The following is a 144179-nucleotide window of genomic DNA, read 5'->3' as shown; positions in this document are numbered from 1 at the left end:
GTGCGGCATGGCTTTCTGGTCGTGCGGGGTTTCAACGCCCGGTAGGAGCCGGAGCATATGAAATAGCCCATATTCTGTTGCGCTTTACAATTGGACCAGTGATAAAACAAAATGAAAATACATAGCCCTAAAGGTGCTCATACAAATACAGACTTTTTCAGCCAATCGACCGATTTTCGACCGATTTTTGCAGAAAATCAATCGCAATTGTGAACAATCGCGATCCAATGCACACTCCCGCAGACATTTTAGCAGGATCTTTTGATCTTAGTGGCTGCAGGGAAGATCAGAAGATGCAGCTAAAGATGTGTGGGACTTGGGTATTTTGTGCGTTTGGGTATTTGGGAGTTGAAGCACTCGCTGCTCCGATATTTGGGCACTTGGGCGCGTTTGGGTGATGGGGTATTTGGGAGTTGGCTTGGGTGTGTTCGCATGCTCAGGTGTTCAGGAGCGTTCAAACGCTTGGGCAAGTTTGGGTGTTCAGGGATTCAGGTGTTTGGGGCGCGTTCACGCACTCGGGCGAGTTCGGGTGCTCATGGACACAGGTGTTAGGCGCATTGGTTGCTTGGATATTTAGGCACTTGGGTGCATTCACAAGGTTGAATATTCAGGTGCATTTGGGCGCTCATGAATTCAGGTGTTCGGCACATTCGCACACTCAGGCAAGTTTGGGTGCTCATGGATTTGGGTGTTCAGGTGCATTCATGTGATCTTGTGTTCAGGCGCGTGTGGGTACTCATGGATTCGGGTGATCGAGGCGCTTAGGGATTCGGGTGTGTTTAGGCTTGTTCACGCGCTCTGAGTTTGTGCAAGTTCGGACACACTCAGGTGAGTTTTATGCGCTCATGGATTCGTGTCTTCAACGCGTTCACGCACTGGAGTGTTTGGTCACGTTCGCATGTTCAGTCAAGTATTTGGGAGTTCGGCGATCAGACATGTTTGCCCGCGTTCGCGAGCTCGGTGAGTTCAGGCACGCTTGTGTGTTCGGGAGCTTGGTTATTTGGGTGTTAAGTTTCGTTCAGGCACAGTCCAATGTTCGGGTATTCGGGCGATTAGGTGCATTCGGGTGCTTGATGGCTGTTTTGGTATAAGGGCGTTCAGGTATTCGGGCAAGCTTGAGTGCTCGGGTATTGGGGCGCTCAGCCATGTTTGGGCGCTCAAGTGTTTGAGTGTCCAGGTGTTTGACGGGGTGAACGACATGTGTGTGGGGGAACGACTACGGCACACACCTACATGTCAGTGACATGCGCCGGCAGCACAGCTCGGCCTGGATAGTTTCCGGGCATCCCACCGAAGGGGTTCAAATTTTTCTGAAATCTTAAGATACTGATGGGGAGTGCAAGGATAAATCTTGAAATCACTGATCTTTGTAGTGTGTGGCTAGGGCCAGATTAAGGGCCTCATGGGCCTGGAGCTGAAAATGTTCAAGGGTCTATCAAGTGGAGGAGGTGAGGCCAATGCCATGTAGGCATGTAGAACCCATACACTATAAGCCCCAATATCTCCCTATGGGGGAAATTTACTAAAGTTGGGAGTTCTATTTCAGGTGGGATGTTGCTAGAAGGTGCTAAATAAAAAGGAAGTAGAATGTGATTGGTTGGCCATAGCAACATCCCATGTGAAAGGCCCTAAACAGAATATCTCATCCAGAGGGCATAGTCACGCTCCATCATCAAGAGACAGCACACCATTTTGCCAGGGAACAGCACATCCCATCAGAACGCATGATACTTTTATGTCAGGAGACAGTTATGACAAACACATATAAGCACATTTTATGAAATGACAACAGAATCCTGATCACAGAGAACACAGGTTAACATGTCAGTGGCATAAACATGTCACCCACACAGGACATGTCTTGACAAAACATCTCCCACAAAACATGATAAAATAACAACAACAAAGTACCAGAGAGCCAAGGGAGCATGTGACAGGAGTGATGCTGAGCATGTAGGCAATGTCTACAGAGCATTTCACCCAGATGCAGAACAGCATTTAGTTAAGACAGAGCATCTCACCCAGGCGCAGCTGAGTATCTATGGGAAGAAGAGGGATTTCAGCACCAGCCGGAGTGACCCGTACTACACAGAGCTGTGTGAGTGCTCCCTCCCTCCTTCCTCCCCTAGTCTGTCCTCTGTGCGCTTCTGCTGCTGCTGGAGGAGGGAGGAAGCGCCGGAGCCCTGTGCTGCTGCTGCTGCTGCTGCTGCTACTGCTGTCTGTCTGTCTGACCCGGACGCCCGATGTTCACTGACCTTCGAGCTCGGATCGGTGAGAGGGAGCCTAGCGGGAGTGAGGACTACAGCACGGAGAGGGTCAGCATGGAGGGTGAGTGTGCGGATAATCAATCTTACAGACTGGGGATGCATATGTGTATTGTGTATTCAGAAGGGATAGTACCTGTGTGCAGTCAGTGAGGGAGAGGGTGTGTGTGAGTGTGTAGCAATAAGAGGCAGTGCATGTGTGCAGTGAGGGATAGTAGGTGTGTTGTGACCTGTAAGGATACATATGTGTATACTCTTCATATGTTACAGCATGTTACAGTAATAAGGATACTTCATGTGTGTATGTGAGGATATAACTATAGAGACCACATTGAGTGTTCAGCAACAGCTGGATCATTTTCTAACATGTTTATTTGTCTCACTGTACATTTATTTACATATATTTTGTGGCCTTATGAAATGACATCACACTTGCCAGCTATCAGTGTAATGATGTCATGCAATGCCATCACACACGCCTACTATCAATGTAATGACCTCAGAACACCTAAGTGGGAAGAAGATGTCTCAGTATGTCACTTTATTCTGTATGAGCGAGTTTGTAAATAGTTTGAAAGGCCTGAGGAATAATTTAAGACGGATACAGAAATATTTATCTTTATTATACTAAACGCATTGCGCTGGAGCAGGGCTATTTCTACAGGCTGCACCGCTAATCGTCCTTCAGAACAAACATTAGAAAGCTCAAGTACAGGAGTGATTGCTGGTATTGCAGTAGACATGCATTATGCTCAGCATGTATAAATACCAAGGAAAACATGACCAGATTCATATAAGACATATTAACTTCAACACCAAGATCAGCTGCCAAATTAGGACAGGAAGCCCAACCTGAAGGTGTCCATACAGGCTGTGAATTTGATTGCCAAATGAGCATTTATTAATTGTGCTAATTGGTCATGAAACAGGTGCACATCTATCGTCTATGTCTGGAAGAAGAAGTAATGGTACGACGTGTGAACAAATTTGAAGTGCATTAAATATTAACAAATTCCACATGTTAAACCTATATACTAGCCCTATCCTAACTAAAAGTTGTTGTTTTTTCTAGCAATGGGACATTCCTAAAGGGATTGTAGGATAGTCACTGAAGTGACATTTTTAATGGTACCAGCTAAAACCGTGATCCTGTCATGCTGTATCTACCATACCAAAGAATAATCATTGTTCTCACAGCTGATTGATTGTGTAGAGTTTGAAAAAAAAACTCCCTAACTAATCTCTAGACCTGCCGCAGCATTCCATATTGACCAGCCAGTTAGATTTCAGCAGGAAGCACGACCTTTCAGAGTGCTAAATTTGGACTACCTCCTGTGTATGGCACTTGTGTTATTCTTGTAGACTAGGTTTAAGCTATGAGAAATCTCCAGGAGGATTTAAGAGAGGTATATGGTTGATATAGCACTATAGTTGGGGCACACATGGTAAAATATGCTGGCTCGAGAATACCACACAAATTAATAATTTGCCTTGCCTTCAGCAAGGGGTATGAAAAAAAGTGTACTTATCACAGCAGACTGGAGCCGAACATGGTTAAGCAGAAATAATGCCTGACGGGCATCTCAGTTTTGGCTTGTACCTTCCTACACGGGGAGGGTGCAAGCCAGCACCGAAACTGCCTTTGGGCTTTACGTCTGCTTACTGATGTGCTGCTCCATTCTGCTGTGATAAGTACAGGTTTTCATAGTCTTGTGGAAATGTTGCTTGCATCTTGCTAAAGTATAAATTACATATTGGACTTACTGCTGGTCTGATCCCACAGCGATCTAATATGCTGGATTTGGCGGGATACGGTCATATTGTCTACAGCATTTAGGTCTACAAGCATTAGGTCTACACCACTAGGTCAACCTGCATTTAGATCGACATGCATTTAGGTCGACAGGGTCATTAGGTCGACAGGGTCATTAGATCAACTTTTATAAGGTTGACAGGGTTATTAGGTCGACATGGGGAATGTCGACAGGCAAACGGTCGACATGGGGTCATTTGACTGTTCTATGAGTCGACATGTGCTGACAGGCGGTATTTCATGCCCTACCATCCACTAGGGCATGGTGGGAGAATAAAATAGTGTGCCGAGCGTAGCGAGGCACCGTGCTCGAAGCATGGCGAGCGAGCCATGCAAGGGGATGCGGTGCTATGTTTACTGTGTCGACGCTTGAAAAAAATGAAAAAATAAAATAAATAAAAACATGTCGACTTTTTCACTGTCGACCTAATGACCCTGTCGACCTTATACCTGTCGACCTAATGACCCTGTCGACCCAACACATGTTGACCTAATGACCCTGTCGACCCAACACATGTTGACCTAATGACCATGTCGACCTAATGACCCTGTCGACCTAACCCATGTCGACCTTCAGTCAGGTCGCCCTAAATGCAAGTCGACCTAATGCTTGTAGACCTAAATGGTCTGACGAATGATCCCATTCCTTGTGGGCCTAGTTCAGCATGGATCGCTAGTCATAGAATTCACAGCGGACTTTGAGCAGAGAGCCACCACCCAGACAGAAATAATAACCGCCCCTTGCAAAATTGCAAATGCATGGCAAAGATTTATTTGCAAACAACAAGCCATCGAAGAGTTATTTTTCCATCTGCACTAGTGTTGTGTTTCCACTAATCTGTTCAAGAATCAGGCTGGAAGTGGTCGTCGCTGACATAAGAGACCCATCCAAAAAACGCCTGGTCATGCCTTTTCAGACACATCAAAACAAAAAAAAGCCATGTTTCTACCCCTAAACACTGTCAATCAAACTGCAGCTACTCTGCGACTTCTATGCAGACGGTAAGGATAATTTTCCACTAATCCATGCACGCACAGTTGATCGATAATCATCTAATTCTGGGATTAGTGATCCAGTAGAGACTGACTTAGATTTGCGGGCTTCCGGCTGAAGACAGCATCAAACGCATAAACTATCATGTGCAAGCGCAGTACAAAAACCATCAGTCCCCCGTGCAAACGTGCTGGATTACAATGAGGGCCTATGTGCAGTACTCATTTATTTTTTTATTTATATTTGGCACTCATTAAATTTGCAAAAGAGAATTTTTTTGAAGAGTCATCACATACTACCAATAGAGCACCAATAGAGCACCAATAGAGCAAAAGGGTCAGGTCAGACATATTGGAGATTCAAAAGCATGCACTTTCAGGTTCTTTTCTATGTAAAGCCGGGCACACACTGGTGCGATGTTGGACCAATATTTCGTTTTATAATTACATATCGCCTATCAGTGTTTGCGCTCAATATGCGCGCTCCTGCAGTCACATGCAACATTTTCAGGTTTGATGTGCAACCCTGCATCCTGTGGACAGCTAATGAAGGATGGAACATAATCTTTCTGTCCTTTCATTAACATCACTCCAGTGTGTGCGCAATCTGGGCTGACAGGCATTTGTTCCGATGTCTGAGCGAAAGCCCTGTAGCTCATGTGTGTACCCAGTAATATCTGGATTTTGTTTTTCAATAAGTAGCGCCCCTAAAATTTGAAAGGTCCAAGTAGATATATACAGTACACGGTGGCCCGATTTAGAGTTGATTTCGGTTGGGTGAACTCGCAATCTTACCGATTATGAAATGACTGCGCATGTGTACGGATTGTAGCGCAAATGCGGGAGCCAAAATAGTAAGAAAAATAGTGTAAATATCTCATTTCAGTCACAATGTGATGGACAGGAAGTTGCCATTTGGTAATAACCGGCTGTTTTCAGGAAGTGTCAGAAAAAACACAGGTGTTCCCAAGCGTTTTAGGGAAGGGCGTGCGGCGTCAGCCCCAGTGTCGGCCAGCCTCTCTTTGTAGCAGAGTTGTGGAAGGATCAGGTTAAGAGATGCACTAAACTTCAAAAAGTGATAAAATGGAGAGTGATAAACAACCAATCAGCTCCTGTCTGACATTTTTCAAACACAGTCTGTAACATGACAGATCGGAGCTGATTGGCTTGCTGTTTATCACTCTCCATGATATCACTTTTGAAGCTTACTACATCTGGCCTTAAAACTCACATTTGCACTGAGTGGGAAAATCATTTCACAATGAGTAAAATGCGTATGCATGTGCGATAGGATAGTGCATACTGAAACTGTCACAATTCACACACAGATTTGCATTTTGTCTGGGCGGTGGCTATCTACTTGCAATCATCTGCAAATTAGCAGATGAGCTATCAACTCTAAATCAGGACCATGGAGTGGTAATTTATGCATTGGCATACATTTTTCGCATATTTCTCTAATGTAGCATTTTTCTCTTTTGGCATTTATTTTATTCACAGCATCCACCCGATGGAAATCATTTTCAAGTTGGCAGGTTTCCTTCACAGATCGCATGTGGATGTGTGCAGTCAGCTTTTTTCTTTGTTGCCCCCTGTTATCTCAGGACTCCAAGAAATAAAATGGCATATTTGCTAAAAAAAAATCTAAAAATGACATTTAGGTGCTAGACTTACACCACGCGCTAGTGGCAACGAGACACAAAATTGGTTGCTGAGATCCAATGTAAATTTTGCACCCAAAGGAAATGTTGATACAGCCCTAAACACAAGCTTGATATCTTATAAATAGAAAATGTGACACTTCGCATAATACACTGATATTCTCAAAACTTTTATAGCTGCTCTTTCGTTTGAATATCGCTCATTAACGGGCGCTCACATCAAAGCTTCAATGCTAACAATCTTAGAAATGTTAATTGGATTATCCAATTATTATTTTAACACCTTCACATCCCCCTCCAGCTCAGTATGCATTACTGGGAAAATAGCTCAGAGGAAATAAGAGAAAGGGAAAAACAAAAACTGGATTTCTATAGCTGCACAATCTCGTCTAATCCTTCTCTGTGTGTACTCTGCAACTGATTGTCTACCGAGGCTGATAACCCAGGAAATTGCTTTCATAGTCTGTGATTGTGTATGCGGGTTAGGGCTTGTCCATAAGAGCAGCTCCTTTATGCCATAACAGAAGGACAGAATACGCAGCACTAAGACGGCCTTTAGCCTCTCCAAGGTGTCCTGATCCTTACATTGAATCAATTGATCCCTGTACTAAAACTGACAGTGCGTGCATGTGGGCACTGTAAGCAAACGGATGGCGGACTGGTGGCAGGGAAATGAGTACGTGCCGCATTTATTGTCCATTATCTGTTTTCTGTAACATGCACTGAGCCGTGAACAAGACCCACCTGAAAATGCTCATGTGACTGAGGCCTTAGGCTGCTGACATTTACAAATAGCACAGTGACATCTTATATATGGTTCTGGCCCTAGCTTTTATTGACCAAGGGGCATATTGATAAACAGGCAGGGACGGCTTTACCTTAAGGCAGATTTGGGCAGCTGCTTAGGGTGCTGGGGTTTGGGAGACATCACTTGGTCTGCTTATCAAATATTAAGGATGTCTATGTATATTGTACTTAATGCAGGTGGTGGCTGTGGAACCTCTAGGATGCCACCTCCACACTTTCCCTTTCGGAAAAGTGGGTATTGATGTCAGTGTGGAATTGGGTTGAAGTTTTGCCTAGGATGCCGAGCTGACACTGGCCCTGAAAACTGGCCCTTTACTCCAGTGCTGAATGCACACCTTATTTTATTTATTGTCTATTCGAATGGTGTTGTCACTAATACTCCTTACTATTATACAAAATTGTTTTTGATAAGTTTGCCAATAGTGTCTCACACATGTAACACACGTCAAGTAACTTTTACACCCTACAGTGTAATGATGAATCATGGATTGAGACAGGAGTATTATATTAAGCTCCTCTGTCACTCAAACAAATCACATTCAATAAAAGATAATGTCACCAAGCAGTCCAGAAAATATGGCCACAATCTTTAATGTAAAATCTTCCATGCAACTGTTAACCATTTGGACAAGCGTTACATTTACATTGTCCAATCCATTGTTCACCTAACTCCCTATTTATTTCAAAATGCATAACCTTGAAACAAAACCAATCCTGTTTACATGTGTCTCTGATATCTGAAATGTCGCAAGAGGTCTGGAGAGGTGGAGAAGCAGTTGCGGTGAAGTCCAGACCACCAGTCATTGGCCACTGACCCTGGGTGACATCATTATGCCAGATCATGTGATAATGTCAATTCTGCCCCAAAATATTTAGGTTTTCGGAATACTGTATGTAATAGATGAAGGATTTTGGGAGTTTCGGTGAGTCTGCCCTTATTTTAAATCGGCAATCATTTACCAAGTTGTTTTTTTCCTTGTAAATGATTGCCTCTTTAAAAATTCAGACAGACTCGCCAGATTTCCCAAACAGCCAGAATCTTACAGGCTATTAGATATTGAGGGGAAGATGTATGAAGCAGTGATAAGGGAGGAGAAGTGATAAAGTGCCTGGTACTTTATCACCGGCCAATCAGCTCCGTTTTAAACCCAGCCTGTAACTTAACAGTCAGGAGCTGATTGGCCGGTAATAAAGTAACAGGCACTTTATCACTTCTCCCTTATCACTGCTTCATACATCTACCCCTGAGTGTACAACAGCAACCCCACCCTGGCCCTCATGCAGGTCATTGACCTGCATGTTCAGCAGATGGGAGGGGGGTCTTAATGATGCGCAAAAGCACACATTGTTAATGCAATTAAGCATGCAACTTTTTTTAGTGGATGTTTTTCACACATAACCTTAAAAAAATCTGTTAGTGTGTATGGTGCTTTATAATGTTTATGTACCCAACTGTTTTCTGGCTTGCCTACAGTTGAATATGTAAATCTTATGACACACCACAGGTAATCCTGTTGCTTTCACTATCTCCCTGAAATGCTTTTTCAAAAACAGGCAAGTATGCTTGCCTATTTATCTGTCAGTAAAAGCTGACGGCTGTCACCTCCGCTGCCTATGCATATAGCATCGTGACTGTATAATGTAACTGGATTATCTTATTCGATAGCTGCCACTCACTACAGACTTTGTCGAAACCTCCTGGAGCACACTGTGTCAGCTGAGAACTTAAATCATCGCTTTCGCCGTGAGATTGGCAACAGCCTGACCTGGCACGATGGGCGGGGTCACAGAGCAACTGGAGGCAGGGTCATCAAACTTCTTAAACAGCCTGGAACAGAAGTAACACAGGTAATAATGTGAAATGACTATATCCTGATAGTTTTATTCCGTTGTATAAATATATTTAGGAAAAATTGAATATGGCCTCCTGGGTCCATTTTGTGATATCACATGGTGTAGCTTTGATATGGCAACGTGAAGTGAGTAACCGCTGAATCAATTTCTGAAGGACAGAGTAAAGATTCAAGGTTAGGTGAGATAGTATAATTAATCACCTCATCAATACGTATTATTATTTGTATCAAACAGCTGTTTGGAATAACATTGGAACATGTTTTGCACAGTATCACAGATTATATTAAGTCTACATTACAAAGATCCACAAATGGTAATATACTTGATAATATCTCTTTGATCTCTCAGGTTGCAGTAATAGAGGATACAATCCAGAGCAGCACACACATACACACCGCAGTCAGGAGGAGACTATTACGCAGGACTTGGGGGGAAGGTTCTTGCTGGACAATTCATGTGTGACCTCCTTGGACAGTGAGAGCATCATTATAGGGATCTGCATACCTACGCAGAAATTACCAAGCGCAGACACAAATGGCCTGACATTGTGGTGCCTGATGTGAGATCTAGTGCTGTCACACAAATCAACGCCACAAAATTGAGCATATATAAATGTAATGTTGGATGTTAAGGTCCTGGTGAGAAAGGCAGTGCCGAGGTAAATATGAGAGATGTTCTATTAACCTGCAGTACAGCACATACATTATTAGTGTGCAGAACATGATCTATGACTGTGCAATGATGTGTAGAAGACAATTTATCAAGGCATTGTGCTGTATGGGAATTGACTTATCAATGTGAAATACTGGAGGCAGAAGATATAGTGATGTATAGTAGGTGCAGGATACGATTCATGAGTGTTTATTGTTGTGCAGGAGATGATTTTTCATGGTACAAGAGATGATTTGTGAGTGTGTAGTACAGCACAGGAAACAACTCACTGGTGTGCAGCACGGAGCAGGAGAGGATTCTTCAAGGTCTGGGAGATGATCTATGATTACTAAATACAGTGCAGCAGATGATCTATGAAATATGCTGTATGGGAGAGGATTTATGAGTGTGTGATGCTGTACAGGAGATGATTTGTAAGTGTGCAATGTTGTACAGATGATTTATCAGTGTGCAATGCTGCACAGGAGATTATTTATGAGTGTGGAATGCTGCACAGGAGATTATTTATGAGTGTGGAATGCTGTACAGGAGATTATTTATCAGTGTGTGTGCGATGTTGTACAGGAGATAATTTATGAGTGTGCGATGTTGTACAGGAGATGATTTGTGAGTGTGCATGGTGTACAGGAGATGATTTGTGAGTGTGCATGGTGTACAGGAGATTAGTGATGTACATTGCTCTGGAGGAGATGATCTATTAGTGATTTTGTAAACAGAAGATATATAGCATGCAATTAGTGATTCCATTAGGATCCAGACAGGGCGCTGGTACCACTACTGTGGGCAGGACAGCTAAACTGGTGTCACTAATCTTGGCGGGATGGCCCTGCTGATTTTATCTTTGCTTAATGTGAGTAGATGCCATGCGCATACAAGCGGCGGTCAAGGCATGGTCAGGCTGTTTTAGCAGGGCGCTGCTAAAGGGGCAGAGTCCAATAGGTCTACATCAATAGGTCAACAGAGTCAACAGGTCGACATGGTTAAAAGTTTGACATGAAAAAGGTAGACACATGAAAAGTTTGACATGAGTTTTGTTGCAATTTATTTTTTAATATTTTCTTATTTTTTTCATACTTTACCACCCATGTGGACTATGATAGAGAAATGTAAACTGTGCCAAGCCCAAGGCACCAGGCCCGAAACACGGCGAGCAAAGCATTACAATAATTGGGTGTCCATGTCAATGAGTTTGAAATTGACAACCCCCAATAAAACTGCGAAAAATCATGTGTCTACTTTTTTAACCTGTTGACCTTTTAACCCTGTCAACCTTTTGTTGTAAATTTATTGACTGATATATTAGTGTTTGGTGCTGTACACCAGATGATATATTAGTGTGTGGTGCTGTACAGCAGATGATATATTAGTGTGTGGTGCTGTACACTAGATGATATATTAGTGTGTGTGGTGCTGTACAGCAGATGATATATTAGTGTGTGGTGCTGTACAGCAGATGATATATTAGTGTGTGGTGCTGTACAGCAGATGATATATTAGTGTGTGGTGCTGTACAGCAGATGATATATTAGTGTGTGGTGCTGTACACCAGATGATATATTAGTGTGTGGTGCTGTACACCAGATGATATATCAGTGTGTGGTGCTGTACACCAGATGATATATTAGTGTGTGTGGTGCTGTACACCAGATGATATATTAGTGTGTGGTGCTGTACACCAGATGATAAGTGTGTGGTGCTGTACACCAGATGATATATCAGTGTGTGGTGCTGTACACCAGATGATATATTAGTGTGTGTGGTGCTGTACACCAGATGATATATTAGTGTGTGTGGTGCTGTACAGCAGATGATATATCAGTGTGTGGTGCTGTACACCAGATGATATATCAGTGTGTGGTGCTGTACACCAGATGATATATTAGTGTGTGTGGTGCTGTACACCAGATGATATATTAGTGTGTGGTGCTGTACAGCAGATGATATATTAGTGTGTGGTGCTGTACACTAGATGATATATTAGTGTGTGTGGTGCTGTACAGCAGATGATATATTAGTGTGTGGTGCTGTACAGCAGATGATATATTAGTGTGTGGAGCTGTGCAGCAGATGATATATTAGTGTGTGGTGCTGTACAGCAGATGATATATTAGTGTGTGGTGCTGTACACCAGATGATATATTAGTGTGTGGTGCTGTACACCAGATGATATATCAGTGTGTGGTGCTGTACACCAGATGATATATTAGTGTGTGTGGTGCTGTACACCAGATGATATATTAGCGTGTGGTGCTGTACACCAGATGATAAGTGTGTGGTGCTGTACACCAGATGATATATCAGTGTGTGGTGCTGTACACCAGATGATATATTAGTGTGTGTGGTGCTGTACACCAGATGATATATTAGTGTGTGTGGTGCTGTACACCAGATGATATATCAGTGTGTGGTGCTGTACACCAGATGATATATCAGTGTGTGGTGCTGTACACCAGATGATATATTAGTGTGTGTGGTGCTGTACACCAGATGATATATTAGTGTGTGGTGCTGTACAGCAGATGATATATTAGTGTGTGGTGCTGTACACTAGATGATATATTAGTGTGTGTGGTGCTGTACAGCAGATGATATTTTAGTGTGTGGTGCTGTACAGCAGATGATATATTAGTGTGTGGTGCTGTACAGCAGATGATATATTAGTGTGTGGTGCTGTACACCAGATGATATATTAGTGTGTGGTGCTGTACACCAGATGATATATCAGTGTGTGGTGCTGTACACCAGATGATATATTAGTGTGTGTGGTGCTGTACACCAGATGATATATTAGAGTGTGGTGCTGTACACCAGATGATAAGTGTGTGGTGCTGTACACCAGATGATATATCAGTGTGTGGTGCTGTACACCAGATGATATATTAGTGTGTGTGGTGCTGTACACCAGATGATATATTAGTGTGTGTGGTGCTGTACAGCAGATGATATATCAGTGTGTGGTGCTGTACACCAGATGATATATCAGTGTGTGGTGCTGTACACCAGATGATATATTAGTGTGTGTGGTGCTGTACAGCAGATGATATATCAGTGTGTGGTGCTGTACACCAGATGATATATCAGTGTGTGGTGCTGTACACCAGATGATATATTAGTGTGTGTGGTGCTGTACACCAGATGATATATTAGCGTGTGGTGCTGTACACCAGATGATAAGTGTGTGGTGCTGTACAGCAGATGATATATTAGTGTGTGTGGTGCTGTACAGCAGATGATATATCAGTGTGTGGTGCTGTACAGGAGATTATATAATTGGATGATGATGTGAAGTAAGTATTAGGAAGCAGATGTTATAGAGGAATGCAGTGCTGTGCAGGGGTTGGTGTGTGAATGTGCCGTTCTATGCAGTATTTTTTATTAGATGTACAAAATATTTATTAATGTGCAGTGTTGTGCAGAAGATGATTTATTAATGTGTAACTATGTAAGAGATGATTTATTCATTTTTAGTTCAGTGCATACATATTTTCTATTATGCGTGGTGCGGCTGCAGGCATTAAGCTTTTTCCGCAGATGAGAGAGAATTGGGTGCTTCACTGGATGTACTGTAATCAGACCTAGTGAAACACTAGGGTTACCCCAACTCCCTGATATAATGAATAAATAAAGAAAACTTGTGCTTTAGATGAGCGCTGTCCAGTGTGAACTATGGGCCTGATTCAGAGCTGAATTCGCAATCCATTTGATTATCGAATGACTGCGCATACATACGGAGCACGTGTGATGCAAAATAGCGACAGAAATAGTGAAAAGATGAAGGGCCAGATTCTCTAAGCTTCAAAAGTGATAAGATGGAGAGTGATAAAAAGCCAGCCAATCCGCTCCTACCTGACATTTTTCAAACACAGTCTGTGACATGGCAGGTAGGAGCTGATTGGCTGGCTATTTATCACTCTCCATTTTATCACTTTTGAAGCTTAGAGAATCTGGCCCTTAATCACAATTCACTCGGAATTTGACTGACAGGAAATCAGCGTTTGGGGGTGGTAACCGGACATATTCTGGGAGTGTAAAAAAAATGCAGGCGTGCCCAGACATTTTAAGAGAGGGTGTGCGATGACAGCGCTGACCTCGATCAGCCTGTTTCTGTCGCACAGTTGTGGAAATGTCAGACATTTGCAAAGACTGTAAAAATAATTTGATGGTTGGTGTTTTGAGTATGGTTGTGGGACAGGATAGCAAATAGCATTATTTTCGTATATCACACGTAGATTTATGCAGAGCGGGATTTCTTTCTGTCAGGGGGACAGTCATTTGTAAATTTGCAGATGAGAGATCAAGTCTTAATCAGGCCTCATGATAGTGATGTATATGCAATTATATGGAGGGTATCCTGTTAGCTGCAATAATTTATACCGTGATTTTTGCCCAATAGTCATTATGAGACTATGCAATTAGAATTAGTTTATTTCTGGAGCAATATTTCCTGTTTTTATGCAATAACATGGGCTCTGGGCATACTTGCCGACTTTTGAGCTGTCCTCTCCCAGCTCTGTTAGGCAGGGGGGCGGGGCCATATCCGGGAGTGGAAAAGAGCTGGTTCGGGGGCGTGGCCACACAGATGCTGCCCTGTTGGGGGCGTGCCTATAGCGTTGTGTCATTTTAGCCCCGCCCCCGCCGTGCAATGCCGGTATTTCAGGCATTGCACTGCGGGGGCGGGGCTAAAATGCCGCGATCGCAGCATTTTACCCACGGACCCCCCTGCTGAGGGACACATCGCGGGAGCTGGGGGGGATATGCGGGAGGATTGCCACCCTTTCTGGGGGGCTGGGAGGGGGACCTGATTTCCGGGACCCTCCCGGCCATTCCGAGAGGGTAGGCAACCCTGGATCTGGGATAAGTTCCTGTTACATGTTATCGCTCTGAGCAGGGCCGGCAACAGAAATCTTGTGGCCCGATACCAAGATATGTCCGAAGGGGGGGGGTTGGATCCTCTCTTAGCATGGCAACCTTCACAGCACAATACCCCTTCCCATCACAGAACACCCATTACAGCACCCCTTTCCTTTCACAACACAGCACCCACCTCCCATTCTAGCACAAGTCTCCTACCAAATCATCCCTTTCCCTTCACAGAACCCAGCACCTCTGATCACAGCACTGCACCCATCTACAACAGCGCTCCTCACACATTTCAGTACACCTCCATTAGCTCCCCTTCCATTACAATTCACCTATTTGCACTCCCCAACTACCCTCATAGACCACCACAGGGCACTTACCCTACCAGCACAGCACACCTCTGCGGCAGTGGGGCGGGCTGTGCCTGTGGTCTCATTTCTGCAGCCTGCAGCCAGCGCAGGCTGTACTTTAAAACAGGCGTCACTGCCCTCAATGAATCTACAGCGCTGGCGGCTGTGACGGCTGTCACAGGGGGCACCAGAGCCGCGGTTCGGATCCACAGCAGATATCCGATCCATCCCCCCCTCGCCGCCGCCGCATCCAGAAAAGTACGGCGGGATGCGGCGCAGAAGACTGACACAGACTGCCAGTGTGCCTGGCGCCTTGGCGGTGTAATACCGCTGCAGCAATGCCCTATTTTCTGTGCTACATCTGATCACTGGGGTCCCTCCGACCCTCGGGGCCCGTGTCAAATGTTCCCTTTGACCCCCCTGTCATCGGGCCTGTCTCTGAGGACTGCTTATCACGGAGTACGCTTCAGGTGCCTGAGTATGCTGCTGGGGTTGTAGATTAGAGATGGGGCGTTCACGAACGAACCAGATCTTTTGAACGGATCCCATTCAAGAACGAATGAGCCGTCGAGCCCAAAAAGGTGATCCGTTTCAGTTTACAATGCACTTTCCTGATCTCAGTGCTGCCACCTGTGGTAGCTGAGATGTACTACCTCTGTAGACTGAGTAAAGTGCTGTGACTACAAGTGATAGAAAGATTAGCTGCTGCTGCCAGGGATGGCCATCGGTGCAGACGCCATCGATGGTTGCCATCGATTGTGATTCTGCACCCAGCCAGCGATCAGTGTTTTTACTCGGTCATGTATATTCCCCTTTTTTTTTTTTTTTAAAGTGAGTCGAGGTTCCGTCTAAAAGGTCCGCATCTTTTCACTGAGAGATCCGCCTGATCCCGGCTCAGCTTAATGATCCGTTTTGCCCATCTCTATTGTAGGTGCAGCAGCGTGGCAGATGAGGGTGGGCCAGAGGACAGACGAGCAGAAGCAGGACAGAGGGCAGTGGGGAAAGTGAGCAGCTGGGACAGAGACAAACAATTGAGCAGGAGCAGCCGTGTGATGGAGGAAGGTGGGCAACTCAGGCAGCAGGTCCAGGGAGAGTCAAATGAGCAGGAGCAGCAGTGTGGGGATGGTGGACATAGAGCATTTGGTGAATCCATTAGCAGCCCCAAATGACTGCAGCCAATTGGATATCTCAATTCATAGTGATTAATGCAGTATACAAAACACACAATTTAACCCCTTCCTGACAGAGCCAGTTTTTGCGTTCCTGACAGAGCCCTTTTTTTCAAATCTGACATGTCTCACTTAAGTGGGGATAACTTTTTTTTGCTTTTACTTATCCCAGTGATTTTGAGATTGTTTTTTCGTGACACATTGTACTTTAAGTTAGTGGTAAATTTGGGTCGATGCAGTCTGTGTTTTTTTGTGAAAAATACCAAAATGTCGTAAAAAAATGGAAAATTTAGCAATTTGCAAAATGTTAAATTTTCTGCTTGTGAGACAAATAATCATACCACTCAAAATAGTTAATAACTAACAAAGACCATATGTCTACTTTATGTTGACATCATTATTTCAACTTCCTTTTAATTTTTTGGGACACTAGGAGGCTTACAATATGAATAGCAAATTCTCAAATTTTCAAGAAAATTTCAAACACTGATTTTTTTAGGGACCAGTTCAGTTCTGATGTGACTTTGAGGGACTTGTATGTGAGACACCCCCATAAATGATGCCATTTCAAAAACTGCACCCCTCACAGTATTCAAAACAGCATTTTGGAAGTTTGTTAACCCTTTAGGTGTTTCACAGGAATTAAAACAAAGTGTAGGTGAAATTTCAAAATTTCTTTTTTTTTGCAGATTTGCAATTTTAATACATTTTTCTAAGGAACACAGTACATTTTACTAGAGAAATGTGACTGAAAATTGATTCCCCCAATTCTTTTGTTTTCATAAATATCCTATATGTGGCCCTAGTGTGCACGGTGACCAAACCACAGGCTTCATAATAGAAGGAGCACCTACTTGATTTTGGAGCCTCCTTTTTATGAGATTATTTTTGTAGGCACCATGTAGGTTTCTAGGCACCATAAGATGCTAAAAGTTAGGAACCCCCCCACAAGTGACCCCATTTTGCAAACTACACCCCTCAGGGAATTCATCTAGGGGTATAGTGTACATTTCAAACCCCCAGGGGTTTCACCAATTGTGGTACAACTGGGCAGTGAAAATGAAAAATTATTTTTTTTACACAAAAATGCAGTTCTGGCTCCAAATTTGTCATTTTCAGAAGGTATGAAGGAGACAAAGCACCCCAAAATCTGTGCCCCAATTTCTCCCGAGTACGGCAATGCCTCACATGTGACCAAAAAATACCATTTGGGTGCATGGCAGGACTCAGAAGGGAAGGAGTGATTTTTGGATTTTGCAGCTCAGATTCTGGTGGAATGAATGGTGGGTGCTATGTTGCACCAATACAGTGGAACCCCCCCACAAGTCACCCCATTTTGCAAAGTACACCCCTCAGGGAATTCATCTAGGGGTATAGTGTACATTTCAAACCCCCAGGGGTTTCACCAATTTTGATACAAGTGGGCAGTGAAAATGAAAAATTACATTTTTTTTACACAAAAATGCAGTTCTGGCTCAAAATTTTTCATTTTCAGAAGGTATGAAGGAGAAAAAGCACCCCAAAATCTGTGCCCCAATTTCTCCCGAGTACGGCAATGCCTCACATGTGACCAAAAAATACCAGTTGGGTGCATGGCAGGACTCAGAACGGAAGGAGTGATTTTTGGATTTTGCGGCTCAGATTCTGGTGGAATTTTGGTGGGTGCTATGTCGCATTAGCAAGACCCCCCAAGCACCAATACAGTGGAACCCCCCCACAAGTGACCCCATTTTGCAAACTACACCCCTCAGGGAATTCATCTAGGGGTATAGTGTACATTTCAAACCCCCAGGGGTTTCACCAATTTTGATACAAGTGGGCAGTGAAAATGAAAAATTACATTTTTTTACACAAAAATGCAGTTCTGGCTCAAAATTTTTCATTTTCAGAAGGTATGAAGGATAAAAAGCACCCCAAAATCTGTGCCCCAATTTCTCCCGAGTACGGCAATGCCTCACATGTGACCAAAAAATACCAGTTGGGTGCATGGCAGGACTCAGAAGGGAAGGAGTGATTTTTGGATTTTGCAGCTCAGATTCTGGTGGAATTTTGGTGGGTGCTATGTCGCATTAGCAAGACCCCCAAAGCACCAATACAGTGGAAACCCCCACAAGTGACCCCATTTTGCAAACTACACCCCTCAGGGAATTCATCTAGGGGTATAGTGTACATTTCAAACCCCCAGGGGTTTCACCAATTTTGATACAAGTGGGCAGTGAAAATGAAAAATTACATTTTTTTACACAAAAATGCAGTTCTGGCTCAAAATTTTTCATTTTCAGAAGGTATGAAGGAGAAAAAGCACCCCAAAATCTGTGCCCCAATTTCTCCCGAGTACGGCAATGCCTCATGTGTGACCAAAAAGTTGCAGGACTCAGAAGGGAAGGAGTGATATTTGGATTTTGCAGCACAAATTCTGGTGGAATGATGGTGGGTGCTATGTCGCATTAGCAAGACCCCCAAAGCACCAATACAGTGGAACCCCCCCACAAGTGACCCCATTTTGCAAACTACACCCCTCAGGGAATTCATCTAGGGGTATAGTGTACATTTGAAACCCCCAGGGGTTTCACCAATTTTGATACAAGTGGGCAGTGAAAATGAAAAATTACATTTTTTTACACAAAAATGCAGTTCTGGCTCAAAATTTTTCATTTTCAGAAGGTATGAAGGAGAAAAAGCACCCCAAAATCTGTGCCCCAATTTCTCCCGAGTACGGCAATGCCTCATGTGTGACCAAAAAGTTGCAGGACTCAGAAGGGAAGGAGTGATATTTGGATTTTGCAGCACAAATTCTGGTGGAATGATGGTGGGTGCTATGTCGCATTAGCAAGACCCCCAAAGCACCAATACAGTGGAACCCCCCCACAAGTGACCCCATTTTGCAAACTACACCCCTCAGGGAATTCATCTAGGGGTATAGTGTACATTTCAAACCCCCAGGGGTTTCACCAATTTTGATACAAGTGGGCAGTGAAAATGAAAAATTACATTTTTTTACACAAAAATGCAGTTCTGGCTCAAAATTTTTCATTTTCAGAAGGTATGAAGGAGAAAAAGCACCCCAAAATCTGTGCCCCAATTTCTCCCGAGTACGGCAATGCCTCACATGTGACCAAAAAATACCAGTTGGGTGCATGGCAGGACTCAGAAGGGAAGGAGTGATTTTTGGATTTTGCGGCTCAGATTATGGTGGAATGAATGGTGGGTGGTATGTGGCATTAGCAAGACCCCCGAAGCACGGTGAAATTATGAACCTAATAATCCATAGATGTGTGGTATATTTTAAAACACTCCTTTATACATAGGCCGGGTTTGTCGGGGCAAGTGTCACACTGGAAAATAGTTTGCTTTCTTATTCCCTTTTTATAGCAAACTTTGCACCTTTTTTGTGTCCTGCCCTTTTTTCCAGTGGAGGGGATTTCATCAGGAAAATGCTGCCCTGGTACAATACGGGGGCCAGTACTAGAAGTACTGGGGCCCTCAGCCTGCTGGTTCCCAAATATTAGGCCCTTTATGACTTCCTCTTGAAAGTGCATAAATGTCCCCCTCTGGCCGGTAGAACGGAATAGCACGTAAGCGTTATACAGTGCCATCTGAATGATATACACGGCCAGCTTCTTGTACCAGATTTTTGTTTTCCGCAGGGCACTGTACGGCTTCAGTACCTGATCTGAAAGATCCACTCCGCCCATGTACCTATTGTAATCCAGGATACAATTAGGTTTTGAGGTGTGGGTACTGGTACCTCGTACAGGGACGGAGGTGGTACTGTCTCCGTGAATTGTTGTCAGTATAAGGACATCCCTCTTGTCCTTATATTTGACCAACAACATATTTTCGGTGCATATTCCCCTGCTTTCACCCCTTCTCATTACTTGGGCAATGTGCGTTTTTGGGAGGCCTCTTTGGTTCTTGCGCACAGTACCGCAAGCTGCTGTACCTCTTGAACCAAGGACCTTAAACAGGGGGATGCTGGTGTAAAAGTTATCCACATAGAGGTGATAACCTTTATCCAGGAAGGGGTGCACTAAATCCCAGACAATTTTTCCACTAACACCTACGAGGGAGGGGGGGCATTCTGGCGGTTCAATTCTTGAATCCTTCCCTTCATATACCCTAAACCTGTGGGTGTACCCTGAGGTGCTTTCACACAGCTTATACATTTTTATGCCATACCTTGCCCTCTTACTGGGAAGGTACTGGCGGAATTTAACCCTTCCTTTAAAATGTATAAGGGACTCGTCTATGCAAATGAATTTATCTGGGATGTACATGTCTTCAAATTTGGCACTGAAATGATCAATGACCGGCCTGACTTTGAATAGCCGGTCAAAGGTGGGATCATCTCTGGGTGGGCACTGTGCATTATCGTTGTAATGCAAAAATTTAAGGATCGTCTCAAATCGAGCCCGGGGCATGGCCATACGGTAAAATGGGGTGCTGTACAGAACATCTGTACTCCAATATTGCCTAATTTCTGGCTTTTTTACTATGCCCATATGAAACACCAGACCCCAAAACGTCATCATCTCTACTGCATCTACAGGGGTCCACCTAGCAAATGATGACGTGGGGTTTTGAGCAATAAACTGCTGGGCATATAAATTAGTTTGGTCCACCATTAAATTTATAAAATCATCAGAGAAAAATAATTTGAAAAAGTCAATTTCTCTGAGACCTGTGGAATCAAATTGGATTCCTGGCATGGCCAAAAACTCAGGAACCTGGGGCTCAAAATTGTCTGGTGGTGGGGTCCATACGAGATCAATTATTGGGGGGGGGGGTCTCAGCTGCTCTACGGGGCGTCTTTGAGGGGGTCCCTCATCACCAGAGGAGGAAGAGGAGCTTAAGGCGAATCCTTCAAATTCCCCGCTTGCATCACTGGCTGTGTCAGAGTCAGAAGCAAGCAGGGCATATGCCTCCTCCGCTGAATACATTCTTCTGGATGACTGGGATGACATTTGGGATGACATTTGGGATGCCATTTTTATTTTTGTGTTACTGGTAGTGAAATGTTTCAACACGTGTATAGTGTAGGGGGGGGGTACAAACTTTATTTCAACCCGGGGGGTATGTAGTGTGTAGTGTGTATGTAGTGCAGAAAAAAAAAATACTTTATACAAAAAAAAAAAAATTGAAGGGGTTAAAAAAAAAAAAAAAATTGAAGGGGTTAAAAAAAAAAATTGAAGGGGTTAAAAAAAAAAAAAAAAAGGTCCTGCGCCAAAAATTGAGCACAGATGTTGGTCAGTAACGTCCGTCACTGAACAGCGCTGAAAGGCAACAGGAATTTGATCAAAAAAAATAAAATAAATAGATCAACCCTGTGCCGAAAAAGATGATCAGTGATGTACGTCACTGATCCGCGCACAGCGGCCACAGGACACCCACAAAATCACAGTGTGTGTAAAAAAAAAAAATTAAAAAAAGACCCCACAGCACACACAAAAAAAAAAAGGTGATCAGTGATGCGACACTGATTACCAGTGAGGGGCAGCAGGTGCAACTGACAGTGCAACTGGCAGGTATATATATAAAAAAAAAAAAAAAAAACCTCTGCACCCCTAAAAAGTTGCTGATCACCTCAGATATAGTGATCAGCACAAAAGGCGGGGGCAGCAGACACAAAATTTAGCACTCTCTATCACTCTCTGTCGCTATCTCTCTCTATCTCTCTATCTCTCACTATCTAACACTCTATGACACTGCAGCAGCAGCAGTGACAGGTATATATATATATATATATATATAAAAATACCCTGCGCCCCCAAAAAGTTGCTGATCAGTTAATTTATACTGATCAGCACAAAAGGGGGGGCAGCAGTCAGTTATATAAAAAATATATAGCACAATCTGTCACTATCTCTATCTCTCTCTCTCTATCTCTCTCTATCTCTCTCTATCTCTCTATCTATAACTATCACACTGCAGCAGCACAAAATATAGCACTCTCTGTCACTAGGCCTCTCTATCTCTCTATCTCTCTCTATCTCTCTCTATCTCTCTCTCTATAACTATATCACACTGCAGCAGCACAAAATACAGCACTCTCTGACACTATCTCTCTCTATCTCTCTCTATCTAACTAACGCTATTACACTGCAGCAGCACAAGTTCACAGGAAGTCACAAGTAACAGGATCCAGGAAGCATCCAGCACACTACAAGCACAGATGAAGCAGCCAAGATATTTGCAAGGATCAGGTAAGTATTTTGCAAGGTTCTGGTCAGTATATCGCGGCAGATTGGCACGGTGACCGCACTGCACGCAATTCCAGACCGGAATGGCGTCTGCAGTGCAGTCACCGTTAGTTTAAACCCCCCTCCATGGCTGTGATTGGTCCGTCGGTCCGACGGACCAATCACGGCCTTTGGGGGCGGGCGGGGTGAGGTGGGGTGACACCAGTGTCACCCTTACACCCCGCGGTGATTGGTGCTGTACTTTACAGCACCAATCACCTCCGATCGCGTGTCACCGGCGAACGTTATTCGCCGGTGACACAGAAAACGCTGTAATTGGCTGTTCACACTGAACAGCCAATCACAGCGATCGCCGACGGGGGGGCGGCATCGCAGCCCCCCCTGGGCATGCACGGACATGTCTGCTGTCAGGGACAGCAGACATGTTGAAACTGTCACCGCGTCTATAGACGCGGTGACAGTTAAATGCCATGACGTACATTTACGCCATGTGTCGGGAAGTACTTCCCGACCATGACGTAAATGTACGTCAATTGTCGGGAAGGGGTTAAATCTACAATTCAGAAAAAAAAAGGTATTTGCAACACTTTAATATACTGTATCATATACAGTATATTAAATACAGAGCCACAGGGATACGCTCTGAAAAATGCTATAAACAATAAAAGGCAGATAAAAGCCAAATGTGAAATATTGTGACCATCCACACTGCTTATGTCAGTTGTTCCCCGGGATCCGGATGATAGATTGACATTGTATAGGACGACAGTCAATGCGTTGACATGCACAAGGTCGACATTGACAAAAGTTCAACATGCACTAGGTTTATATTGACAAAAGGTCAACATGGCAATGGTTGACACATGAAAAAGTCGAAGTGCGTTTTTCATGATTCTCCCCTATTTTTGGGACTTTCCATACTTCAACAACCACGTAGATGGAGAGAGTAAAGTGTGCCGGCAGTAGCAAAGCTAGGCAGGTCCAATAGGACCTGCAGGAAGGTAAGCCAGGGGGAGAGGGGTCGGCGAGGTGGCGGGCTGCGAAAAGAAGCCCTTTAGGTGGCGATACCCTGCCCGCGGTATCTGTGCGGCCGGGTTTTAGTACATAGGAAAATGCGCTAAAATGGGGGGTTTACCGCATTTTCCGCTTAATACATCCGGGATGCCCATGGAATGTGAAAAAGACATGGTGACCTTTTCATGTGTCGACATGTTGTTTGTGTGGAATTTATATTTTGTGGATCATAGCCAAATGGAGGTGTAGGGACCACTTGTGGTTCTAGTAGAGTACCTCTGGATATACCCTGCTTAGCTCTAAGCCACGAGGAAGAGACCTTGGGCCCGATTCAGACTTGATCAGCCAGGTACGAATTCATGCGCTGGATGATGGGCTACTGAGCATGCTCATTGGCTGTGATCAGCTTTGGCAAATATTTCTATTTGCAAGCCAATCGTAGCGTGAGTGACAGGGAGTGGGCGTGTGGGAGTGGATCCTGGCTGTTTCATGGATGTGCCCTCAAAAACGCTGGGAGTGTCCGGGTAAATGCAGGCATATTTATGATTGCTGAAGAATGATGGATGACATCAGTGGCCGGCCGAAAGTGACTGCTTTGTTCTCACCCAACGAGTAAGTCCTGGGCTACGTGGCAGCTGCCAACACCAGGGACAAGAGGAAAAATCATTCTAGCCGGCCGGATGCGAATGGATGAATTCCGCGGGTCCGGGGTGGAGACAGACCGGTTCGTACAGCGGCCGAATTCGGCCCTGTGAGAACAGGTCTGAAAACGTGTTGGAAAACCAGGATGATGTTGCTGCATAAGTGATTGCCGCTTTAAAAATCTGGATAACTCTCAGAAAATCTCTGACTTTCTGATTCTCACTCCCTAGTGCACCTGCAACTCCCACACCTACATTTGACTATAATCCACATTATACAGTCCTTATTTTTACTAATATGTGTTCACACTATACATTGCCATTCATATGGTCTGGTCACAACATTACTTATTTAATGATTTCACATTTCACTTTTATCTGCCTTTTATTGTTTGTAGCATTTTTAACAGCATATCCCTGTGGCTCAGGCTCTGTATTTAATGTATATGATTTACTTTCAATGTGAATTGTTTTTACTTTTAGATTAGTATGGTATGGTTTAGAGGAAGTCATACCCCATTTACGTCTTTAATTCATATAATTCCATATACATCACTATCATGTTCCACATTGGATTGCGCCCACCTAAAGCACAACTTTTCTTTATTCATCAAGTTATTTATAGGGGGGTATGCAATCCGGGATCACGGCTGTCGATCCCTCCCGACAGCCGTGATCCTGGCCCGTTTGCGGTTTGCCCGACAGCAAATCGGCAGGTGGGATTCAATATCTGCAAAAAAGGGGGCATGTCTGCAAGAATGGTTGTGGATTGTCGATCTACGGCCGGGATCACGACAATCCACGGCTGTTATCGGCAGAACCGGCCCGACAGCTTCTAAAGTCGGGCTTGTTCTGCCGTTATCCCTCTTCAATGCTGTTGCTAACAAACAGCATTAAATAAGGCCCCGCCACTATTTTCCCCATCATATTTTCCCCATCATGCATTTCCCCATGCATACCCCCCTTAGTCTGTAGCTGTTTGATGCCGGGGAGGGATGGCGATGGCAGCCAGATGACAGAGGGATTGCCAAGGTCAGAGTCCCCATCTTCCCACAGATATCCTGGCCTCTTGGACAGAGCTGATGTACCGGGTTGCATGACCTCATGGGTCACTCAGCCGGCTCATGGTGTACAAGTCATCTGTTGCTGAGTCCTCCGATGCAGCACTGGATCACACACATATACATCTTATAACAGATGCCTCCTTCTACATTCCATGTAAGAAGCAGCAATGTTCAATCCACCCACATCTGAATCAGACCCCTTGTGCGGTGATGTGCACTTTATAGACCCCCCAGGTGGAACCAGAAACCTAGGATCCCTGGTACTTGCAGCTGGAGACCCACACATTGCCTAAACATGCCTTGTGATGTTCCTTTGCAATAAGTAATTCCAGCTTTGTCCCCAATGCAGGTCAGACCCAGTGATCAATACGGTATTTATCACACAAGTCCGTCCTTCAGCTGCCTCACTAAACCTGTAGTCCTGTGGACCCAGCAAGATGTATGCAAATGGCTGAAGAAACATTGTCCACACAACTATCTCACTTATGTTGAGGCCTTCTCCCACCATGCCATAACAGGTAGCCTTGCCTTGCCGTATGTTTATTGCACTAATATATTGTTACAGGGTCCTTGTGTATTTTACCTTGTTTGTTAATCTGCTAAATACCACCGTCCTCCAGTCACTACATATATAGGAAGATGGAGCAAGGTAAAATCAGTCACAGGGGATGCAGTGTTCTGTGTCCTGGGGACAGAGCAATATACAGCAGGGAGTAGTGAGAATCATCTGACTGTTCTAAATCCCAGCAGACATGCACCAGCTCACACTGTGAGAACTGTATCCCGAGGCTGCACAGAATAAAAGTCTTAATGTGCAGAGCGGATAAAGCACAGAGAGAGAAATCCACTCTAGGACACAGAGACAGAGATGAGGATGAGAGGGAGAGTAACAAAGCCAAAATAAGCCCAGGAGGAAGAAGGGAGAATTAGAATCTATAGAAATGAGAGAAGATTCATCATCACAGGAGCTTTAGAGAGCAAGGAATTTGAAGGTACTGTACAGGGGTCTACCATGCAGCTGTCCCGGCATGATACATTTGATAAACTTCCCCAAAATGACATCCAGGATTAGCACTCATAAGCAATGATAGTTTCAGGGCATTGGGCAGCATTGTATCACCCATAGGAACCTATCGGAGATGCGGCTAGTGGCGGGTCATGAGGGATCTTTGATCCCTGCTGCAGAACCTCCCTCTTACATTTGGGGGATACTTAATATTTGCAACTAGTCCTCGAATACGGCGCAAATATTCAATAGTAAATGGGCCCCTTAATCATTAACTACAACACTTTTTACAATTTATCTTATTACCGACAAATTTGGGACCTTGGTCTGAATAGACCTCTTGCCGCACAAACTGGAACTTAAAACTACCGTAACAGCTGGCAGCTTTAGAAGTTAAAGTACCTAGACATCTACCTAGGTTCATTCCCAGATGCATGGTTCTCTTCTTGCTCCTCTCAGTTTCGCGTAGATTCAGGCGTGTTGAGAAAAATAAAGAAGAAAAAAAATACCAAATGTGTAGGATTGTCAAAACAGTAAGATGAGATGTTAAAACTTTTGGGCCACAAGCAACAAACCACACTCACTGAAAAGTGTGTGGTGATATACACATAAAGGTATCTTTATAGTGTACTTAAGCCTTCACCGAAGTCACCGAGGGGAAGGTAGAACGTACTTATCATGCACATATGCAGGGATAGTATAGACATATAAAGGTTTCTTTTTGGAGCGTACCAAAACTCATTATTCAAAATGAAGCTTTAAACACATCAGGGTATCATTCACAAAGGACCAGCAATCATTTTGAAGTATGATAAACTTTAAATAAATCTCTATAAAAATTATATAAAAAAAACGGGACCACTACAAAAGTTCCAGAGAACACAAAAAACAGGATAAAAGCAGATGTAGAAAGGACCCAATTGTAAGAGTGAACTTACCGGATAAGTTCACCTTAAAAATTTGTCAGCAGGGGGTCCACAGCAAAAACCTCAGTTATTGTCCATAAAACATCCAAGTAGTCCATTTTAGTGCAAATCTTTTTCAAGAGGAGCCTTGAAAAAGATTTTTAATTGAAACCTGTTGGGTATCTGGATTTGCACTAAAGTGGACTACTCGGATGTTTTATTGACAATAACTGAGATATTTGCCGTGGACCCCATGCTGACAAATTTTGAAGGCGAACTTATCCGGTAGGTCCACTCTTACAGTTGGGTCCTTTCTACGGAAATGCCCATGCTCCTTTGCTGTTAATTTTAAAAAGTGCCTGGTGCCTTCCTGGTAAAGCCAACTGACAATACCTCTTCATATTAAGGTGTTTTATTTGTATTGATGTTTATCCTGACGCAGTGGCGTAACTATAGAGGGTGCAGGGGATGCAACTGCTATGGGGCCCGGGGGCTTGGGGGGCCCATGGACCCAGCAGTCTATCTCCTGCACCCTTTTGAATGTTGTTGCCTTTTTTTTTTAAAGTATGTAGTGCGTACTGCAGATCGGCGCGGTGCTACGCTGAATAGGAGTTCGGCAGTTTGAGTTCCACTTCCTCCCTTCCTGGAGGAGGTGGGAGGTGGGGTCCTGTTAGGGCAGGCTGCATACACTGTCAGACTAGAGGGCGCTGCAGGCAGGTGCCTTTGTCCATTTGCCGGGCGCTCGCTGAGATACCAGTGGGCGCCCGGCAGCTCCTTCCTTTACATGCCGCAGGGACATCAGCAGAAGGAAAGAAAACATCTCCCAGTACCGTACACTGGCAGTGCAGCAGGGGGGGATGGCCGCTGACAGTTACACCCGAAAAAGAGCCCACAGAATTCAGGTAACTGGTTAGGGGGCAGTCTGGACAGGGAATGCTACTTCTATAACTTACACACACACCCACACCCTTCCTGCACACCACTTGTTTTGCCCTCACCCCCCCCCCCCCCGGCACTCGTGTGTACCTGTGATCCCCCAGCCCCCATGAATGCTTCCACTCCCCCTTACTCCTCCAGCTTTCTTGTATGTGCCTGTAAGCCCCCCTGCAGGTGACTTCCCCCCCGGCTGTCTTGCTGTGTGTGCCTGCAACCTCCCCTCCCCCAAGCAAATGACAGCTCCCCCCCCCCCCCCTTCATCAAGCTTTCTTGTGTGTGCCTGCGACCCCCCCCCCCCTTGCAGGTAGCAGCCCCCCGGCTTTCTTGTGTGTGTACCTAAGATCCCCCCCTGCAAGTGACAGCTCTCCTGGCTCTTGTGTGCCTCTGACACCCCCCCCCCACCTCCCCCAATCTCTAACAGCACAGGGGCCCCTATCAAAATTTTGCTATGGGGCCCACAAACTTGTAGTTACGCCCCTGTCCTGACGACAGAACTCATTAAAGCGGTTTTGAAATCTTGACCATGCTACAGGGTCTGTTGTCATCTTTGCAAGTTGTCTGAGTGCTGCCTCATGTGGAATGGTTTTATATATAAATAAACAGATATTTATGTGTTCTAATAGCAGAATAAGGAGCTTGTCGATAGCTGGTATGGTTCAACATTCCCTATGTGTTTGTGTGTCCCGGTGTTTTATATAAAGTGCAAGCAAATATGACAGTTTTGTGTTTCTTTTTTTGTCAGGCCGAGCTCTACTGAGACTCAATGCAGAGAAGTTGCAGCGGATGGGTATCACCCACGAGTCTCAGCGGCAGGAAGTTCTACAACAGGTACTACAGCTGCAGGTGCGAGAAGAGGTCCGCAATCTGCAGTTGCTTAGTCAAGGTACAAAGTGCGCAGTACAGCGGTGGGAGGCAATGCTTGCTTTCCTTTTTTTAAGATGTTTTGATGAATGTTTCTATTGAGTATATTGTAATGTATCATTTGAGGCAAACAAAAGTAATACAGTGGCTTGAAATAGTTTTCCCTTGTCTAAAACATTTTTTTTTAAGTTTAAAAAAGAGATTTACATATATTACAAATGACACTAACACAGATTGTTTCAGACAGTACCTTTCAGCAGGTTCTTAAAGTTAATTTTAAAAATCATAATTCATTGTTTGTCTGCAGATATAAATTGGAAAAAAAAAAATGTTGCTTGCATAAATACAGAACCCCTGCATACTAGAACTTGGTAGAACTACCTTTTCTGCAAATAAAACAGCATTGAAGCTGACCATATACTTGTCCAGTTTGGCCACTTTTAACCCGATTTTGAGGGATCGGGCTGAGAAATCAGGTGAAAATTGGCCAAATCGCAGGTCTTTGGCATCTGATCCGATGCGTAATCCCATGCACATCAGTTTGGAGATTGGATCTGCTTGCACCTTGGACATCCAACTTGGGCAGCCTTCCGGCAGTGGTGAATTCGATTGCATGCAATAATTACATGCAAAAGGACCACATGCGATCCTGCTGCCCAGGAAGCTCCCAGGGCGCTCAAGGATCGGCTGCGACTTCTCCAGGAGTGAAGTCTCAGTAGTCTTTGGGGTTCTTAAGTTAGTTGAGGTAAATTTCTACAAGGTGTATGCACTGTTTGAGTAATATTTGCTCATTCTTTATTGTAGATATGTACCAGGCTGTTCAGATTAGTTAGATCGGCCTCCCCCTCCCTAAATTCAACCAGCCCTGGGACTCTTGGGTACAGAGTAAAATTAATCATTATTATTAAAAATAATACTGTTCTTTCCAGGTGAATTACTGGTCCCAGCAAAGCTCTGATGACAAGGTAGTACTTGGAAAACCACAAGTGGCAATATGCACCTGTAGTCCACATGTAAAATAAGTATTAAAATAAAGACAGTATGCACAAACCATTGTATAAAGTCCCTTATTAAAAAAAAAAAACTACCCCATCACCCCTTGGAGAATGTCCGTGAATGAAGTAACACTGCTGGCGGGGTCCCTTTTGAACCACAGCCAGATTGCATCAGTTTTGCTTGTTTTCTGTTTAGAAGGTCATACTGGCATTTAACAAATTCTGTATTTTAGCCAGCTATCAATCTGCAGCTGGTGCTGTTTGTTTCAAAATCCCTGGCAAACCACCATTTATAAAATATTTCTGGTAGAATACAATTGAAAACCAATGGTGAGGGCAATATTTTTAATCTGTGTAAACTTGGAGCTTTAATGAATTACGAGTTTCAAAATTTGAAGAGTTTATTGGTTTATTATAAAAAAATATTGTCTGGAACAAACTGTGTAAATGTAATTTGTAAAACAGACTGATTTGTTGACTTTTTATAAGTTGAAATCTTTTGCAAGCCACTGTGTATATGTAAGAGAACACAGATCCTCCCTAGATAGGCCACTTATAAAACAGGAGGTCAGTGGTAGAATTCTGAAAGTAACATTGTTACATAACAAGATGGTATTTGTGGACTGTAAAAATAATCTGCGAATCTGCCAATTGATTTACTATGCAGCATTTCCTCCATCCTGCTGATTGCCAGTTGAATGCAGTAAGATGACTGAACCTCTCAGTCTAGTTACCCTTTGGTTTCATAACATCCTCTACATTTCTGGATAAGTTTTGACTTCATTTTGGAATGTGGAAGTGGGGACACAACAGCATTAGTGAGATCAGGAATTGATGTTGGGTGATGAGCATTCCAATTCATAAATAAAAGGCAATATAATTGAGATCAGGGCTCTGTACTTCTTCAACAACAACATTTTTTTCATCACTGATCCTGCCTCCTTTGTGTACTGGGACTTTGTCTTGCAATTATCTAGGCTGCCATTGGAACTAAGGGACCCAGACTAAACCCCAGAGTATTATTCTGACCTCCACAAAATGTAACAGTTGGCAGTATACCCAGATTCTAGTGATGCCCATTCTAGTTTAAAGTAGCATTGTCCCCTCCAGGTAATCCTGGCGGTTTGTACAAGGGTGATACAAAACTGATGTTTGGTGCAGTACATGGTGATCTGAGGTTTGTGTGCAGCTGCACATTCTACTATTTATTTATTTATTTATTAACAGTTTCTTATATAGCGCAGCATATTCCGTTGCGCTTTACAAAGGGGACAGTGATACAACAAAACAGGGTATTTACAGACAGTCAAAATGTAGGAGGGCTACTATGGCGATCGAATGGCTGTCTGCTTGATTATTTGAATCCGTTAGCAACAGGTGTCACTGAAATAGCCAAACACAATAATTTGAAGGCTTGTCCAAATACTTCTATACATATAGGCCCTTATTCAGATCTGATTGCAATACAAACTTGTTCTCAAAATGGGCAAAACCATGTGCACTGCAGGTGGGGCAGATGTAACATGTGCAGAGAGAGTTAAATTTGGGTGGGGTGCGTTGAATCTAAATTGCAGTGTAAAAATAATGCAGCCAGTATTTACTCTGCACAGAAACAAAATAACTCACCCAAATCTAACTCTCTGCACATGTCACATCTGCCCCCTCTGCAGTGCACATGGTATTGCCCATTTTGAGAACACATTTGTACTGTGATCAGATCTGAATAAGGGCCATAGTTCCTCCAATCTCTGTACTGACCGTGGTAGTAATACACTGAGAGACAAATGTATTAAGCCTTAACATGTGATAAAGTGGAGAGTGATAAAGGACCAGCCAATCAGCTCCTATGTGTCACAGCCTGTAACATTGCAGTTAGGAGCTGATTATCACTCACCACTTTATCACTACATTTGTCATTGAATGGGCCATTGAGTGCCAATAATGATCACACATGTGCATGGTGAAACCGGATAAGATTTAGCTAGATGGCTGTCAGACCATCTAAGTGAGTTTGATCCAATCATCATCTTGCTTTTTATCTCCAAAAGGTCCACTGCAATATTTGTGATTAATGGTTTATTTTATTACTGAATATTTTTCTTAACTAAAAATATTATGTAAGCATATTTTGGAAAAGGCCCAGTCCATTGTTACATAAAAAACAAAAACACAACCGTGTTGTTAATGATTGTTTAGTTCTAAATTTACTAATTGAATCCTTTTTGTTGCAGCTTCATTTGGAAACTTCTCATAGAGATGAATTCTCCGGACACTGTGACTATCATACCTTTGGGGCAGGAAGGTTCCTTCCTGGTGCAAGAGTGATAAAAGTAACACTGGAATAGACTGATAAAAACCTCAACTTCCATTTACTTCCTCCTTTGGAATCCTGGGTTATAAGGTCCTGTTTCCATATATAAGTTGGATCACGTGCCAGGTGAACGAACAAAGGAGGAGTGAACATTTTCTCTGGAGACACACTTGGCTCTAAAACCTGGTAACTGTACACTAGCCCTAGAGACAAATCCCCATATAGTCCCATTTTCACACAGTAGGCCTGGTTTTAACTGTGGGAATGGAGTGTGGCATTGTGGGTAAGGGTGAATGTGAAGTGAAAAGTGAATGTGAATTGGCCTTGGCCGATTGTTAGATGCGGTATAATATTACCATGAATATAGGGAAGAATATAAAAAGTAACAGAAGAACTCTTCCAAGAAAAGGAACATCCCATTTCATCTTAGCTACCAATGCCTTGTGGCTTTTGGTGCGCCATAATTTTACAGTTCAAATACATCAACACATGAGCAGTTTCTTTATCACTGTGTAGCTAATTAGATGCTGATTGCAGTGAGCATTTTTAACACAAGATGTGTTAGCGCAATTGAATTCCATACTTTCCAATGTCTATATGGATTCCATAGCTCCACATTTATTCTAGATGTGAGGGGGATGTTACAATTTTATACCTGGTTAGGTTTCTCCTATATAGCAATAACTATTAGTATGAAAATGGAAGTATAATGAGAAGGGAAGAATCATGTATATAATTTTATACAGGGATGTTATTACATTTCGCAGTACATAGGCATGAGAGCCAAACACTAGGGGTCTCTTTAAAAAAAAAAAAAAAATTCTTACAACTTGATTTCAGATTTGCCATCATGCTTGGGCTTAACTAATTTAGGGTATTTAGAGAACCCCCAAATTAACACATACACTTATGTATACACAAGCATAATTAATTGTCCACTTTTTCACGATGCATGCCTAGTGGCGGAACTACAACCACTGCAAGGGGTGGAGTTGCTACAAGAGTGCCTGGTTGTTCCCGTCCAAGATCCCTGGACCTCGCTCTGCTCTCCAATTTTATAGTGGGGCAGGTGACCCACATCTTAATTTTGCAGGCTGCATTTAAAAAACATCCATGGTGGAAGCAGTATGAACCCACTACCAGTTTAGGACCATCTTTTTGATTCATTTATTTATTTACATTAATAATTTATAATGGATCTTTCATGGTAAATTATCAAGCAACATTTTTTGAAATTCCAGGCGATCTTAGGCGAATTACAAGTCAACAGATTTATTAAAGCAAAGTTGACAAAAAATAAATTAACGGAGGAGCCTATGATACTAAGCACATTGGCTTAGGAATCCATAGGAGCATGCCCCCTACCCAAAAACACAAACTACATGCAACCTAGAAGGGCAACAGTTTCCCATAAACTATGTCATTTAGGGGTTCAATGACAGTTGATAAATCTATCCCTTATTAGGTAACTAGCAGTGCTAGGTCACCTAATAATGTAATGTATTTAATATTATCCAGGCAATGCTGCATAGTATCTGATTATACTCAGTGGTGTTGAGAGGGGGGGTGAGCAGGTACTTGTTAGTCAGGCCGGGTCTGCTGGAGGGTCCACTCCCCCATTGCAGGGAGCCAGGCAGTAGGGAGAGAGATAACAGGCTGCTGCGGCGGCACAGCCTCACTCCCCAGCACAGCCTCACTCCCCACTACGCAGCTCAGCCTGTCCTCTCTCTCCCTCTCATTTATTTGTTTTCCCGCCCCCACCTGGGGGCCCTGCCCCTCCATTTTACTGGGGCCCAGCCGACCTGTTGGCTCTCCTAATTATACCTAAGGTCTCAACAATGCACATAAAATACAAATGTGAAGATCAGTAGGGTTAATGCAGGGGTTTGGACATCTGCAAGCCAAAAGCTGTGCTACCCATTAATTTTACTCCTTCCGCCACAGCCGTTAATAGCATGAGGGTGGCTCAACAAATAAGGTAATAGAACCTCCCATTGCTAAATATATCCAACTCGTACATTTACCTATAATCAATAGTATGGCCTCAGTATCCACATAGCCCCCATACTTGTCTGAATATCTGTTCCAACAGTACACCAAGGAATCTATCCCTGCAAAGAAGACATCAGTGTCAAACGTTTGAAGCCAACACATGAAGGCTTGCTGAACATCAGCATCGGTTATGAATCACATTCCACTCAGTTCTTCTTCAATGGTCCAAAGAGATGGAAATCACTTGGTGCAAGGTCAGGGCTGTAGGGAGGATGGTTCTGTACCACCCAATGGTAGCATATTAAACATCTGTCATGCTTTTATCAATGTCAATGCACCAAACCCCAACCCGTTTCTGTGACATGGGGTTATCATCGTATACCGCAACATATTGCCAACGAATTTCAGCTGCTGATATGCCCTTTAGACCCAGAAATCTAAACACACCAAGCAACTCAATATGTGGCCATGTTTCCAACAGCCCCGCCATCCTACACCTGATACTGGGACAGTACGACTGATATGAGGTGCAGCCTAATGGCCGTGAGGTGAAGCAGTAGTCTACCTGCTCTGGCTTGGGGGAAATTTGAATAAAAGACTATGGGGTAGATGTATGAAGCAGTGATAAGGGAGAAGTTATAAAGTGCCTGGTACTTTATCACCGGCCAATCAGCTCCTGACTGTTAAGTTATAGGCTGGTTTTAAAAAGGGACAGTTTGGAGCTGATTGGCCGGTGATAAAGTACCAGACACTTTAACACTTCTCCTCCCTTATCACTGCTTCATACATCTACCCCAATATTACACATTTGAGAGGTCTTATTCCCTTAATTATTGAACCACCCTGATATCTGCGCATTAGGCTTCCCTTCCCCATATGCAAAATAGCAGTTTTTTAAACATGTCCACACATTCTCCCACAAGCCAGGATGGTAATGTGCACTTACTCTGTTGCCACCCTGTTACACCATTTTCATGGGGGGAAAAATGGTCTGAGCTCTGTTCTATTCAAAAGAGGATGGATAGAAGTAAAATTTGGTACTTATGTATTATCTGGACTCCCATGTTAAATGCACCCCATTTTTTCATACCCCTACTATCCAACTACGCATGGAGTTGATTTTATATAGTGTGGTGAGCGCAGCGAGCCACCGTGCCCGAAGCGTGGTGAGCGCAGCGAGGGGACGCGGTCTCATAAGAAAAACGGGAGTCCAGATATTACATAAGTACCGTAAAATTGCATCTTCACAAAAAAGGTGCCATTTGATCTGTCCAACTCTTCGAAGTTCATGTCATGTTCTACTTTTGTGCCAATGTGCACAGTTTGACAAGTAAGTTCATTTATTTAGGGGGAAATTTAAAGAAAATAGGATTTCTCTTTCAAATGGGATGTTACTATGGGCCACCAATCAGAATCTACTTACTTATTTTTCCCCTTTCATAAGATAATAGATAGTATCTGATTGGTTGCCCATAGCAACATCCTATCTGAAATAGAACTCTCATCTTTGTAAATTTCCCCCTTAGAGAACAAAATGGTGGTGTGTGGGGTGCAAGAGTATTCACTGTTGTCCTGATTTTTCACACATGCTTTTCTGGATAGGCAATATTAGATAATGGGAAGGGACTTCATACTCTTTTAACTGCAAAATGAATGATACCTCTGTGGTGCAGTGCCCATATGCACCTTTTTGCAGCTATAGAAAATGACATTTAGAGGTAGACTTTTACCATTTTATATAAATCAAACACAAGTCGCACATTTTATAAAGATAACTACAATGTCGCATCACTATGTTGATTCACTTTAAAAAAAAATAGCAGATATATATAGATGTAATTTGAAATCTGCTACACCTACTAATGGGTGCTCCTGTGTAAATATCCAGTGCGGGTCCATATGTATGACAGCCTTCAGAGGCGTAGCTACCATAAGGCAGCCACCGTGGCTGCTTGGGGGAGCAAGCGCCAGCGGGGCGCCCCCGGTGCCCGGGCACTCTGGTCAGACCCCTCCTTACCCCTCCGCATGCCGCCGCCACCGCATTCAGTCCGGCACCGCAGATAGCCTCCGGGCTATCTGCGGTGCATAAACATCCATCCATTAGCATAAACATCCATTCGTATGCTGTGGGGAACACCCACATCTTTCGATGGTCGCCAAATATCGAACAATGTGGAAGGTACACACATCTATAAGCGACTTTGAAGTCAATTCCATACGCGTGCATGCTAGGATGGATATGGGTGGGCAACCCGAAGCGTGGTGAGCGCAGCGGTACGCGTCCTACGACCTTTTCATACCCCCACTATCCACGTCGGTGTGGAGTCGAGAATAGAAAGTGTGGCGAGCGCAGCGAGCCACCGAGCCCGAAGCGTGGCGAGCGCTGCGGACCCCTTCACAGGTATACGCGTCCCCTCGCGGGCTTCACAGGTGTCCGCGGGGCTCGCTGCGCTCGCTACGCTTCGGGCTCGGTGGCTCGCTGCGCTCGCCACACTTTCTGTTCTCAACTCCACGCCGACGTGGATAGTGGGGGTATGAAAAGGTCGTAGGACGCGTACCGCCGTCCCTCGCGGGCTCGCTGCCCTCGCCCTGCTTCGAGTTGACGTTGATCGTGGGGTGGCGTTAACAATTGGGGGGGCCATTTCACACTTCAGGGTGCCTATTTGGCCTCTGTGGGCCATTTAACATTGTTCCCTATGGAAAATCGGGTCAATTGGGACATTGAACAGGAAAATCGGGTCAATTGGATCATTTAACATTGTTCCCTATGGGAAATCGTGGGCATCGCGTCGGTCGCATTCCCTAACGATGCCCACGATCAAAATCGTTGGGTGCCCTTCTAGGTAAAGAGTACCGCCAAATGTAACAGCCTCTGAGTTTGGTGACTGTGCAGGATGCTGGACAAACTCTTTTTTTTTTTTTAAAGAAGCAGTCATTTACAAGACATGATTTTACCTTGTAAATGAGTGCCCCTTTTAACTCAGAGTTTGTCTGGCATCCCACATAGTTACCGAACTCGGAGGCTATTACATTTGGCCGCAGATATTTATTTTAAACAGCAACAGTTATGGAGTTGCTACCACGTGATTTGCTGACATAAAAGTGTACCTAATAAAGTGGCCACTGTGTGTGTGGTGTGTGTGTATGTATGTGTATGTATATATATATATATATATATATATATATATATATATATATATATATATATATACTGTATATCGAGGGAGAGAGTATGTGTGAGTTTTACTGTAAATAAATGTGCCCTATACAATATTTATTCCTGGGGAAGTAGTCTATAAAGATTTGTCCCATGCTGATTCTTTTGGGGCTGTATTATATAATACTATATATAGATAATTATAATAGTCTCTTATAGCTATATCCTAATGTTTAGATTGTACATAGCAACTTACTGTACACATATATACAAGCCACCTGGAGAAGTCTTCCCATTGCCCGCATAATTGTAATTGATAATGACGCCTGAATGTCTATGTAGTGAATATCCCTCCCTGAGCTTATGGGAGTAGACATTACTGCTATTTTACTGTTAATGGGGGAAATCATACTTTTAATGTGGGCAGACTTCCTATCACTGTGATATTATTCCCTGCACTACAACAAGTTAAAGTGCCTCCACTGGCCATGTTGGCGTTTACAAAAAGTGAATGTTGGCTGGTTATATGAGGTCTTCTCTTCATCTTTGGAGCTCTTCCTTTTTTTATACAATTTTCAGAATAAACATTCATTAATAATCTTGAGGCTTGTCTTTGTGACTAAGGTCAAATATACAATGATTAATTACTATTGTTGTTGTTCATAACAGGATAGCCGTCCTCCACAGCACTGATTATCCTGTGTGTGGTCCTGTTTTCTTATCCATGAAACTGTTGTCCCTAAAATATCATACATGTATTTGTCAATGTGGTGAAATGTGAAAAACAACATATTTACTAAAGGCTGCTTTCTCAGTTAAGTCATTTTTATTAGTAATTTAAGAGAAAGTAACAAACGGCAACATAATAAATAGCAAATAAGACATATGGGCAACAAAGAACTAGCATATAAATCAGCATACTATGCTGGCTTTGTCAGCCGCTTTGGGCCAGATGCACTAAGCTACAAAATGATAAAATGGAGAGTGATAAACAGCCAATCAGCTCCTGCCTGACATTTTTCAAACACAGTCTGTGACATGGCAGGAAGGAGCTGATTGGCTGGTTGTTAATCACTCTCCGTTGTATCACTTTGAAGCTTAGTGCATCTGGCCCTTAAACCGGTAAAAGGAATCAACCCTAAACCAGGATTTGACAAAATGCCTGTTATTATATATAAATAATATATATAAATATATCAAGTCTTTGTAATTAGTATTCATTCTCCTGCCAAAGCAACCTGAACCGTCTACTGAAACTACTATAATAACACTGACATTAGACGTGGAATACAAATGGGTTGGTCCGGATGCCAGCAATCAAAAGGCTGACCCTGGCGTCCCAATACAGAGAATCTAGATAGGGTCTCCATACTGTATGTATCCTAACCCTCTTTTACTAACCCTCTCTTGCAGCAACCTAACCCTCCCCCCCTTCCCCCTAAACCTTACACCTTAATAAACCAGCCAAACTGTCAAACCCTAACCTTCTCTGCCCACAGCCTAACCCTAGTGCCTGAACCTAACCCCCCTTCCGTGGCCGCAGGTACTAGGGTTAGGCTGTGGACAGAGGAGGTTATGGCTAACCAGTGCAGCATCCCTGCTGCTCTTATATATTGTTTAAAGCAGAAATATTCGTAAATTCCATTGGCACTCAAAGTGTAAACACAAGTAGATTGACAGGTGTTATGCTGTATTTTTCAATTCATTTCAATGTCCCATTCAGTCCAATTGTAATTTTCTGAGGAGCTTTGGGTAGGCATAGTCCATTCTGTTTCATACTTTGTGATGTGTGAATTTCTCATGAATTACAGAATACGACTTCAATACAAATGCAGTGTATTACGTCTTACTTCGGTTTAACAATTAAGAACATATCCCATTGACTACAGAAGAATTCCCTTTGGAATGGAATCAGTATAAAATGGAATGCTGAATCAAATTAAATGGGGCATTAATATTAAGATCTGAAAAACTACATGTCCTCAGTGGGACTTTCTGGCTATAATACCCACCACATGTACATACACTAGGCTTATTTCTTATCAGGTCCAAATCAACCTGTCAATATGATTTTTGGCATTGGTTCCCAAATGGTGTGCCTAGGCACCCTGGGGTACCACAAGACTCTTACATGGGTGCCACGGGTTGGTGATCCAGGACAAGATCTAATTATGGTCAAAATGATAGACAAAATCAGAGCTAGTGGCTGCCAGTCATAAAACGTGGACAATCAGAAACAGAACTGCACACCACCACATAACTCAACCTGAGGATGATGGGGAAAAAATGCTGATACTCTAGGGCAGTGTTTTTCAACCACTGTGCCGTGACACACTAGTGTGCCTTGAGCTGTTCTCAAGTGTGCCCCCAGATCTAGAGCTGCCCAAACCAGTTTACAGCCACCACCAGTTCAACTGTTATTTACTGGTCTCTTCTTTACATGTAAAGGGCCAATGTATTTTATTTTTGTTGCCTGTGGGGACCAGTGTGATTGTTTTTTATATGGAGGCCAATAGGTTTGTGTTTTTTTTTTTCCTGTGGGGGCAAATGTGTTTTGCCCTTTGGGGATCTCATGGTGTGCCTTGGGAATTTAAAAATCTTATTTAGTGTGCCGCAAGGTAAAAAGGTTGAAAATCACTGCTCTAGGGTGCCTGTAGATGATTCCAATGCAAGGAGAACATACAAGCTTCATGCAGTTGGGGCTGTGGTGGGAATGAACCCCAAGACCACAGTGCTGCGAGGCAATAATTTTAAACACATCAACCATGCTGCCCGAATTATTTTATTAACCTATAGGTGAAGAAATGGGAAGTGTTTATTTCAATAAACCAAAGGTTTTTTGTTTTTTACATTTTACTGTATTTCTATTTAATATAATCAAATTAGGTATTTTGCAACCCTTACTATTACCATTATAATAGGACTACATCACAGGTTCTCAAACTCGGTTCTCAGGACCCCACACAGTGCATGTTTTGCAGGTCTCACAAAATCACAACTGAAATAATTAGCACCACCTGTGGATCTTTTAAAATGGGTCAGTGAGCAATGAGGGCACCTGTCAGGTGACCTGGAAAACGTGAACTGTTTGGGGTCCTGAGGACCGAGTTTGAGAACCACTGGACTACATAGATTCAAGTGGCTGAATATAACTCTTTTCCCAGTTAAACATAGAACAGGGGAGCAAGAAAGAACTCCACTTCTTTATAGTGTTGGGCATAGTCTTGGGGATGGGTGTGCACTCTATTTGTTTTCTTCGGTGTTATCTATATATATAGATTCTTCAACTGACCACGTCTGGTTCTGGTATGACTTTTGGACCCGACACTGTCCACCATCGGGCTGGTTTCCACTTCACATGTGCTGTCCTCCAGCTTTATAGGGATGTAGTTGGCATCCCAACATTCACAATATCGGCTGCGGGATCCGGACAGGTCCAAATTCGTTACTGTCGATCTAGATGCTGTTGACAATTTTTAGACAAGTGGTTGACCATGTGATTGTTGATCTAGGCGCCACAGATATGCTATACCAGAACTATAGGGGCAGTATGTAATGTAAGAAATATAAATAAGTGGTATGAGAGACATGCACTGGAACCAGGGCCGGCTCTACCACTAGGCAGCTTTAGGCAGCTGCCTAGGGCGCTGGGATCTGGGGGGCGCCACCAAGTCTGCAAATCAAAAAATCAAGGCTGTCTATGAGGATCCTTGCTGTACTTAATGCAGGTGGTGGCTGTGGAACTTCTAAGACCTCACCTCTATACTTTCCCTTAAGTCATACTTCCTACATTGCTGCCCCCTCCTCCTTGTACTCTGTTGTGGGTGGCAAAGGGGAGGGTGCAGAGGACCTCCAGGAAAAGCAGGGAACTTGACCACCTTCCCGGGGGGGGAGTAGGTTGAAGTTTTGGATGACCACATGCGGTAAAAAAAATGGGGGGGGGGGGGGGGGAGGAAGTAGGTTGAAGTTTTGCCTAGGGTGCTGAGAAGCCTTGCCCTGGCCCTGACTGGAACAGTACGAGGGAGAGGATACTAAAAGGAGTCCCAGCATGAGGCTGCTAAAGGAATGCCAAATGTGCATAATGTCTTGAGCTTTGATTCATTTCTGTATCTCCAAGTCACACAGATCAGTATGGAATGCTGGGAATTAGAAAATCAATATAGATTGTGGTAAGACATAGGATTCAGTGACAGGATTAAGGGCCTTATTTTGGTTAATTCTTTCTGACAAAATCCTTCTTAGATGGACAAAACCATGTGCACTGCAGGGGGGGCAGATGTTACTTGTGCAGAGAGAATTAGATTTGGGTGAGTAATTTTGTTTCTGTGCAGGGAAAATACTGACTGCTTTTTTTTTACACTGCAATATAGATCTCACTTTGAAGTAAAACCCCACCCAAATCTAATTCTCTCTGCACATGTTACATCTGCCCCACCTGCAGTGCACATGGTTTTGCCCATCTAAGAAGGATTTTGTCAGAAAGAATGAACCAAAATAAGGCCCTAAATGTACATTATATACTGTATTATACACTGAAACACTGCATGACTGGGGGAAAGCGTATGGGTATAGTATAGGATAGGTTATGGGAGCAGTGTACATTAAAACACATTATAAGATTAAATGTGGGAGCAGAATAAAGGAATAGTATAGAATGGGATGTTTGAGCAACGTATACAGTAGACAGTATAAGATGAGATGTGGGAGCAACATATAGGTACAGTATAGGATGGTATGTGGGAGTCACATATAGGTACAGTATAGGATGGGGGAGTCACATATAGGTACAGTATAGGATGGGATGTGGGAGCAACATATAGGTACAGTATAGGATGGGATGTGGAAGCAACATAGATACAGTATAGGATGGCATGTGGGAGCAACATAGATACAGTAGAGGATGGGATGTGGGAGTACCATATAGGTACAGTATAGGATGGGATGTGGGAGCAACATATAGGTACAGTATAGGATGTGGGAGTAACATATAGGTACAGTATAGGACGATATGTGGGAGCAACATATAGGTACAGTATAGGATTGTATGTGGGAGCAACATATAGATGCAGTATAGCATAGGATGTGGGAGTAACATACTGCATAGGTACAGTATAGGATTGTATGTGGGAGCAACATATATAGATGCAGTATAGGATGGGATGTGGGAGTAACATATAGGTAGAGTGTAGGATTGTATGTGGGAGCAACATATAGATTCAGTATAGGATGGGATGTAGGAGAAACATACTGTATAGGTACAATGTAGGATTGTATGTGGGAGCAATATATAAATGCAGTACAGGATGGGATGTGGGAGCAACATATAGGTACAGTATAGGATGGGATGTGGGTTTAACATAAAGGTACAGTATAGGATGGGATGGGATGTGGGAGTAACATATAGGTACAGTATAGGATGGTATGTGGGAGAAACATATAGGATGGGATGTGGGTGCAACATATAGGTACAGTATAGGATGGGATGTGGTAGAAACATAGGTATAGGATGGGATGTGGGTGCAACATAGGTACAGAATAGGATGGGATGGGATGTGGGAGCAACATATCGGTACAGTATAGGATGGGATGTGGGAGCAACATATAGGTACAGTATAGGATAGGATTGGCAGCCACCAGCACTGCCTTTGGGTATAAATAACTAATCATAAATATTTTTTATTGGTCCTGGACCACCAACCCATGGCACCCCTGCAAGTGTCCCGAGGCACCCCAGGGAGCCACGGCACACAGTTCGGGAACCACTGGCATAGATAAATAAATAAATAAGTATGTTACTAATACGTATAAATGACCAGTGGATAGGATGTCTACAGTATGCAGAGAATGGGATGAGCGAGGGATCATTGTACAGGTATAGCTTATGATGGGATGTGTGATTTGTACAAGACAGGTACTGGCACAATATAGGGTGTTATGTGAGATCGGGGTACAGGCACATTATATGATGGGATGTGTCTCGGATCATCAGGGTACCGGAGACAGGTACAGGATATGGGAGAGCAGCAGGGATAGGCGGATGACAGGCGGCTGGAGGAAGCTGCATCACGTGACGCGCCTGTCGGATGACGGCAGGATGGCACCGGTAACTATAGTCTACTAGTCTAGCTATAGCAGACGAATATTTCTCCACCCCCGGTTCTATCCCGGTCACCCCGCTCAGTACCGCGAGAGTTTGTGCTCCGGGGGCGGAGTGAGCTCAGCGCATGACCGACAGCGAGTGGCGGGGCCCGGCAGGTAAGAGACAGATGTACCGGAGACGCATACACTACGGAATCCCCGTTACTGTGCGCGGCCCCTAGCCAATAAGCGTCGGCTAACTAAAGACCAGGTCCCACATGACCAGCATAAGCACCCCAAATCTCAGCCCACCTGTCATTGCACCCACAGATGACCCCCACTACTAACGTTACTTATGTGAATATATATATATATATAATATATATACATATACACACACACATAATATACATATTCTAGACTATACCTGTATCCTCCATGCACTCACTGCTTGAGCAGCACCTGCTCTCATCCCCTGCCTGCCATACCCTGCTAGTGTCTGCACTTAGCAGCTGCCAGTACTCCCCTCTCCCCACACTGTCTCCTGTCACTTTACCACTAATTCATCATTTTACTACATAAATGATGATACTCCCCCCCCCCCCGCAGCCCTACACAGGCAGTACAGACCTTCAGACCACTCACTAACCTCTTCCAGATTCACTCCACTCACAACCTGTTGTATGTGTTACAGTTACTGTCCAACACTCACAGCACTTTCAGCCCTCTGTATGACAAGCACAGACCTTTTCTTTTCATTATACCAGTTACTACACGCACAGAATACGAACATCCACCCTTTACTCAGTAAGTGACCATCACTCACACTCTTTTTCTTTTGTGTAACTGCACTATAGCTTTTAAAAATTAAAAATAAACACCTCAGTCACTATTTGATCAGAGTTTGCCTACACCTCAGGTAATTTAACTTGAAATGCCAATCCCTGGATCGGGATTGGAGCCTCCAATCCTTGGATTTTGGGATCAAAATGCATACTTGACTTATACCTGCTGGGCAACGCTGAGCATGGACAGCATCAGCTCAGGCGCTGCCCGGCAACCAGATTGTGCAGCTGTGCAGTATAATGTCAAAGGTCACGCTGCACAGCAATGTACCTGCTGCACCCATCCATCCCTGCTCGCTTAAGGACGGTTTCACATCAGTTTCCAGCGCGTAATTTGGTGTATTTCAATCCTGAATCCTGGGATTAGCCTCTCTACAATTAGGACCTTATACTGGTTGATTCGCAAGGCTGCAAATTCGCAGGCTTGGGAGTCCACCAGACGCCATCCTGCAATTGCCAATACACACGCCCCCCTCGCACACCGCGTTAGTGCACACGGGCTGCGAATGGATGTTTAACATTAAAAACCATTTGCAGGCTGTGGGGGAACAACCACATCATTTGATGGTCACCGACCATTGAATGATTTGGAAGGCACACGCACATCTATTGTTAGAGGTAACCTTAGATGTGTGTGGGCATTCAGAAGGAAGTGACCAGGCAGCTGACATCCAATGATGTCAGCTGCCCGGCGCCCATGTCACCGGGCAATTTCCATGGAAACGCCCAGTGTTTTCATGAAAATGCCCATGAAAGGCTGGGCATTCCCATGGGTGCGACTATATGCCCACGCCCCCTGGCTGCAGCCTTAGGTGCATGCACCTAGCGGACAGTCTGCACGCCGTGACCGCACGCACCCGGCGTATGCACACATGCGCAGAAATGCAGCTGTGCATACGCAAAACATCGGTCCCCGTGCAAACATACGCTCCTTGCGAACGGACCAAAATAACCCCCTTAACCTTTAGTATGTAGCCCTAAGGGGCACGTTTACTATAAATTTGCATATATAAAGTGATCTGTTCGGAATCTACCATGCAGGATCGCATTGCAATAGACGATCCCAACGTCTGTATGTATGTCCCTGAAAAGAGCCCATCCCTGCAATCTACTGTGCTGGGGGGGGGTCGGGTCTGCGGGTGTCTGCTCATGCGCAGTCAGCACTGACCCCCGGCAGTGCGATAAGTAGCCCATAGGCTACGATACAGCAATGTAGGGTCATTTTTCGACCATTGAAAGATGTGGGTGTTCCCCGCAGCATTCAAATGGATGTTTATGTTACCCATCCATTCGCAGAATGTGCATTGGAACATGCGCTGTAAGGGGGTGGCGGGCGGCCCTGCATTCCCCGGGCGGTGTTTGGTGGACTCGCAAGGCTGAAAATTCGCAATCAACCAGAATAACCCCCATTGCATAGCTGACATCACCCCATCACATATCTCACCGTGTGTGCGCACCTATAAGCAATCTCTCATTCACATTGACAATTCCTTCTGTAGAAACTTTCCATCATTTAACAACTCCTTACTTCATAATCAGAATATCCCTGCCCCATCCCTCCAGTTTTGTCACACTCCTGAACTTCCTCTGCATGAGTAGTCTGCAGTCTTGAGATTAATGCATCATTCGGCTAAATGAGCTGCTGTCATCCAGAAACATCACTTTGTACACAGCCTTGTCTGTCTAACGTCAGTTTCTGTCTTGGCCATTCAGAAGTCATGGCTGACTCTCTTGCCACTGGAGCTAGGAGACAATTTCCCAGGGCCAGTAAATCTAGATCTTCCACACAGTTGCAGTTCCTTGCCTCTGACTCAGGTAAGGGTCCTTCTCTTTATTCTTCCTTGTTGATTGAAATACTTGTATTATTGAAGCTCTGATTCTTGACATGTCCTGAACAAATATAACAACATCTTAGACATAAGTGGTCTTACTGTGTGTACACACTGTCAGATGTGCCTTAATATACTATCCACGATCCGATCGGAATCAGATCGCAAGGCACATCCGATTTGCATACAAGTCTGACTATATAGTGCACTGCACTATATAGTCAAGGCAGACAAGACTTTCTGCCTTGAGATACGTGAACGCACATCGTGATCGGATCGGGATCGCAAGGGTTAAAACCCTTGCGATCTGCATCCGATTCCGATCCGATGTTGACTATATCATCAACATCGGAAGGCAAATAGTACCATGTGTACACACTATTAGGGAGCACCTTGGTTTTATTTAGAATAGTCTGCTTTTGTTGATGACAAGGAGATGAAGACAATTGATTGTCATACTGTAGTACACACAAACCAATCCAAAGATAACCAATCAAATATATCAGTTGTAAGAGCAGATGATGTTTACATTTGCTGACACCCTTAATAAGGTGAGCCTATAGAGAGCTTGTTCAGCCCATTTTTTACCACGATATTGCATCATCCGTGTTTTATCACACATGACTTTGTGGGGGATATTCAGTTTATGTGTGAACCTCCAATGTCTATTTGATTATACTATTAGAACTGACAGTGGTTCATCCTAAAAGATGACATCATGTTCACATCGGTGCATATTAGGCAGTGTGCATGCCAATATGTGGCCCTCCGCCATCTTTACCGGTGTCTTCTGGTAGGCCATGCTACAGGGTCAACAGGAGCCATCTCTAGTTATGCCATGCTGCATTGCACCCAGTGTCGTTCTGGCACCCCCTGTGCTGGAATTATGTGCTCCTTAAGATCACTATTGCATAGATTAGTTTTTATATTTTCAGACAAAAGACCATTCTTTTGGAAGCTGCCAGTACATAGCAAACTCTTCATCGTATTGTATTGTATTTTATGTTTAGAATCCTTTAACCGTTTCAGGTCCAACGTCTAGTCAGGCTCAGCAGTCCTAGCGCTAGTAGCAGATTCAATGGTGAGCTACTTTAAAATAAGAACATTAACATCGTTCAACATTCTATGTAGACCGTTTTTGATTAAAAAAAATGACTCTTAATTTAAACATTTAAAACCGCTTCATATTATGCCAGACAAATTGAAGCCCCATACACATTAGAGCACAGGTTCTCAAAGTCGGTCCTCAGTACCCCACACAGTGCATGTTTTGCAGGTCTCCTCACAGAATTAGTGTTCCCGCTAGGCTGTTTTAGCGATTTTTAAAGGGCATTATGCGCCCTGCCCGCTAAAACAGCCTGCTGTCTGTCCCACCGGAGTGCACTGGTGAAGCCCAGCGCCGCAGAAGATGGCAGTGCCCGGCCCTTTCCCGGCAGCTTAGGGACGTAGTCACAGCCGGGCAAGCCCCCTTCAGTGATGCGGCAGCCCGGGCACACCCCCTTTAGTGATGCGGTAGCCCGGGCACGCTGCCTTTAGTGACGCGCCGGCCCAGGCACGCCCCCTTTTGTGATGCGGCGGCCTGGGAACGTCCCCATTTGTGACGTCGGCGTGCCCGGTCCGCCCCTCTTATGCTGCCCCAAATACACAAGCACCCTGCCCCATTTGGTTCCTAGAAGGAACACTACAGAATGAAGTGTAAAAATTAGCTCCACCTGTGGGTATTTTTAAAATGTGTCAGTCAGTAATGAGTGCACCTGTTGGGTGACCTGGAAAATGTGAACTGTGTGGGGTCCTGAGGACCAAGTCTCTGGCTTACAGGCTTACATTTAAAATAATAGTATGCTTTAAAAATTTGGGAAGGGACCCCTGAGTTTTTACTAGTTAGGGTTTCCTTTCCAACTTCATAAAAAAAAAAAAGTTTATTTTTTAATATTTAAACTGTTTTCATTTTAAGATTTCGCAGTGGGCACAGTGGTTCTTGTGCCACAGGCAAATCTGGGATCCTTCTGGTACACTTTCAAAGTGCTGTGACGTGATTGCCAAGGGCACATCTTTTACCCAGGTTGTCTTGGATGCAATCATGTTTTGAAAATGCACCCAAGAGATCTCTGCCTAGCTAACGGCTTCCTGAAATTGGAGTTGAACTCAGGGCTTACTGTGGAAAAGACAGCAAGCTAAAGACACAGTAATTATAAATAGGTGACCTATAGATAAGGGATTTATTACAAAGAATAGTGATGTTTTCTATATTGTGGGAATCATTTAAGTTTTGCCTGCATACCTTCTAAATTGGTGGTTGCCAACTTCAGTCCTCGAGAGCTACCAACAGTTCACATTTTCCACACAACCTAGCTGCTGCACAGGTGCACTCATTACTCACTGACACATTTTAAAAGATCGACAGAATTACTTCACTTGTGATTCTGTGAGGATACCTGCAAAACATGCACTGTTGGTAGCTCTCGAGGACTGGAGTTGGCTACCCCAGTTCTAAATCAAAATGGAAAAAATAGACAATAGCACATCAAATAGAGGGGATAGGATGAAGCTTATAGAAACATAGAATTTGACGGCAGATAAGAACCATTTGGCCCATCTAGTCTGCCCCTTTTTTACCCTTCAGGTAAAATTATGGAATAGTGTCAGGCCCACATCTGGCTTGCTGTGTTTATATGCCAAAAACTAATTTATTACTTGAACCTACAGTATATATGATTACAGCGGACCATTAGCTTTTTAATAATACAACTCATGATTAGTAATGAATTAAGAAGGGTTTTGTGTTATTTCTAGCTGTGTGATGGTAGTAGGCTTGGTGCAACAGAGAGCGTGACTTCCTCTATTTTACAGAGTGTGATAACTCACGGTGGGAGGGAGGAGTAGGTTGCGGGCTGAGATGTATGATAATCAGCAAGAGAGTTCATGAATTTGGCTTCAAAGCCGTGTGAGCTGGTGCTGAGGAGAGATCATGATCATAGATGTGGATGGGAATTTGGGAGTTGTTTGTTGTGAATTGAATTGGCATGGGAATTGATGTTCAGTGAAATGTTTCTTTTTCTTCATTGGCTGATTCACTAAACCTGTGCCTGGAGTATTGGAATAAATTATTCCATGATTTATACACATTTTTACTTTTTTCTGTACCTCCCTTAATAACTGCTGTGGTGAATGCTTGATTACCTCTCTGGAGTGCTGGCTTGGGATAGGGAATGATTTGTTTGTGGGGTTAATCTGCTGTATAGTAGACAGACCACTTGTGCTGTTTCATTCAGTTGGTGACAAACCTTTATTTCTTTTTGAATATGTGAGAGCTGTGTTTTGTAGAATTCGGGTGGTTTTGGAATGTCAGATATAGATTATGATGACAATCCGGTAAATATGATACTGCAGGATTAGTGATTGGTTTTCCTAAACTGATATATCGTCTGATGGGTATATCAGAATAGGGTCTGTGGCTGCTGGCAATGGGTGTGGTATAGGGTTCCGACAGTCAGGATCCCGACAGTCATTAGCCCGTTGTCGGGATCCCGACTGGCCGGACCCAGACAGCATGGCGAGCGCAACAAAGCCCCTTGCGGGCTCGCTGCGCGCGCCACGCTGTGGGCACGGTGGCTCGCTATGCTATGCGAGCAACCAATTCTATTCTCCCTCAATGGGGGTTGTGGACCCCCACGAGGGAAAATAGCCGACGGCCATCGGGAACCCGGCTGTCTGTGTTTTGACAGTCGAGATCCCGACGTCGGGTAAATGCCTGTCGGGATCCCGACTGTTGGGACCCCGTCTGGCACCCCTGGCAATATTACTTTTGTACTCATACGTAGATATCTGCTTTCGTAATATTAATATTATATACAGGTCGGGTCTCCCTTATCTGTGTATATTAAAAACCGAAATATTCCATAAACCGTGGGTTTTTCAGAATATTATGGGTTTGTTTGTGGGGTTTTTTTTTTTCATACTTACCTCGTCCCCGATGTCCTCGGCGGCCTTCAAGATCCTTTTCAGCGGCATCTCTAGTCCCAGGTGTGCATTGCGTGGGTGCGCCGGTGACGTCACCCTCGCGCAATGCACCCCTGGGACCGAAGTTCCTGCTGAAGAGGATCCTGAAGGCTGCTGTGGATGCGGGGGGAAGTCGGGGGACCATCGGAGCACCACCAGAGGACGAAGTAAGTTTGGAGAAAAAATAATATTCCAAAATCCAGAAAAATCCGTTATCCAAGTGGTCCCGAGCATTTCGGATAAGGGATACTCAACTTGTACTATATGCTTATAGTCATGGCTTGAACTTTTGGTTTGCAATTGATTTTAGTGTGTGTTTGTAGGAAGCTATTACAACAAGAGAACAGTTCAAAGGAGATATCCCAGACAAGAAAACCGTGAGCTTCGGGGAGTACCGGTAAGCATGGTAGGGGCCAGTGACGGATAAAGTCTAAATATAGAAGCACAGTTTTTGGAGCAGAAAAACAAATCTGTTCTTCTATTACCCTCCCTGACATTTGTCATCCTCCCAGCATGTTCAGTGTACAAACCAAATAAATTTTCCCCTTAATATCTCAGGCCTCCCTGATAAGCGAATGGAAGGAGATGTTTAAGACTCTGGCACGGGTGAGATGTCCAAGCACTAGCTGCTGGCTGGAGTTTCCCAGTGTTTACGGGCTGAAACAGCATTATCAACGATGCCAAGGGGTAAGAAGTGTTCATTTGGGCACCCTGCACCTTTCAAAACTGGTGCAGTTCCTCGTTCCTGCTTGAGGTGTCGCTCTCTGGTGCCGTGTTTCTAGCACAGTTTGGTCTGTATTTCAGCATGGCTATACAGTTTGCACTGTGCTAGAACATCACAGCAGAGAGCGACACCCCATGCCTGATAGAGGAATTGCACCGTTTTTGGAAGGTGCAGAGTGCTAGAATGAACACCAGGTAAAAGTAATACCAATACTAATCGTTTCTTACTATTAGTTCTTCAGGATTCTTACTGAAATGTGACCATGTAATTTGATTCAATGATGATTATACCCCCTCTCATATGCGTTTCTATAAATAATATATACAACTCCATTATTGAAGACTGCTTTTTTGGTTTGTCTCCTAACTTTGTATTTCTGTCTAGGCAGCTTTATTGTCTCGGAAGGTGGTCTCCTGCCCTCGCTGTGAAGCTGTTTTTGTGTCCAAGACTCAACTGCAGAAACACATGATGTGGAACCATCCAGAGAAAGAGGACAGCAGAGAAAAAAGGTCAAGTCCATCCACAGTCTCCAGGGCAGGCTTGGTCATCCTGTGGCTCTCCAAGAGTTGTGAGACTACATATCCCAGCATGCCCTGCCAGAGTTTTTGCATTCCCTAATAGCAAAACTGTAGCAAGCCATTCTGGTACTTGTAGTTTCCTTTATTTACCTGGAGAGCCACAGGTTGACCAAGTCAGCTCTGGGAGAACACATTTATTGGCAAGCTGCTCAATCAGATTATGATGTCACTCATGTGCTAAAAGGGAGGGGTAATTCTAGTTAGGAAACAACATTTTGCTGTCCCAATTGCACACTGAGTGGGAAATAACTATGTAATAATCAGATAATACAGAGATCTTGGTTGCATATATCTGCAGATATAGGGCTAAGCACCCAGGCTGTACGTCAAGGCGTCTCTGTGTCACTGGGGGTCCCTAATACTGGGTATGGGTCTGGGGTGCAGGTCCCCATCATGCCGGCACAGGCTGACTACTTCAGGGCAGCACACAAATGAAAATTAGTAAGGGTTAATAAGAAGCACATAAGTGCTATGTGAGAAGTGTGATTAAAATAATACAATATATATATATGATGTGATAGGGAAAACAAAAATATTAATAAAGTGTTAGGGTGTGCCAACCTGAAGCAGCCCAGCCACACCAACACAGGGGACATTGCACCCCCAAAACCCATCCCATAGTGACAACTATGGCCAGCATTCAATGCTCCCAATTCTCCGGGGGTTTTTTCGGCGAATCGGGCTGTTTTCACTCCTTTCGGTGAATCTGTTTCACTGAAAATGTGATTAACCCTATTTAATGTTCACTGTTTGCCGAAAGCAAACAGTGAATGCCGGCCAGTTCTCCGTTTCATGTTCGCTGCAAGTCGCTGGAGTATTTCAATGGGGTTTTCACTGGGATTCACCGAGAGTGTATTCAATGCTAGGAGGGAGAACTGCTTTCTCCATGATTTTTGCCATGATTCGCCGTTTTGCATTCGACATCTTTTTTAGGTGAACAGGAAAGTGATCTTTTGAAATAAAGGGTTTTGGGGGGAAGTTTGGTGTCAAAAAATCTGATTTTTTTTCTAAGAAGGGGCATGCTATTTGTAATCATGTGCTTAAAGCACATTAATATATATTTAATTTTATTTACATTTTTTTTTTACTTTTTTTTTATACACTTTGGCCAGCAGGGAGCCAAGAGCAGATCATTAATATTCATTTGTTCACTGTACTCTGGTCCCAATCATTATATATGCACGATCGGGACAGGGAGTGCAGCGGCTGATGATCCCAGCCCCCTGCCAGCTCTGGGGGTCTCTGCCAGTGTCCTGGCAGCCCTCCTCAGTGTCAGGCGCAGGCAGGGAGACTTCCATCTTACTGCCTGCTGCCTTCCCCCAGCTCCCTGCGGCATTCGCAGCAGGGGTTAAAATTCGCTGAGTTGAATAGGGTGACACGGAGGGCTGGCAGCAAATGCTCCAGCCCTCCGGAACCCTGCGAATGTGCAGCGAATCCTAAACTGGATTCGCTGCACATTTCGTAAATGTGCATTGAATACTGCACTATGTCTGGGTCTAATAGCCCAGAGTAAGGCCACATGATTATGGCTCCTACTGCACCTGAGAGCCATCTTACCTGGAGATACCCCTGGCTTCTCCAATGGCACTCTGGAGTCAGCCATCCCTCCTAAAGCTGACCTATCTACACCTCTTTAAGATACACAATACATTTATTGACAAGCTGCTCAATCAGATTATGATGTCACTCAGGTGCTAAAAGGGAGGGGTAATTCTGGTTAGGAAACAACGTTTTGCTATCCCAATTGCACACTGAGCGGTAGATTTATTAAGTTTGGTGAAGTGATAGTGTCTGGTTTTTATGACCGGCCAATCAGCTCCTACATGTCATTTTTCAAACCAAGCCTGTAACTTCACAGTAAGGAGCTGATTGGCCAGTGATAAATACCAGACACGTTATGCCTTCACTGAGCTTAATAAATCTGCCAATCAGTGAGAAATAACTACATAATAATCAGATAATACAGAGATCTTGGTTGCATATATCTGCAGATATAGGGCTTAGCCCTGGGAGAACAAAGTAAAACTCAACACAATCAGTTGCTGCATTGTACAATAACATTGGAACATTGGAATATTCTGCAAAATAACAGAACTATGCTTATACAGAAGTCTGTGAATGCACTTTTGCTATTGGCCTGTCTGTATTGTATAGAAGTGTCTGTCTTGTGATGTATGCCTTTGTTTTACCTTTGACTCTTTATATTGTTCTTAGGGTAATTAAAAGAGGATCCGCAACACACAGACTTACTAAACAGACCAAAACATGGGTCACAGAGGAGAATGGAGATGTCAACCATCCTAGAGACAATAAAAAACAGGGGAACATCTGTCTATCTGATGAGGATCCGGAGAGGATGAGACACAGTAAGGGGAGGGGCAATATATAAATCCGCTATTTTCTTTCTCTTCTTCTCATCCATTCAATCACACTGTTCAATTTTCTTGAAATAACTTTTATACATGTTTTATTTTATTTCTGCTCTTACTTGAGTCAGGAAGGAAACAGAAAACCCCAAAGAAGTTCACAGGAGAACAGCCGTCCATCACTGCCTCCTTTGGCTTGAAAAGTGAGTCCACGAAATAATAACTCACAGGTCTGTACTTTATTCAGACTTTAATGTTCAGCAATGAATAGTGAACAATCTTTATTATCTTAAGTATAGAACCTACAAGAATGAAACTAAAACAGACAGGTAAGGTAGGTGAGGGTAACATGAACAATCAGACTTTGACACATAACCACGGTGACCAACAGGCCGAGGATCCAGGCAGGGCTAAGGGGCACATTTATTAAAGAGAGGTTGGGGAAGGTTTTGTCAGTCGCACAGAAAGGAAGTTTTTATTTTGTACGGGTGGACCCTCCTTATACAGTATAATCAATTTAATATTTATTGATGCGAGGGTGTGCTACCACAGACACGAAATAGACGTACTTTGGAGGACAGAGAAAGAATGTCTTTTTTTGGTGCACCAGAAGAATTATATTAGTAAAACATGACTTTTAATGAATTCATTTAAAATAGTTGCGAAGATATAAAAGACACAGACAAAACATGAGACAACATGTAGTGATTTAAAAAGGATATAAATCCTCACCTAGTGGGACCCCACTGCACACTGTCCCTTAATAGTTTTATAATTAGTCTTAATGTGGCACGGTGGAATTGACTTGGTTATGTTACTATGTCACAGTTGCATATTACATGGATAACACAGGATTGTTACTCATTTGAAACAGTGTGTCAGTATGATCCTGGGGCTCTCTATGCAGCCGCTGGCAAGCTCTTGAACGCGGATATGATACCGTTCCAGCGCCGCCGCTGACTTGCTGGAGCCAGTGGTTCCACAACCTGCGTTCTGCCCGCAGAGCTGAGTCAGAGGTGTGCCTGTATGCACTCCCTCGCTCGAGCGGGTTAGAAGAGACAGGAAAACGCATGGCTCTGGCGCCAGAGACCGTGTCAGTGTGCTTGCTGGGGACCGTGTCCAACGGAAAACCCAATCCGGCCAACAACAGATCAAAATACAGTTTGTAAGGGGGAAGGGAGAGTGGGGTTTAAACACACTAGGTGTGTAGTTAGTCAAGCGTACGCTTTTGCAAAAAGCTTCCTCAGGACCACCGGGCGGGCGGCCGGAAGCTCCTTAAATACCGGTTCCTTCATGCATATTCATGGTACGTAAATTCAAGTGGGAGTGAATTAGTCTACTCCTAAAGGAGTGCAAACTTAGTTCTGATAATGGAGATTTTAAGTCCTATGGAGAGATATTTCTCCTAATCTGCTTCCCGTGTGGGTGTTTACATATAAATAAATATATATGGTAATATAACCTCAAATAAGCTTCCCTCGGGATGCAGAGTAAATTGTAATTCAAGGGTCGGCACGGGCTAGAAATCCTGACTGAACCTACAATATGGTATGCTACAGGCTTTAATACGTCCGTGATGGAGGAATAGCGGTGCGGCTCCGGAAACGGCTGCTGACCCGCAATAAACCTGGACCTGGTGCAGATAATATTCTGGTCACCAGACCCGACAGTCATGCCCCGGTCCCGTTCTCGGTCCGCTCGACTGGCAGGATTCATTGTCCCGCCTGTTGAGTGCCGAAAGGGGTTGTGGCCACGAGAAATGGCCGTGGATCTTCAAGATCTGGGCATGAGCTCATCAATCCACGTCCGTTCTCGGCAAAACGAGCCCGACTGCTTTTAAAGTCGGGCTTGTTTTGCTGAGATGCCTGTTCAATGCTGTTAGGAAAGACAACATTGAATAGGCACCTTCCACTATCTTCCCCATTAGAAATAGCGGCAGGGGATAGAATACCCCCTAAAGGTGAAAATCAGGCCTGACTGCTGGTATCAGGTATTTTGCACATGAAGCAGAATCCTCTATAACCAGTCCTATCAGCCATGTTTTTCCATGATTACACTTGGGTCCTGAAACTATTCCCAGATCCCATGTGATATCGCCATAAACCGGGTCATTTACCGCACAATAAAAATGGGCTATAATTGGGCAAAAATCACAGTATTAAGCTGCCCATACACGGTCCGTTTAATGGATCCGTTTGGGACTTAAACAGCACACATCGGATCGGATCGCATCCCTTGTGCATGCATTGTGCATGCACTGCGATCCGACACGATGTGTACCTAGTACAAAAAGTATGTGCAGCACATACTTTTTGTACCGTACTATGTGATGCGCGGGAGCGCGCATCGCATAGTACAGAACGGATGCCGGCGAACGGCTCCGTGTATGGACAGCTTTAGCCTGTTTTTGCATGCGGTAACTACAGCAAAAGAATACCCCACTTTAGATAAGCATACATCAATACTGTCACAAAATGTGACTGCACATAGTCATGTAAGCTGCAGGGTATCACTCACACATCACAGGTCTTTTCTAGGTTTATGCAGAAATAGAGAAACACCAGTCACTTTATGTCTATGGTATTTAAATCTCCCAGGACTCTTCTTCATGTGTACAAAGAAATATAAACTGCACAGGTCTGTCCCTCCTGTGTAAAGAAACGTGTAACTCTCTCTGTGTGTACAGACTGGACATAGATGGACCTCACAGTTTTATTTAAGCCTGTGCAGTTAGTAAATATGATTGTTGATGTCAGACCATTATAGGAATGTTTAGATTCTTCCATATATAACTTTCTGACTTTAATGTCACAGGCCTGGGAAAAGCTGATGACAAATCCAGGGGAAGACCAGGGAAGTTTGTACAAGGGAAAATCAAAGCCCCAACGAAGAGAATAGAAAGTGCAAATATAAGACTGGAACATATAATATCGCCCCCTTCAGGTAACAAACATACACAAATAAACAGTAAAGGATCAGATAAATTGTGATAAGAAAAAAGACTTTCAAGGGTCATATGGAACCAGTAACTGAAGTAAAGGTCAAGGAATGATTAAAATGGAGTCATATGGAGTGACACAGCCAAGTTTCGGGTGGGGAGAGTAAAAAGGCGACAAGTGTCGGGTGGAGAGAGTAAAAAGGCGACAAGTGTCGCATGGAGAAAGTAAAAGGATGCAAGTTTTGGGTGAGGAGAGTAAAAAAGGCGGCAAATGTTGGGTGAGGAGAGTAAAAAAGGCAGCAAGTGTTGGGTGGGGAGGATAAAGGCGGCAAGTGTTGGGTGGGGAGGATAAAGGCGGCAAGTGTCGGGTGGGGAGAGTAAAAAGGCGACAAGTGTCCCATGGAGAAAGTAAAAGGCGGCAAGTGTTGGGTGAGGAGAGTAAAAAAGGCGGCAAGTGTTGGGTGAGGAGAGTAAAAAAAGGCGGCAAGTGTTGGGTGAGGAGAGTAAAAAAGGCAGCAAGTGTTGGGTGGGGAGGATAAAGGCGGCAAGTGTTGGGTGGGGATAGTAAAAGGTGGCAAGTGTCCGGCTTTAAGCTGCTAAAGCTTAAGCCTCCCACCTAGAAATAGTTATAATATACTAATCGGCTGTCATAGTATGGTTCATTCGAAACATTAAAGGTGGCAGGAGACCAGCGGTTGCAGGAATTTTGGTACTGTGTCAAAGGCTTATACCCTGTACTCAGGAGGTGCACAGAGTGATCAGCAGTTCCCATCAGCCCTGGACAAGTATTGTAAGTATCCTTTATTAATGTATTTGGCAGTGAAAAATGGTGTTGCATTAAGGTAAAAAATTATAGAGGAGTACTACTCAAAAATTAAATAGCTCAGTTTAATAAGGTTATGGTCTGCTTTAAGTAGTTTTAAAAGTGTCTGAGGGACATAAGGAATAAGGGAGAGCACTGCATTTGGCTGCTAACACACTAAATTAACATGCACGTTGTACATAACCGTAGCCCAAGTCTCCCAATAGGATGTCTTAAGCATTGCAGTCAATGCGAATTGCTGGAAAGGATAATATACATCCTAGTGATTTGTATTGAATGTTCTGATTTGGGTGGGTACAGATCACTCTCACATCTTTGCCCCCTGTACCAGGCAGTGTGGACGACAAGTGCCAACGCCAGACCAATAAGAAGGGTGAAGTGACCTGTCCTAATTGCTGCTCTGTCACACGTAAAACTATGGCAGGTTTGAGAAAACACATGGATGTGTGTGAGCAGGTAAGATTCACTGAACCATGCTTGCTTATATATTTTTATGTATGCATTCTGACTCCGTTTAATTATAAGGACCATGGCCCTTATTCTGGTTCATTCGCAAAGGCAAATTCCTTCTCAAATGGTAGAAACCATGTGCACTCCAGGTGGGAGAGAAGTAACGTGCAGATAGAATTAGATTTGGGTGGGGTTTTACTTCAAAGTGAGATCTATATTGCAGTGTAAAAATAAAGCAGAGTTTTCCCTGCAGAGAACCAAAATAACTCACCCAAATGTAACTCTCTCTGCAAGTTACATTTGAGAAGGAATTTGCGGCAGAATAAGGGCCCATGTTTATTGGATGTTGCTTCTGTACCTTTGGTTATAGAATGGTCTCTTGCTTTAAAGTGGTGCATGTTGCCGGTTTCTATCGCATGGCTTTTCCAAATAGAGGCCTTGAGCAGATGATTGAGATTTTCGGTTGAAACCTCTTCCGTTTGTGGAACTTGAATTCTTAGCTTTGAAAGTTTCCCTTTGTTGGCATTTCTCTTGTGACAAGGCTATTGGTGCTTGTGGCTTTATCATGCAGTTCTACATACCTAATTATTCATGAGATTGGTGCGGTACAGGACAGGTTGAGTATCCCTAATCCAAAATGCAGTGGACCCGAAGCATTTTGGATAATGGATTATTCCGTATTTTGGAATATTTTTTATAGTACAATGAGGACTGGACCCATGTGTTTACACAGAATGCATTTATGTTATATAAACACATCAAACACATGAAATACACACAAATATATATTTTATTTGTGCATTAAAAAAAGGTTTCAACATGAAACAAAAACAAAGTTTATGTACTACGTCAGACACACTGTACAATTTTTTTGACCAATTTGGTTGAAAGACATTTCCATTGAACCCAGTGTCCTGGACTAAAGATGTTGACGAAATATATTGACGACAGACGAAAGAAGAAAGATCTAGCTACAGTTTATAGGCTCTTTTTGAAAGATATTCAAATTGAGCTGCATACACAGTTGACGAACAATCTCGATGAACAACTGGCGGGTATGCGCATCATCATTCATCGTTTGTTTGTTGACAATATCTTTTGTCAACATCTTCCGTCCAGGACACTGGGTTCAATGGAAATGTCTTTCAGCCAAATTGGTCAAAAAAATTGTACAGTGTGTATGCACCTTTAATGTGAATGCCAAGCAATAATTTTCTTGCACATATTTAGTGCCAGTTACATATTATGTCCCTAGCAGTGCCAGTTACATTTTATATCCCCAGTAGTGCCAGTTACAGATGTGCCCAGTAGTGCTAGTTACAGATATCCCCAGTAGTGCCAGACACAGAAGTCCCCAGTAGTGCCATTAACTTGTAATGTCCCCAGTAGTGCCAGTTATAGATGTACCCAGTAGTGCCAGACCCAGAAGTCCCCAGTAGTGCCATTTACCTGTAATGTCCCCAGTAGTGCCAGATACAGATGCTCCAGTGGTGCGTTTAGCAACAACAAAAAGTACATTCCGAAAACTATGGTTTTCAAATTATTTGGATATCTGGATTAAGGTGCCCATACATGTACCGATTACCTGGTACTTTTTGTGCTAAAATCGCATCGCATTGCATTCAAGACAGTACAAAAAGTACTGCGTTCAAGACAGTACAAAAAGTATGTGCAGCACATACTTTTTGTACTTTACAATGAGATGCTGCGTGAGCACGCATCTCATAGCACACATCGCACTGGGAAAATCGGTGCGTGTATGGGCACCTTAAGGCATACTTAACCTGTACTATGTAACCCTCTCCTTTCAGCTAAATCAGATGATCGTCATAAGATTCTTTGTTCAGGACAATTCCTTACATCTCCTGAATGTGGTGAGAGCCCTTCAGAGTTATGTAGTAATGTCTTCCTCATTGTGGAAGTCTCCCTTCTAGTCTTATACAATGCCAGTCTGAGAGCTTAGCCTGCTATAAAACAGGTGGTTACTTGGTGGATTGTAACTACAATTTGCCAGACCTACAGTATAGTTCCAAATTTGTTTTTGTTTTTTCAAGACTGGGTGACGGCTCACTCTACTGGGCTGGTAGTGAGTCCTTCCTGGGAGGCACAACGTAGCATCTTAGTGGAATAGTTCTGCCTGGCTGTGATTTGTTCCATGGTACAGAACTTCAACAAATGTTTAAAAATTTAGCAGCTTATTACCTTAAGACACCAGCTTATGGTATACAAATGTACCTGTAGTTACAACTTGACCTTACCCTCCCCCTGCAGTAGCGGTGGAGCATCCCAGAGTCACAGCAGTGCCCCCCAATACAAATGACTGTGAAAAGAGGATTTTCAGACATTACGTAAAATCTGTTTCTCAAGATCCATGTAATGCCTCCTCTTTCCCCTTCACTTATTTTAGATGAATGTTTGTTCATAGGTCCTACTATTTCAATTTATTTGTTAAATCGAGTAAATGGGGATTACATGTTACATTTCTTTTAGTGAATTAGTGCCTTATTCTAGCATTTTTATACCCTAAAGGTGGCCATACACTGCTGTGATGTCTCGCAGCAGTGTACAGCCAACCGATTCCCCACGAGCCACCCGGGACCTTCCCAGGCAGCAGGAACGCATGCGATCCATCACAATTTGTTGTGTCCCTGCTCCCCACTTGCCCTGCCATCGGAAGGGAGGTCCCAAGTTGGTGGTCGGACGGACAGCAGGTCCGACCACCGAATCGGGTCTGATGCGCTTGGAATCGGCCGAAAACGGCCCATATCGGCTCAGTGCCCATACTTTAGGTACATTGTGTCTGCCAAATGGATCCTGAGACACAGGCTTTATGGCAAATCCAAAAATCCTCTTCTACACTTTCCATGTTTACTGTTGATATTAAATATGTATTGATGTAGGCAAGCTTTTGGGGAAACTTCAAGTCAAAGTATGCAGGGAATGTAAGATGAGTAGTTCCACAGCAGCTTCAGAACCACATACAACCTAAACCTGGTCTAAGTTACTATACCTTTCAGTGTGTTTGATTTGGTATGTAAGTACTGACACTGGCTGCTTCCTACCCCCAGCTGCAGGCAGCACTGAGGTGTCAACAATGCAAGAAGCAGTTCAAGTCCAAAGCTGGTCTGAACTATCACACTATGGCGGAACATGTCAACAAGGTGAGCAAAAAGTCTGAGCAATGCAGTCTAAATTACTGGGGTCAGCTTCTATAATGCTAGCAGTTCTGTAGCCTGTAGAGTAGACCTTTACAAAAAAAAAAATCGATTGCACATTTATTTCTATTTAAAATGTAAATCAAATGTTGTAAAGGTTTTTCTTTTTAATTCTTTGAGGTAATATTAGGGGTTATACTGTATATTTTATGGTCTCTGGCGTCTAGATATCGGCTCACCCTTTCGTTCCCTCACACTTTCTCAGTCTTCCAGTACTGATGATGTCCTGTTGGATGATCCCAAAGAGCGGGAACGCCTTCGCAAAGTTTTGAAACAAATGGGGAAACTACGATGTCCAAAACAGGTACATGTCCAATAACAATGTACTGTATACAAACCTATATTGCACTCAATAAACCCAGCTCAGGCTGAACCAGGATTCATGGGTAAGGCAATTAATAGACTTAAGGTTGGTTCATCCTACACAGTGACTATCTACGCTGTGATGTAATGTGACTGCTTGTGCATTTATTTTCTCTCTACGGGCCAGATGTACCAAGCTTCAAAAAGTGAAGTGTACCATGGCAGGTAGGAGCTGATTGGCTGGCTGTTTATCACTCTCCATTTTATCACTTTTTGAAGCTTCTGGCCCTAAATCATTTGTGGTTTTATGTTACATGTTATCAGCAGTGATCCAGGGTTAAGCGCACTCTGTACCTTTATGTCCACATTACAGAATTGCTCTGCCACATTCTCCAGCCTGATGGGGTATCAGTACCACTTGCAGCGTTGTGGCAGGGAGCAGTGTGACAGGGAGAAACTGCATTTCTCGTGCCCCCAGTGCAACAAATCGTATCAGTCCAAAGCTGGGAGAGATTACCATTTACGCTCCGAGCACTGTGCGGTAAGTGTTTCTAGCTAATGGCACAAGATTATCACTAATAGTCCACAAGAAATAAAGAGATCTAAGTGGTGACAATGTGCCTAATTCAGACTTGATCACAAAGCACAATTTTTACCCCTCTCCAGAATCCGGTGGAAACTGAGCCAGTGACTCAGGAGATAGAAGTGGAGGATTTCGAGCGGACCCCGAGTGGTAGGGTCAGGAGACGTTCAGCACAGATCGCGGTCTTCCATTTACAGGAAATTGCTGAGGACGAACTGACAAATGGAGGAAACCGGAGGAGGATGAAGGAAGATTTAGTACCAGACAGCAAGAGGGTGAGGGGCAGATAGTATCTAAGTGTATCTGACACTTACAGGTACAAATGTAGTGACGGATACCTTAAAATGTATATATACTGTATAGGGAAGGTAAGTACAGTCTACAGATTTTGCCCGCTGCGATGTCACACTATATAATCTGTGCCCTTCTGCTAGTTATGTCTGGATGAAATGACAATGTCTAACGTGTGTCATGTGACAGCTGAACTACCTCCGCCCTGGACTACCGACCTTTAACCCCCGGCTCCTGGACAGCTGGAAAACACGTGTAAAGGAGAATGGATTCATCTGTTGTCCCAATAATGTGAGTGCATATATAGTGTATATTGTGACACACACTGTAAACATTTCTACAAAGCACAAGGAGATGTGAATATGTTTTAAGCTTTTAGTTAGTGAAAATCTAATGATTGTGTGCAGTGGATACACATTAGTTTATATTGTAACCTTCATATATCGCACATGTTTTCTAGGGTTTGTTAAATGTTTTCAGGTGATGCATCACATCCAGTTTATAGTGTACCTCCTCACATACACACAGTGACTTACAGTTTGCCATTTTATGGCCGAATCAATATATTTAAAAATGGGTACTTGTTTCCTAGAACGGCCACAACGATTTAGATCGTTGTGGTCGTAAGATAAAAAATCGGATCGATCGCATCGCATGCGATTTGGTCGCATACGATGCGACCGATCCGATCGACCGATTTTTCACCCGATTTTTTTATTTTTTTCACCAGATTTGTTTCAATTGCCCCCCCAAATGTTAATAAGTGTGCTAGACCCCACGATAGACGTGAACCCGAAGCGTGGCGAGCGCAGCGAGCCCGCGAGGGGCGGCGGTGCGCGTCCTCCGACCTTTTCATTCCCCTACTATCCACTAGGGCGTGGAGTGAGAATATAATAGTGTGGCGAGCGCAGCGAGCCACCGAGCCCGAAGCGTGGCGAGCGCAGCGAGCCCCGCGAGGGGACGCGTCTAACTTCACAGGTATACGCGTCCCCTCGCGGGGCTCGCTGCGCTCGCCACGCTTCGGGCTCGGTGGCTCGCTGCGCTCGCCACACTATTCTATTCTCACTCCACGCCCTAGTGGATAGTAGGGGAATGAAAAGGTCGGAGGACGCGCACCGCCGCCCCTCGCGGGCTCGCTGCGCTCGCCACGCTTCGGGTTCACGTCTATCGTGGGGTCATGGCGGGCACATAAAAAATGTGAAATGGGTCATATTGGCCCATTTCACCTTTTTTATCATTTTTCCCTATGTGAGATGGACTTAATCAAGTCCATCTCATCTTGTGCCATTATAATGGCACAAGACCGACCGATTTCAATGTTAAAAGATTTTTTAACATTGAAGTCTATGGAAAAATCGGGTCAATCGGTCGGTCGCATCGCGGCCGATTTTAATTGGTCGCGACCGACCGATTGACCCGATTTCTGTCAATCAAAGTGAAAAAATTGTAAAAAATCGGCCACATCGTGAGGATCGTGTCCCTTAATTAAGAGCCACGATCACTCACGATTGTGGCCGTTCTAGGAAACAAGTACCTAAAAATGTAACTAGTCTATTCACTAGGAACCAATTTATCTTGAATATGGAGTGATAAAGTGCTTCAGTGATGTCACTGGCTCCTAGTGAATTCATAGGCTTCATTCCCAGTGATGTCAGCAGTTCCTAGTACGTTCATAGACTGCATTCTCATACATATTTGTTCACCCCCCAAAATGTGCTCATTACAGGGCTGATTCTGGTTCACTCTGTAAGCTACGAGGAGCTTACCGATTAAGCACTAAGGGGGTTATTCTAGTTCACTCTTTCTGACAAAATCTTTCTTAGATGGACAAAACCATGTGCACTGCAGGTGGGGCAGATGTAACTTGTGCAGAGAGAATTAGATTTGGGTGGGGTTTTACTTCAAAGTGAGATCTATATTGCAGTGTAAAAATAAAGCAGCCAGTACAGAAACAAAATAACTCACCCAAATCTAATTCTCTCTGCACATTTTACATCTGCCCCCCTGCAGTGCACATGGTTTTGTCCATCTAAGAAGGATTTTGGCAGAAAGAGTGAACTAGAATAAGGCCCTTAGTGCCAGAGAGCCTGCCCCAATGAAAACCCAGGCCCCCTACCCGCCGTTTCCTCTCGCAACCATGTGAGGGGATGTGTACCGAAGACACACCCCCTCACATGTGTCCACTGCAGGAGAAATCATTTGATGATCGGCGACTATTGAATGATTTCTCCTGGGCTCACAAATAAGTCAGTGGAGACCATATGGCGTCAGATGCCCACCTCCGGGACACATCAGCACGCCTGCATCGCCATGGGAACGTCCAGCGTTTTCATGGGGATGCCCATGAAATGCGGGGCATTCCCATTGGCAGCGCCCTACCCCATTGCCGCAAGCCCCCCGGCCATCAATATAGACACCCAGGGGGAAATTTACTAAGATGTGTATTCTACTTCACATGTGAGGTTGCTATGGGCAACCAATCAGAATCTACTTCTTATTTATTTAGCACCCTCTAGTAGATAGTAGACAGAAATCTGAGTGGTTGCCCACAGCAACACCACATGTGAAGTAAAATACACATCTTAGTACATTTCCCCCTCAATGACATTAGTGCGCATTAATACATGCAATGACACTCCCTCCATGTCTTACTTCCTTCTGCAGCATTGTGAAGCAATATACTCCAGCGTGTCTGGACTGAAGGCTCATCTAGCAAGCTGCAGCAAGGTACCCAGTGCCACATAGTGTATGTTTCAGTCATCAGAGCAACCATTGAGTGACTAAGTCTACTTGCTACTACTCGGTGTGGGGGCACTGTGTTTTTGAGAGTAGGTGGTCATTGGGCTGCCTTTTGTCCTTTTCAGGGTAATCACTCAGTGGGGAAATATCGATGTCTGCTGTGTCAGAAGGAGTTTAGCTCTGAAAGTGGAGTAAAGTACCACATCTTGAAGACACACTCACAGGTGAGAGTTCAGCAGTCACAAATTGAATCATGCAATAATGTAGACAGTTGGAACAGTGGGAACATTTACTTTTTTGAGCAGTTGAGTGCTGACATCGCTTTGCTGGGGTGGGGGGGGGGGGGGGCAAGGATCTGTTACTTAACCACACAATACAGACAGACAGTTCTTATATCACTGCCTTGCTGTTATGTAGGTGCACAACCACTTTATAGTCTGCCAAGTGCCTCTTAAATGCTTTGCATCATGATTTGTATGACTGTGGTGCCTCATTGGAATGCACACATCACAAACATTAGATGTCACTCTTGTCTGCTATCCTTTTTATTCATTTCTCTAAAATACTGATCTGATTTGTACCTTATGGCGTCAATAAGTCATGTGCTTAACAAAACTTCAGGAGTCTTGTAATTTCATGACTTGCATGAAATATGTCAAGGAAAAAAAAAAAAGATTTTTCTGTTCGTTTAGATTCATCAATATAGACACCCAATGACATTAGTCCATTGGAAGACCTGGCAACCATGTGATATAATTAAATAAAATAATGGGCCTAATTCGGACCTGATCTCTGGGCTTCTAATTTTTGAAGCCCATTGATCAGGTATTCGCGGCCCTGCCAAAGTGAAGTCCCGCCCTGTGCAAACCGGCAAATTGCTCAGCAAGGGGCTTGCATAAATTAGCTGTATTGGCGAATCACTGCAAACCCATTTTTAAGCCACTGTCCATCTAATGATTTTTCAAGTGTGTGCAGTTTGTGCATAGCCCAGGACTTACTTGACGGCTGCGATAGAAACAGGCTGATCTGGCCCAGAGCTGACATCCCACGACTTCACCTAAAACACCTGCTGAACACAAGTCTGCATTTTCCCTTACACTCCCAGAAAACATCCTGTTTCTACCCACAGACGCAGTGTTTCTGTCAATCACAGAAGATAAAAAAAGAAGCAGGATTTTGACGCAGGATGGCCTTGCGCATGCGTAGTATAGGCCGTATGCATGCGCTGTCTATTGATAATCACTTGGCCTTCGAATTTGCAGACGTGCTATCAGGTCTGAATTAGGCCCATTGTTAAGGGAGCACAATATACCCCAATGGACTCCGAGAAATGGCTTCAATATAAATACAAATGTCCAATTAGGACAGCGGTTCCCAACTTTTTTTCTTTCCCATACCCCTTGATTAGGCTTTTTATTCATGCGTACCCCCTCCTCTTAATTTGAAATATCCACAGTACTTAGGAGTGGAAGTGAGCGGTATGTGTATCCTTATATTAAGGAGTAGCGGTGAAGTAGTGTGCACTCAGGAATCTGGCCGCTGGCTTTGTACTGTCTCCTGGGTTCCTGCGGACGCCTGTAGAATTAATGCTGCTGTTTCCTTGGATTCAGTATTGAATCCCGGCGGTTGGGATCCCGGCGTTCAGAATCCCGACAGCCGAAATGCCGACAAGGGGGGGACGTGGATCGCCCCCCCTTGCGGGCTCGCTGCGCTCGCCACGCAGCGGGCCCGGTGCCACGCTGCGCTCGGCACACTAATTTATTCTCCCTCCAGGGGTGTCGTGGACACCCACGGAGGGAGAAAGTGTCGGCATTTCGGCGGTCGGGATTCCGGCATCGGGATTCTGAACGCCGGGATCCCGACCGCCGGGATTGTAACTGCATCCAGTTTCCTTTACCCCTGGATGTCTGAGGGCAGTGCGGGTAGCTTGGAGTGGATTTCTGGTCGGCAGTGGCGGTTTTTACCTATGGGCTGCAGCCCCCCTCCCCCAGGAAAAATCCACAACTCTGGTGAAGACTGCACTGGCTTCACTGTGACTGGCAGGGACTACCTCTTGGAAGTCTGACCTGCCAGTCACCAAGGCAGTCTCATTGGGAGGTGTTCCCTCCCTCCGGGACACCTTTGTGCGGGCTGTCTTGCAAAATCCCCGATTGCGCATGCGCAGTACCTATATCGGTACTGGGCATGCGCTGGCCCCGGTGCCTGTCATCTGTATTATACAGGCGCCGGGATCTTGATTCCCTTCAATGTGCTGTTGCTGAAGCAGCCCATAGAAGCTGGCCACATGCGCAGTACAGATGTTTGTACTGCGCATGCGCTAGTCCCGGCACCTGTTATCATTGCACAGGTGCGGGGAACTCTGCAGGGACCGGGAGCAGCGCCGGCGACAGGGGGGTGCCTGCATCGCGGAGGAGACGCCGATGCCGCTGCAGATGGAACCAGAGTTGATGCAATGTGGTTCGTCTCCATGGCAAAGGGAAACTTTTTCTGCCAACGGGAGTCTTCTTCTTGGGCCATTACCAATATTATTTTTACGCCCCCTCAACCGGTCAGCAGAGTACCCCCAGCGGTATGGGTACCCCAGGTTGGGAACCGCTGAATTAGGAGACACTGTGACTATTTCAAATTTACAAAGCTGTCCCTTTACAGGGTAGGCTCTAAATTGACTTAGTTTCTTGTTTTTAAAGGAAGGTTTTATGCTAAGGGGTCCGTTCTAGTTTATTCGCAATGAACCAAAATCATTTTTTTGGCAGGGCAGGCACTCTGAGACTCAGCAAGCTGCGATCTTCGCAGCTTACCAAGTTAACCAGAATCAGGCCCTAAATACAAAAGTAAATGTTGCAATTTAGTTAATGTATCAGTAGATGATCAGGTTTTGAAAACTCTGATTCTAGTTCATGGGCCCTGATTCTAGTTCGATCGGTCTCCCATGTGTTCACGTGGGGGACCGGTATTGAAGCTCTGTACATCCTCATATTCAGCAACCTGCACAGTCGGCGTGGCGCTTGCACGGGTGGGGGCGGTGGTGGAGCTGGGACATGGGAACACCCAGCGTTTCATGGGAGAACCCATGCAAATGCTGGGTGTTACCATGTAAATGCGTACGTAAGGATTGGGAGGGCATGTTGATTCATGGGAAATATTTGCTTCAGAATGATCCAGCTTTTGATACTAGCTGTGTATTCCAGAACTGGTTCCGGGTGTCTGTGGTTTCATCACCTTCTAAAAGGAAAATATCTCCAGAGTTCTCTGCTAATGAGTCTGAGATGAAAGCATCGGGCAAGACAAAATGGAGGAAGATTGAGGAGAATCCAGTAGTTCCTCCAACATCTACAACACACCCTAAAAAAGAGACTACATTTGCACAAAACACCCAGCCTAAGAAAGCATCAAGTAAATTTGGAGTGTACACGCACAGCTTTGGGTCCAAGGTCAAAGTGCGGAAGGGTGCCATATCCAGAAGATGGAAATAACCCCACATAGGAATGTGCATCAACCCCAGAATTGGCATAAGCAGCCTGCAAGCAGTCATACAGAAAATAATATATATGCTATAGCAAATCCCTTAATGTCTGTTGCAGAATAAAGCAGGACCAAGTACACATAATATAAATGTAAATCTACTACTTGAAACTTAGGATAGAACATAGTGACATTACTTTCTGAATTAAACACTATATGGAAAACATAAGGAGAGAATATTCGCTGTCTTAAATCTGCACCTTGCTGCTGCATTATGTGAAATGGAAAGCAGTGCACTCATTTTTAATTTCTTGGGTTTTTTTTAACATACAGATTAATGTGTCTCTCAATCCTCATACTAGGGGCCCATTATTACAATTATATTAAGGTGAAAACACCACTAAGCCAATCCAACACTTGCTTCTATCGTGGAACTTGCACTAGAAAGATAAAGATTATGGGGATTGGTTTCTGTGCCTCAGTGCAATTTTTCAAGTAATTTAATGATAGGAATAGTACCCTATTGTATATGCACAGTCATTACACACATACAGTAGATCGAGCAGCGAATGGACATTGCCAGTAATCCAACCAGAATTTTTAGCCTTGTTTGTATTGTTTGTTTGTTGTTGTTGTTTTTTTTTTTTTTTATAAGAAAATGTTGTATGCTGTAAAATGAAGAAAAAAATTGTTTTAAGAGAGATGTACAACCAGAAAATAGTATGGAACATCTAGTTACTTCAGTAAAACATATATCAGACATGTAATTTCTATATTTAATAAGCACTTACAGGATAGAGTCTGTTCTCAGGAGACACCACATACAGAAAATACATAGGCATTGTTTATAAACAGACTACCTTATGTTGTTTCAAAGCAGCTAGCTAAGCTATTTAAAGTGGAGGCAGCCATTTTGTGAATTCTTCATACTTCATGACCATCCAGATTATCGTTTTGCTAACCCCAGTGACATCGCATAAATAATTCATGACAATGCAGCCTGTAGAGGTTCATTATGTTCATAGTTAATTGATAGGCTGCACTCTCATGAATTTTGATTCAAATTCCAAAATGTCTGCCCCCACCGTACGTAGGTGGCAGACACACACCAGGCACATGGCAAATACACACTTGGTGCTTGCGTGCAATACTAACTCTATAAGCTTTCAGCCATTTTACTTGTGTCTGATTTAAAATGGATGATTTAGAAGCATCATGGAATATGCATAAGCACTTTGTCTGCACAAGTTTTTGCACACCCTTTGAGTCATTTATACTCATATATTGCCAGTTTTACAGACCTGTAGAAATGTATGAGTGGAGAACACTGATGTACCCACTGAAGCAAGCATTTAGTACTAGCAAAATGTCTTTCTCCAGGACTACTGTGTCTGTCATTTCTCCAGTGTCAGTTACCTAGATCTTGGCTTCACAGTGAAATAAAATTTGAAATAAATTATTGTAATATGTGTTTTTCTTGGAAGTCTCCTTATACATAATAAATTAATGGGGTCTCAAAGAAATAAAATAGTAGTTGATCTACCTGCCACTTACTTTGCAATTAAATACTTTGTGCTTCTCCAATCACGAATCATTCAATCCACTGCATCTGACATTAACATTAAGTGGTATACCTATAATGGGTGCAGTCCACAAGATCCCTTAGAATTTTGGAGGGGCCCACACCGCACATATTGCACCCATATACTCCCCTATCTGATGTCCCACATCCACAGTAGCAGCCCTGCATAATCTGCAAAATGGTGTGGTGTTTTTTTTGCATGTACATACGTAAAGGGATAGGCAAATAGCCACCACACCATTTTCCAGGTGAATCATGGAGTCTAGGGTTGTGCTGGAACAGGCATTCCCAACCACGGTCCTCAAGGCACACCAACAGTGCAGGTTTTAGTGATATCCAGGCTTGAGCACAGGTGACTTAATTAGTATCTGAGTGATTCTGATTAAACCATCTGTGCTGAAGCCTGGCTATCACTAAAACCTGCACTGTTGGTGTGCCTTGAGGACCGTGGTTGGGAATGCCTGTGCTAGAGGCTACTAGTGCTGCCACTTTTATGAGACTATACTGGCGGCTAGGGGGAGAGAGGAGGGGATCCAGATGAGTACTGCACGCAGGTTCCTTTCTTAGGCGTATATTCAATGCTGCCGGCGAGGGGGGTTTGTATGGCGGGGATGGTCTTTTTTGACATGGAAATTCCATCTTCGCCGTCCAGCCCCCTCACCATATTCAATGTTCCAGGGAAATCCTTTCCATCAGAGGACAGCGAGGATTCCCCTACAGCGAGGTTCGCCGCAAATGCAGTGAGCCCGCTGCATTTTGTGGTGAGCCTCGCCATTTTAATTGGCACACTCGCCATTACCACCTTGCCGAAAAGAAACCGTGAGGTGGAAACGGCAAGTGAAGGGGGCAGTTGATTACTGACGGTGAGCAGATACAGATGTCCCAAGTAGTACCAGTTACATAGGGATGCAGTTAGTATCCCAGCGGTCGAAATCCCGACGCCGGAATCCCAGCACTTTGTCCCTCTATGGGTGTCCATGACACCCATAGAGGGAGAATAAATTATTGTGCCTAGTACCAGTTACATATCATGTCCCCAGTAGCACCAGTTGCATATCGTGTACCTAGTAGTGGCAGATACAGATGTCCCCAGTAGTGCTATTAGCTAAAAAGGTACATTTCGGAAAGTATGGTTTTCAGAACAATTTAAAATCAATAATTTCTAAATGAAAGATAAAATCATCGGGCAAAAAAAGTTTTACCGATAAAATAAGAAATAAGTCAAGTTCGATGTTTTTCAGTGAAGTTTAATTATGTGTCATGTTGTAAATAAATAATATTTTTGCATTTCAATAATTTAAACATTACCTAAACAATTAGCATTTTGGTTAGAATGTAAAATCTAGCAGAATGGAGTTGAGGCTGTGTACTATTATTAAGGCATGGAAAAATATGGCTATCAAGACAGTCCTTTCAAAACGCAGATTAAATGCTGCAGCTTCAATAAAGAAAGTGTAGATGTTCTTCATTAACCCTTAATAGTAATATCACATGAAGACAAAGATCCAAATTGATTTGCAATGTATACTGTACTTCATGTAAATTATATGAAAAGTAGCAATCCAAATGAGTAATCTCCTCCCTGAGGTGGGCCATGCACAGATTAGTGCATCACTTGGTGGAGGGATAGAGCTGCTTTTACTTTATAACAGAGATGTAAGACCCCAGTTCTGTTACAGCAGCCTTCTTGCATAACCGCAGTAACAAACCAGGATACACGTGACTGGCATTTGAGTTGCCAACGGTGGCATTCCAATGCCGAGGATCCCGAGCATCACCCTGTAAGCCTCTCCCCCCTACTTCCCTGCCTGTAGCCTGACCCTAAATCCAGGAGTTATTGCTACTGGTGACAGAGTTTAAGCGACCACAATCAAACCCGGGCAACATGTTGCAGCCAAGTCACTCAAGCCTAGTCCTGCACTCAAGTCAGCTGATGGGGCACCCAGTGTGCAGAAACTTTGCTCAGCTGCCGCCTCCACCACCACCACCAGGACTGAGTTGCTCTGGTGCCGTCACTTGGTTCTGACTAGGGATGGGTAATCATATGATGTTTCATAGGTAACATCGGATTTATGGTTCCAATGTTCAATGTTTAACCCTGCAATTTTGAGGATCCAATGTTTCCTCAACATCGCATGATTTCTCCCCTGATGTTGACACAGTCGACATGGACACAGTTCTCCCATCACGCCCTAGTCGATAATAGGGCATGAAATACCGCCTGTCGGCACATGTCGGCTCAAAAAACAGTGAAAAACTTATGTCGACCTAATGACTGTCGACATAAAACCACGTCGACCTTAAGTCATGTCGGCCTTGAGCCATGTCGACCTTTAACCCTGTCGACCTTGGGGACAGTCAACCTTCCGGGGTCGACCTAATGACTGTCGACCTAAGTCTGGTCTGACAGATGACCGTTTCCGTCAGGCAAGAGCTGATTGGCTGGTTGTTTATCACTCTCCATTTCATTACTTTTGAAACTTAGTGCATCTGGCCCTTATTTGTTATTTTCTATGTTCAACTTAAGTTATTAGCCTGTTGCAACTGTTATAAATCAAGTTAAAAATGGTAGTTCCTTATCTTTGTGGCCACCACTTATGCTATGGAACTTATGTCGCGTACGGCGAGCCATAAGGGTCATTTTTGGGGTCCACACCACCATCTATTACCTTTAGTAATGTTGTGGCGAGCGAAGCAGAGCAAGCCACCGAGCCTGAATTGTGGTGAGCAATCGTGAGGGGACAATCATGATTCACAGTGGCTATCATAACTGGCATAAGCGGTGGCCGCAATGATAAGGAAGTACCTTTAAAATATTTTAAAATAGCAGATTGTGAGCTGCTGTTTAATGTTTTGCTAGTTAATGCTTCATTTTATTCCCCTCCTTAACAAATAATATTTACTACAAAACATGAATAATATATCCAATGTTTGTGTAAACTGTAAGCCTCCAACAAGATAAACTTAATAGGATTATTTATCATTTCAGAAGTTTATTAGTGTATTATATGCTTAAGTAGACAATTTATTTAAAAAAAGAAGAAACATTGGTAACATTGGTTAACATCGGATTCAGACAGAGTACCAATGTTTAGGTCTATATGATGTTTTGTAACCAATGTTGAAAAACATCATTTAACTGATGTTTTCTTTCGATGTCCCATCCCAACTTCTGACGCTGCTCTTCTCGGTATCTCCTTCTCCGCCGCCGGAATGATAATGATTAATTACGGGACAGGTATCTCCTCCGGACCGTCTTAACTACTACAGGATTGTTTTGTCCCACTCTCCTCCTCTGAGTAGAGATGTGTCGTTCGCGAACGATCCGGTTCTTTTGAACGGATCCATCAAAAGAACGAACGAGCCGCCGATCCCAAAATGGTGATCCGGATCGGTTTCGCTTAGCATTACATACAATACAATGCACATTGCATTGCTTGAGCTCAGCACTGCCCCCTTTGGCAGCTGAGATATTTTCTTCTAATTGGCTGCTTGTGCTGCTGCTGCTGCTGTTGCTGTGTCACGTGCAGATCTAGATTCTTCTGAATCTGGAAGCCCTGAGGGAGGTCTGGTGACTACACATCAACAGCAGACTAAGCAGAGCAGAGGCATTGGCACTGGCAGGCATTTCAAGATTGCTTCACCTGAGTTCACCAGTAGTATCACAGAAAGGTGTGTAGTAGAAGTATGAACACACAGACACACAGACATAAATTAGGCAGTGCACATGTGTTTTTTTTTTTTTTACTAGATCTGTGTTTGCTGGGCTGTGTAGTACATTTAACTTTAATTTGGAGGGGGAGGGGGCCTTCTTTTAACTTTCATTTGGGGGGGGGAGGGGGGGCTTGGCAATGAGCAAATTTAGTCTCCCTTGGCAACGAGCAAATTAATACCCCTTTTACACCGCTGCAAAACCCCGGGTCTTCAGCGGGTCAGACCCCTGTCAGCGGCAGTGTAAATGGGACACGCCGTGTCCCTTTATACGGGACTTCTACCCAGGTCCTGGGAACTGGATTGTTCGTCAGACAAGCGTTGGTCAGACAGTCACTAGGTCGACATGCAGAAAGGTCGACATGGGAAAAGGTTGACATGGGAAAAGGTAGACATGGACGTTAGGATGACATGAGGAAGGTCATAAGGTCGACATGGGGTTTTCGCTGTTTTTTGACCCGAATGTCAACACAGTTGACATGGACACAGTTGGAAGTGAGAATCGGACCCTCGCATCGCTCGCAATGCTTTGGGCACAGTGTCTCACTTCGCTCGCCACACTATTATAATCTCACTCCATGCCCTAGTGGAAGGTAGGGCATGAAATACCGCCTGTCGGCACATGTCGGCTCAAAAAACAGTGAAAATCCCCATGTCGACCTTATGACCTGTCGACCTTCCTCATGTTGACCTATAACCATGTCGATCTTGTTCCACGTCGACCTTTCAGCATGTCGACCTAGTGTTGTTGACCTAATGTCGACCTAGATCAGTCGACCAAACGACCGTTTCCCCAGGTCCTGACCTGGGTAGAACATGACTATGACCTGGGTAGAGGGCGGTGTAAATGGGTACACTGGGTCATCCGACCCGGCTCCCATTTACATCAATGGGGGACCACAGCATCCGCAGGTTGGACTGGGGGGCACAGACCGCCTGCGCTGCTGTCTGCTATATTCAGCAGACAGCAGCGGAGGAGGTGAATGGATGCCGGTGTGCGGCATCCATTCACCTCCCGGACGATGGCTGGAGGGGTGCTCGGGGCAGCCAGCAGCTTACCTTGGTGCTGGGCTGTCCCCAGCACGGCGATCGGTGGTCCCGGCGGGGATCACCGCGGGCCTGGCGCTTGGAGAAGATGTCATTACATTTCTCTAAAATGTGCAATGTACAGAACGCTTTAAGGAGCCGCATCCCGCTGTAAGCTCCTCTTCTCCTTCTGACACCCTCCGTGTACTCCCTGGCTAGCACCTGTACATGTACCAGAGACGTCGGGTGACATTCTATGGATTGAGATAATTAGACTTTTGCGAGTCTTTTTGCAAAAACGGCCGAAATCGCATTTTTTCCATTTTCGCATATTTAATGAGCTGCGAAAATGTGAAAAAAGTGTGATTTTGGCCAACAAGTTGGACACACTGGAAATGCGATGGCTGCTTTTCGCAGCACATCGCATCCAGATGTTTTCACATGAAAAAGTATACAAATCGCATATTTAATGGTATGCGATTTGTATAAAGTGTGTCTATAATTCGCCCAAAAATCTTAGCCAGAACCCTGCACAGATCGCAACGATCTGTGCAGGGTTCTGGTGTAAAAATAAGTTTAAACAGTTAAAATTTAAAAAAAAAAACAGCGCGGGGTCCCCCGCCAGAGCATAACCAGCCCCGGGCTCATTGAGCCGATGCTGGTGACATAAAATCAGGGTCCCCGACAAATAGGGGTCCCCTTGATTTAATGAAACCAGCACCAGGCTCAAGGTCCGGCGCTGGTTTCCGAAATACGGGGGACAAAATGACTAGGGGTCCCCCGTATTTTGGGAACCAGCACCAGACCCAACCAGCCAGCAGGGTAATGCCACAGCCAGGGGACACTTATTATATAAGGTCCCGCGGCCAAAGCATTATCCCCCTGGCTGGTCAGCATGGGCAGGGGTCCTGGGGAAGTGGGGATCCCCCCAATGAAGGGGTCCCCCCCTCCAGGACTTACCAGCCCATGCTGAAAGTCCGGGGCTGTCCCCGATGCCCCTGGGCGGTGGGCATCGGGCTGATGGATAGTGTAAAAAATAGAAGAAAAACTATTGTTTTCTACTGTAGAACTATGAGTCCCAGCAAGCCTACCCCACATGCTGGGACTTGGAGAACCACAAGTCCCAGCATGCGGGCATTAAAGGGCCCGCTGGCACTTGTAGTTCTACAGTACAAAAAATAGTTAAATAAAACACACTGACACCCTGAAAAATAAAAGTTTAATACATACACAGCCCACACACACTGATACTTACCTACCTTGAGCCCGTAGGTCGGTCCCTGGATCCGGGGTCCGGGGCTCCTGGACAGAAGAGTCCGGTTCAAGGGCCTTGGTCCTGGTCTATTCAATTATTAGTCAATTTCCCCTGTGTGTAAAACCATAGATTCTACGGGCTAATACTGTGGAGAACAATCTATGTTAAGTGCACCACCTAGGTCAGGGTTAGAGAACCTTTGGCCCCAGCTGTTGTTGGACTACACATCCCAGCATTCCCTGCAACAGTGTTATCATGGCCAAATAGCAAATTGTAGCAGGGCATGCTGGGATGTGTAGTCCAACAACAGCTGGAGGGCCAAAGGTTCCCCATCTCTGACCTACGACTTTGCTCTGTTTCTGGACTTCCCTCTTAACGAATGATTGCTATTACCTGTTCTAAACAGGTAAATGGGCAAGAAAGGTGTTTCCACACAGGTAATAACAATCAAACATGAAGAGGGAAGTCCAGAAACAGAGCATTGTGTCCCTCCTGGAAAGGGTCATGTTGGGAGGTATGGTACACTAACTCAAACCATAAATAACTGTCTTTTTTACACAAACTGATCCGCAGAGCCGCCCAAAGGATCTAGATCTTTTCAGCGACCGACCCGGGTCGAGTCGGGTCCGCAAAAAGAGCCGTTTTGCCCATCTCTACCTCTGAGTCCTCTCTCTCTCGCGATGGGTATTATGTTAGTCAGCCCAAGAGGCGGGGCGATCTCGTGAAGAGCCGCGATTGGCTAACCGTGGCCATCTTGAAATTTGAAAATGGCGCCGCCAGTGAACCAATTACTGCTCTCGGCGCCATTTTTGAAAAGGGCAACCGCACCAATCACGACCGTCCCTCTCCCGGAATACAGGAGAGCGACACTATGGCGCTTACAGACTCCCGCACCCCCACTATCGACGCCGACGATACTGCTATGAGGTACACAGACGCCCGCCCGCCCTCACCCCCACCCCCTTCCCTCACCCCCACCCCCTTCCCTCCTCACTGTCGGCGTCAATGGTGACGCCCTATTTAGTCAGTCCTTCCTTGTGTTATTGAGCTGACTGCTGTGGGTCATCATGGAACTTCCTACGTGAAAAGCACAGCAGGGCAGGCCATGCTATCCACGTGGCATGCTGACGCTTGTAGTTCCACTGCAAGTGGAAGACCCTAGCGTGGTCGTGTATTAATCTCATTGATTTGTGCAGGTTACCCAAGCCTGGTGTAATGTAAGGACCCGTGGCTTTAATCGATTTCGTTTCAGAACAGCAATAAGAATAAATGCTATCCCTTGGTATTTGCATTTTGAGCCAGCATCTGCAACACTGCAGCAAAATGCTCTTTGCCTTTGCCAACGTGACAAAAATCTTCAAATAAAAATAACATAAGTAATAATAAAGACCCAATGTCTGCTAAATCTCCATTTTGGACCGTATAACAGACCGGTATCCATTTACTTGTGAGCTTGCTTATAAAAAATGGCCTGATATTTTGCATACCAATCCTTTCAATGAATAGCTTGAGAGTTGCACTGATGATCTTCTGAACAACTGTCAAGCTATTCTTGTGAAAGGATTGATATGCGAAATATGTGAAAGTCTGGATACCTGGGTGAAAGCTTCTTAGTGCCATCACAGGCTGCAATATTGGATGTGTGTGCTGTTGTAGATTATTATTTTTTTATTCAATAATTAATACAGCTAAAAGGATACTGGCCTTATAGGATCTCACCTTATACATCACAGCAATTCCAATCAATGTCTTTCCCTTCAAATGAACGCTAAAATCTTTGTATTAAAGACATCACGGCTTTATGTAACTGAACAAATGAATATGGCGGTACTTGTGTAGTTTAACGGTGGCACTTCCCTGCAGATCGCATTGTATGCAAATATCGCATGCAATTTTAGAACACCTCAACTATCCATGTTAGCCCAAAGCGTGGCGAGCCCCTTGCAAGGACGTGGTACGTGTACTCTCGACCTGTTCATACCCCCACTATCCATGTTGGCATGGAGATGTAAAACGAGCCCGAAGCGTGGCGAGCGGACACGGATTACTTGACATGTATTCTGCATCCCCTTGCGGGGCTCACTGTGCTCGCCACACTTCGGGCTCGTTTTATGCGACCGCTCGGCTCACTACGCTCGACACACTTTATAAAATCAACTCCTCGCCCACGTGGATAGTGGGGGTATGAACAGGTTGGGAGGACGCGTACTGCATCCCCTTGCAGGGCTCGCCACACTTCGGGCTGTCGTGGATGGTGGGGGTGTGCTAAGTCGCATCGCAGATCGAATCGTATGCAACTATCGCATGTGATTTGCATACAATCCGCTGGGATGTGCCGACTGAAACTACACAAGTACCAAAACGACAACTTTAGCCATACCAAAAAACACTTGGGTTACCACCCACAACCAGCTCTTGGTCCTGAGGTTCACACCCGCTTCCCCCTGGCTCTGCACAAGGAATCACCCTTGTGCTTTATTTTACTCTTTACCCACAAGGATATTCCTTGAAACACCCCCACCCCAGCAAAGGCTGTGGACTGCAGTGCACAGCCTTCCACCATCACTGAGACACACTCACCACCAAATTTGAATGTCCGCTTATAAACTGTATACATGCATCATGTAACGTCAAGGGGATCCTTGCCATTTCCCTACCTATAGCTCAGTTTACACAAGTTGTAAGGCGTTGAATTCATGCAGTGTAACTAACATTAGAGATGGCCATACACTAGTGTGATTTGGCCACTATTCACCTGATTCCAACAGATCCGCCAGATAAATTGGATGAAAAGTGGCAAATCGTATGTGTTTTATCTTTGAATCCGTTCAGGTGCCTGTGCGGATCAGAGATCGGCAGTGCTGCATGTAATATCTATTGGATTGGACAGCCTCCAGCAACATTGAATGGAATCACATATGATATATCGTATGCAAATGGACTGCATATGATATGGTATATATTCAGTTGATGTCAGATCCATTCTGAAATTCTTTTGCTGAAATGGATCCGGCATCCATTAATCAATGCAGCGGCCAAATCCGGATGTCGGATTTGGCCGCTGATTGATGCTCACCTGGCCAACGTGGGGACCGGGTGAGGGAGGCATTTGGAACTTGGACAGGGCCGGGTGAGCTGTTCTGACGCGGCCCAGCGGCGGGACAGGAGAGTGCGGCGGGTGGGTACAGTTGTTGGTGGGAGTGTGCAGGCAGCGGCGGACAGGAGGACAGACCATGTAAGCTGCTGCTGCTGCTCACCCAGCGCCGTTCTCCCTGCCACAATCTGGCATCTTTTTATGTTGGATTGAAATTAAGGGAGACCCAGCCAAAACCTTTCAGGTTTGGCTGTGTTTCCATCAAAAGCAGGTGGATTAGCTGCTATTCCATCAATCCAACTCGTTTTCGGCAGGTCGGAACATTTGGACCTGCCAAAAAAAAAACAACTAGCATTGAATAGATCGGAACCCCTTCTGATATATTCATATAAAAAACTGACGTCTTTTCGGCAAGATGGCAGTTTTGACATCAATTGAATATACCCCCATATGTGATCCAACTGCTAGAGAGCTCCCGGGAGGTTCAAGGGTGATCGACTGTGACTTTTCCTCTTGGAGAGGTCCACAGTACTGTACTGGGGCCTTAATACTTAGCTAATCATATGCATTATAACATCTACAAACAGGATGTTAACGCAAATCTTCTTAAATGGGACATAGTCTTATTTTGTCTTATGATTAGCAGATGAGCCTTGTGTTGTGTTGCTGTGAGAACAATTGCAAAGATTATACTGGGTACAGAAATGTTTTATTAGAAGCTGCGGTACTTGTTTCCTAGCACGGCGCCAGCGATTTTAATTGTATCCATCCAGTCCGAAAAAATTGGGTCGATCGCATTGCATGCAACCAAATCGCATGCGATGCAATCGACCCCATTTTTACATTGAAACCTATGTTAAATGCCCCCCAGACCCCAATTTTCATTGCATAACCACCCTGATGGGTCAAATGCCCCCCCCCCCCCATTGTTAACGGCACCCCACATTGAACGCCAACCCGAAGTGTGGCGAGTGGCGGCGGTACGCGTCCTTCGACCTTTTCATACCCCCACTATCCACGCCGGCGTGGAGTAGATTTTATATAGTGTAGCGAGCCACCGATCCCCAAAGCGTGGCTAGCGGACGCGCATTACTTCACAGGTATTACGCGGCCCCTCGCTGCGTTCGCCACGCTTTGGGCTCGCTGCACTCGCCACAGTACATAAAATCAACTCCACGCCGACTTGGATAGTGGGGGTATGAAAAGGTCGGAGGATGCGTACTGCCGCCCATCGCGTGCTCGCTGCGCTCGCCACGCTTTGGGTTGGCGTTCATCGTGGGGTGGCGTTAACAATGGGGGGGGGGGCATTTCACATACAAATTACCCATCAGGGTGGGTATACAATCAAAAATCGGGTATGGTGGGCCATTTAACATTGTTTCCTATGTAAAATCGGGTCCATCGCATTGGTCGCATTGTATGCCATTATAATGGCATACAATGGACCCGATTTTACATAGGAATTTAACATTGAATACAATGTTAAATTGCGTCGGTCTCATCGCATGCCATTAGAATGGCATGCGATGGACCCGATTTTCTAATTGTCGGGAAAGGTTAAAAAAAAGCCCGAAATCGCGTTGGTCGGGTCCCATCGCATACCTTAACTTAAGGTATGCGATGGGACTCGATGCTAGGAAACAAGTACCGAAGCTGCTGTTTGAAACCAAAATGTCATTTATTTCTTTTTTTCAAAACTGTTTTATTGTCCACAAAGATAGCATTCAGTGTCATACATTGAAATAACATGTAAAAGATACAGCCATATGGTATTTCGGTACCTTCTGCATACGGATATCATAGAAATCGTTAAGTTTCACACTGTGACTTTTTGTAATTATTAACGGAGAATATCAGTGTACATTCATTAGATGTCCGTCTAGACTGCTAATAACTCATTCAGCTATATATAGCTGTATCTTACAGCATAAACACTCTATACAAACAAACAATTAACATAATATAAGACAAATAGTGAAGGGGTAGGTTGGGGGGGGGGGATCACACGTGCTTTATTGCTAGTCAGTCCTTTTCCTCATAAGTATATTCTTTCATAAATATTCTAATACAATCATGGCATATTATAGTTAAATATTACATCCCATTTCCTTCCATAACTCTGCGTGGCAACAGTATCTATGATCAAATTTCCATACATTATATGTCTATCCATCATATTAATGGTTTTCAGCTACTTGTCTCAACAAAGACCACGTTGTGTTTTCAAATTCAGATTCAAGGTATATTCCCCATTTTTTATGATTTTTTTTCTATTCCTTTCTCTATATCGGATAGAGTAGCCTGGCGTTCATAATATATAATTGGTACTTGTTTCCTAACACGGCAACAATCGCGGGCATCGTGTACCTTAAAGTTAAGGTGCACGATGCCCGCGATGGACCTGATTTCCTTTGAAATCAGGTCCATTTTGCCGTCAAAGGCAAAATCGTGGGCATCGCGTCGGTCGCGGCCATTAACATAGCCCCGGACGCGACCGACGCAATGCCCGCGATTTCCCCATAGGCTTCAATGTTAAAATAATTTTTAACATTGAAATCGGGAGCATCGCATCGCTCTTGTGCCATTATAATGGCACAAGATGAGATGGACTTGATTTAGTCCATCTCACATAGGAAACAATGTGAAATGGGCCAATATGACCCATTTCACATTGTATATGGCCCCGTCGTCACCCCACGATTGACGCGAACCCGAAGCGTGGCGAGCGGCGGCGGTGCGCGTCCTCCGACCTTTTCATTCCCCTACTATCCACGTCGGCGTGGAGTTGAGAATATAAAGTGTGGCGAGCGCAGCGAGCCCGAAGCGTGGCGAGCGCACGCGTATACCTGTAAAGTGATACGCGTCACCTCGCGGGGCAAACAAGTACCATATAATTTTTAACATCATATTTGAGATGTCTTTGAGTCGACCTCTTTATCCAATGCCCCAAGATACATTTCTGGGCAACAGTCATAACTATTGTCAGTGTAATTACGAAAATGTAATTTACCTTAACCACAAATGAGTTTATGCTATGGGTGATTCACACAGGTGACAAGGCAACTGGAATTTACAGCTCTTTGGGGGAAATGTACTAAGATCAGGGTTGCCGACCCTCCCGGAATTCCCGGGAGTCTCCCGAAAATCGGGACCCCCTCCCGGCCCCCCGGAAGGGTGGGCAACCCTCCCGGAATCTAGTGGACCCCCCTGAATCCCCCGAATCGCGGCATGTAAATGCCGCAATCCGCGGGTCTCAGAGGAGGGGGCGGAGCTAAAATGGCACAATCGTGTCATTTTAGCCCCGCCCCCTCCATGGACAGCAGTCATTTCTTCTATTTCCCGTAGTGGGGGCGGGGCTTAATGACGTCACCGCCAAGCCCCGCCCCCCGATCGGGTAAGGAAAGTCTCCTCTCCGGGCTTCTCCCGGAGAGGAGCATTAAAAAGTCGGCAACCCTGACTAAGATGTGTATTCTACTTCATATGTGATGTTGCTATGGGCACCCAATCAGAATCTACTTATTTATTTAGCACCCTCTAGAAGATAGTAGGCAGGATCTGATTGGTTGCCCATAGGAACATCACATTTGAAGTAGAACTCCTATCTTAGTAAATTTCCCCCTTTGCCTTTTACATGGGATATAAATTTTTTTACATTCAGAGAGGTTAATATCCTGTGTTCATAGATTGTAATAGAAGGACAATTATATGAATAAATCAAAGTTATATTCAGACAAAATGCAAAATGTAATGGCCTGTGAGATGTGACCATGTGGGAATTCCTGAGAGTCTGCCTGTACTTTTAAAGCTGCATTTATTTACACCGTATAAACTTGCAAATGGTCGCCATTTTAAAAATACATGCAGACTCAGAAGTTGCAGGCTATTACATTTTACCCAAAATATTTAATGTGTCTTTTTGTGACCCGCATGCAGTGCCAATGTTCCTGTTGCTAGACAAGTTTTCTGCCACTGTTTTATACAAAAATCCCTAGAAAATGATATGCCACGTGTATTGCTGTATATGCACAGAGCTGCAGTTTTTATTGAGGCGCACAGTATCAGAAATGTACTGGGCGCTGACTGGGAGGCTATTGGGACGCACAAAAATGGTACGTATTATGGGCGAATAATGGGTGTGAACTACAACTGGCTGCATACACAGATCCTTAATTTCTCACAGTGGAGGTCATACTGAGGCAGAACGTATGTACCTGCCATGGGCTGTGCAAGATTCAGTAGTGTAACCAATGATGGACGCACTAAGCTGTAATACAGCAGCTATAGACTCTCCCATACCCCTTTCACATCGCACCTCCAACCCGGGTTGGTGATGTATGACCCGGGTCGAGGTGAGGTGTGAAAGTCTATATCACCACAGTCTATATTCTGGGTCAATCAACCCGGCAATTCAACCTGTGTTATAATTAGGGTTAAACCCGGGTCTCCATCTGTGTAATGGGGGTACTTCTTTACTTTCACGGCGCCAGCATGCGTGGGCGAGCGAAGCGAGCCCCGCAAGGGGACTCAGACGCACGGCGCCATGCTGGTGCCATGAAAGTAAAGAAGTACCGTAATGGGTGACACGGGTGTAGTATGAAAATTGCAGACCTGGGAACGCGATCTCGGGTCCAACCTGGCTTTGTGATGTGACATGGATACTAGAGTTCCAGTCCTTTCAAAATCCAGTTAGCTATGGTAAATTCCCACAGCTAATGGATTGTTGCGTAATTCACCGATCCTCGTGTCTTCCGGCCATGCTGGATTTTTTTGGACAAACGAAATATTGGTTCTTTCATTGAATAGGTTGAATGTAAACTTGACCTAAAATCATTGAAAAAATTGTCACCTAATTCAACGCCCCTCTACAATTTTTTGGGTGGGTTTTTATCTTCTAGAAACAGCCAACTACATTTTTGTGTAATGTTAAAACTTTTTCCCTTCTCTAGGGGCATTTGATTTAAACATTCTTTGGTTGTTTCCTATTTAACCAATACTGTTAATTTAGTTTTCAGAAGAGAAAGCTCTGTATTTAGATTGTAATGTGGTGCGAGCTGGTCTCTCTCCTGTCTACCCTACTTATTTATGCACCCTGTAATGATGTGAAACTGTTATCTGAGTTATAGTCAGTTGTAGTCTTTACAAAATATTCTTTGTTGTATACCCACTATTAGGTGCTGCGGAACCTCATAACTTAAAGGAAAATATTAATATGGTCACAGTTTTAGCAAGTAACTGCTTATGCCAGATGGCATGTTTCATCATACACCTCAGTCAATTCTTGTTATTTATATCGTTTCCAGATTTTCTTGTCAGTTCTATACATTTTATCTACTTTTACACTCTATTTACATATGTCTCTGCTGTTAATACACTATAATCTACTATAGTGTTTGTTCTAGGCAAATATTTATAACCTCAGTCAGAGGGCGGTATTCCCAATGCCCTTTTACAGCTTGTGCAGGATTTGCTGCAAATTTGCCGTGTTCCGGAAGGCTGGAGCATTCGCTGCCAGCCCTCCTTTTCTCCCTATTCAATGTCGCAGGGGCTCACTGCTCCTGACCGCAAATTTTAACCCCTGCGGTGAATTCCGCATGGAGCCAGGGGACGGCGGCAGACAGGGAGATGGAAGTCTGCGCCGGAATGTATGTGTGTGTGGGGGGGAGGGGGGGGGGGAGTGCGCCACCGGAAATAAGAAGTGGATTCTGGTTGGCTGCCCATAGAAACATCACATGTCCAGTAGAATACACATCTTAGTAAATTTCCCCCTTTGTGTCATATCTTAAAATAAATAACTATTGTTGATGATGGAAAAACATAAGTGTAAAACACAGAACATAGTTGCAACAATACCATTTACTATTTGGTAAAAGAAACAGGAGGGCATGCACAAGCCATTAATTAAGGTCACATAAGAATTGAAAACCCAATATAATGGGAGTCTATTCCACCACAGGCATGATGCTGTGTAAGTGTTAACAGTGCCTTATGCCTAGATATGTGTTGGGGGCACTAGAAATGTTTGAGCAGCAAAATGAGAGCAGCAAAGGGTAGCAGTAACTAGCGTGTGGAACGATAGTACATGACCTGTGAACAGATGTGTTTGTGATTGGTTGCGTGTGTTTTGCACAGCCATGTTTCCATATTTATAACCTGCACGCTATTAATATCAGTCTGGAACATAATCTCACTGGACAGGGGCACACATGATTTTCTCAGGATGAATTTCCCTGTGTATCCAGGATCGGGGGTGACTGGGTGCTGGAATCTTGGGTCACACAACTGGTGAGTGACACTTACCTGTGGTCACATTCTCTAGTAATAGCAGTCTCCTTTTGACATTTTGCACTGCTATAACAGCGGTCCATATGTAGTAGTGCCCCTGATATGAAAGCCACATCTACACATCTCCCAGGCTGTAAAGGTGCAACGCTGTACCCTTCAGACCTTGTTTATCTGCTGCTCAATCTGAGCTGCCACTCATACTCTGGAGATCCAGAAAATGCTTATGGGACATATCCACCTCCTGACGTTTCTCAATCACGTGTTCCCTATAGTGCAGGGGATAGATCTTTATATACCGTGGGAATGGACTGAAGCCAAGTTAATCCTGTGGCAGATCTGTAAAATATATAGCAGCATGTAGTAAGAAATCAGATAGGGAACGTCTCTCTTCACTACAGTATGTGTATCTGTATGAATTATACTTCCTTTACGTTGGATGTGTCCCTGCAGATGCACACAAAGGCACGAACCTATAGTAACTTATTTTGTACTTTTTGTAGCTGTTATCAATACACCTTGCAAAAGCTCCTTATTTGTCTGGCTTATAGAGTAGCTTCTATTTAAATGTATCCATCCCCTGTTTAAGTATTTAGACACTTTTTCTACTTGCATTTTTTTCTCTGCTCTTTCTTTTTTTTTTTTTTTTTTTTTTTTTAACTCACGGGCAGATGCTCTAGACTTGGAGAGGGGGAAACATATGGATGATCATACTTACCCTGCACCCCCAACCCTAACCCTCCTTGCCTACAACCTAACCCTCCCACACAGCCTAACCCTAACTTTCTCTGATAGTACCTAACTACCGTACCCCACCACCTAAACCCACCCCCCAGCTGAACGCATTCCTTGGAGAAAGAGAAAATACCAACCAATCAGTTCCTGCCAGTTTTCAAACACAGCCTGAAACTTGGTATTTCGGATCTGATTGGCTGGTGTGTCTCCATTTATTTATTTCCGAGTCTTAGTACATCTCCTGTTCTTCTGAAGCTCTTTACTGGTGGGCAGATATTGAAACCATGTCCTACTCTCCATAAGCTTGACATCTCCCCTAGAAAATACCATCAAATCCCCCAAGCTTCACTTGGGAGCAAGTGGCAGGCTATAGGAAAAGATATAGGAAGCTGAGGACAATGACCCAGAGCACAGGGAAGGCAGATAAAAGATCTTGGGGACAAATAAACAGCTTGATTGATTTGGACAGCGGTGCAGTGACTTGGCACTTAAGGGTCCACCCACAGCTTTCCAGGTTTAAATAAATTAAAATAATGCTTTTACCTTTTATCAGCATGCATAAAATAAAACAAAAACAGCCTTGCCCCCATGCAGGGCAATAAAGCTGCATACACACAACAGAACATGTGTAACCATTAATATGGGTGGCTGCGGGGGTGTATGAACACTAACGACAGGAGGTGTGGGGAGGTTAAGGGTTGTGGGGACAATGATGCAGCATGACCTTCCCTGCATTGTTAACGATAATAAGCATACACACTAAGCGATATGATAAACTATATTGCTCAGAAGGTGCAAAATGAGCGATATAGTTTAAAATATTGCTTAGTATGTATGGAGCTTAACTCACTGCTTGATCCTAACTCTACATTGCAGCTAGTTTGTGTAGTCACAAAGGAATGTACACAGACTCTGATCTCAGTTGGCTGGCATAACTTCTCAAATACAGTGTCAGAGTTATAGGTACTTCTTGAGTAAATTCTCTCTCAATATCGAGTGACATTTCTAAAATAGTAAAAAAAAGAGGCATTTTTAAAATAGTTGACTATTATGGAGTACAAAACACTATTTGCACATATTCTGGACATGAAAAAAAATGTATGATGCACATTTGCAGTGTATTGATGGACAATAAACAATAATGTACAACACTTCAAAAATGTGGCCACCCCAACAGTGGGGTGTTCATTAAATGTTAAATTAAATGTTGTTACTATACTGTAACCACATATTTTGTACGAACAGTATTTTCTTCAATAATGCACTCATGTTTTTATTTACTTTTTTTTTATTATTGTTTGTATTTTCAAAATTCGAAATTTAATAAAAAAATACATGATTAAAAAATAAATAAATGTTTTTTTTTTGTTTTTGTTTTTTTACACGTCAATTATATAATAAGTATGGAATTGCCTATGTATAGAATCAATGGAAGGACACAAAACCTTAATTGCATGTATTCAGCACATAAACACATGGGGCGCACTTGTTTATGATGCAGTGTATTGATGGGCAAACTGATGATCAGTGTTGTGGTCAAAAAAGTAAAATAAAATCCACATAGATGCCTATTTACTATAGGCATCTATGTGGATTTTATTTTACTTTTTTGACCACAACACTGATCACCAGTTTGCCCATCAATACACTGCATCATAAACATTGGTCGGCAGTGGGCATTGGTGGAAGCATAATACATACTTTTGATTGCTTGTACCAGGATTGGGTATTCTGTAGCTGCTACAGGGACGTGTTCCTCTCCTCTCAAACCACAGTGCTGCACCACTGGAGGGGGGGTGGGAGTGTCCAGGAAAATGCCAGTCAGATGACGCGGGTTGTACATCCAACCAACGACCGATCGCATGTGCAAAAACTCGCTCATGATCTGCACCCGATCACGACTGATCATATGTGAAGCACATAAGATCACAGGACCCGCAGGACTGCGCATTGTACGATACCTTCCTCCAGCCCTTATACATATGCCCTCTAACTTACCACAACATAGTCTTTCATCCCATGCAGTTTTCTGTTCCATCCCTTCTATCTATATGGTTGACATTTTCTCTCTGTTATCCTTGCACGTTATGTTTTACTTGCAATGTTTTAAATAAAGTGACGCTAAATGCATCGTAGTATATCTGTCAAGTACACCATAGTATATCATTCCTGCTATGCAATATCCTCCCACTTGTTTTGTTTATCTGTCTTGTCCTACCTTCTGTTTAGTACTATATAATTCTATGTAGTGCCTTACCAACAAAAGCAATAATGAAAACTAATCTGATAATTACTGTCACCTGCAGCACAGAAAGCAGCCATAACTTGCTGCCTCCAGTCAGCCCTGGACGTTCCTCCCGCAGACGCACAACCAGTCAGTGTAAATCGGAGCCCCCACTGCTTCGAACCAGCAAAAGGACCATCTACACAGCTGGGCGTCCTCCTTGGTACAATGAGCATGGAACACAGTCTAAGGAGGCTTTTGTCATAGGTGAGACATGATACAACTACTACTGCAGTAGCTAACACAATAATATCAGCATGCGGGATTTTAGTGCGTCATGCATTCTATTTTGTCCAGCGTACCATTTGTGTTTCCACCGATTATTCCATATCCAATCTACTGGGTCATGGACTGATGTGAAGGATTAAACATTCTCTGGCAGAAATGGGATATATGTAGGTGCTATATAAATAAAGCTTTATACATCTGAATTAACAGTACATTGACATTCATCTGTTTGGGAACTGGGTGCCGACAGCTATAGTACTCTTCATGTTATCATCTGAGAAATCTCTGCTGCTTCATATCCCTAGGGACTCCCATAATGTGAGTAAAGCTGGGTACACACTAGACCAGGGGTTCTCAAACTATTTTGTTTCATGGACCCGTCAAACAATAAAAATGGTTACACAACCCCAGCAAGCTACCGCACAATGGCTGCTACAGGTGTGGTCAGCAGATGTACAGTAGCATTGCAGAGGCGCACAACAAGTGAAGTGACCTCTAATGCGACAGAGAGGCAGTGGGGATGGAATAGGGAGGAAGTGGGTGTTTTACCCTATTCCACTCCTCCATAGATGCCTATGATAAAGTCTGTGCTCCGTCTCCCCCTCCTTCCACCTACTGCTGCTTTCTGGAGCCACCCCTCCTGATGCCCACAGATGACACCCCCCACCATGCTACACTTACTTATAAGAGGTTCTTCACTGATTCAGGGTCCTGCTTATGGAGAGCTGGCTCCTGAGTCTGTCTTTGGTCTGGTTATTTCATCTGTATGTTTCCTACAGCCCAGAAGACCTGGGATTTAAGCGTGCCCTCATTGCAGCCCATGTCCCCCTGTGGATTTCTGCATGAAGATGAGGGATCAAGGAATGCAGCCTGCTTGTGGTGGTGGTGGCGGCGGCGGCAGCAGTAGTAGTAGCAGCAGCAGTAGTAGCAGCAGCAGCAGCAGCTGTTACTACTACTGTGCGAGGAAAAGCACTGGAGTGGGGGCAAAGCTGGCTGATGACTCCTCGGATCTCATAGGCAATAATCCATGGAGTCTGAAGTAAAAGACAATTGATTTTGCAGACTCCTTGTATTACTGGCTGAGAGTTCAGAGGAGTCATTAGCTTGTCTGTCAGGAACATGGAGTCACAATCCCATGCTGAAATGGTCAGGACCCACTTTGCTGCAATAGGCGTTTTTTTTTTTTTTGTTTTTTTTTTTTAAGCAACTGTTGATGTTCCAACAATTTTGTATAAATAACTAGTGTGTGCACACACTGCATCATTGATTATGACATCAGCCATTGTGTGTACCTGCAGCTCAAACGAGGGATGCCGTTAGTTGATGTTGCCAGATGCAGCATGCCCACCCCTGTCGCTCATCGTTGTCAGCATCGGCAAGTGTATGCAATTGCTGATGCTGGGTGCCTGATATGAAAAAGGATGCTGGGTAAACACATCATGTAGTGTGTACCCAGAATTAGAGGTGACCGGTGACAGCAGCGTGCAGCAGGGTCTACATGTAGAAAGCGCAGTCATTCTGGTACTTGTAGTGCCACATCAAAATTTAAGTCCGCAAAACGCTGTAAAGGTGTAGCTAGCCATCTACATGTAGACGGTGGGGTGACTAGGGACAGACTTGCAGCGTCTACATGTAGAAAGCGCAGTGCCAGGTCATTCTGGTACTTGGCATATTTGAGTTCCTTAATTGTTTTCAAAATGTATTTTGACATAATTGTATTTATTCAGAAGCTGGTTTTGGGATTAAATTCATTTGTAGAATATGGGCAGAATCTAGGAATATTTTTTTTTTTTTTTATGTTGAGACTAAGGTCTGTAATCTCTAGGGCAGTATTACACCTGTATCACTTCTCTACGTCTCAGGTTTGGGTGGCGGCAGTGCATCTGGTAAAACCACAGTTGCTAGGATGATCATTGAAGCTCTGGATGTTCCCTGGGTGGTTCTCCTGTCTATGGACTCTTTTTACAAGGTAAACAAAGTTATTTCCTGATCATTTCCCTCAAAAGCACTGTAATCTGGTAATGTGATTAACTAATACATGTTCTCTCTCATTGGTACTGTTGTGCGGTAATGTTAGTATGCAGTATCTCTCACAAGTCCTGGTCATTCAATACATGGGGGTATTCAATCCTGGGACTGTCTGTCCTTCCCGACAACCGTGACTTTGGCCCGTTTTTGTTTTGCTTGACCGAAAATCGCTAGGATAGATTCAATGTCCAGCCTGGTGATCGTCAAAAAGGGCCGTGTCCGTGTAAACGGCCATGGATTGTCGAGATCCGGCCGTGATCGCGACAATTCATGCACGTTCTCGGCAAAATGGTCCCGACAGCTTTTAAAGTCGGCTAGTTCTGTCAATCTGCCTCTTCAATGCTGTCTGGCAAGACAGCTTTTAATAGGCGCCCGCCGCTATTTCCAATGGGGTTTGGATACCCCCCATGGCCTCACTCACAGGTACTGATGTCTGGTAAAGAGATATATAATCTGTGACTTCTATCACTGGTATGTTATCCTATAGAATGCTGTTTGGTCGTGAAAATATTAATAAATGATTTCTCTCTGAGAAACGAATGTCTTGATAATGTGAGTAGATAATATGTGGCTTCTGCCACTGGTACTCATGTCTGATAATGTGCTCAGATAACATGTGGTTTCTTTTAGGTGCTGACAGAAGAACAACAGGCTCAGGCTGCCCGGAATGAATTTAACTTTGACCACCCAGACTCCTTTGACTTTGAGCTAATGATTAGTACATTGAAGAAGCTGAAACAGGGGAAAAGTGTGAAAATACCCACCTATGACTTTACCACTCACAGCCGAACCAAAGATTGGGTAAGGAATTGGGGTAAAACTGATGCAGTGTGAGATGTTGGGGATTAGGTGCCAACAGTCTCTACAGTGATACATAGGTTTGACTCTACATAGCTAACCAGTTTATGAGCAGGTGTGTTAGATTTGTCTGGTTCCTCCAGGTTTTGCTTTTGCAGTTATGCCATCTAGAGATTGACAGTGATGTCATCTGTCTCTGTCACCCTCACTATGCCAGCTACTGATACGGGTGAAATTCTAATGACAGTATTACCCCTGTTATGTCACTTTAATCATTTGTTTACCATCATGCTTAATGTTATAATGCTTTCACTTGTCAAATGCTCTAAGCAGCAATTTACCCCTGTCACGACAGTGAGGTCCAAATAGTCACTGTGACTTTGTGTACCCAACCCATTTTACCAGTTCCCTATAACTTTCATTTCTTGAAAGCTTTTAGATATGTATCCCTTTTTCTGCCTTGAAACACATAATTTGCTTAAAGGAACCCCTGGCTTATGAGAGTATGCAAGTCTGACGAGGAAGTCCTGCTGGGCCTAATGTTAGATTATTTTTGCTCATGGGTTTTATCCCAAATAGGTGCAAGTTTCTTGCGTCTGCAAGTTGTAGCTGCAACACACTGCAATAAAGTGATTTCTTTCAATGAGACTTATGCACCTGTCAGCAGGTGCTTTGGCTCATTCCTCCTTAGCAAACTGCTCCAGCTGTCTTGGATTTGATGGGTGCCTTCTCAGCATGTTCCAGATCTTCCCATAGAAGTTCATTCTGATTCACATCAAGAGTGAAATTTAATAGGATGAGCGGTTTGGAAAGAAATATCCAGGGTTTTTTTTATAGCGGCAATCATTTACACTTCAAAATCGAACTGGTATTACAGTATAAATGATTGCCGCTTTAAAAAAAACCTGGAGATTTCTTCCCAAATCTCTCACTTTCTGAATCTCCCTATTAAATTCCCCCCCAAGTGCCTGAGGTTTGCAGGACTCCCCATGCAGTGCATAGCAGAGGATATTGTGAGAGATACAAGGGAAATATATATGTAATATATAATCGGGCGCAAGTGGTTAATTAAATAATTAATATAAGAAACAATATATTAAATGGCAGCTCCCAATGGATTCCCAGCAGGGGATCCAATGAAACAAAATCTAGGGGATATAATTATTCTAATCAAATAATTCTAGAGAGCGCACTGAATTAAGCACAAATATTTATTAAAAAACAATAATAATAGATGAAAAGCTCATATAAACGATCACAATTATTTAATAAAATATAACAATAAAATCAATATGATATAAAATAGTTATAGACCACTGGGCAATCACTGATGCCCCACACAATGCTATATGAATAATGTCCAGTTGCTCTTACCCACTAAGGATGATGTTATGTCCAGTAGCGGGGAACTTGTAATTGAGTTTGATGAGATATGAGAAGACAAAGTCCATCCAGTAAGTTTATGGAAATATGTGATGTTTGAATGGGGGGAAAAAAAACGGAGGGGGATTTGTAGAGATGAAAAGGTGACTCGCAGAGCAGCCTCGCTGTTGGAAATAGGTGTATCTGTGCTACAACCGGCAAATGATGGTGATAAGCCGGGAGCACTCCATAGTAAACCAGCGGCGTGGCTAGGTGTATGTTGGAGAAGTCTGTCTCATCTACCACCGTGACGTTCTGGGGAAGAGAGCCAACGGTGGGAGTGACGGGGTACCTGCCGCACTTGGTCTCGGGGTCTGGAGCGAGTCACACCTCTCGGGGGAGCCAGTGGATGGTAAAGTCCGGGATCGCCGCAGGTCACCCTTCTGCTCACAGGTATCGGCCCCGAGGATAGGAAATAAATCTGGTGATTTGAAGCAAAGTGGTGGGTAAAGGTGAGTGCCAGGTGGTCCTCCTATTGTGAGAGATAACTATTGACATTTTGGGGGTTATTCTGATTCACTCGGAAAGGCGCAATCACTCTCTAATGGACAAAACCATATGCACTGCAGGTGGGGCTGATGTAACGTGCAGAGAGAGTTAGATTTGGGTAAGGGGTGTACTTCAAACTTATATCTATATTGCAGTGTAAAAATAAAGCATCCAGTATTTTCCCTGCACAGAAACAATATAACACCCAAATCTAACTCTCTCTGCACCTGTTACATCAGCCCCACCTGCAGTGCACATGGTTTTGTCCATTAGAGAGTGATTGTGCCTTTCCGAGTAAATCAGAATAACCCCTTTGTGCTGGATTTTTGTTATGCTCTATATTGCATATTTATGCAAGTTGTTGAAAAGATTTTTTTCTTGCTATAAGCGACAATGCTTCTAATTTTATTCTTTAGTTTGTACTTGTCTGATTGCCTTGAATTTTTATGTTTTTCCATGGAAAAAATATCTGAAATATTTCTAATATTCTAAATAAGTTACTTGTCAAGTTGATTACAATCAAATATGATTTATTGACAAAAATATGGTGGTACACTATGCGTCAATAGTACAGTATAGTTAAACACAATTATGAAACATTACATTTTTGTCAAAAAAATAGAGTTGGCTGTAAGTTCAGGGTATTTACAGCAGGACCATTGTCACCCTAGACTGGCAGGTGTTCAATTCCATCAATCCTATCTTCTGCCTGCGGAAGTTCTGATGTTGTGGTTTTTTTTTTTTTAATGTTGATTTTTTTTTTCCTGCAAAGACTCACCCTCGTTTGCTTCCCAATCCTTCCCCGGCTTTGTATAAGGAATCTGCAAAAGCTACCTTGAAATCTACTTGGGACATATACATTGCATTATTCGTTCTACAAAGCAGCCAACTATTGATGCATGCAAGATCTAGCAGTATACTATAATAAAAAAAAAAAAACAGTTTACTTCAACACGTAGCAGTGTATGTAAACAGCAAAATACATTGAGATATAATTTTTTTTCAACACATTTAGAATTTGGCAATTATAATTATCATAACATTCATATTTTTCTGAATATTCTATGAATACGCATCACAAGAGTGTGTAGAGTATGTTTTTAAAAAAATCGTAATTTATTGAATAGTTCAGTGATGGCTAACCCTGACACTCCAGCTGTTGTTGAACTACACATCCCAGCGGCTGACTAAATTTAGCTTTCACCCAGTTTGGATCAGCCATAGAACCTGTGTAAATCATAGGAGTCCCTTTATGACAACCCCATGAAGGGTACCAACAAATCTGCCCATACTGTATCTATATACAATTGAATGCTAGGGAGATGTGTGGAACAAGATAGACATAGATAGCATTCCTGAGGTTACAATGCCATTATTTTTTTATTATTAATTAGAAAATGGTAACTATTTTTTAATTTCCACTTTTGTTAGAAAACCCTTTATGGAGCAAACGTGATAATATTTGAAGGGATCATGGCATTTGCTCATTCAGAACTTCTAAAGGTAAGAGAATAGGTTAAAAGTCCTGCTTACATGAATACTTCTGAATGCTTGTGCCCTGTCTTGGTTTAATATTCAGCTAGTATGAGAGAACGCATACCATGTGTCGCTAGCTGTTCATAGGTCAGTGATACCTGCAGAGCCGCAGGTTAGACACGCCTGTCTTGAATGGCTCAGCTGAGTTGCCTATCTATAACTACTCTTCCTGCAGCTTAAAATATGGGGGAAATTTACCAATATGAAAAACCTAGTTTTTCGTATTGGTATTTCCCCTACGGTTGCATACGACTGTTTAAGTCGTATGCAAACTCGTGTTCCGAAGGGTCAGTTACAAAGCAGTCAGATACGACTGCTTTGTAACCCTCCGATGGTGTAACCCCATCCGTATTAGCGGCCGTATATACGGCCGCTAATACGAATTATTTCTAGCAGTCTGCACGGATCAGTCAGATCCGTGCAGGCTGCAGTGTGTAAAAAAAATAGAAAAATAAATAAATGAAAAAAAAAAAAGCCGGCGTGGGGTCCCCCCCACAGCCGTAACCAGCACCAGGCTGAAGGAGCCGGGGCCGGTAATTAAAAATCAGGGAACCCGACAAATAGGGGATCCCCGATTTTTAACAACCAGCTCCAGGTCCGGGGCTGGTTCCCAAAATACGGGGGACAAAATGACTAGGGGTCCCCCGTATTTTAAGAACCAGCCCCAGGCACAACCAGCCACCAGGGTAATGTCACAGCCGGGGGACACTTATAATATAAGGTCCCGCGGCCAAAACATTAACCCTACCGACCAGTCAGCCTGGCCAGGGGCCCTGGGGGAGTGGGGACCCCCCCAATGAAGGGGTCCCCCCCCTCCAGGACTTACCTGACCAGGCGGAAGCCTGGTGCTGTCCTCGATGCCCCTGGGCGGTGGGCATCGAGCTGATAAATGGTGTAAAAAAATAGATAAAACTATTGTTTTTTACTGTGGCACTACAAGTGCCAGCAAGCCTCCCCAGCAAGCTGGGACTTGGAGAACCACAAGTCCCAGCCTGCTGGGCATTAAAGGGCCCGCTGGCACTTGTAGTTCCACAGTTAAAAAAATAGTGCACAAAACACACTGACACACATTTAAAATAAAACTTTAATACACACATTACACACATACTGATACTTACCTATCTTCTTCCCGTAGGTAGCCCTGGTCCTGATGTCCTCCGGTCCTGTGTCGGCGTTCCTCTTCATGTCGACGTCCTTCTTGAAGTAGACGTCCCTGTCGGCGATGGTGTCCGGGTCCGACGAAATCCATGGAGGAAGCTGTGGAAGGAAACCATACTCACCTGTCCCAGCGCGACGTAGTCCAGGTAAGGGTCTTGGCAAAAAAACAAACCGAACACCCCGAATCCAGCCGGACAGAGAGCCGCACGGTGTTTGTTTACATCGTGCGGCTCCGCCTCCCGAATGCCACTATTGGCCGCCTTGCGGCCTAGCGGCTCCTGATTGGCCGCTAGGCCGCAAGGCGGCCAATAGCGGCATTCGGGAGGCGGAGCCGCATGATGTAAACACCGTGCGGCACTCTGTCCGGCTGGATTCGGGGTGTCGGTTTGTTTTTTTGCCAAGACCCTTACCTGGACTACGTCGCGCTGGGACAGGTGAGTATGGTTTCCTTCCACAGCTTCCACATGGATTTCGTCGGACCCGGACACCGGACGCCATCGCCGACAGGGACGTCGACTTCAAGAAGGACGTCGACATGAAGAGGAACGCTGACACAGGACCGGAGGACATCAGGACCAGGGCTACCTACGGGAAGAAGATAGGTAAGTATTAGTATGTGTGTAATGGATGTATTAAAGTTTTATTTTAAAAGTGTGTCAGTGTGTTTTGTGTACTATTTTTTTAACTGTGGAACTACAAGTGCCAGCGGGCCCTTTAATGCCCAGCAGGCTGGGACTTGTGGTTCTCCAAGTCCCAGCTTGCTGGGGAGGCTTGCTGGCACTTGTAGTGCCACAGTAAAAAACAATAGTTTTATCTATTTTTTTACACCATTTATCAGCTCGATGCCCACCGCCCAGGGGCATCGAGGACAGCACCAGGCTTCAGCCTGGTCAGGTAAGTCCTGGAGGGGGGGGACCCCTTCATTGGGGGGGTCCCCACTCCCACAGAGACCCTGGCCAGGCTGACTGGTCGGTAGGGTTAATGCTTTGGCCGGGGGGACTTGCATAAAAAGTCTCCCCCCGGCTGTGACATTACCCTGCTGGCTGGTTTTGCCTGGGGCTGGTTCTTAAAATACGGGGGACCCCTAGTCATTTTTTCCACCGTATTTTGGGAACCACCCCCGGACCTGGAGCCTGGGGCTGGTTGTTAAAAATCGGGGAACCCCGGGCCCGGCTCCTTCAGCCTGGTGCTGGTTTCGGCTGTGGGGGGGGGCCCACGCCGTTTTTTTTTTTTTCTATTTAATTTTTTTTCTATTTAATTTTTTTTCTATTTTTTTTACACTGCAGCCTGCACGGATCTGACTGATTCGTGCAGGCTAAAACGGAAATAGAACAGGAAAATGGTGTTCTATTTTCCTGTCGTATTTGCGTGGGTGTTTTACACCACTAAGCAGCCGTATTATCAGTACGGCTGCTTAGTAAATCAGAAACCACCATTCTTTTGAATGGTGATTTCTGTCGTATCCTATCGATGGTGTAGGGCATTCGTATTTATAACTACAAATACGAATGTCCCATCTTTAGGACTACGAATTGTTGTATTTTTGGGATTGTAAATCCCGAAAATACAAATTCGTAAAAAAAAGGTGTATTTCTCCCTACGAATACACCTTTTTTCTACGAATCCATTTTGGTAAATGTCCCCCTATATGCCTATCAGTATACTGTTGAGGTGTTAGTACATAGACCTCTGAAACTGGTTGTCCTTTTGCTGTGGTATGATTGTGTATGCTGTGCTGTTCTAGAACCAGAATGTAAACACAATGTCCTCTGCTTTCCTTTTAGTGGAAGGTACTGTGTTCGATTACACGCTGCCAACAGTATCTTTGTTTACAAGACTCTCCCACTTATTTCATGTGAAGGGAATACTCATTTTAGTCTGCAGTTATGAATGTCCTTTCATTATGTAGCTGGCATATTGTGATGTGGTTGGATGATATAATTTGTGGTTGGTTGCAAACAGCCTTTCTTGACTTGATTGGGTAACTGCAAATGCCGATGTTCTAAGTGGATAAATCCCCTTCAAAGATAATACATGGCTGACACTGCTTTTAAAATAATCTTTGCTAGCTGAGGGGAACCCAAGACTGTGAGCAAGTCTTTGCCAGAATAAGGGCTCATCCCTCTTCCACCCTGGTAATCCATTCCACAGGATGTAGTTCCTGATGGATAGGATGCCAGCAGTCAGAAGACCAGCGTACATATCACAGTTCTGAAAGTAAAGGTAGCCATACACTAGAGTGACATCCGGCCTGAACGCACAATTTCAACGGGTCATGTGATCGATTTTGTGCACACAGTGAGGTCTATCGGTACTTTGTGTCCTGTGGGTCGAGAGGTCGATCCTTAGATCATATGTGCTGCATGTATGGACCATCAGCTTTGCTTGCAGTCGTAAGCAGATCGTAAGTGCTATTAAAGTACATGCAATCGCTCTTATGACCTGCATACGATCAGATCGTATGCAGTTCGTTTCAGTGTATGGCCAGCATTAGTATGCTAGAATGCGGTAAGAGGGGAAGTTGGTTTAATCGCTGCTTTCTATTTGGGTTATGGAAATCTGGATTTTGATATCCTGGTTTCCAGTACCCAACCCATTCCACCAAGCCACACTTTCCTAATGCGATGTTATTACACCCAATAATGCTGGTCTCACATCAGGAATTGATTAGGTGCCTTTTGATTCCTTTCTTTTGCACAGTTGCTAGACATGAAAATTTTTGTGGACACAGATTCGGATATCCGCCTTGTACGGAGGCTTCGCAGGGACATTTCTGAAAGGGGACGAGACATTGAGGGAGTCCTTAAACAGTACCATGTGTTTGTGAAACCTGCTTTTGATCAGCACATCCAGCCAACCATGCGTCTTGCAGACATTGTGGTACCGAGAGGTATGAAAATATGATGTAAGAAGGAGGTCATAAAATACTCCAAATACAAATATAATATAAAGCGGATTATTCCCACATTCTCATCCTCTACCTCTGTATGGTGTTCCCTTAAGTTGTGATACCATAGGATGCAAGTTAATTTGTTATTGACTGGTCTGTATTGTTCTACTGTGATGTGTACTCTGGTTCGCTGTACTCTGCCAACAATTACAGTAAAGCGAGAAAGCCCAGGAACTGGGGGATTGTTAGCGGGTTGGGATCATTTGGTCTACAGCATGATGGTCGACAGTCATTAGTTCGACACCATTAGGTCGACATGGGAAAAGGTCGAAAGGTCATTACTTCGACAGGTCCGTAGTTCGACAATGTCTAGGTCGACCATCAAAAGGTCGACATGGCAGAGCAGTGGTATCACAAATTCCTAGAGAGTATGAAATATAATGTGGTTTATAAAATGTCTTCCTTTATGAGACAGCATGAGAAATACTCCAAAGCAGTGGCGGTTCTAGAGGTGGGGCGGCAACACGGTCCAAAATGTATATAGGGGAGCCACACCAACTACCTCCCCAACCACTGCCAAACTCTGGTACTCAGTTGGTGGGGCTCCCTATATTTGAATATTGGACTGCACTGCAGAACCACCACTGCTCCAGATCATGCTTATAGGTTGTTATTCGCGGCAGTGGATGCTTAGCACCCAGGGGCACTGTGGGGCACTTGCAGTTATGACCTGGGTTAGTTGCCCAAAACCATATTATATTATTTATGGTCAGTGTAAAATTCTGGTGCTGATGGCTGCCATCCTTAAAATATGTCACCAAATGAAGTGCAGTCCTGCCGACCACCAAATTACTGAACTCGAGAATGACCGATTAGTACATTTTAAATCTGTCATACATGGCTGAAAGACAAAAGAAAAACAGAAAATAGTAAGCTGTTTATTTAGTAAAAATTCAAAAGGGCATTTTGTTAAGTAATAAGCGAAGTCGACAGATATTAGTCAACCCATTCAAAGATAGAAGTCAATACTTTTCTTAAACAGGCGTTGAGTCAAAGAGCAAAATAAGTATTGTAAAAGGCGACAATGACCAGTTTTCATATTTATACGAGTTACAAGCCCATCAAAATGATGGAACAACAGAGCGGTAAAGTCAGCGCCAGTAGCTGTGTGCGCCCGACTTGAGCAACACTTGAATTATTCTGTCGGGGCCATTTATTGGCTGTCAGCGCGTACCACATACAAATATATATATTCACCATATGCTTTTCTTTATTTCAGGTAGTGGTAATACAGTGGCCATTGGTCTGATTGTGCAGCATGTACACAGCCAGCTAGAGGAGGTGAGTAACTGGGAAAATACATGGTCAACCCCAATGTCTGTTATTCTATTTGGACATAATTTCTCAGCATATTTATTTGTCTGCTGAGGTCATAGAACTTGGTGACAGACTACAATGGATCAGTGCCCCTGTTGGCCAAACTAGAATAGAAAATGAATGATTATTTCCTTGGAATTTTGTTATTGCTCTTAAGGATATTCATATAGAATATGAACACACACACACACACACACACCCCCCCCACACACACACACACACACATCCCCCACACACTTTCAACATGCACACACAAGGGGTTGTGTCTACTGACATCTATAGAAGGTGCAGAACACATCCCCACAATGGAGCATTGGTGGGGGTTATTCTGGTGGATTTGCAAGGCTGCCAAACTCCGCCTTGTGAATGGTGGCTTGGCCTCCACCCATTCACGCACTGGCTGCAAATGGATGTTTTACATAAACATCCACTCGCAGCCTGCGGGGTAACTACCACATCATTCGGTGGTTGCCGACCATCGAATGATGTGGAATGTGCATGCACATCTAAGGTTGCTCTGAGCAACCTTAGATGTGCGTGTGCACTCTGAGGGAAGTGGTCAGCTGCCCACACCCACGTCATCAGTCCATTAGCATGAGAATGCCGAGCGCTCATGAAACGCTGGGCATTTCCATATGCTAATGGGCTGCCCCACGCTATCCACCGGCCGTAAGGTCTGTTCACCGTGGCCGCACACACCAAACGCATGAACATGTGTAGAAGTGTGCAAAAAGAAAACATTGGCCCCTTGCGAACGCACAAGGCCGTGCAAATAGACCTGAATAAGGTCCTTGATCCTGGTGGAGATGAGTAAATGCCGGTCTGAGCTTTGTATGATGTGTCACCAAGACCCAAATTCCTGTGTCATGAAGTGATAGCTATTTGTATGAAATAAGAGAAGCTTCAAACCATCATAATAAGGGTGCAAGGATGGCAAACAATAGCATAAAAATAGCTTTATGTAATCCTGTATTGACGACCACTACAAGATGGCAATGCCTCAGTAGTCTTATTAAAAGGAGTGTAATACTAAGTCATGGCATATGGTTAATGTGAGCCATTAAGAGACATACAGTTATTGGGCCGCATTTATTAAGTAATATTTGCGGCTAAATCCACGAAAACACCCATTTTCGGGGGTTAACCGCAAATTTTAAGTATCCCCAAATGTATTAAAGGGGGACCGCAGCAGGAATCTCAGATCCCTGCTGCGATCATCCCTGCAGCACCGCCGGTTTCTATGGGGGATGCGATGCTGCCCGATGTATCAACATCGGGCAGCCCGGCTTTGCACCCCTGGGCTATCACCATTCTGGGATGGTGATAGCCCATTGTAGCCTATGGCTACACATTGCACTGCCCGAGCGGCCCCCCGGCTTCCGGGTCAGGGCTTTGCAGGGACGGGCTTCTTTCGGAGCCCTGTCCCTGCGCCCTTACATTGATAAATCCCGGCGGTATTGCATGATACCGCAATGCGATGTCACCGCGCCGGCATTGCTCGGTAATGATAAATGCGCCCCTAAGTCTTGTAGAGCTCAAGCTATAAGTTCATACTTGGTAAAAGCTACTGGTCACACCATGGTTTGACCACTGTCTGGAGGCACTGTGTAGTTAGCATGTATGGATGCAATTTTATTTTAAGTTGTTTGTTTTTTTAAATCTGAATTATTGAAACATTTTCAAAATCCACACAATTGTAATAACACCAACATGTTCAGTACTGTTTTTTGTACAATGCAGATAAAAAAAAAAGATTTTTAGATCGTTTTTACACTGATAAAGTGCTTTCTTTGGGTTTGGGATATATATATATACGCAGGGTTCATTATCTTTATATAAACCTCCCTGAAGGTTAGCAGAGTACAAATATTGCAATGCGTTAATATATGCAGTTGAAAAACCTTTCCCTCAAGTAGCATGTGGCTTTTAGTTATGGTATAAAACATCTACAGTCTTTAGGTGTACAATCCTATGGTCGACCACTTATGGTCGACAGAATCTAAAGGTTAACATCCAAAAGGTTGACATGATTTTTTAATGTTTTTACGTTGTCTATGTCGACATAGGTTGACATCGACACTGTCTAAGTGCACTCGCCTTGCTGCGCTCAGCACACTATTTTATTCTCCCTCCACTCCCTTTGTAAAAAAATGCATGTCAACCTTTTCCATGTTGACCTATTGCCTGGCGACCTGTAAACCCTGTCAACCTTTTGATTGTCGACCTTTAAACCCTGTCAACCTTTTTGACTGTCGACCTTTTGACCCTGTCGACCTTTTGACTGTCAACCATTAGTGGTCGACCATATGACTGTATATCATGAGTCAGTCTATGATCAGTCCGGATACCGTGGTAATTTTTACATCTGACGACCTGCATGTTCAGCGGGGGTCCTTGTGACATCATTGAACAATATTGTTCAGTGTGTACGCACTATATTGTACATCCGCGGCATGGTCGATATAGTCTAGTTGTGTATGCGATTTAAGAAGGGACCAGATTACTTTGTTACACATGATGGCAGTATGTTGAATTTGTAAGTGCAGAGGTAATGTCTTTCTCTCTTCGTAGTTTTTGTTATCAAGGGAAGGCAGCGTTACCCCAAATCCTTTATATGTTTTATGACTGTTTGGTGTTTATTTTTATTGGCCATAACATGTTCTATATATTTAGTTCTGTAGAGCAGGGCTTGGGAAAAATGTTTGAGGCAAATGTTATCCTGTGAGCAAGCACACCATACAGGCTGAGTATCAGCGAGCTGTGTGAAAGCAGGAGCCACGCTTGGGCTTTCAATCCCAGTAATAGTCATTAGGTTGCCCGGTATGGTCGACATGCTTTAGCTTGACGGGGTCAAAAGGTGGACAGTACAAAAAGTCGATGGGTACAACGGGTTTTATTTTTTTTAGGGGTCATTATCTATGTTTCATCATAATTGACCACAATTGTTCTGTGTGTATATGTCCTTTCTTAACTTCCAGGAACACTTTATACTGGAAAAAAAAACATTTATACACATTTTCTAAAGATATGGGAATAATGACTCCAACATCAACCAAATATTAAAATTGACCATATAGAAATGTATAATCATAGACAGTTGAGCTGTTCCCTAGCTGTACAGTCTCATTGTAGACTAAATGATGCTGCTACAAGCAATGTTTTAGGAACTGCAAGGTTGAAATGAATGACATGTGTGGGATGAAGGACTCTATAGTGGTAGTAGGCAGGACTTCGGAAGTACAGCCACTTGCACCTACTCCCTCCTCTTTGGCTTACAGAAATTAGGAGTGCCGGGAGGTTGATCTGTGTGCTATCCTGACAGGTGCATGGGGGTTCAAAATAAACATTTCACAGCACTTTGTTGTTCCCCAGCACCTTCACTCACACACTTGCACAGTCATCAGAGTACAGTATATCTCATCTGCCACTGATGGAGTCTTTCTTTCAGATGTATGTGAATAGTAGAAAGAAGGTTTACATGGTATACTGTATATTATAGGGATTTTCTTCTGGAATGCCTTTTGTTAAGTACAGTAAAAATCTCCCTCTCCTCACATGCAGACGTATTGATTGGATTCCCACACTGACTCCACTGGAATTCAGTATACCACAGCACCAATTTGGGCTGTGTAAAGTGACTCATTCATTCCATTAAATGTGCAAGTGGCTGCTGTCTTCTTACTTACTATTGGCGGGGATACACAGCTGATAACGGGTCTTACAAGGGCCTAACCCCCTCTCTCTTTCTCATTTGTTTTATCGTGAAGTAAAGCGCAGTGAAAGATTCTAGAGAGGTATTCAGTGTGAAGGAATTCCCTATTAGAAATAATAGTGACACAATGTGCCAAATGGGTGTGGTACAGGGGTTTGACAGTCGGGATCCCGACTGGCCGGACCCAGACAGCATGGTGAGCGCAACTAAGCCCCTTGCAGGCTCGCTGTGCTTGCCACGCTGTGGGCACGTAGTGAGCCAACTATTCTATTCTCCCTCTATGGGGGTCGTGGACCCCACGAGGGAAAATAGCCGGTTCCCGTTGGGAACCCGGCTGTCGGGACCCTGGCCGGCACCCGTGCCAAATGCCACAATCTTTTAAAAGTGATTAAATGGAGATTGATAACCCCCAGTCAATCAGCTCCTAAATGTAATGTTACAAACTTTGTTTATAACTCTCTACTCTATCACTTTTTGAAGCTTGGCGCATCTGGCCCAATGTCTTGGTCTGGAATAGTAGTCTCTACTGGTCTCTCGCCAACTTATGTTTTCTAAACGAAGGCGGTCCATATGAATAATGGGTGATAAGTTGTTCTGCACCTCTGTATTAGTGAGCTCTGTACCTGTCTGTCTTTTCTGTGTTCTCCTCACGCTGCCTGTGTCCTGTCCTACTGCTGCAGAGGGAGATCAGTGTCAGGTAAGAGTGAGCAGATGTTTGCAGGCTGATGCTGGTTCAGTGTTTTCCTGTGGAAAGATGTGTCATTGTCAGAAATGATGTACCTGACCCCTAATGAGTTAGAACTGTTTTTCTAGCACATTGCAGCTCTCTGTACCAAGATAAACTTAAAATGGACTAACCTAAAACTACAGAAATGGGTACTTATGTACTAACTGGGCTGCCGATTTTGAAATCGGGTCCATCGCATCGCACCCGACCATATCGCATGCGATGCGATGCGATGCGATGGACCCGATTTTTCCATAGGATTCAATGTTAAAATGGACTGAGTCCATTTTAACATGGAATTCAATGGGAAAAGGGGTCCTTTTCATACCCCTACTATCCAAGTGGGCATGGAGTTGGATATAAACCTGTGGCGAGCGTAGCGAGCCACCGAGCCCGAAGCGTGGCGAGCGGACACAGAATACCGTCCCCTCGCGGGGCTCGCTTCGCTCGCCACGCTTCGGGCTCGGTGGCTCGCTACGCTCGCCACAGGTTTATATCCAACTCCATGCCCACTTGGATAGTAGGGGTATGAAAAGGACCCCTTTTTCCCATTGAATTCCATGTTAAAATGGACTCAGTCCATTTTAACATTGAATCCTATGGAAAAATCGGGTCATCGCATCGTATGCGATGCGATATCGTATCGCATCGCATCTGATTGTATGCCTTAACTTAAGGCATACAATCAAAAAATCGGCAGCCCAGATACTACATAAGTACCCAGAAATGTGACAGCTTATTTTTTTAAAACAGAATTATACAATACCTCACGCCACCTTTTGATGCTTTCTGTGACATGCAAGTCACTTCACCTTCCGTTGGCCACCACTGACTTTGGTACAGTTCTGCTATTGCAATGTTAGTGTCTGAATGAGACAAGGCTTGTAATATCTTACAACGAAGAGTCAGATTTGCCTTCATCTATTGCTTGTAGCACTATATATAAAAAATCTATTAAGTTATGTGGCAGGTACAAAAATGTTTGCGGATACAAACTAAAAATGCTGATCTTGGCCCTTCACTTCCAAGGAAAGACAATAATAAGGAGCCCGTAGGAAATGTAGTGCTCCTGTTACAGTGGTGCAATTCCACAGCAGAGGGCTAAATGCCCCAGTGGAATAAGAACCTTCAGATGAAGCTACTCTCAGGCCCATATATAATCCCTGACCAAACATTTTTGTAGCTGTTCCCCCCCCCCTCCATAAAAGTGAAATGGCATGGGTGAAAATATACTCAAAAATGCCCGTGATTGAATTAGTGTAAAGGCGAATCTTCTGTTTCTTTCGCTTTTTCATTTATTTCAGCTGAGATTGAATATGGGCCTCAATCTCTGTTGATCACCTCTTACTACAGTTTGATTACTCCCAAAAATTATATATATATTTTTTTCATAAATAACATGCTGGCAGCAGGATGTATTTGGCATACCGATTTAGAGATGCCGGTCCAGGGATGGCGGGATCCTAGGACTTAAAGCATTTTTGGTTTGGATATAAATCCTGGGATTAGAGGCTCCAATCCTGGGATTTCGGGATCAAAATGCACATTTGAATCCCTTCCTTCCGGGCAGTGTTGAGGAACAGCAGCGATTGGCTCAGGCGCTGCAGTCTGCTGCAGCATGGCCGGTGTCAAGAAGGACCTCCCTCGTCTGCACATAGAATTTTTTTTACATAGAATTTGACGGCAGTTAAGAACCACTTGGCCCATCTAGTCTGCCCCTTTTTTAAACATGTTACCTTAAACCATATTTTTTTGTAAGAATATCAATATGCCTATCCCAAGCATGTTTAAATTGTTCTACTGTATTTGCCTCTACCACCTCTGATGGGAGGCTATTCCACTTATCTACTACTCTTTCAGTGAAGTAATTCTTCCTCAACTATCCCCTGAATCTGCCTCCCTCTAGTTTCAGTGCATGTCCTCGTGTTCTGCTGCTCCTCTTCCTGTGACGAGGACAAGGGATGTATGCAGGACAAGGGAGGGGGTCGTTAACTATGCACAAGATCGCGCATCATTAATGATATTGTGTGTACACACTAGATGAGATAGTGAAGGGCCCTTCTGATCGATATCTTGTTAGTGCAAGATCACTTGTCTAGTGTTTGAGGATTAAGGTTTTGTTTTTTTCGTGTGTGTGTGTTTTAGTTAGTGTAGTGCACACCCTCTCATGGTTAGCTTCACTCGCCATTCTTTGGGCATGGTGCCTCACTCCGCTACTGCTGCACTTGGCACACTTTAACCTCAGTTGACCCCTAAGTTGTGGCCGTGCAGCTATATGTTACACTCCTGGTACCACCAGACTCACTGATTTTAGTTTGCAGCCTCATGTTTCAATTACCATTGATGTTTTAAATATTTGTTCAAGAGATGTACAGTACAGCGCTGCTTAATCCTAAAAGGATGCAGTTCTTACTGTCCAATCTTATTCCATAGCATTTTATATCAGCATTAATGTATTAAGAATAATAAGGAATTCCAGCCTCAGTATGCATGTCAAGGCGAGAGCATTTATGTTCCAGCAGCCACAGTGATTGAGCCCACATTCTGTACCCACTTCTACTCTACACCAGTGTCTCTGAGATATCTACTATATGAATATGCTGTTAATCACTAGCATTATACCTGTCTCTTTTACACTTTGTGTGTGTCTCTCCCTCGCACACCCTGCTGCTACTCCTCTCTCCCCACCCTCCCATGTCTTTTGTTGCCACAGAGCAACTTGATGTGGGTGGGGGGTTATTTTTCCACTGTGGGTCAGACCTATGCGATGAGAGCAGGATGCTGCACAGGAAGCCCACAGATCTTCTGTTACCTGCATCCTGACACTGCTCGGACATTGCAACCTAGGCGGCTATTTTAAGACAAGACTTAAACATGTCATTAATATAAAGGTCTGCAAGAGACAAAGAAGAAGAGTGCAACCATTGATCGTGCAACGACTGTAGAAGGATGTTTTTCTTAACAGAAGTTATATAGATGTCTGTTTTGTACGTAGTTGGAAAATGGATACAGGGCATTTGTACATATATCTGCTCGCGTGCAGTGGAAATAGTAAAATCACGGTGTAATAAATAATGTATTTGCTGATGTATGCATAAAGTGTCATAAATGAATGTTCAAACTTATAGCTCAACTCTTAAAAGAACTACTCTTTTAGACTATGGGGTACACTTTCTACTTCTCTTCACAAATATTATGTTTGTGTAGCCCAGTGGTTCCCATTCTGTGTGCCTAGGCGCCCTGGCCTTCCGCGAGGGTTTTGCAAGGGTGCCTTGGGTTGGTGGTCCAGGACCAAATCACATTGGTTAAAGTCACAGTTATAGGACAAACTAATGCTAGGGGCTGCCAATCATAAAGTATGTGCACAATCAGAAGGGTGCCGGACAGTTTCCTGACAGTCGGGATCCCGACAGTCATTACCCAGATGTCGGGATCCCAACAGTCAAAACCCCTACACTCGGGGTCCCGACGGCCACCAGCTATTCTTCCTCGTGGGGGTCCACTACTCCCATAGAGGGAGAATAGAATAGATGGCAAGCGTAGCGAGCCACCGTGCCCACAGCATGGCGAGCGCAGCGAGCCTGCAAGGGGCTTTGTTGCGCTTGCCATGCTGTCTGAGTCCGGCCAGTCGGGATCCCGACGTCGGGCTAATGACTGTCGGGACCATATACCACACCCCAATCATAAGCACAATGTACACCACCACATAGCTGACACTGAGGGCTATTTTACACCATCCGATTTATCCCAGCATCTGTACAGGATGCCAGCCTGACTCTCTGAGGTTTTTTTTCTTCTAAATGGGCAATCCTTTACAAGACAAAACCATGCTCTGTGAATTTTACTTTTAAAAGAAAAACCTTCCAGCATCGCTCACAGCCATTAGACTTACATTGCATTACATCCGGCCCTATGTCTCCTATTGTCATTTCATTAGCCATTGGTGGGTTAAGCTGGCCATACACCTAAAATGATCTTTCCAACGGCTTATCTGGTTGGAACGAAAATTAAGTAATGTATGTGATCAAACGACAGCTGATCATTTTCTACAAAATGGCCAAAACGACAGATTGAACCAACTTGTCTGAATGACTGTTTTTATAAATGTTTTTGAAACAAACAGTCAATTGTCGTTTGCTCTATACCTTACTGGATTTTCGTTAGAACCAGCCAATTAGATCACTCGTTGTAAAGATCTTTAGGTGTGTGGCCAGCATTTGCAGGAATGCATCCATCCATCTATCTTTTTTTTGTTTAACTGCTGACTTCTCCTTTCTACTTTCTTGTATGACCCATACCCTGCCTATCCTCCCCCTTATTCCCGTGTACATTCTGGTAGAGGAAGCTCCGCTATGACATGTGAGATCTGCATGTTCCTTCACCTCAGCTGGTATCTTGTCTTCTCACTCTGATTTGTGTGCAAGTTTGTGATGTAAAACACTGACACAATTAACCTATAGTGGGAATTTTGCATGGTATTTACACTTTGACTATCCAAGTTGATAGAGGATTCACTTGTGGTTCTGTATCTCACAAGCCCCTCTTATGGGGCCTACACACAGTGATTTAGGGGCATTTTCTAAGCGATCTCACTAGATCGCTTAGAAAATGCCCTACATTGCTCCGCATGTAGGGGCAATAGGAATCCGAGGCCCCACACATTGCTATCGTCCGGAGATTAATATCCAGCGTGCTGAATATTAATCAGTCAGGGCCAGTGTTCTCACCGGAGAACACTGTCCCTGACATGTCGGCCAGCACACATCGCTGACACATCGCTGTGTGCTGAGCATTCTGGGCGATCTAGTATCACTCAGAATGCTCAGCACATCTCCACATGTGTAGACCCCATTACATTTCTGACATAGTTATCCTATCTGATTAGTCCAGTTTTGCCCATTTGCTTTGGCAGAAATCCAACCCAGTGCCACAGAACAGAAATTTGCACTGTGCATTGGCTGTTTTGGGATCTGTAGATAAAGACAATGGGGTATATATACGAAGTCTTCTAAAAATGAAAGAGGTGATGTTGCCCATAACAACCAATCAGACTCTGTCTATCATTTTCTAGGATGCAATAGAGAAATGATAGACAGTCTGCTTGGTTGCTATGGGCAACATTACCACTTTGAGAAGCTATAAGTAAATTTACCCCAACGATTCTTGTACATGACTCGAGTTACCAGTTACACAATTCTTTGCTGCTGAACGGTTCATTTTTTTATGTTGTAGAAACCTGGGTTGAATTGATCGATGTTTAAAAACCTATTCTAATCAATTCATTAACAAAGCAAAGGGAACTGCAATAGGAAAAGAATTTAGACAAGCTGCTAACATCTTATACAAGGTGGAACGTTTTATTTCAGCAGGTGACACTAAAATATAGCATCGGCTCGCCTGGCGCTTCTGTTATATGCACTATGTTAGAGCCTAAAGGTGCACTATCCAATTTTATTTTATTTTGTTCATGATTTGCTCGATAATATTAACGATATCATCTAGTGTGTAGGCACTGTGGGGTTAACAGCGCCTGCTCCTGCGTGTCCCTAAAGATGTCCTCTGTTATCTGTACATATGCAGCTCAATATGTCGTCAACGACTCTGCATGTTCTGAGCAGGGCTGAGCGATATCATTCAGTGTGTATGCCCTATTTGTTTGCCGGGAGTTTCCGGAAAATAGTTACCGGTGTTGCTGGTATCCCATTGTATAGTGTGTTCCCAGCTTAGCAGAAGTGCTCATCATCAGCAGCAGCAGAAATAATACTATAATATATCATTGGGTTATGGTGGTAACATGAGAGCTAGAGTGCTCGACTGCCCCATTCAGGGTGGGCGAGCACTGAGTACATCTTATGCTGTCAAGCCTTTTTTAAGGGTGTGCACTGCTCTTCATGAATATTGCATACAACAAGGTGGGCAGGGGGGATTCACTTGGGAGGGATTCAACTTCAGATAATTTCCTTGCAGTGTTCCAGGTCTGTATGGCAGCACACTAGTATGCACACTCAGATGATATTTGCTATAGCTAGATAGATATAGATAGATCAATATAAATGTAGTACTTTTTGAAGAATGCAAAGTGACCAAGCTTCGATCACCTGTATGCATAGACGTCAAGTAAAGCACACGGGCCTGTGGAGCACGATGACTGTTTGTATGGTACTAGCATTGTGCATGGGCCGAGGGGAGGTATCGCATGGAAGGAGGGCGTTACTTGCTAATAGAGTAGGTGCACAAAAAGGATACAAACAATGTAAAAATTAGATTTCATTTCACTGATGTAATTTTAAAAACAAAATATTGAAACAAGATAAAGTAGTAGTTGGGTCCTATTTTTAAGAACATAACTTGCTTATCTCACTCGGCGAAATGATTCTATATTTCTCCAGCTACACATTTTGCCCCTTCATGGTAGAGAATTCCATTTGAAGAACTTTGTAGAGAATTTCATTTGCCAGCACACCGAGTAATGTAATAAAAAGCTTCCCACAAACCGTGCAGGCGTCCGCTGTCATTATTAGTGGAGATTATAAACGAGGCTGGACCGTGCAGGAGATTACATAGAAACCACCTGGTTATAATGTGAGATTGCAGTTCGAGGCGACACTTCACCCCTGTGCAGAGCACCTCTTAAGTTTTCCACCTATTTGCAAATGTTGGTGGACATGTAGGCCCTTATTCTGGTTGACTGAATTTCGCAGCCTTGAGAGTCCACCATGGGCCAGCCATACGACCCCCCCTCCCCCACCCACGAACCCCTGCTGGCATGCTAATTGATGCTTTACATAATCATCCATTCGCAGCCTTGGGTGCGGGGGAGAAATCATTTGATGGTTGGTGACCATCAAATGATTTCTTCAGCGCTTGCAGCTCTAAAACACTATGGTGTCTCAGACCTGCGGGCGCCCTGTGCATCAGCTGTTTGCCCCCCCGCACCTGCGCCACCGGGCAATTTGCATGGGTACGCCCAGCGTTCTCATGGGAATGCCCATGAAACACTTGGCGTTCCCATATGCAAATTGCCCGGCTCGCCGCTCCACGCCCAGACTTCTGTGGGCGCTCCCACAGAGCGGCTGCACATGCGCATAAAAACCTATGCGCATGCACAGTCTCAATCAATCTGTCCCCTGTGTGCACACGCAGGGGGATTGAATCTGAATAACCCCCGCAGTCTGTGAATATGTCTCTGGTGACAGTAGGGGCGCACCGTGATGTACACCAGGAGATGTTAGGTAGTGTTTATCAAGTGTTCTATGTACATGATTTTCATTACTATAGAGAAGATTTGTAGAGTGTGTTATCATCTAAATCAAAAACAGTAGGTTTCTGCAAAAAAAAAAACCACCATATGCACAGCTTCCATACATGTGCCTGCATTTCTGTCTAAGGTATTATAAAGTAATAACTCAAACCTCACTCCTTGTATTAAAACTTAAATAACATCCATTTATTTTAATATTGGAAGTGAAAGGCAGAAATATGTGCTACTCCTGTGTCCTTGTATTTAGAAAGGAATACAAGGACTGCTATCTATTTGTCAAATCTAAGCACTCATTCACGGATGGGTACACTTCACGATCTTACACCCGTTGACCGATTCACAGTTGTGATAGTATGCAAATTCTAGTTCCAGCCTCCCCTTGTGTATTAATGCGCAAGCACTGCGTTGCCCTTTTTTTGCACCCCTGTATGCAGTAGCACCGCTGGTAGTAACAGACAGTCCAGCATCGGTGCACTGCACCAATCCTATGGTAAACAGCTTCTATGTATGAACATGGCCTCTGCAGTGACACGCCCGAGACGCTCCTATCAGACGACCTCCTTGATACTGCACAGGAATGCACATCACTTTTTGCCTCCCCAGTTATGGTACCAGCTCGCCCATACACACTAGCGTATTTGTGCATACACTCAGAGTAACACATGCACCACAGGGGTTTGCAGGATGCTTTAAAGATGCATAGTATCAAATAATGGAAAATCGGCATTACGTGTAGTGTGCTTGCACCTCTGTGTCAAACTGATTAAATAGTTAAATATGCATTTACAGTATTACTCACCTATACCTCTAGTGCTTATATTTTATTATGGTGCACCTGACAAGTGCCAAATATTTCTTCTATATTATACCCTTCACTTTTAAAAATAGAAAAATGTAGGTGATGAAGGAAATAGCCATCCCTCACAGACATGGGGCTTACTATGGGTTTATTACATGACTGTACATACAGATGATTCTTCTACACCCCTAAATATGCAGCCAATACATTTAAATGGCATTTGTACCTTTTGCGTCATCCATTAGCCTTTCATATTAACATTGCCTTTTTGTTCCTAGCTTTGTTCTGTGCGTTTATCTTTCTATCATTTCACAGGGTCAAATAATCTTTTTATTTTTCTACATTGAACAAAACTGCTATCTGTAAAAAACACAGATTAAAGCCAGGAAGTTATAAAAATATATAGTACTTACTGAGTATTGCAGGGAAGTGTGTAGTCATTTGAAAGCGGAAAGACCCTTTTAATCTGATCTGTATGAATGTAGGACTTTAACTTATACTGAGGTACGGGACACAAGATCCCTTATTTTCTATCATGTTTGAGATCTTGCATGTGTTGTGCAGAGAGTCCCCTGCTAATGTTTGATGTATGGCTGGCATGACTCTAATACTGGGGTAGCCAACTCCAGTCCTCAAGAGCTACCAACAGTTTTCCAGATCTCCTCACAGAATCACAAGTAAAGTAATTAGCTCCACCTGTGGGGCTTTTAAAATGTGTCAGTGAGTAATGAGTGCACCTGTGCAGCAGCTAGGTTGTCTAGGAAATGTGAACTGTTGGTAGCTCTCGAGGACTGGAGTTGGCTACCACTGCTCTAATACATATATGGCATGTACAGTATACTGTAGTTTGGTGTGGTGTCGCTCACAGACAATGTCTAAGTCAACCTCAAAATGTCGACACTGGAAAAAGGTCAACACAAGCAAAATGTTCACATGTGAAACTGTAGACCTGAGAATTTCACTTTTTTTTAAGTGTCCGTGTCGACACCTTTGCTCACCATGCTTTGGGCCAGGTGCCTTACTGTGCTTGGCACACTTTACCTTTCCTAGCCGAACGCCAAAGTAAAAAAAAATCATGAAACACTCACATTGACCTTTTCATGTCAAATGACTGTCAACCTAGACATTGTCAGTCATATGGCTACCACTGTAGATGGCCTACAGGATGATAAACCTCACTTCCATCATTGTTTCTGCTGTTAGGGCGGCCCTGGCCTCTGCCCACCAGTCCCAACCACTTCCACGGACACTTAGCGTATTAAAGGAGACGCCTCAAGTAAGCGTCATGCACACAATTATAAGGTGGGTGACACACGCATGTCTGTCCTTTTACTGTTTACTCTGTTTAGATTATAACAAAAGTGGAATGCAGATTAATTGCACTTTTGCTCTGGAACTTGTGAGCTGTCAATGTAATTATTTGCAATGTTACACACAAACGTTCCTTTATGTAATTTCCCAAACTCCTCCAATACAGTCCATGTTTGAAGGATACCCATGCTTGGAATGTAATGATAGTTTATGGGTCTGGTTCAGAGTAGGCGCTAAGTTGCATTGCACATCTAAAAGCAAATGTACATGTATGCACCTCTGCAGAACTGACGGACTCTGACTCTTTCACCTTACCTGCACCTTGAAAGGTGGAACAGGGGTGGTAAGGGACAGTCTAAAAGCTGCTTTCACACCGCAAAACCTGCTTTGACCTGGTTTTTGAAATGTTAAAAAAAGTGGGTCAAAGCAGGTTAAACCCCTTTCAGACCGCACTTATAAAAGCTGGTATTTAGGGCATGGCACTGAGGTCCCACTCCATGCATATCTAATGAGCGGGACCCGCTCCGTTCAGTGAATATTTAATGAGCGGGTCCTCGCCCCCTGCATATGGAATGAGCGGGTCCCGCTCATTAGATATGCATGGAGTGGGACCTCAGTGCGCAACGGAATCTGCTGCGCTATATAAGAAACTGTAAATAAATAAATTAATTAATTTAAATATTCACTGCGCTGGGTCCCACTCATTAGATATGCGTGGAGTGGGACCTCAGTGCTCTCTGCTGGCTGGGTCCTAAATACCGTTTCAGACCCGTCCAGACTGCCCCAAAAAAAAAACAGGTCTGAAATGGGTAGGACCCTGCTTTTTTACTGTTTCCAAATACCGTTTTTTTGGGGAAACCATAAATTCAGTGTGGACCTTTCAGGCCACGCATATTACCGTTTTGTAACAGTAAAAAACTGCAAAATACCAGGTAATATGTGCTGTCTGAAAGGGGCATAATTTAGTCCAAATTAGGCCGCGTTTGGTTGAAGACGTCTTCCATGCAGAAGGTAGTGAGTTATTTCTGCTACGTTTGAGAAGTGTTTGATGGCTAATAGTGAACGTATATTTTGTATGCAAATCAATGGCTAAAATCATGGTCTTACTAGACTGTGATTGTGGAGGCAGTAATATGTTTTATCTCCCATCACATTAGATGGTAGATCAGGTGTGATATAACCATTAAATTGCACCCATGACCTCTGTGTATTTTATTTCAGGAATAGAGAAACAAGCCGCGATGAATTCATCTTCTATTCCCGGCGACTCATGAGGCTCCTGATTGAGCATGCACTGTCCTTCCTTCCATTCAGGGTAAGCACTTGCTTCCATTCGCCCACTGTTCTCCCCACAACCCCTCCCTTTTCCAATGGTTATGTGTTGGAATGGCTCTGAATTCCTAAGTGTAATTTTTAAGCAATCATTTATAAAAAACAAAACACTTAGGGGGTATTCGATCTGCAAATGTTTCCAATAGTCTGAAACATCTGCACTTTTTCGACAATTTTCTGTCCAATATACATTCAACCTATTCAGTCTTTAAACAAAGTTAAATCTCTTCAGCGGAAAAGTAGTTCAAGAACAGCTGCATTAAATAGGGATGCCTGGATTTTTCAGGTAGCTGAAAAATCTGGAAAAGATTGAATTACCCTCCTTAGCTAGCTAATATATTTTTCTAATACCTGCTCAGAAATTGCTTTTTACATTTGAATTAGGTCAGAACAACTAGACAACCAAATTGTGGGGCAGATGTATTAAGCCTGGAGAAGAAATAAACTGGAGATAAAGTGGAGATAACATGGAAGAGATAATGCACCAGCCAATCAGCTGTGTTTGAAATATGACAGTTGAGATCTGATTGGCTGGTGCATTCTCCTTCCACTTTATCTCCAGTTTATCTCTTCACCAGGCTTAATACATTTGCCCCTGTGTTTTTTTGGTCATCAACAGTGGCAGCAGCAGAGGTGGGGCTGCGGCACAGTCCAAAATTGAAATAGGGGAGCAACACCAACTGGTAGTAACTCCCAGACTGTGATGTTTGGCAGTGGATGGGATGGCAGTTGCTGTGGCTCCTCGATTTAAATTATGGACTTTGTTGCATCAAACTTCACATTTTTTTGGGGTGCCTGCTCCTCTCTGCAGCCTCTAGTGTCCAGAGGGAAAGGTTAGGGGTGCTTTTTTGCATTTACCCTGCGGCTGCCAGTGTCTGCAGCCACAGTGTGGGGGTTCTGCCGGGCTGCCTGACCAGTAGTAAGGGAGGGGGCTTGTGACTAAGAAACAGAGGTCCCACTCAGCAGCAACTACAGGAAGATTCTCGCACAGTGAGCTTTGACTGGTCACATCAGATTGCGGCCATGTTAGGAGAAGCTCCGCCTAGTGTCGCGACCATACCATGCAGGTGGTTAAACACCTCAATCATTTTCATTAAAAAAATTATTTATACTAATATTATATGATTGCAAAGATTCATTTAATAAACTATTTGTTATCTTTAACATTGTATGTTGCATTGCTAAGTTGTTTTAATTTTATAGCAATTTACAGATTACTACTTTCCTTTCTGATTACAAGAAAGAAATCCAGAAAGTTTTGTTTCTAGACTTTGAGCATGTGGAATTATTAGATCATTTTAATAATACAATTATAGTTATTAAAATGACTTTATTCCACAGTCACACTCAGAGACAAAAATGGCCGCCAATTCACTGTGATAATTAGGATTTTTTTTTTAGCAGGAAATGGTATCTACTCTGCAATTCTACTTCTATCACTGCCTGTAGTCATTTCTGTACAGTGCTAGTACAGTAATGAATACACTGTATCTTCCCATTTTTTGTTTGGCTAACATTAATGATGATGAATATATTAAATATCCTTTTTTAGGACTTCTTATGGTAATGGTGATTGTGCTTGTTAAGCAGATTACAGAGTTCACCATTCTGAAAAATGTATTGTTCACACAGACCCATAAGCCCTTTTAATTCATGTAAAATTCTGATGGCAGTCTAAAAACTGGGTACATACTATATAATGTGTAAATAGACCAACGTTGGCAGCGATGGAAGCCAACATTGGCAAGTGCATACACATGGAGCCCTGCATCATTTGTCAGCATGCCCCCCTTGATAATGAAATCCTCGTTGGCCCTGCACGTATGGCCGACAGAGGATGCCAGCATCATAGTGGGTACATACTAGATTATGCGCCCGATATGTCTGTCCGATCCATTGTATCTGGTGACATATCATCTAGTGCAGGCATGTCCAAACTGTAGCCCTCCAGTTGTTGTGAAACTACACATCCCAGCATGCCTTGCCATTGTTTTAGCAGTCCCTAATAAAACTGTGGCAAGGCATGATGGGACTTGTAGTTTCACGAAAGCTGGAGGGCCATTGTTTGGACATGCCTGGTCTAGTGTGTACCCAGCATAAGGCTTGATAATGGTCTCAGAATATATAGTGTAGGCCATCACCAAGTGGTAGTCTGTTTGTGGGACATCAGTATGAGCGTTGCACCTCACAAAGGAAAGATGACATAGCCAATTCTGAGTTCGCTCACAGCCTCCACAGAAGGAGAACATTAAATGGTGGCTAGAATTTCCATTACATTGTTGTAGCTAAAATTAAGCACGCCATTTTTTAGAGGTTTGTGTCTGATTAAAACAAGGTAAAATAAACTTGTAAAACTAGTAGAACAATTTGTTATACCTCATTATAACATAACATACTGGTTTTTAATTTTAACCTAATTACGAACCCTGAAATTAATTTGTCTTTCCCTTTTATATTCTATTCTATATTACATTAGAGCTGCACTGTTCAAACACCACAAGGACACGACTATAAAGGACGGACTTATGATGGTAAACGGGTGAGTGTGGAATGTATGCTTTTGTGTTTAGTAGGTGATCTTTGTACAAATTACAGGTGAAACAAAAGCACTGAGAAGTCCATGTTGGCAGGGATATTGATGTTGGCAAAAAAGGGAATGGGGATACTTCTGCACCAGTAGTGTTCTATATATGGAATTCGAATTACCCCAGTTTTAATTGCTGTGTGAATTACAGTTAGATCAAGGTGGGGGTGCTGCCATGGACAATGAATTTATACAAAAGAAGAAGAAGAGAAAAGGATTGTCTCTTTTGCTGGTGCACTGATAGAAAAAATATTGAAAAAATAGATACAAGATAAAATATACCTATTAATTTATTTATAGTAAGACCGTTTAAGTGATATTTTTACCACATAAACAATAAAAAAGATTTTTATTTTTTTTTAAAACACGTGTTGTAGTTATGTGTTGGTGATAGATACTGTCCAATTATTTATTGCACAGATTATGTTAGAATTGCGACAGGGCCTTATAATTGCGACAAGGCCTTGAGAAAGCCGTTATGTGAAACGTGCGTTGGCTAGCAGCACGTGTTGTAGAAATGTGTTCAATAGATCTGATAGCAATCAGTGTACTGTATATTGCAAGATTGCTCATAGGGCATTGTCCGTTAATAGAATAATACAGCGTTGCAAGTAACAAAGATAGTACACTGCTGAGCTCACCCAGGCCCGCCCGACTGAGGTCAGAAGCGAGAGGATGGGCAGGGAGAGAGGCGGTAGTTACCCACTTAAGGGCTGAGAGCCCTGCCGCATATTGTACATAGTGATAATAGCGGTAACAATATAATTGTAGGAATACTTGAAGTTGGTCCTGCATTATAAACGTATAAACATGTTGCTATGGGGAACACTGAAGTATGAATAATGACACATGAACAAGCCTATTCATTCATAAAGAAACAGCTATTCTTCTCTGGAGACAATGTATCAGAAATGTGTATAAATGTTGCAAATAAAATATATCCCCTGTACCTCTGTTTAAATAACACAGAATAGGCAGGAAGCTGTGAAATGTACAAGCTCACTTTGTAAATCTGCCACTTATAATTTATAAACATCATAGGGCCAATGAATATATCCTAAAAAACAAAGTGTATTATCCACAGTATATTTCTGTCTTAAATGACATATAATACGTAAAAAGCTGAGAAAGCCCAAACTCCGCTTGAAAACCAGCGGAGTGCATAATATATAAAAAGTACCTAATGTGCCATTGAACGCTCGTTGCAAACTGAGACATTGCAAATAAAATGCATATTTCTGCCTAAGGGATGCGGTCATCTATTAGAATGAACTTAGGTCTACAGTCATTAGGTCGACCCCACTAGGTCGACTGGCAGGAAGGCTGACCTGACTTAAGGTCGACATGGGCCAAGGACGACATGACTTAAGGTTGAATTTGCATAAAGGTCGACATGAGGAAGGTCGACTGGTCATAAGGTCGACATGGGTTTTTCACTGTTTTTTGAGCCGACATGTGCCGACAGGCGGTATTTCATGCCCTACCATCCACTAGGGCGTGGTGGGAGAATAAAATAGTGTGCCGAGCATAGCGAGGCACCGTGCCCGAAGCATTGCGAGCGAAGCGAGGGTCCGATTCTCATTGCCAACTGTGTCCATGTCGACTGTGTCGACATTCGGATCAAAAAACAGTGAAAAACCCATGTCGACCTTATGACCAGTCGACCTTCCTCATGTCGACCTTTATGCAAATTCGACCTTAAGTCATATCGACCTTGGCCCATGTCGACCTTAAGTCAGGTCGACCTTCCTGACAGTCGACCTAGTGGGGTCGACCCATACCTTTCACTGAGAGTACACTGAATAAGTGCATACATCAAACAGCGTCTTAATACAGTTTTCTATACTACGATTGTCAGCAAGGGATCATTTTGATTAATTATTTACATAATATACAATCTAATTCATATCTCTCCAGGGGAGGTTTGAACTGTGACAACCTCAATAACCCACTGTCGCAATTATAACATAATTTGTGCAAGAAATAATTGGACAGTCTCTATCAACACGTAACTACAACACGTGTCTTTTAAAAATATATGTTTCTTTTTTATTGTTTATGTGGTAAAAATTTCACTTAAACGGTCTTACTATAAATAAATTAAAAGGTATATTTTATCTTGTATCTATTTTTTCAATATTTTCTTCTATCAGTGCGCCAGCAAAAGAGACAATCCTTTTCTCTTCTTCTTCTTCAGGGATATTGATGGCCAGGTAGATATTGAGCAGGCTTAAGGTGACCTCCAGATTGCTGTATCTGACTGCACATGTGGTCTTTGTACAGGCACTCTGTTGGTGCCACGACTAGGAGTGCTGGTACAAAGGACGCCAGGTATGACAAGGTTTTGTTGCACAATACGGCCACATCTGTCCAGTCGGTGTAAGAAAACCTTACGCCCAGTTGTAGCATAATAACTGCTGCCATTCTTGTGCTAGATAACTGGAGTCTCTATACTGAGAGCTGGCGAGACAATGGAACCAGCACTAAGAGCTGTGTGCAAGGACGTAAGAATCGGAACCATTTTGATCCAGACTAACCCCAGCACTGGAGAGCCAGAGGTGAGTGCATAGACTGTCATCATCAAGGACACAACCATCATTCTGAGCCCACCACAATGTGGCACTACTTGGTGTGTGTTGCTGGTTTTCCTGATCCTGGGCTCTTCTGTCCCCTCCGCTTCCTTATTCTCTTCAGCTGCACTATCTCAGACTCCCAAAAGATATCAGTGAGGACCACGTTATTCTCATGGACTGTACAGTGTCCACAGGAGCAGCAGCAATGATGGCTGTTAGAGTACTGCTGGTAAGTGGGTGAGGGAAAGTAAGATGAGGGGGGATTTGTGGATACAAGGCTGGCAATAAGTTTCCCTCCATCACCTTGTTCACTCTGACAGGACCATGAGGTGCCAGAAGATAAGGTCTTTCTGCTGTCGCTGCTCATGGCAGAACTTGGCGTGCACTCTGTGGCATATGCTTTCCCCCATGTGCGCATATTAACCACGGCAGTGGACAAGAAAGTTAATGACATGTTCCGAATAATACCCGGAATTGGTATGTCTATGTGGGACTTTCTATTCAGTGTTTGTCATTTATGCCTAAAATTGTCTTTAGGATCAGTTTACAGATAAATGGAAGAGAGCCCAATGCAGAATACATGCTCACAGGCAGGTGGATGGAGCAGACATATACTGGCCCATCCTTTTGGTGATCAGTATGTCTCCAGTCACCATATGATAAATGCAGCACAATATACCAAAGTCCCATTCAGCATCTGCCTATGAATACTACCCATTGTGTCCCTTTGTGTACAGTATAAATCTATGTAACGTTTCAAGGAAGAATTATCCTATTTATTGCTGCAACTAATGGAGACTCTGATACTGGGGCAGATGTATTAAGCCTTAACAAGAGATAAATGCAAGGGTGATAAGGAGAGATAAACGCCCAGCCAATCACCTGCTTACTGACTTTTTTCAAACACAGCCTGTAACATGGCAGTTAGCAGGTGATTGGCTGGACGTTTATCTCTGCTTATCACCCTTGCATTTATCTCTTGTTAAGGCATCTGCCCCATTGATTCTAATCTTGCCATACTTGTATTCCAATAGCACACCCCACTTGTATAGCAGTTTGCTTCCATGAACATGTCTTGTGTTCATGTGGCCAATATAATAGGCTCCTGGTATGGGGTCAGTGTACAATAATGGCCCTCATTCTGGTTCACTGGCAAAGGCAAATTCCTTCTCATTGGACACAACCATGTGCACTGCAGGGGGGCAGATGTAACAAGAGCAGAGAGAGTTACATTTGGGTGAGTTATTTTGTTTCTGTGCTGGGAAAATACGGACTGCTTCATTTTTACACTGCAATATAGATCTCACTTTGAAGTAAATCCCCAGCCAAATCTAATTCTCTCTGCACCTGTTACATCTGCCCCACCCGCAGTGCACATGGTTTTGTCCATTTAAGAATGGAATTTGCCTTTGCGAGTGAACCAGAATAAGAGCCAATAATCATCCATTTCCTCTTACAGACAGTGGTTGTGTGAGCCATGCTGGAGCAAATCCAGTGCCACTAACTGGATTTAAAGCTGGTACAATAAGCCTACAGACAATCTAGTGGCTGACCAGTTGGCCTAACAGTCCTGAATATCCAACTAAATGTGATCAGGTTTTGCACGCTTTGCACAGATCTTAACCCGGTTTAACATTGTATAATTCACCTTGGAATTGATTTTAAAATGAAATCTGTTCTGGATCGTTCTCTTTGGACCTAGGCTCTTGCTTGTGTGTTAAGAGCCAAACCATTAGAATATTAACAAAAAATACAGGAGATAATGAGCGCTGATTATGATATTCCACACTGCAGCTGTACCAAAAGGGGAAATTACCTAGACCCCTTAAAGTGAACCAAGCAAAGAAAAAAAGAAATATGGTACAGCGCTGTGCTGAATATAAATATAGTTTATTAAAAAATAATATTTAAAAGATATACAATTTCATGGCCACAATAGACAAACAAGACTCACAACACATATAGAATTGTTAGTCCAATCCCATCTCAACCAAAAACTGGTTAGTAATTTACTGCATGCATGCAAGCGTTTTGTTAGTTATATATCCAAGGCTTAGATTGATTTCAGCTTCAGGATTAATTTCTATTATGCATATGCAAAAAAGGAAAAATATATGATATACTTAGGTTTGTCACCAGTATTGAGGTAGGGATGGGGTTTTCCTTCAGGCTTTAGTATGAACCACGATGCTTGTCTCCGACCGTTGGTGCAGTCCTATTGTACGGTCATATCAAAGAATAATAAGCTGGTGTCCAATTGTGGCCAGGAAGGAATTGTGGCCTGAGGAAGCCGCTGACACAGTTATCGAGGCGGAGAAACGCGTAGAGGATAAAGGGGACATCTTCCTGGCCACAATTGGACACCAGCTTATTATTCTTTGATATGACCGTACAATAGGACTGCACCAACGGTCGGAGACAAGCATCGTGGTTCATACTAAAGCCTGAAGGAAAACCCCATCCCTACCTCAATACTGGTGACAAACCTAAGTATATCATATATTTTTCCTTTTTTGCATATGCATAATAGAAATTAATCCTGAAGCTGAAATCAATCTAAGCCTTGGATATATAACTAACAAAACGCTTGCATGCATGCAGTAAATTACTAACCAGTTTTTGGTTGAGATGGGATTGGACTAACAATTCTATATGTGTTGTGAGTCTTGTTTGTCTATTGTGGCCATGAAATTGTATATCTTTTAAATATTATTTTTTAATAAACTATATTTATATTCAGCACAGCGCTGTACCATATTTCATTAGAATATTAGACAAACTTTTAAGGGAAACCGTAACCCTTAGTCTGCATTCATTTTATAGAGGCAATAGTGCTTAAAGTAACAATAAAAGTATTTTTTCTTCCAGCCTGTCATTAGCTGAAAAAATTCTACTGGCTCTCTCACCTATTGTAAAGTATATCCTAAATGATGTGTTTGTGCTCTAGCATCAAGTGAGCAAATGTGATTTAGATGCTTCCCAATCTGTTTATTTAAGACCCAACATGTTTTATTTATAGTAACATTTTTTTTTTTTATTTTTTTTTTTGTGCTTTAGGTAATTTTGGGGACCGCTATTTTGGGACAGATGCCCCAGATTGGAGCGATGACGATGACCTTGCTTGACTCCTCCTTGCTTTCTGCTACGCTCATTGCACCTTATACCTGTCTCTGTGGACTCCCGATGTTCTTGTTATATTTACTTTTTTAAATAACTGTGTAGCTTTTGCTTTTTATTATTTAAAATCAAAATATAAACAGCTGCAATTTATTCTCTAAACCTTAAAGAATAAACAGTGCAAATATGGAAGTAATCTAAAAATAATACTATATTTTACATAAAGCAAGTATCTTAAAACCTGAAATCAGTTGTATTTGGATGTCATTTATTGGGATTTGCAGAACCCAACTACAACATTTAATATTGTTTGTATGATATTAATTATTTAAATTGTTAATGAAAACTAGTTGAAAAGCTGTTTTGGATCAAAATTTGCATATTATGTAAGTTTATGTAAGTAGTGGAGGGAGACATCTCATCAGGTGAAATTATATGCGACCTGAGGCAAAAATGCCCAATGTTCCAGTGATATCATTATTTTCTCATAAATATTAATACAACATACAAGCTATATTTATAAGCTTTAAGAGCTCAATCATTGCCTCATAATAGTGCCCTATTTTATTTAGCAAATTATAATATTGCCCTATATCACATTGCAGTGCTGCCAGTACACATTATGCAACACAGTACCCCCAATACACATTATGACACACAGAGGGGAGTTCAATTGCCAGTGGGAAATAAAAAAAAAACAGGACTGTGATAGAGATATCACTGCCTTTTTTTTTTTTTTTTTTTTTTGCACACACCTCCAGAGCAAGTCAGAATTTTCCAAAATCATGAATTTTAGGATAAATTAGTGGGACTTCCTCTAAATCAGCATTAGGAAGTTTTCAATTAGCTTAATTAATCAGTAATTTTTCCCCTTCTGAAGTGGTGTCTTCTGCATCCAATGTAACCCTCGCTTGTGTAGTTTTCTCCTCCGTGGCTGCTGGGAGATGAACTATATCTCCCAGCAGCCCAGTGGCATGTGGAAGGGGAGATCACAGGGCAGGTAAGTAATATTGGTGGTGGGGGGGAAGGGGGGTACTTGCATCATAGGGTTTGCATCCTGTGACTATTTGTTATTTTGGTACTTGTTTCCTAGCACGGCGCCCGTCGTAGGTGATCGCATACCTTAACTTAAGGTATGCGATGGACGCGACCGATGGCATTGTTAACGCCACCCCACGATGAACGCCACCCCGAAGCGTGGCGAGCGCAGTGGTATGCGTCCTCCGACCTTTTCTTACCCCCACTATCCACGTCGGCGTGGAGTTGATTTTATATAGTGTGGCGAGCCACCGAGCGAGAAGTGTGGCGAGGGGACGCGTAATACCTGTGAAGTAATGCGCATCCCCTCGCGGGGCTCGCTGCGCTCGCCACACTATAAAAAAAAAAATCAACTCCACGTGGATAGTGGGGGTATGAAAAGGTTGGAGGACGCGTACCGCCGCCGCTCGCCACGCTTCGGGTTGGCATTCATCGTGGGGTGGCGTTAACAATGGGGGGATTTGACATGTAAAATACCCATAAGGGTGCGTATACAATGAAAAATCGGGTCCATTGGCCCATTTAACATTGTTCCCTATGTAAAATCACATCGTTCGCATCGCATGCCTTAACTTAAGGCATGCGATGGACGCGATTTTTTAATTGTCGGGGAAAAGGCTAAAAATAGCCTTTAAATCGTGTCGGTCGCGTCCATCGCTTCGGGTTGGCGTTGATCGTGGGGTGGCGTTAACAATGGGGGGCCATTTGACCCATCAGGGTTGGGAAACAATAAAAATTGGAGTCTGGGGGCCATTTAACATTGGGGCCAATGTAAAATCGGGTCTCAGGGACCATTTTACATTGATTCCAATGTAAAAATCGCGTCCATCGCATCGCATGCGATTTGGTTGCATGCGATGCGATCAACGCGATTTTTGGGGGTCCCGGTGGATACAATTTTTATCGCTGGCGTCGTGCTAGGAAACCGTTATTTTATTGGATACACCACAAGTATCAGTAGCGCCTGCATACCTGCACTAATCCATAGGTTTGTTTTTTTTACCTTGCATAACATTGCGCTCAATTGAATTTCCCTAACAGTGTCCCCAGTTCATCTTATGTAATATTATAATGCCAAGTTCATTTATATCACATTACAATGAACAGGTCCAGGAATATAACTAGATATACTATAGGTCCCTAGAAAAAAGTTTAAGGGCCCCTATGTGCCACCCAATAGTGAAACATGTATATAACACTTTTAACTGTGAAAGATGAGGTGGGCCCTATATCAGCTGAGTTCCTTTGCCTACAATAGCTATGCCCTTTATCTTATTTGTTTACATAATGTAGAGAAAGGAGCATATAGCTTGTTCTGCGTGTATCATTATTTTTTATTTATATATCATTACTTTTTTATAATTTTTTTTATGCCCAAAGTGATGTACAGTATCTAGTTTTTGCTAATGTGATAGGCTAATTCAGTGGAATATTGGCATAACCAAAATTGCAGATAATATTTAATATTTATGTTTATGACTTGTCAAAATAGCTACCATTTGTGGACATAACCACAGAACACCAGTGGGTTTGGTGGCAATGATTTCACCCTGTCTAATTCATCCAAAACAAGGTTGATGGTTTTTAAGTCTAGATACCACGCTCTGCGCTCCATCATCTTCTATTCCTTCCACTTAGGGCCTGATTCTGGTTCTCATTCTTGCAAAAGCAAATTCTCTCTTTAATGGACAAAGCCATGCTGCACTGCAGGTTAGGCAGATGTAATATGTGCAAAGAGTTACATTTGGGTGGGGTTTTTACTTCAAACTGTTACCTATATTGCACTGTAAAAATAAAGCATCATTATTTACCCTGCACAGAAACAAAATAATTCACCCAAACTCTATCTACACCTGTTACATCTGCCCCCCTGCAATGCACATGGTTTTGTCCATTAGGGAGAGAATTTTCTTTTGCAAGTGAACCAGAATCAGGCTTGCTGTAGGCTGAGCCCTTCACCAACTAAACATAGAGCAGAGGGTTCTGTATGGTGCTACAAAATGCTCTGTTAAGGTGCGTACACACGGGGCAATATGATCGCTGGCAATATATTGCTCAGCAATCATATTGCCCCGTGTCCCGTTTTCATCAGCGACCAGAGATGGTCGCAGATGAAAATTTAAACACTGCTGGGTGAAGAGGCAGGGGATGTCGCTGGTCGGAGGAGCATGTTCCTCCGACCAGCAACCATTCAGGGGCTGAAAACCGGAGCGCGCACCCGGCGATTTATCGCTGGTGCACACTCCAATCACTGGCAATATGGTCGCTCAGCGACCATATTCCCAGCGATTTCAGCCCCTATCGCCCCCGTGTGTACACAGCATTAGTCCTTCTTTGTTCACCATGGTAATCACTCTGTTAAGACATGTACTCAGGTTCAGTAAATGAGTTCCCAGCCATCACGGTACCTACGCCAAGTTTGACAAATGATAGTTTATTTGCTAAGAGGGGGCTTGTAAAAGCTGCTTCTTCTAGGTGTTTTTAAGCTTAAAATGGAAAAAGTCCTATTTTCTTTTACCTGCATGGTGGACAATGAGCTACATTGGAGCATTGGACAAGGCACCAAGGAGTTAACTTCTTGATTTCAACACAGGCCCTGCCTCCCCCACAGCCCGCCTCTATACATGGAGACCTTTTTTTTTTGGTGCCTCAATGATAGGGCACACATTTTTAAAGATGGTGCTCACAACCCATTAACTTATTTTTATTGTACTTGCTTTTACTGGAAACTGTTAGTGGAGGGCTTGTAGAATACTTACCTCAGGACCAGGAACACCAGCTACCCCCTGTGCTCAAAGGAGAGCTGCAGGTCCCACACTTGGGCAGGTAAGTGGCTCCCGATTACCAGGATCCAGCACTGTCGCACCACCAGTGGGCGGGATAATTGCCGGTGGTCCTGGACAGTGCTGCATGGTCTTTCGGTGTCAATGCTAGACCACCTGGAACACAAAACAAGGCTTTTTTCCAATCTATGTCAATGCTAGACCACCTGGAACACACAGGGGTAAATTTACTAAGATGGTAGTTCTATTAAAGATGGGACTATACTATCTGAATAAATAAGTTGATTTGGATTGGTTGCTATGGGCAACATCCCATCTAGGTAAATTTACACTGCAGTGCACATTGTCTGCTGGACCTTGGATGGTTTTCAGTACTCCAATTCTAATACCCCTTTCACACTGCAGCTCTAAAACGGTATATTGACGATTTTTTTAGCCTTTGAAAATGGTTAGCACTGCAGTGTGAAAGCACCAGTTTTAAATTATTGGTTCAAGAAAACCGGTAATTCAAAACAGGTAAAAAGAAGGATCCTACACGGTACAGACCACCTATTTGTGCAGTGTGAACGGGTCTGAACCGGTATACTGGACCGATTCGATGCGCGCTCCCGTTTTCTCAAAATCGAATAGAAAAATCTACTTTGCAGCCAAGGAAATCTCAAATTCGATCCAGTAAATCGAATGAGTACATTGTGAAATCGAATCGAATGCAAAAGTACAGATTTAATTCCAAATCGAATGGGATGATCTAATGCCAGATCTAATAGAAAATCGAATCTAACATCAAATCTAAGCGTGTGTACAGGGCTTATGTTTTATCTGTGTCAAATTAGGACAAAGAAAGATTTCAATGTCATTTATTCTGAAATTCAAACATGTATCATCAATATAGTATATCTTTGTTTTCGACATTCATCAATACTTGGATATATGCTGAAATGTCTATACATGTTTATTTTTTTAATGTAATTAATAAAACTAATTTTAAAAACATATATTTTTTGGACTCTTAGAGACATAATGTTTTTTTAATTCTCAGTGTGTGCATGATAGTTGGTATGTTTGAGTGACTAGTGAGCGGGCATATTTCTCTGGCTGAGAAATAAATGGAATAGTATTATGTATAGAGTTATTATTGGACGTACATTGTAGCAAGCTGAGTGATGTTATACTTTAGCATACCTCCCAACATGACCCTCTCCAGGAGGGACACAATGCTCTGCTCCTGGACTTCCCTCTTATGCTGCTTTCCCACTGCAGACCCGTTTTAAGTTACAGGTAATCTTAAACGGTATTTAGCATTCCCACTGCAGCAGATTACAGTTTGAAATGCCATTTAAGTCCCATTCCCATTGCAGGTAAAACGTTTTAGCTCTTCAAAACGTTTTTACAGCATTGGTGTGCAGTGGTGCTAGTAATATATACATTGCTGGCCTGTGCCAGCAATGTATATATTACTGGCTGATAATTAATCATTGGTGTGCAGTGGTACCAATAATATATACATTGCTGGCCTGTGCCAACAATATATATATATATTACTGGCTGATAATTAATCATTGGTGTGCAGTGGTACCAATAATATATACATTGCTGGCCTGTGTCAGCAATGTATATATTACTGGCTGATAAATAATCATTGGTGTGCAGTGGTACCAATAATATATACATTGCTGGCCTGTGCCAGCAATGTATATATTACTGGCTGATACTCTGTTACTGGCTCCGTGTTCAGCGGGGGTGGCGGGGCGAGCAGGTCTCCGTGTTCAGCAGGCGGGGGTGGCGGGGCGAGCAGGCCGGGAGGGGCGGAGTGCCCAGCTTGTGTGGCCGGGCGGGGGAGCAGGACTGCCGGGCGGTGATTGACAGCGGGATGGCGCCGGTGAGCGACAGTGGGACGGCGCCGGTGAGTATATGACGCTGCGGGCGGGGAGGGGGGTGGCAAGGGAGGGAGCAGACAGCTGGACTGAAAGCCGCGCATCTTTCAGCCCGGCTGCTGTAAACAGATTCAGCGATGATGGCTCAAATATGAGCCATCCTCGCTGCATCTGCTGGTAAAACCGTTTAAGAGGCATTCCCATTGCCTCTTAAACGGTAGATTACCGGCTAAAACCCTGCTCTGAAAACGGGTTGAAATACCGTTTAACTTTAAACGGTATTTCAACTCTGGCGCTTTCCCACTGCAGCCTTAAACGGTATTTTGCCCTCAAAAATCTGCAAAATACCGTTTTAAGGCTGCAGTGGGAAAGGGGCAACAATGGTACCTTCATCTGTGTTGAACAGGTAAATTGCTTAAAAAAAAAAAAAAAAAAGTGCTTCAACACAGATGATGGCAATCCTACATTAAGATGGAAGTGCAGTAGTAGCTCAATGAGTCCCTCCTGGAGAGGGTCATGTTGGGAGGTATGTTATAGTATATGTAAGTATGGTACTTGTGTGTTATCACGGCGCCCAAGATTTCCATCGTATTAGTCGCATCGCATGTGATGCGATTTGACCCGATTTTTAATTGTACAGGCACCCTGATGGGTGATTACTGTGTTAACTGCCCCCATTGTTAACGCCACCCCCACTATCAACGCCAACCCAAAGCGTGGCGAGCGCAGCGAGCCCGCGTCCTCCGACCTTTTCATACCCCCACTATCCAAGTCGGCGTGGAGTTGATTTTAAATAGTGTGGCGAGCGCAGCACGTCCCGCGGATTACTTAACATGTAATCCGCGCCCGCTCACCACACTTCGGGCTCGCCACACTATCTAAACTCAACTCCACGCCCGACGTGGATAGTGGGGGTATGAAAAGGTCGGAGGACGCGTACCGCCGCCACGCTTCGGGTTTGCGTTGATAGTGGGGGTGGCATTAACAATGGGGGTGCATTTAACATGCGATGCAATATTTTATTGTACAGTGCGGGTCTTTGGACACGAAAATCGGGTCCCATCGCATCCCATTGCATACCTTAATTAGTGGTATGCGATGCGATCCGTGATAATACACAAGTACCGTAAGTATTTTAGTAATCTTTTATACCTGGTATGAAAAGTGTATTCTTTGTAGGCTTACCCTACTTAATCTGAGACACTTATGTTGAATTACACATGTTCTGAGGATAACCAGAGGAATTGCTGGCTTTAATTAAGTGAGCCACAGAACCTATGTAATACACAAGTGTCCCAGTTTAACAAGATAGTATGGTAAGTAATTATTTCTAACCACTGACCACTCTCCATGATAAACTTCATTAATAACTCAGTACTTAAAAGCAGGGCAATAATGAAGGCTTGCTGATACTGCTGATTTTACCCACAAAACCCTGCACAGCTGCTAAATCATTCCTACACAGGCACTCAATTAACTAATTAATATGGAGCGTATTTGAACAGGACAAAGCCATCTAGCAGTGCACTGACAAGCAACACAGCCATCAGATGTGAGCCATGCAGTGGGATGTAATGTTGTGAAAGTAGTGAAATATAAATAACATTCCCCAAGAGTTTATAATAACCCCCTGGTCTATTCAGCTCAATTTACATTAGAGCAGGGGTTCCCAAACTCGGTCATCAGGACCCCACACAGGTCACGTTTTCCAGGTCACTCCACAGGTGCACAGGTGCATTCATCACTCACTGACACATGTCAAAAGATCCACAGGTGGAGGTCATTATTTGGCTTGACTTTCTTCTTAATGTATGATTACCCTCACCTGTGTTGAGCAGATTAATTGATAAGAAAGGTGCTTCACCACAAGTGATTGCAATCATACATCAAGAGGAAAGTACAGGAGCAGAGCTTTGTGTCCCTCCTGGAGAGGGTCATGTTGGGAGGTATGTGTGCGTTAGAGGAAATGTGACTGTGGAAACCTATTTAATTTAAGTCTGAGAAATATTTTTGTTTTATCATTTTTAGGAGGGGTTTGCCCAATACTGATGCTATTTTCTGGCCTTTTTAGAATAAATGAACAACTTTAAACTGTTTCACTCATTGTGGAGATGTGACTAATAACATTATCTTGATGCATATGCTGCCTGTATGTTTTGCAGATGTATAGCTTTGTGTTTTTAGACCAGGGAAAGCATCCTGTGACGAGAAAAGTCCCAAGATCACACTAAATTGAATAACTTTGTATTAGACGGTAGAAATAAGGTATATTATATTCTGTTGCAAATACATGCTTCACATTGTGTAGGAACAGTTTGTACCGGATGGAGTCAAAATCCCGGCGGTCGAAATACCGAAGCTGGAATCCCAACAGCCGCAATGCCAGCAATTTCTCCCTCTATGGGTGTCCACGACATAGCGAGGCACTGGGCTCCCCTTGTCGGTATTTCGGCGGTCGGGATTCCGCCGTCGGTATTTCGCCCACCGGGATTTTGTACTGAATCCGTTTGTACAGTGGTTGTGTGGCATGCTAGAACTGCAACTGTAGCACCACCAAAATACATATATCCGTACTACAGAAACCGATATTGCACGAATTACGGTACAGACCACCTGCACTCTGTTACATGTTGCTGGTAGGGTCTTGGCTGATGTTTGTCCACCTAGCTCAGACAGGAAATCTAACCACACACCTCCACTGACAGGAAACAGCCAATTATATAGGGCCTGGTCCTGTGGGGAGGCTGCAGTATGTATGTCCTGTGCGTGCTGAGCTGTCGCATGCTGATCTCAGAACCTGCTCTGTATCTTCCAGGTAAGATCTCCTCTCACATCAGTATGTGGCCTGTGCTTCTCCAGCATCTGTGCTGCCTGACTAATAGTGTAGTGACAGACAGGCATTTTGTAGTACTATTGAGGTAAAGTTGTAATTGTGAGATTTTTATCATTTTCCCTTTTTTTTGCAATTTCACTTGTTCTTTACTGGCATTGTGACCAATAAAGAGTTTTTTTGCACTAAGACATTATTGTCCTTCCTCTCTTGTAGCCTATAGATTCTGATAGTGTCATAGTGTCATACTGTGTCACACACACACACACACACACACACACACACACACACACACACACACACACACACACACACACACACACACACACACACACACACACACACACACACACACACGTCCAGGTCTCCATTATTCCATTTATTATTCTACCTCTTTGAGGGTGGCCTCCCTCTTATTGGAGTCTAGCTGCTGCAACCGTATACCACTAAGTGAGCACCAACCCCCTCTGCTCATACCATGATCATAATAGAACTCAGAGATAATTGGTTACATATATTTGCGCAAATTCATACTCAGTTTTCCCCTCCCTTTTACTAAACTATTTGAGCATCTGCCGCTATATCTATGTCTGTTGTGAGAGGCAGAAAGGAGCCTGCATTAGGTGGAGATGTGGGTCCTGATATGCCACATGGAGTATTATGGGGCTGCTCCAAGGTAGGTAGCTCTTCGTTTGGATATATCAAGTAAGGAGCCATTATCATGTGGCTCCTTGCTGGTTAATTGTAGACTTCATTTAGGGTAATTGTGTTGTGGGGGTGCTGTGCCCCAAGACTGGTTGGGCTGGGTGGCTCTAGCGTGGCACACCTTTTACATTATGAATGGATTCAGTATGAAATCTCGGCAGTTGGAATCCCGACTGCCGAAATGCCGACAAGGGGGCCCGGTGCCTCGCTGCGCTTGGCACACTATTTTATTCTCCCTCTATAGGTGTTGTGGACACCCATAGATGGAGAATGTGCCGGCATTGCGGCGGTCGGGATTCATCTGCCACTATATAACAATTACATTTTTATTGTAGCAAGAGAAGTGGTATTGTGCAGTTCCCTAGATATAGGGAAATACTGAGAATGGAAATGTGCCCACACACACGGTACGTATTGTGCTAGATCGCATCATGTGATACACTACATCAGGCAGTAAAAAAAAAAAAAGTCCTGCACATTCTTTCCAGTTATCCAGTAGCAGGCCAAGCGAATGGGTTACAGCTTCCGCAAACCAGGTTGGATGATTAAATATATTAATTTAGGGTAATTTGCTCGTAGTTCCTCATCTTTGCGGCCACCATTTACGCTACGGAACTTACATGGCTTATGGCGAGCCGCAAAGGTTATTTTTGGAGTCCATACCACCCTCCTGTGTCCATGCCACCATCCCATACCTTTAGTAAAATTGTGGCGAGCCACCGAGCCTGAAGCGTGGCGAGCGAACGACGATGCTATTCTGAAAGCAGCTAATGTAACTGGCGTAAACGGTGGCCGCAAAAATGAGGAAGTACCAATTTGCTTTTAAGGGTTATACAAATGCCAATATGTAGGCTACAGCTGGGTACACACCTACAGCTGTATCTGTCTGGTGGGAACAAAAATATGTATGGGAGCATGTAACAATAAACCATTTGATCCCAAACCCAGGAAAGCGGCAAACACAATTGTTTGGATACAGTTGTTATATGGTTTTTACCTAATTTGTCTGAAAAAAAAAACCAATGTTTTCCAGTGTTTGGGAGCAAATATTTGCTTCCATACATTACCTGATCTTTGTTCCCATTGGACAGATAAATCTTTAGCTTCCCTATAGGGGCCACTTGGAACTAATGAAAAGGCAAGTATTTAGCTGCCTGGGCTGTAGGCTTCTATTCTGCTATTAGACCTTTGTTCTGGTTCACTCACAAAGGCAAATTCCTCCTTAGATGGACAAAACCATGTGCACTGCAGGGGGGCAGATGTAACATGTGCGGAGAGATTACGTTTTAGGTGAGTTATTTTGTTTCTGTGCAGGCAAAATATGGACTGCTTTATGTTTACACTGCAATATAGATCTCACTTTGAAGTAAAACCCCAGCCAAATCTAATTCTCTCTGCACATGTTACATCTGCCCCACTTGCAGTGCACATGGTTTTGTCCATTTGAGAAGGAATTTGCCTTTGCGAGTGAACCAGAATAACCCCCTTAGTGTCCATGTCCTCCTAGTGCCTAAACCCAAGTTTGCAAACCATTGGTTTATATTGCCAAAACTTGGCCGGATTTTCAAAATTATACAATTTGGTTTTGTTGACTAATATTATGCACAATAATCAGTTGTAATAATAAGCTACTAATGCAAACACCTACTGGAAATACGGGGTAAAAGATAGCAGATTAGTTCTATGTCGCTGGAGTGAAATGTTATTACAGTTGTCAGTTATTAATTAAACTGAGACACTAAAACCTCGTACACACAGGATGATGTGCCGCTGTATGCTAAGCAATGTGTGCACATATTGGCCTATACCTGTGATGGCAAACCTATACTCCAGCTGTTGTTGAAATACACATCCCAGCATGCCCTGCATCAGTTTTAGCATGGCCAAATAATAAAACTGTAGCAGGGCATGCTGGGATGTGTAGTTCACCAACAGCTGGAGTGTCAAGGTTAGCCATCACTGTTCTATACACAATATATAGTTATAGAGCAATGTGTGCTGAGCGATCTGTGCTCAGTTTCTTTAGGCACATGCAGCAAGATCTACCTAGATAATGACGGCAAGTGCTCAATATCTGAGATGGTGATGGTGACCTGTGGAACCACACAGCACCTTCGCTCTGTGGCATACACCCGGACCGATCCATGCTTAATTTCTCAGTGATTTAGACAGATTATTTAGAAATTGGCAAAAATCACCCCGTGTGTATGCCCCCTTGTGTGGAGAATAAGATTCTACATTTAAATTTGTATTTTGGTAAAAGTGAGAGACCGGTGGGTATGTAGCCCCAGATACAACTGGGGATATACTATGAGCAGTGGTAATTTACAGCTGCTAAAAGCTTTGCTGGGGGCTATACTAAGTCACAATACAGCATGCTACACAAAGCCTAATCCCCAATGGCCAGCCCTTCAGAGCCACCATAAAGGGGCATTCACATAGGGTGATATCAGCCCCATTTCTAAGTGATCTGACTAGATACTTGATGTCGAACCTTGGCATTCCAGTTGTTGAACTACACATCCCAGCATGCTCTGCATCAGATTTAGCATGGCCAAATAGCTAAACTGAAGCAGAGCATGCTGGGATGTGTAGTTCATCAATAGCTGGAGTGTCAAGGTTAGCCATTAAGGGACTAGATCTGGGGTAGCCAACTCCAGTCCTCGAGAGCTACCAACGGTTAATGTTTTCCAGGTCTCCTCACAGAATCACAAGTGAAGTAATTATCTCCACCTGTGGATCTTTAAAAATGTGTCAGTCAGTAATGAGGGCACCTGTGCAGCAGCTAGGTTGTCTGGAAAATGTGCACTGTTGGTAGCTCTCGAGGACCGGAGTTGGCTACCACTGGTCTAGATCATCTAGAAAAGGAGCACGGAATGCTCAGTGTGCAGAGCCGTGCATGGCCACGCATGTCGGTATCGCCCGTAGGGAAAGTCAGTGCTTCCTGGCTTTCCCCAGAGCGTGGGGCTTTGTCTATTATAAAATTGCGCCGTGTGTATGGGACTTGACACATGGATCAGAGAATTTATCCCAGATCCTGTGTGTTAAAGTCTGAAAATGGGAATTTTTTAGGCAAAAAAAAAGGCTGAAATGGCAGATACTCGTCATCGGGCTAAAATCACAAAATTAGCCTGTCTTATCTCGGCCAAACAATGAAAGGGGTTAGTAAGGTACCCCTTAATGACTCGCTCCATTACATTGAGCCGTGGAAAGCCTTTGTTATAATAGCAATGATGAAAATGTTTATTCTAGTTTTATCACGTGTTCATTGTGTGTAATAATCCAGTACTTCTCTTCTAGTAGCCTCTTCTCCCATGGACCTCCTCTTGAGAGATGTCCCTAGGACTGTCTGACCTGCGAATGGTGGAATACTATGGTCAATCTCAGGTCTGTCAGCCCATGGAACATGTTTTCTGAGCCTCAAGGACGCAGAGTATTTTTTGGGGCTGGACAATCCTTCCATATGAGATGGAGAGCACACCTTTACCAGTCATCCTTCCATATGTGATGGAGAGCACACCTTTACCAGTCATCCTTCCATATGTGATGGAGAGCACACCTTTACCAGTCATTGGATGATTCAGGAAGGTTGAATACGTATTTAATAATGAATACTGGATTATATTCTGTGTTAAAAGCATTACACTGATGTCTAACCAATTTCTGCTATCCTGGTTCTCTATATCCCCCTCGGTTCTGTCCATTCAGGTATGGGGAAAGCCCTTTTCTCTCCCATATGCCCCTTCCTGCGTAATAGGATAGTAATCCAGGCAAACCTGATACATCCAAACTGTAACAAAACTCCACTGTTGATATCTGCTTTCTCTGCACCTGAGACATTTTAAAAGATAGTCAATTTAACTTGTGAATCAGAGACGCTGTCTCTCAATTTGTACCACTTGCTCTCTCACTCCATTACTCTATTTAACTTTCTCCTGACTCTTCCTCCCTCTTTTTTTCTTTTGCTCTCTCCTCCATGTATGTCTCCCGCTCTTCATTCCTTCTTTTTTTTCAGGAACCCCCGCCCCCAATATCTTTCTCTTCTTCTCTTTGTCCCTCACTGTCAGTACCCTAAAGGGCATTTTAGTGAATGGGGGGGACAGACTTCAAGTTTTAGGCCCCTAAAGTTCTACTTATTCCCACCTGTGTGAATATATGTATAATAAATTTAAAAAAGCTACGTACATGGGACATATTCCGCCACTATTATCTATAAAGGTTTACAAGGTCCCGTCTTTATACATAAGTACTGTATACACATTTTTATCATGTACTGTGTCATTTTTTAAGATATATTCTATTCATTTTGTATAGTCTATATAATTTTTATTATTATTCACCGTTTATATTTTCATAGATTGAAGTACTGGACACATTGAATGTGCGTGAGATTCCCTGGGATGCCTATGCTACAATTTCAGAAATGCTTCTGTCACACAAACTTCAGTGTCTCCCCTTTGTGGTTCAGCACTCAGGACAGCTCCTGCCTCCTCTGTGCACATTCCTGATGGAGGCTGTACTCTGTGTCAGGTATAAATGTACAGTACATGTATGGATGTTTTCTGTGGGGACACAGATGGTGGCTAATAAGAAAAATGTTCTTGACGAGTTAAAATTATTACAGAAAGGGAAGTAGAAATTACTGTGGGATCACCAGATCCATGTTTTTACAGTTTTCGATTTCCATTGTACATATACTGTATCTTGTGTTAGCAATTTCTTCCAGGAATACTATGCTCTCACTGTTTGCTGATATCTAACCCATGTTTGTCACTGTTACAGGTGCAGAGGGATGAGATGTATGCTGTAGAGATGCAGATGTGAAGACAAAAAAAGTTACATTTATAGCCACAATATAGCTATAAAGTCAGGAGAATGTTCCTGCGACCATTAAGGCCTGGCCACGGGAGCGCGCTCCTAGAGATTTATCTTCCACAACACAAAACAACCTGGTGACATGGTCGGTAAGTGACCATTTAACCAGCGATAATGGCTTAAGTGTGTGTGTGTGTGTGTGTGAGTAAGTAAATGGATTGTCCAGCATTTACCTGAATTCTATTAATTTATTTGCACCCCTTGCATTGCAACATACTTAATCCAGGTGTAAAATTACTTTTGTTTTGTTCTTAACTCTAAAATCAGCCCCATACCTCTGGGCAATATTGCTATAGAAATGCAGTGGTCCTGCTCACCCAGTAATTACCAAATCAGAATCAACTTTATTGGCCATGTTTACTTGCGTATACTAGGCATTTGACTTGGATTGCTCTGCAACAGCCAGTTTGATACAGTTAAACAGTGACAGATATACAAACACAAACAGGTATAGGCTAGAAGTAACCTGGGGGATATAGATGCAGGGGGCACATACCCGCTGAGCTGCACAGCGCCTAGGCAGCCATCAGCGGCGCCACTGGTCATTGCAGCAGCCAGGTAGGTAACACTTAAGCAGAGACAGTAGTTATAGCAGAGACACTACATTTATCACACAGGAGACACGGGGCGGGGTTACATATGGCTGAGTGCACAGTTCCGAGGCTGCCGTTTGAATACAATATAAGCATGCATACTGTCATACTACGCTTTATCATTTCAGCTATTTTTGCCCTAGAGCAGCTTCTCTTTCTACAATGCCTGAAGGCTATAGAAAATGAGAAGACTGAACAATATATATTGTATATGTGAAAATGATTATTGTTTAGATGTTCTATAAGTATACCTCCCAACTTTCCCGCTTTCCATGGAAACGTCCTGCCCAAACCAGCAGTGTTCCGTGGCGGGGGGCAGTTGGGAGTCCCTCCCTGTCACCTCTGAATAGAGGCTGTGCTTATGCTATAACAGATTGTAAGTCGTTATTTTCTCCAACCTATATACTTTTTGTACTTGTATACTTAAGTCAGGATCCTGTCAGATAACTGACGCATACCCAAGGTGAGTATTAGGGTTAGGCTGCAGGCATCCTGAGCATTGGGAATCTAACAGCCAAGACTTCATACCCAACCAATTGCTGCTGTCACCTACACAGTAAAGCAGTCATTCATACCCCTTTCAGACAGAAAACAAAATTTGCCGGGTGAAGCAGTTCCACCCGGTAATTTTTTGAATAACACGGGTCCTTTTTCTGTGTGAAAGGGCACACCCGTGTCGTAAATCCCCTGTCTCCGACCCTGGACTTGACCAGGGTCGAGAACACGGGATTTATGACCCGAGTCAACCCTTTCACACCGAAGAAATACCCGTGTTATTCAGCAAATTACCTGGTAGAAATTTTCAACCCGGTAATTTGTTCTTCTGTGTGAAGGGGGGTCAGGCTGCTCCCGGCAAAATAAAACGGCATTTGAAATGCTGTGTATTTGCCGGGATTTTCAGTCTTTTCTGTCTGAAAGGGGTATAAGTGGGCTGAACCAACATTCAGGAAGCATATGATTGACAGGTCTTCAGAGTGGAGAGGGGTGTTAATAACCTCAATCCTGGCAATTAGTGGACAAGTCTGAGCTAATTACAGCATGAAACTAAAATAATAATTTTGCATTTGTTTTATGTGTAAGGGCAAAGCATCTGCTGTTGAATATGTTTATTAAATATTCACCTTGCCTGTGCCAGAACTCCCACTCATTTTGTGCTGAGCAGATACCAAGCAACAGACAGCCTGTTAAAATGTCCTAGAATAGCCCATATTAGGACAAGCGACTTATAATTGTACTGCTTCAGGTTACATTACCCCCAAGTATGATGCAAAGTGAGTATTGTAGTAATTAATATAACATATCATGCATGAATTCACGGTGCGCAGACCATGTGCCCCTGACACTCATTGGGGCTTTCTTTGTTGCTTAGTTTAGCGTAACAAAACTATTAACTTTAATGTATAAAGTATCACAAAGTGTAGGAAATGCTTTACAGGATAAATCTAAAACAAACACCGGAACAGGGTAGAAGTATTTAGACACCATGTTCAATGTGAGAACAAGTACACTACAAATGGTAATCTAATGGGCCCTACACACATAGCGATGTGTAGGGCGACCTAGCTATGCTAGGTCGGGCTGTGCTGCGCCGCTATCACATAGCACACAGAGCTGACAGCCCACACACAGAGCGAGCGGTCAGCTCTGTGTGCTAAGTGAGCAGACAGCGCCAGTGTTCTCCGGTGGGAGAACCCTGTCAATGCCGAGATTGATGGACACTGTCCATCAATCTCGGCCAGCGATAAAGACGCATTGCTGCCGATATAGTCACACACACACACACACACACACACCGAGGTGAGGGCATTTTCTAAGCGACTTTGCCAAACTAAGCAAAATCGCTAAGAAAATGCCTTAATATCGGCATGTAGTAGGCCGTATAACACAGACTGACTAGGACAAATAATGGGAAAGCGTAGGAGGACATGCGGAACCTAGAAGAAGCACTGGGGCAAGTCTTGGGGAGGAAGCAAGGTGATGGATGCTATTGAGTTCTGCATGCTATTGAGAAGAGGGTGGACAGTGTATGGCAGCAGGGTACAGGAGAATAGTGATGGTTTGAGAAGGGCTGGAGTGATTAAAGGCTTTGATTGGAAGCCATTGAAGTGGTCTTTGTTGCTATGTATAATGTGAGATTGGTTTTGTTTCCTCTGCCTTAAGGAGCCCATACACGGGCTGTTGTGGTCCGGCTCCGTTCTGTACTATGCAATGCACGCTCCCACGCATCACATAGTATGGTACAAAAAGTATATGCTACACATCGCATCGGATCGCATTGCATGCACAAGGCATGCAATGCGATGTGTACTATTTAAGTCCCGAACGGATCCGTTAAACAGACCGTGTATGGGCACCGGGCACCTTTAGGAAGGTTTTACATTTAGAGCCTGATCCTGTTTTAACATAAACTTCAAGACTGAACGCCACTGATGCTGGAAACTACAACCAACATTTTCATATTCTAGAGCAAGGGGTCTCAATCTTGGTCCTCAGGACTCCACACAGTTCCCGTTTTCCAGGTCACTCGACAGGTGCATTCATCACTCACTGACACATTTTAAAAGATCCATAGGTGGAGCTAATGATTTCATTTGTGATTCTGTAAAGAGACCTGCAAAACATGCACTTAGGGTCTTATTCTAGTTCACTCTCTGACAAAATCCTTCTTAGATGGACAAAGCCATGTGCACTGCAGGTGGGGCTAGAATAAGGCCCTGTGTGAGGTCCTGAGGACAGAGTTTGAGAACCTGTGCTCTAGATTTGATGCATAATTCCTCCAGATTTTAGAGTCAGGTTCCTTCTACCTGGCTACTAAAGAAAAACTCACATGCGTTTTTTTTTTTTTCTCATGCATCAACCTAGTGCATTTCATCAATGTTGACTTATCAACCGGATCCCATTGAAAGTGTATGTGTCCCTTACACACAGGGGTGAGTCCGCTATAGTACAGCATTACTCAGGATTTCGCTTTTTAAAATCACTAAAAACTAAGGAGGTCACAGGGTTGTCACTAATCGGTCACAAATTGAGGGTGAAGGGAATTTTTTAGACTTTAGGATACTCTTTTGTTGGATAAAATATTCTTCATGGATGTTCCAAAAACAAAAAGAGTCAATCCTACTAGATGTGAGTTGGTGTATGAAATTTGCATGCTTCACACGAATGTACGCACCGAGAATTCTCCAATGCCATTAAGACTTCCTCTTGGCGGTACTCGCAGCAGTGGGATACGAATTGTCAGCCATATGTGATGTAATAGAAGTTCATGGAAAAAGTGGAGAAACGTTACTGGACCCTAGAACAGTCAGAATTTCATTAACTGAATCCTATAGGAAGATGTTAGTGGACAAAAGGAAAGATTAAACCAGTGATGGCTAACCTTGACACACCAGCTGTTGAACTTCACATCCCAGCATGGCCAAATAGCAAAACTGTAGCAGGACATGCTGGGATGTGTAGTTCAACAACATCTGGAGTGTCAAGGTTAGCCAACATTGGACTAGACTGTGTCAAATGGCCGATTTGTAATAAAGTATAAATCTTATGAATTTTAGTTGTAAATTAATTTAATAAAATTGTAAGCTTGTGAGCAGGCCCCTCCTACCTCTATGCCTGTTTGTTCCTAGCCAGTTTGTTTTATCACTGATTAATACTCTAAAGCGCAACGGAATTAAGCTTCCAAAAAGGACATTGTACTAATTGAAAATGTCAAAATGATGGGGGGGGGGGGGGGGGGGATTAAAAAAAATCGATAATTGGAATCTTTATTTAATCTTAATATAAATATTTTTTCCCAACCAACTATCACAAGACAGAATTTGAAAATGTGATTTTATTCTGACTTGTTCAGTGTGAGTTTGATTGGATTGCAGAAAATTTAAATTCACAACTGCAGGCATTCCCAACCACGGTCCTCAAGGCACACCAACAGTGCAGGTTTTGTAGATATCCAGGCTTGAGCACAGGTGACTTAATTAGTATCTGAGGGATTCTGATTAAACCATCTGTGCTGAAGCCTGGATATCACTAAAACCTGCACCGTTGGTGTGCCATGAGGACCGTGGGAATGCCTGCACTACTATTTGGACTAACCCCTTAGTGTAAATAAGGGGTAGCCAACTCCAGTCCTGGAGAGCTACCAACAGTTCACATTTTCCAGACAACCTAGCTGCTGCACAGGTGTACTCATTACTCACTGACACATTTTAAAAGATACACAGGTGGAGCTAATTACTTCACTTGTGATTCTGTGAGGAGATCACAAACATTAACTGTTGGTAGCTCTTGAGGACTGGAGTTGGCTACCCCAGGTGTAAATTGTAGAAAAGACGTGATATGTAGTAATCAGTGCTCAATCACACAGTGCAGTAATCAGATCTACACCATTGGACACTGCAATAAATGGATGATAAGTCCCAGAGGTAAAGGTGCCCATACACGGTGTGAGTGGGCAGTGCAATCAGATGCGCGCTCCCGAGCACATCCCATTGCACAGCACATAAAGTCTGCGCTGCCCGTGCTTTTAGCACTAGATTGCATTGTATCAAATACAAAAATCACAGTGCAGTAGCATATTGTATGCTTTTTGTACTAGATACAATGCAATCTAGTACTAAAAAGCATAGAATTCATTGCACCATGTATGGGCAACTTTAATGTGAAGATAAATATACACTAACTTTGAGCACTAGGGTGATGGGTGAGTACCATGTGACATTTATTCTGCTCGGCAGATTTATATTGCATAGAACATGTCTTACAAAGAACCCAGTGTCCTGGACGAAAGAGGTTGACTAAAGATATTGAGGACAGACGAACGACGAATGATGATGCCCATACCCGCCAGTTGTTCATCAAGATTGTTCGTCAATTGTGCATGCAGCTCAATTTGGATATCTTTCAAAAAGAGCCTATAAACTGTAGCTAGATCTTTCGTCTAGGACGCTGGGTTCAATGGAAAAGTCTTTCAACCAAATTGGTCAAAAAAATTGTACAGTGTGTATGCACCATAAACATTAGTTTCCCTCTGCACAAACTAGAATTTATTTGTAACTACTCAAATCGTTTTCTGAACACAGGCCAACAGCTTTAGGCCTCCCAAGTACAGAAACATACATGTATAAAATAAACAATCAATTAATCTGTTAACCAGAGGCAGCATAAAATACATAGTTCAAATATTATTATGAAAAATAGATCTAATTAATTGCTGTTGGAGACATGGGGCATATTCATTTCATGTGTTCATATAGCATGGAGATTTAGGGTACAATGAAGTATATTGTGGGTGTGCTGTGTTGCTTTTACAAGCTTAACCACACCATTTCAGGGACACATCACAAACCAATAAATCGTCGCCATATTTAATTGGGTGCCGGATGACTGCCTGACAGGGGGGATCCTGATGGTAAGTATCCCCATATTG

The 144179-nt window shown here is 43.6% G+C and overlaps 3 protein-coding genes across 5 annotated transcripts; all 3 read left to right on the top strand.

Annotated features, from left to right (window-relative positions):
* Positions 1-1670: 1670 nt before the first annotated feature.
* Positions 1671-36697, top strand: SAMD10 (sterile alpha motif domain containing 10). 2 transcript variants are annotated; one of them, XM_083146713.1, is made up of 5 exons: positions 1671-2328; positions 9205-9386; positions 25712-25880; positions 28952-29052; positions 32297-36697. In XM_083146713.1, the coding sequence occupies exons 1-5, from the start codon at positions 2244-2246 to the stop codon at positions 32408-32410; spliced, it is 651 nt and encodes a 216-aa protein (XP_083002839.1). In that variant the 5' UTR covers positions 1671-2243; the 3' UTR covers positions 32411-36697. The 2 variants fall into 2 exon arrangements, with proteins under 2 accessions (XP_083002839.1, XP_083002842.1); XM_083146716.1 differs by having other exon boundaries at positions 1679-2328; positions 28952-29092; positions 32297-36694.
* A 6902-nt stretch (positions 36698-43599) lies between these two features.
* Positions 43600-70204, top strand: ZNF512B (zinc finger protein 512B). The gene is made up of 17 exons (XM_083146712.1): positions 43600-43780; positions 46162-46263; positions 50600-50673; positions 50835-50963; positions 51385-51509; positions 53793-53944; positions 54076-54147; positions 56759-56887; positions 58037-58161; positions 61224-61316; positions 61576-61674; positions 62047-62214; positions 62340-62531; positions 62737-62838; positions 65212-65274; positions 65412-65510; positions 68475-70204. Exons 1-17 carry the CDS (start codon positions 43750-43752, stop codon positions 68757-68759), a joined length of 2040 nt encoding a protein of 679 aa, XP_083002838.1. The 5' UTR covers positions 43600-43749; the 3' UTR covers positions 68760-70204.
* Positions 70205-77126: 6922 nt separating this feature from the next.
* Positions 77127-125380, top strand: UCKL1 (uridine-cytidine kinase 1 like 1). 2 transcript variants are annotated; one of them, XM_083146710.1, is made up of 15 exons: positions 77127-77249; positions 88737-88921; positions 90805-90911; positions 91601-91771; positions 95111-95182; positions 99074-99263; positions 100543-100604; positions 105033-105049; positions 114343-114441; positions 115672-115765; positions 118259-118321; positions 120802-120924; positions 121061-121168; positions 121260-121416; positions 123997-125369. In XM_083146710.1, exons 1-15 carry the CDS (start codon positions 77194-77196, stop codon positions 124062-124064), a joined length of 1572 nt encoding a protein of 523 aa, XP_083002836.1. In that variant the 5' UTR covers positions 77127-77193; the 3' UTR covers positions 124065-125369. The 2 variants fall into 2 exon arrangements, with proteins under 2 accessions (XP_083002836.1, XP_083002837.1); XM_083146711.1 differs by lacking the exon at positions 121260-121416 and having other exon boundaries at positions 123997-125380.
* The last annotated feature ends 18799 nt before the right edge of the window (positions 125381-144179 follow it).

This window comes from Crinia signifera, chromosome 6, assembly GCF_055691185.1.
Source record: "Crinia signifera chromosome 6, ASM5569118v1, whole genome shotgun sequence".
NCBI lineage: Eukaryota > Metazoa > Chordata > Amphibia > Anura > Myobatrachidae > Crinia > Crinia signifera.
Note: the sequence above shows the minus strand (reverse complement) of the source record. Positions and strands in the feature narration are given on the sequence as shown.

What these genes read in the sequence shown, in the direction of transcription:
- SAMD10 (XM_083146713.1), top strand. Translation starts at nt 2,244, where the DNA reads ATGTTCACTGACCTTCGAGCTCGGATCGGTGAGAGGGAGCCTAGCGGG. An exon ending in CTGGAACAGAAGTAACACAG is followed by an intron (nt 9,387 to 25,711) that starts GTAATAATGTGA and finishes TCCCCAATGCAG; the next exon opens with GTCAGACCCAGTGATCAATA. An exon ending in CTCCCACCATGCCATAACAG is followed by an intron (nt 25,881 to 28,951) that starts GTAGCCTTGCCT and finishes TTTTTTTGTCAG; the next exon opens with GCCGAGCTCTACTGAGACTC.
- ZNF512B (XM_083146712.1), top strand. Translation starts at nt 43,750, where the DNA reads ATGACCGACAGCGAGTGGCGGGGCCCGGCAG. An exon ending in TGCCTCCTTTGGCTTGAAAA is followed by an intron (nt 54,148 to 56,758) that starts GTGAGTCCACGA and finishes TTAATGTCACAG; the next exon opens with GCCTGGGAAAAGCTGATGAC. An exon ending in ACATGGATGTGTGTGAGCAG is followed by an intron (nt 58,162 to 61,223) that starts GTAAGATTCACT and finishes TCCTACCCCCAG; the next exon opens with CTGCAGGCAGCACTGAGGTG.
- UCKL1 (XM_083146710.1), top strand. Translation starts at nt 77,194, where the DNA reads ATGGCGCTTACAGACTCCCGCACCCCCACTATCGACGCCGACGATACT. An exon ending in TAAGGAGGCTTTTGTCATAG is followed by an intron (nt 88,922 to 90,804) that starts GTGAGACATGAT and finishes TCTACGTCTCAG; the next exon opens with GTTTGGGTGGCGGCAGTGCA. An exon ending in GGACTTATGATGGTAAACGG is followed by an intron (nt 118,322 to 120,801) that starts GTGAGTGTGGAA and finishes TTCTTGTGCTAG; the next exon opens with ATAACTGGAGTCTCTATACT.